Source organism: Tachyglossus aculeatus, chromosome 2, assembly GCF_015852505.1.
Source record: "Tachyglossus aculeatus isolate mTacAcu1 chromosome 2, mTacAcu1.pri, whole genome shotgun sequence".
NCBI lineage: Eukaryota > Metazoa > Chordata > Mammalia > Monotremata > Tachyglossidae > Tachyglossus > Tachyglossus aculeatus.
Genome location: NC_052067.1, coordinates 40,868,205 through 41,012,383, shown reverse-complemented (window position 1 = coordinate 41,012,383; position 144,179 = coordinate 40,868,205). Strand labels below are relative to the sequence as shown.

The following is a 144,179-nucleotide window of genomic DNA, read 5'->3' as shown; positions in this document are numbered from 1 at the left end:
TAATTTCCTGGACCTTCACGATGAAGCGAGAAACTCTCAATTTGAACCAAACATGGTGGCATTCCAACAGTACCCTACCTGAGAGGTAGAAGAGTGTATCTATTCTATTTATTTTGTTTTGTTAGTATGTTTGGTTTTGTTCTCTGCCTCCCCATTTTAGACTGTGAGCCCACTGTTGGGTAGGGACTGTCTCTATATGTTGCCAACTTGTACTTCCCAAGCGCTTAGTACAGTGCTTTGCACACAGTAAGCGCTCAATACGCTTGATTGATTGATTGTATCAAGAAGTAGTCATTAAAAAGAACTGCTGAGGTGGTCCTACCTGAGGAGATTATTCTTTTAATGGTATTTGTTAAGGGCATACTGTGTGCCAGGCACTCTTCTAAGCACTGGGGCAGATACAAGTCAATAAGTTCGGACACAATCCATGTCCCACATGGAGCTCATACTAGTAATCCCCATTTTACAGATGAGATAACTAAGGCACAAAGAAGTGAAGTGATTTGCCCAAGATCACAAGGCAGACAAGTCTCTCACTTGTGTATTTTTTCCCCAGTCCTGAGTACAGAGCTCTCCACACAGTAGTTGTTCAATAAATACTATTGCTATTACTACTACTATTACTCCTCATCCTACTTTATTGCTGACTTGTACTTCCCAAGCGCTTAGTACAGTGCTCTGCACACAGTAAGTGCTCAATAAATACGATTGAATGAATGAATGAAAGAGGCAGAGCAGGGAATAGAACCCAGGTCTTTCTGACTTTCAGATGCGTGTCCTATTCACTAGGTCATGCTGCTTCTCAAAAATTATTTTATTTTATCAAAATAAAATAAAACATTTTATCTCAAAAATTATTTTATCTCAAAAAAATGCTGCTTCTTGAGAAGCAGCGTGGCTCAGTGGAAAGAGCACGGGTTTTGGAGTCAGAGGTCATGGGTTCAAACCCCAGCTCCGCCAATTGTCAGCTGTGTGACTTTGGGCAAGTCACTTAACTTCTCTGTGCCTCAGTTCCCTCATCTGTAAAATGGGAATTAAGACTGTGAGCCCCCCGTGGGACAACTTGATCACCTTGTAACCTCTCCAGTGCTTAGAACAGTGCTTTACACATAGCTGTGTGACCCTGGGCAAGTCACCTCAGTTCTCTGTGCCTCAGTTACCTCATCTGTAAAATGGGGATTAAGACTGTGAGCCCCACATGGGACAACCTGATCACCTTGTATCCCCCCAGCTCTTAGAACAGTGCTTCGCACAAAGTAAGCACTTAACGAATACCACCATTATTATTATTATAGTAAGTGCTTAATAAATGCCATTATTATTATTATTATTATTATTATTATTATCATTAAAAATTAACTCCAAAAGCCTCCTGGAAGAGTCCAGTAGTGTTTGGAACTGGGAAGAGGGGTGGTCTGGTGGACGTGAAGAGGGAAGAAGAATATTAGCCAAGTGCATTTTTAAAGGCATTTGTTAAGTGCTTACTATGTGCCAGACACTGTTCTAAGTGCTGGGGTACAGTCAAGCTAATTAGACTGGACATAGGCCAGGTCCCACATGGGGTTCACAGTTTAAATCCCATTTTACGGATGAAGTAGCTGAGGCACAGAGAAGCGAAGTGACTCACCCAAGGTCACACAGCAGATGAGCTACAGAGCTGGAATTAGAATCCAGGTCCTTTTGACTCCCGGGCCTGTGTGTTTTTGTCCCAAAGATAGTTTCACCCCTGGAAAGAGTCATGGGGGACCTCAAATAAAATTCCATTGATCTCTCCCATTATCCTATAAATTCCTTGAGAGCAGGGATCTTCCAACCACCTTGTACTTTCCCAGGTGCTAAGAACAAAATCAGCACCTAGTAAATACTATCTGTTGAATGAATATGGGGGATGAATCACATTCCCCGTGGGCAGGGAACCTTTCAACCAACTCTGTAATATTGAACTCTCCCAGGAGCTTAGTACAGTGCTCTGCACTCAGTAAGTGTCCAATAAATCTCATTGATTATTGACTGAGTCAGGGCATAAACAAATCCCTAGCAGTTGAATCGAGCCTCTTTGGAAGGAATGTTAACCATTTCTCTCCCCTGAGGTACCGCTTTAGTGAACTTGGTAGAAATCAGGAGTGGCAACTCATGCTTGGGCACTGAACTGGGGCTTTCTACTTCCTTTGTGGTGCGGGCCACATAACAGAAGAGGTGAACGACCACTGAAAAACAACAGGAGAGGGGCAAATGTTCATAAATATAAGGAGGGGAAAGAAGAATAATGAGAGTTAAATGAGAGAATGCACGGGATTTGTTATTGATTACCCACTTACGTATAATTTCACTTGAACCAAATAGCAGCCAATGCTTAAAAACACCTCCTTTGAAGGGCTTTAATAATAGAGGCAATTTAGCTCGTGTTGGTAGAGCCACTTTAGCACATGAAATGAAAACACACTCACACTTCCAGGGAAAAAATGATAAAGTTCCATTATTAGAAGCTATTGAATTTCTGATCATTTCATTGTGCCATCGACAGTTTGCCGGCAATTGAAATCCTCAAGCTGTGAATCGCGAGATTCTTATTTGCATGACTACCAGGGTTATGGTTTTGGATGCTTTTTTCATTAAGGATGAATGTTTAATTGTTGAAATCAAATGAAGAGAAGTGACAGTTTCTCCCAGCTTCAATACTTCTGTCTCTTCCCAAAATTTTCAGGAGAAAAAGGTCCCCTCAATACAAGGAAGAGAAATTGTTCCCAGGAGAAAAGATAAATTCAGCAACATCAAAAGTGAAATGAAGGGTCAATTGGAGAGTTTCCAGGTTAGAAAAAAAACGAGGTCTCTCTGCAGTGCTTAACTTGAACCTTTATTCCCTAATTTTTGCTTTTATCCACCTCAGCACTTAGTACAGTGCTTGGCACATAGCAAGTGCTTAACAAATACCATTATTATTATTATTTGTAATAATCATGTTCTGAACAATACACTCTGAAAAGAGAGCTCAGAAAAAGGTCATTTTGTATAAGCTCCTTGAGGGCAGGAATCTTGTCTAGTGCCTGCTAACTCTCTTGTAGTGAACTCCCTTGCACACTTAATACAGTATCCTGCACACAATAAGCTCCCAATAAATGCCACTGTTTGTTGTCTACCAACTCTCTCATGTCGTACTTTCCCTAGCTCTTAGTACAGAGCTCTAAACACAATGCTGAATGCTGAACTCATTCATTCATTCAATCATATTTATTGAGCTATTACTGTGTGCAGAGCGCTGTACTAAGCGCTTAGAAAGTACAAATCGGCAACATATAGAGACGGTCCCTACCCAACAATGGGCTCACAGTCTAGAAGGGGATGCTCAATAAATACCACTGATGGATCGCAATATTACTATTTCTGAAGTGGGGAAGGGGGATTGCTTTCAGACGGTTACCTATCAGGAGTCCACCAGATCACGGTTTCTGACAGAAAACCCAAAAGGAAAAGCCTCTACCTGGATGACTCTAAATCAAGACCTCATAGCTGATTCACACCAATTGAGACAAAAAACAACGACACGAAAATTCCCCCTTCATTTTTTTGAAAATCAGGCAACAAACTTTTAGCACAGTTAGGAAACTGGTGGATGTAAGAGTTTTTCCCTTGCAGATTTGGCCAGAATTCAAAATGCAAATGATCACAAATCCTGGTTGAGAGTGGACCAGACTCTTGGAGGTGGTGAATGCTTTTATTTGAATTTTCCCTTCTTACCCTATTCCCTCTTTCTTCATGTCCACAGCTCTCCTCATCTTCAAATCTAAAAGCATATCACCTCCAGGTAACCCTCCCAGATTAATTTATCTCACCTTGTGTCCCAAATGTCACTTCAGCCCTTCCACCCTATTTAACCTCTCACAATCAGTGTAGCACTTGCACACCTAATTTATCTACTCTAGCACCTCCTCTTATCCGTAATTTATTTAAATGTCTGTCTGTCTTTCCCTGTCCCACATAGGGCTTGCAGCGTTATTCCTATTTTACAGATGAGGGAACACATATGAGGACAAAAGATATCTGAGTATTTCTTAGAGGTTGCAGGATGTAACAGTCCTGATTGAAGAGAGATGGAAACCAGGAAGTGGAAGCTTGTTTCCTGAAACAGTGACGATATCTAAATATTCTCTCTCCCTCCCTATGCATCTCTTTCTCACTCTCTCATAAGGAGAGGCAGCTGATTAAGTTCCCATTCTCTACCTAAAGCATCAGGCCTGTTGGCGGCCTTCCATTCTGCTTGTTATTTCAATTCATCCACTGTCAAGAGGAAAGTCAATATTGGGCCAAATTAGATCTCCTCATCCATCTCAGGATCCGCTCATTGGTTGCTGATGGCACTGAGTTGTGTGGGAAGCTATCCTCTCTGCTGAAAAGATATGGTCATTTTTCTATAAGTGTTTTATTTTTTATTTTTCTATTGGAAGATGGTTCCTGGTTTTCTCTGAATTTTTAATCTGGGTGGGTAGGGAATAGGATCTCTGCACTGGAGATTCTGAGATGGCTATTTCTTGATGGACAAGATGATTAAATCCTTTGCTCTGAAACTTGCTGTGTGTGCCGGCTCCCTCTTCAACCCTTCGAACTCTCTCAAAAGGCTGATCGTTGGTGTTCATTGAAACGGCAAGTTGGACATTTTTAGGCTGAGCAGGTGTGTGACAAGCCCAATGTCAATTGGAAAAAGAAGTTTACGGTGGTGCCAAGAATTGATAAACCGCCTCACAGAAAATAAAAACCAAATTATCGAGCGAACAATAGGGGAATTTTCCTATTGTGGTTTTTTTTTGGAATTCTATCCAGAAGAAAAGGAGAGCATCTTGTTGAGTTCAATCAAAAGTAGCATGGCCTAGTGGAAAGAGTTTGAGCTTGGGAGTCAGAGGACCAGGGCTCTAATCCCAGCTCTGCCACCTGTCTGCTGTGTGACCTTGGGCAAGTCACGTTAATTCTCTGTGCCTCAGTTACCTCAGCTATAAAATGAGGATTAAGACTAGGATTTCTACGTGGGACAGGGACTATGTTTAACTTGATTATCCTGCATCTTGTCTTACGCTGTCAAATCATCTCCGAACCATAGCGACACAGTGGATACACCTCTCCCAGAATGCCCCACATCGTCTCCCAGAAAGTTGAGCATGAGGGAACGTGAGAACATTTTTTTGGCTGGAACAGTGAAGCAGCCTGGCCTAGTGGATAGAGCATGGAATGGGAGTCAGAAGGACCTGGGTTCTAATCCCAGCTCCGCCACTCAAATGCTGTGTGACCTTTGGGCAAGTCACTTCACTTCTTTGTGCCTCAGTTACCCATCTGTAAAATGGGGATTAAGATTGCGAGCCCCGTGTAGGTCGGGGACTACATCTAAACTGATAACCTAGTATCTATCCAGCACTTAGTACCCTGTCTGGCATTTAGTAAACCCTTAATAAATACCATAAAAAAATCTCCAGTGGGCTAATTAGGGTCACACCTCCTCCATGAGGCCTTCCCCTATTAAGCCCTCCTTTTTCCCCTGTTCCCTCTCCCTTCTGCATTCTCTATGCACTTGGATCTGTGGCCTTTGGGCATTTGATTTTCACCCCACCCTCAACCCCAAAGCACTTATGTACATATCTTTAAATTATATATTATAAATTATTTATTTCTACTCATGTCTGCTTCTCCCTTTAGACCGTAAGCTTGTGATGGGCAGGGAACATGTCTGCCAACTCTGTTGTGTTGTACTCTCTCAAGTGCTTAGTACAGTGCTCTGCACATAGTGAGGGCTCAATAAATACCATTGATGATGATGGTGGTGGTAGGCTAAGAATTGGGGGTATTTGGGGGGTGGGGGAGAGTAAGCAAGAGCTTCAGAGGAGTTTCCTCTACTTTCTTCTTCTGAATCCGATGATTTTCCACTGTCTCTACTAGGGAGTAGCAGTTTCTAGATCAATTCAGCATTGCTAATGAGAATCAGGGACAAGAAATCGTTATTGAGGCAATAAGAAATGCAGCGTTTAGCTCTTCATTGAAATGTCAACTCAAAGGGTTCATCTGATCCTCATGCACAAGAATGCTTTGGTTGCAGCTAAAATAAGACCAGTGCTCTATAATTTTAATTAGTAGTTCCCTCATTAGAATCGCGCTCCTAATTTCCTCTGGCCATATCCTGATCAGGGATTAAACATAAGTCCTGAGCCAACAGAGTAGCATGTCAGCCTTACTGTCATTCCTTCTGTCTGACTAGTCTTAATGTTGGCTAATGTCCTTCCCATTTAATCCCATTTTTTTTTTACTTAGTTTGAGGTTCTCTCAGAGAGCAATTTCCATTTCAATGGACCTCCATATGCCATATTGAGAAGCTGCAAGACCAACTCAAGGAATCAAAATGTCTTTGATAACATTTTTGTCTCATAGATGCTATCTGATTGTTTATCTCTACCTCGGGGGTTGGTGCAATTCTGCTGGGTTGTCTTATCATAGTCTTAATAAGGAGCCATGCGCAAAGTCAGGCAGAAATATGAGATGGCTGGGAAAGCCAGTACGCCGATTACAAATATCTCCCAGCTGAAATCAGTGGAATAAAACCTGTGAGGTGATGGGACAGGCAGAGAGACTTTGTCGCCGATCTGTGTTTAGGAATATTTTAACTTTCATCCTTTAAATTGGATTTGAGTCACCCTCTTGGAGGAGAACTGCAAAAATCTTTAATGTAGCAGGGAACATGTAGTCTCAGGGCTCACAGGCCCAAATCAAATTGGATTCATTTAAAATCTGGGTCTTCTAACTCCAAACGGTGGGATGATATGTGCTTCGCACAGTGAGATGTATGCCATATGCAGCAGCCAGATTAGTTCCATTTTGGGCCTAACATCTTGGAGGAGCAAAAATAGCACGGGCCTGAGAAGCAAAGGACTTGTGTTCAAATCCCAACTCCACTATTCCTCTGCTGGGTGACGTTGGGCAAGTCATTTCACTTACTAGTTTCCTCATTTGTAAAATGGGGACTCAATACTTGTTTTCCCTCCTACTTATACATCTCTTTTGGCTTAGGGGGGTTTAAATTTCAGATATTATCCCTCCGCCAACCCCTTACCCCTATCCTCCCTCTACCCTGGAACTCCCTTCCCCTTTATATCCAACAGTCCATCTTGTCTTATCTTGTCTTATGCTGTGGAATCATCTCTGACCCACAGCGACTCAGTGGACACCTCTCTCCCAGAACGCCCCACCTCCATCTGCAATTTGCTTATTGGAAAGAGCATGGGCTTTTGAGTCAGTGGTCATGAGTTCAAACCCCGGCTCCACCAATTGTCATCTGTGTGACTTTGGGCAAGTCACAACTTCTCTGTGCCTCAGTTACCTCATATGTAAAATGGGGATTGACTGTGAGCCCACCGTGGGACAACCTGATCACCTTATAACCTCTCCAGTGCTTAAAACAGTGCTTTGCACATAATAAATGTCATTATTATTATTATTATTCAAATCCCATCTCTGCCACTTGTCAGCTGTGTGACTTTGGGCAAGTCACTTAACTTCTCAGTGCCTCAGTTCCCTCATCTGTAAAATGGGGATTAAGACTGTGAGTCCCACGTGGGATAACCTGATCACCTTGTAACCTCCTCAGCGCTTAGAACAGTGCTTGGCACATAGTAAGTGCTTAATAAATGCCATCATTATTTTTATTATTATTTATCCTGGCAGTGTATCCAAAGAGTTTTCTTGGTAAAAATACGGAAGTGGTTTACCACTGCCTCCTTCTGCACAGTAACACTGAGTCTCCACCCTCGACTCTCTCCCATGGCACTGCTGCCCAGCACGGGTGAGTTTTGACTTGTAGCAGGTTGCCTTCCACTCGCTAGCCACTGCCCAAGCTAGGAATAGAATAGGTAGGTCTCTGCTTGACTCTCCCTCCCATAGCCGAGACTGGTAGAGGACTGGAAACTCTCCAGGTGCGACCTTGAGTGGGGGAACAGTCCACTTTCCTCATTTTCGAAAACTTCCTTATCTTTGACTCCTCTCTCTCCTTCAATCCACACATCCAAACCAACAAAAAGTCCTGTCAGTTCAACCTTCACAACATTGCTAAATTCCACCCTCCAACCAAACTGCTACCATGTTAATCCAAGCACTTATTCTACCCCACCTTGATTACTGCAGCAGCCTCCTTGCTGACCTCCTTGCCTCCTGTCTCTCCCCACTCCAGTCCAGACTTCACTCTGCTGCCTGGATGATTTTTCTACAAAAATGTTCCATCCACGTTTCCTTCCTCTTCAAGAAACTCCAGTGGTTGCCCATCCACCTCTGCATCAAAAAGAAACTCCTTACCATCGACTTTAAAGCAGTCAATCACCTTCCCCACTTTTATCTCACCTCGCTACTCTCCTACAACAACCCAGCCCTCGTACTTTGCTCCTCTAATGCCAATCTACTCACTGTGCCTCGATTTCCTCTATCTCATAATACTCAATTATTTCCCCAATCCATCCTTTTCTCTTCTCCCATTCCCTTCTGCTTTTCCGTGACTAGCTCCCTTTATTCACTGCCTCCCTGCCCCCAAGCCCTGCAGCATTCACATCTGTAATTCATGTATTTATATTAATGTCTGTCTCCTGCTATAGACTGCAAGCTCCTTGTGGGCAGAGAATGTGTCCATTATATGGTTCTGTTGTACTCTTCCAAGCCCTTAGTATACTGCTCTAAACTCAGTAAGCGCTCAATAAATACGACTGAATGACTGACTGTCTGCCTCCCCCTGTAGACAATTAGCTTCTTGTGGGTAGGGATCATAAATAACAACTCTATTGTACTGTACTTACCAAAGAGCTTAGTACAGTGTTCTGCACAGAAGAAACACCAAGGTGTAGAGAAGAAGTAGCGTGGTATAGTGGATAGGACTTGGGCCTGGGAGACAGAAAGTCATGGGTTCTAATCCCAGTTCCACCACTTGTCTGCTGTATGACCTTTGACAAGTCACTTTATTCATTCATTCACTCAATCGTATTTATTGTGCGCTTACTATGTGCAGAGCACTGTACTAAGTGCTTGGGAAGTACAAGTTGGCAACATATAGAGATGGTCCCTACCCAACAACGGGTTCACAGTCTAGAAGCGGGAGACAGACAACAAAACAAAACATGTGGACAGGTGTCAAGTCCTCAGAATAAATAGAAGTAAAGCTAGATGCACATCATTAACAAAATAAATAGAATAGTAAATATGTACAAGTAAAATAGAGTAATAAATCTGTACACTTTACCTCTCTGGATCTCAGTTACCTCATCTGTAAAACAGGGATTGAGACCGTGAGCCCCACATGGGACAGGGACTGTGTCCAACCTGATTTGCTGGTATCCCACCCCAGCACTTAATACGGTTACTGTCACACAGTAAGCGCTTAACAAATACCAGAATTAGTAAGTACTCAGTAAGTACCGTAGATGGATCGGGACTTCTCCTTCAGCAGCTAGGGTTGCTCCAGAAATGCCTGCAATCTGGGGTTCATCGGTGTCCCATCATGGCTGTTGTGATCTGGGTCTCTCTCTGGAATTTTGAGCTGAGCGTTGCTTTTCTCTGTCACGGCAGCCTCATTAATATTGAACGATGCTTCCTTCCACAAGAAATGATCTACCTTCTGCTCCGCCAATTGACATGAATATTTCATAGTTCCGCGCATCGATCTTTGTGGCTGCAGTGCTATCTCCTCTGTTTTCATGGCCCTGCCCGGCTGAATAGTCCTTTTTTATTTTCTTGTTAAAGAACTGGCCACCTGATGATAGATGTGGGCAATTAAAATGGGAACTAGTAACCCATTCATTCAAGGAGCCCCAAGTGTAGGATCTGTAGTCACGTTGTTAATTTTTGGAGAGAAGTATAAGGGGACAGTGGGCTGAGTGCAAGAAACAGCATGGCTTAGTGGAAAGATCACAGGCCTGCGAGTCAGAGGATGTGGGTTCTAACCCTGCCTCTGCCATATGTCTGCTGTGTGACCTTGGGCAAATCACTTCACTTCTCTGTGCCTCAGTTACCTCATCTGTAAAATAGATGATTAAGGCTGTGGGTCCCATGTGGGACAGGGCCTGGGTCCAACCTGATTATCTTGTATCTACCCCAGAGCATAGAACAGTGTTTGGCACATAGTAAGCACTTAACAAGTGCCACAGTTATTATTGTTATTATTTTTCCAGTCACCTGGACAAATTTAACACGTTCAAAGAGTTTGGAAGAGAAGGGGAGAAGGGAGCTAGGGAGAAACCTGGAGGGTGCAGTGAGATTTAGAGAAGAATTTTTTTGGTGAGGGGAAGCATAGGGTAACAATAATAACAATAATCTTGGTATTTGTTAAGTGCTTACTATGTGCCAAGCACTGTACTAAGCCCTGAGGTAGATATTAGATAATAAGGTCCCACATGAGTCTCACAGTCTAAGAAGGAGGGAGCATCAATAATAATAATAATAATAATATAATAATAATAATAATAATGGCATTTATTAAGCGCTTACTATGTGCAAAGCACTGTTCTAAGTTCTGGGGAAGTTACAAGGTTATCAGATTGTCCCACGGGGGGCTCACACTCCTGATTCCCATTTGCCAGACGAGGGAACTGAGGCACAGAGAAGTTAAGTGTCTTGCCCAAAGTTACACAGCTGACAATTGGCAGAGCCGGGATTTGAACCCATGATCTCTGACTCCAAAGCCCAGGCTCTTTTTCATTGAGTCACGCTACTTCTCTGAATCGATCAATTTATCATATTTATTGAGTGCCTACTGTGTGCAGAGCAGTTTACTAAGCGCTTGGGAGACTATGGTATAACAAGACACATTCCCTGGTCACAACAGGCTTACAGTTTAGAGGGAGAAACAGACATTTATATAAATAAATAAATTATGGATATGTAAATAAGGGCCGTGGGGCTGGAGGGGTGGTGGTGAATAAAGAATAAAAAATACTTTGCAGAGAGTAAGCGCTTAATAAATGCCATTAAAAAAATAAGTAAAGGGAGCAAATTGGGATGATGCAGAAGGGAGTGGGGGGAAAGAAAATGAGGGCTTAGGCAGGGAAGGCCTCTTAGAGGAGATGTGCCTTCAATAAGGCTTTGAAGGTTGGGAGAATAATTGTCTGTCAGATTTGAGGAGGGAGGGCATTCCAGGCCGGAGGCCTGGACGTTGGCGAGAGGTCGGCAGCGATGCAGAAGTCGAGGTGAGCCTGGGCACCTTCGCCCTGCTCGGTTTGTAATTCAGTGAAAGGAACTTCCACTTGGCATCATTAATGGGTAGAAAGATTGCATGCAGCACTATTGAGACAGGGGGTGAGGCTGGGATCCTTCAGAAATGTCCTGTTGAATTCAGCCAGAAAACCTGGGCACAAACTCAGAGCAACCTCTTCTCAGGGCTGCCCAGAGACAAATAGAGAAGCAGCGTGGCTCAGTGGAAAGAGCACGGGCTTTGGAGTCAGAGGTCATGGGTTCAAATTCTGGCTTTGCCAATTGTCAGCTATGTGACTTTGGGCAAGTCACAACTTCTCTGTGCCTCAGTTCTCTCATCTGTAAAATGGGGGTTAAGACTGTGAGCCCCGCATGGGACAACCTGATCACCTTGTATCCTCCCAGCGCTTAGAACAGAAGCTAAACACTTGCCCAAGGTCATGCAGCAGACAAGTGATGGAGCCAGGATTAGAATCCATGACCTTTTGACTCCCAGGACTGTGATCTAGCCACTATGCCTCACTCCTTCTTTCATTCATTCATTCAATCTTATTTATTGAGCGCTTACTGTGTGCAGAGCACTGTACTAAGTGCCTTCTCGGTGGCTTTGATTTAGAGAATGATTTTGGTTTGAAATGGTTGGGTTTAGGCAGCTCAGAAAGCCTGCGTTGGCACAGAAAATCCTGTGCCCTGAGGTCTGTCTAACCCCGATTCCTATGATCTGCGGTTATGAAATTTGGGGGTGGAATGGGAAACTGGAATCCATAAAGGACTCTCAAACAGGGAAGCTAGTGGGAAGAGGATGAGCCTGGAAACCAGAGGACCTAGGCTCTAATCTTGACACCACCACCTGTCTGCTTGCGACCTTGGGCAAGCCACTTAACTTCTCTGTGCCTTAGTTTTCTCAACCATAAAATGGGGATTCAGTTCCTGTTCTCCTCCAGCTTAGACTGTGAGCCCATCGTACCTACCCTAGCACTCAACACATAGTAAGCAGTTAACAAACATAATGATAATAATAATGTTTTTTGTTTCAAAAAACTGGTTTCAGCTCAATGTCGCAAACCATTCCCTCTGCAAACCTTTCATCAGAACTAATGGCATTGTCCACTCTGATTGAGTTGGAATCTCTCCTCTTCTTATATTTCCTCACCTCACTCACTCTTTCTTGCCAATGCCAAATGACTGAAAGGGGATAACCTGGCATCGGCTGGACTCCAGCCCTCTAACTACCTCTTCTGATGTCAGGGAAGAAGTAAAAACTGCAGGAGAATCAAACAGAATGGCCTAATCAATAGAGCATGGACTTGGGTTAAGAAAGTCCTGGGTTCTAATCCCAGATCCATCACTTGTCTGTTTTGTGACCTTGAGCAAATCACTTAACTACTCTGTCTCAGCTACCTCATCTGTAAAATGGAAATGAAGACTGTGAGCCCTATGTGGGATGTGGACTGTGTCCAATCTAGCTCTTGTACCCACCCCCATGTTTAGTACAGTGCTTGCCATATAGTAAGCGCTTAACAAGTACCATAAATAGAACAAAAAAAGAAAAACATAGTACGAATTTCAGAGGGTGACACCTTGCTAAGAAGAACCCTCTGCCAATAGCTGGAGAGCTGGAAATTGAAAAGGAAAAACTCAACCAATTAGAGCTGGAATTAATGGGATTCTGAATCCTTCATCCACGAGGTGGTTTTAATGATCTCAGCCAGATAATTTGACATGCTTTTCTAGCCCCCATGGGAAATGTTGCTGCCTGCTTCCTCTAATGATCTGCAAAGGCCATGAACAATCTCAAGAATATAATTGCCGAGTCACTACAAGTGTTGGTATTTGATACCAGGCATTCATACATCAGAGAGGGCAATTAATTTAACATCCCCCATAAGAGGAATTAATTAATAAAGCTTCCAGTGCCATGCGGCTTTTAACGTTTAAGTTGACTTGGGCAGTGGACTTCGGTTCAAGTCATAATGGATTACACTTATTATAATGCGAAACTGATTCTGAAGCTATTAAATCATCTAGACCCTTGGGGTTCACTTCCCCATCCTGTCGTTGGGCTTTTAACCCATGGTTTCATGTGTGGTTTTCAAGCCGTACCTTTCCCAGGAAGCTTTCCACTAGCCAGATTCACCACTTCCAGCTCTGTTGTATTAACCCAGGCGCTTAGTACAGGGCTCTGCACTCAGTAAGCTTTCAATATATACCAACTGATGTGATTTGATACTGTCTCTGGAGGTGTGGGAGTAAAATTCTACAGGACAGGTTCGGTTAACCTTAGCTCTCCTCCCATAGAGAGATGAAAATGCAGGCAGATGTAATAGCGATTTGGGAATTTGTGAAGCACTTGCTATTCATTCGTTCATTCTTTCATTCAATCATATTTATTGAGTGCTGACTATGTGCAAAGCACTGTACTAAGTGCTTAGAAGAGTACAAGTACAACAACAAACAGACACATTCCCTGCTCTCTGTGCTAAGCACTGGGGTAGATACAGTATAATCACAATAGACACAATCCCTATCCCACATGGGTCTCTCAGTTTAAGGGGGAAGGGGAACAGACATGTAAAGAAACTGAGGCACAGAGAAGTTAATTGACTTGCCCGAGGTCACACAGGCAGTAAGTGGCAGAGTTGGGATTAGAACTCAGGTTTTGGGACTCCCAATCCTGTGCTCTTTCCTTTAGGCCACCTTCCTCAGCGTGTTTGAAAGAGGAGCCTGAGGACTTTTATTCTTTTTTTGTCCTCATCCACCTCCAGCTTGAACTTCCACCACCCTGCATCAGTAGAAAACTTACAATCTGTAAATTCCTTGTAGGCTGGGAATTTGTCTACCAACTCTGTTATATTGTACTCTTCCAAGCACTTAGTACACAGTAAGCACTCAATAAATACCACTGATTGAACGACTGACATCAGCTTCCTATAATGGAGCAATTTATCCATTATCGGTCATTTCAGTTGAATACGTTCAGGTGCTGGAGGTGCATTATGATGGCTACGTATTTAATGTGGGAATACAAATATCCCATTTATCTATGTAACAGGAATTCTATTTGACAGGACATTTTCTGGAAGCAGCTCCCTACCACCGTGGGTAATCTGGAGAGATCCCTATCTACACTACAGTTCTGTCAGAGTAGTAGAGGGCAAGCTTTATTGAAACAAAAAGAGGGCTGTGTTCTTAAAGTCCCTTATACCAGGCCACCTTAATAATAACTGTGGTGTTTGTTAAGTATATACTATGTGCCAAGCACTGTTCTAAGCACTGGGGTAGATACAAGATAATTGGGTTGGTCGCAGTCCCTGTCCCACAGAGTGCTCACAGTCTTAATGCCCATGTTACAGGTGAGGAAACTGAAGCCCAGAGAAGTGAAGTGACTTGCCTCCAGACTGTGAGCTCGCTGTGGGCAGGGAATTTGTCTGCTTGCTGTTATATTGTACTCTCCTAAGCACTTAGTACAGTGCTTCGTACATAGTAAATGCTCAATAAAATATGAATATGAATGAATGAATGAACTTGCCCAAGGTCACACAACAGACAAACAGCGGAGCCGGGTTTATAACCCACAACTTTATGACTCTCAGGCTCATGCTCTATCCATTATGCTCTTCTAGAATGTGAGCCCACTGTTGGGTAGGGACCGTCTCTATATATTGCCAACTTGTACTTCCCAAGCACTTAGTACAGTGCTCTGCACACAGTAAGCACTCAATAAATATGGTTGATTGATTGATTGATTATGCCATTCTGCTGCTCTATCAGATGTGAAGAGTGAAGGGAGTTCCAGGCCATAGGGAGGATGAGAGCAAGGGGTTGATGATGAGAAAGGTGGAGAAACTCTTCTTTGGAGAAGAAGAGGAAGAAACAGCCATTCATTGGACTGCATTTTTGGGCTTCTGTAGATTTGGACTGCATTTTTGGGCTTCTGTAGATTTGGACTGCATTTTTGGGCTTCTGTAGATTTTGGCCACTCACAGGGGGTCAGAGCAGACTCAAGCCAGATAGGACCATTAAGGCAAGCATCTACACCTCAGGGGCTAGCTTGTCAGATCTTCACCTGGGATAAGTGGGGGAGATGTGAACCCAGTCAGAGCTTCAGAGGGAAGGGAGTGTGAATGCCAGCTGGTCAGTGGAGAGGCGGCCCTGATTAGCGATTCCAATTTGAAATGCCATCTTGCATTTTCATAAGGAAAGGTTTTATTCTCGCTTGATTGGATGGAAGTTCTGATAATGGCCAGTTGAGGATACAGAGACAGGCGATATCGCCTTTGCTGGGTGATTTCCCGAATTTGGTATTATTCCAGCATCTATTTTGTGTGCGCAGTGCTTATTTGTTTAAGGTCAAGCTGCTCTCTGCCCTGAATAAATTGAACTCTCTTTCTGTAAATGAAAAAGGCCTCTGGGTGGCTTCTCTCTATGAAATAGTTACCCATTCATCAGCACCTCCGCCAATGCCTTGCTATCAGCTCTGGAATGTTAAAGCTAGACAGTCGTTCTCATTAATTGCATACATTGCTAGCTGAGAGAAGGCCCTCTGAGGTCGGCTCTTCTCTCTGAAATGTCAGCTCATCGGGGTCATTTCCCTTCCGGATCAAGGGTCCCGCCGGTGAGACAAACCTCGGTGGCTTGAATTCAGCCAGGGAAGGCAGAGTGATGAAATCCCTTACAAATGCTCTTCTTGTGAAAAAACAGCTAATTGGCAAAGTCAGAGGTGGTCTCCCCAGGCAACTGGAGTGAGAAACAGACAAGACTTTCTAATAATAATAATAATTGCAGTATTTGTTAAGCACTTACTATGGGCCAGGAATTGTACTAAGCGCTGGAGTAGATACAAGGTAACTGAATTGGTCACAGTCCCCATCCCACACAGGGCTCACGGTCTTAATCTCCATTTTACAGATGAGGTAACTGAAGCAAAGAGAAGTTAAATGATTTGCCCAAGCTCACACAGAAGACAACCCAGGTCTTTCTGTCTCCCAGGCCCATGCTCTATTCACTCTGCTCTGGGCAACATCGTCCTCCATCTATCATCCATCTTTTCTGACCTGGGTGCCAATTTGCATCCTCGCTCCGGCAGTTTCTGGAGTGTCCGGCAGAATCTCTATAAATTCCGATCCATTTAATCTCATTACGGGACGTCCATATGACCCTCAAGACAGATAGTGGAAAGAGATGGCTGTTGTGCAGATAGGATTCCTGTCCATTCAACCAAAAGACCCAACTACAGAGTCTTTCCAAGATTATTCCCATTCTGCGGCAGGAGCACTGAAGACCAGAAAGATCAAAGGATTTGTCCAGATCAAAAAACTCAGGACTCCTGCTTTTCTCATAGAAGGGATCAATCAATTAATTCTATCTATTGAGTGCTTACTGTGCCACGTGCTTGGTAGACACATTTACTGCCTACAGTCAATCAATGAATTAATCAATTTATTGAGCACTTACTGGATGCAAAGCACTGTACTAAGCAGTTGGCAGAGTACGATTACAATAGAGTTGGTAAACACAATCCCTGTCTTCAAGGAGTTTCATAATCTTTTGAGCATCCTGACCAGTCAAGACCATTCTGATTCCCAGATGTCCCTAATCCATACAAAAAGAGTTTCTTCCTGTTTTTTTCTCCCCCATCCTTTGGCATAAAGGGAGTTGAAGATATTTGGCAAAGGTTATCACAAGAATGACAACAATTCAATGTTTTTTTTTTCATTACTATTAAAATTCAGTTGGTCAAACACTAATCCTTTCACTCTCCTGCAAGTTCAATGATTCAAAGGAGCAATGAGAGAGACTTTCCATTGCTCGATGTTTAGGCCCAAACACACTACCAGCTCTCAAAATAATGTTCTCCTAAACCTAGGAGGCCTAGCCTGGTCTTCTACAAAAAGAGCAATCCATCTCCAGCTGTTAAAAATACCCACTAACCTTCTCTTAATCCTGTCCTGAGTGGTAAATTATGGACAAAAACTTTTAAAGTGGTCACATTTTTTCAGTCTAAGAAGATCAACCTTTCGTTGGCATTTCAAGTAGCATCCAATCTGACTTTTCCCCTTCTGAAAGGCGTTATTTTCTTCTAGCACTTTGACTCATGTGCTGATTTCCCCACAGGGCTTACCATACCCCCATGAGCTGCAGAATAAGAAGAACGTAAAAAATTCCATCATGGGTCCATCCCACTCAGAAATATGTCTCTAACAGTTGCAGCAAAGTCTTGCTGGGAGGAACAGCTATGTGGTTGCCCTCCTGCACTTACTTCATAGAGCCAGACTTCACCCCTCAGCACTCCCTGTCCTGAGAAAATGGGGCCAGCAATCACCACATATCAATTTATAGAATTCATGAAGATAGCATTATTCTAATAACAGTAATGATAATAATACAATAATAATAATAATAATTGTGATGTTTGTTAACCAGTCAGTTAATCAGTCCATTGGGAATCAGCATGGCTCAGTGGAAAGAGCACAGGCTTGGGAATCAGAGGTCATGGGTTCTAATTCCGGCTCCGCCACTTGTCGGCTGTGTGACTTGGGGCAAGTCACTTAATAATAATAATGATAGCATTTATTAAGCGCTTACTATGTGCAAAACACTGACCTAAGCGCTGGGGAGGTTACAAGGTGATCAGGTTGTCCCACAGGAGTCTCTAACCCCATTTTCCAGATGAGGTAACTGAGGCGCAGAGAAGTTCAGTGACTTGCCCAAAGTCGTACAGCTGACAAGTGGCAGAGCCGGGATTTGAACCCATGACCTCTGACTCCAAAGCCTGTGCTCTTTCCATTGAGCCAGGCCACTTCTCACACTTAACTTCTCTATGCCTCAGTTCCCTCATCTGTAAAATAGGGATTAGGATTGTGAGCCCCCCATGGAACAACCTGATCACTTTCCCCCAGTGCTCAGAACAGTGCTTTGCACATAGTAAGTGCTTAACAAATACCATCATTATTTATTGAGCATTTAATGTGTGCAGTCCCCTTCTAGACTGTGAGGCCACTGTTGGGTAGGGACCGTCTCTATACGTTGCCAACTTGTACTTCCCAAGCGCTTAGTACAGTGCTCTGCACACAGTAAGTGCTCAATAAATACAATTGAATGAATGAATGAACACTGTTTACTAAGTGTTTTGGAGAGTATAATCAATCAATCGTATTTATTGAGCGCTGACTGTATAAAAAAGTAGCATGGTATAGCAGCATGGAAACCAGCATGGCACAGTGGATGGAGCTTGGGCCTGTGAGTCAGAAGATCATGGGTTCTAATCCCAGCTCCACCACTTGTCTGTTGGGAGACCTTGGGCAAGTCACTTCACTTCGCTGGGTCTCAGTTCCCTCATCTGTAAAATGGGGATTAAGACCGTGAGCCCCACGTGGGACAGGTTCGGTGTCCAACCCAATTTGCTTATACCCATCCCAGTGCTTAGTACAGTACCTGGCACATAGTAATCTCTTAACAAATACCATCACTGTTATTATTATAACAACAAACAGACACATCCCTGCCAACAGTGAGTTTACAGTCTAGAGGCACTTAGTATGTGCCAAGCACTGGGCAATGCACTGGGTTAGATACAAGATAATCAGATCTCCCAGTCTAAGTAGGACTCACCATCTAAGTAGGTGGGAGAATTGGTATTGAATATCCATTTTTCAGAGGAGGGAACAGAGGTACAGAGAAGTTGTGACTTGCCCAAGCTCACACAGCAGACAGGTGGTCGACCCAGAATTAGAACCCAGGTCTTCTGACTCGCAGGCCTAGACTCTTCTCAGGCTACTCTGCTTCTCAGAAGCTTCTGTTTGGATAGTAAAAGATAAAGCAAACCCTCAACTGCACAGCTGCTGCCACAGATTTTAAAAAATCTCATTTTTTTTAGGGTTGGAAAAATCTTCCATCCAGAGTCTCTCTAAGAGGCAACTTTACAGTGTCTCCAACCACCGTCTCCATCTTCCTTCCCAAACCTTCTTCCCTTCCTAACTTTCCCATCTCTGTTGGGCCCACTAACATCCTCTCAACCTGACAAGCTCTCAACCTTTTTTAGAAGCTGTGGGGGAACATGGGAGATAAACAACTATTCCCGTGTTATCACTTTCATTTTGAATTGGTTTATTTTAGATTGCTTTCTTTCCTTACTTTCTCTCTCCTCCCCTCAATAGAGCAGTGCTTTATGCTTCAGCTTAAGCTGATGTTATTGATAGACTGAAACCTTGTTCTCTCACTTGTCTATGGCATTTGTTAAGCACTTACTATGTGCAAAGCACTGTTCTAAGTGCTTGGGAGGTTACAAGGTGTCCCACATGGGGCTCACAGTCTTCATCCTCATTTACAGATGAGGGAACTGAGGCCCAGAGACGTGAAGTGACTTGCCCAAAGTCACCCACCTGACAACTGGCAGAGCTGGGATTTGAACCCATGACCTCTGACTCCAAAGCCCGGGCTCTTTCCACTGAGCCACGCTGCTTCTCATCCTTCTCACGTCAAAGTAGGCGAACGTTAAGACAGGCTGAGATATTCTCTCTGTCCACTGCATTTCCACAGCAAATTCACCAACAAGTCCACTCTCTTTCCTTTCTTCTGACTTTCATCAAAGTGTCTCAGTCGCATCTTTCATTTGCTGACTCCCTGCCTAATTCCCAGAGCACTGCTCTCATTTGCAGAAAACGAAGTGAAGGAATTTTCTGTGATAGGAGAGCTTTCTTAAGAACGCCATGATGTGCAGGGGGGAATAAGGCATGTCATTCTAATCAATCTTCACTTAGACCCTGTGGGAAGACAAGCAGCATGGCCTAGTGGAAAGAACACGGGCCTGAGAGACAGAGGAGCTGGGTTCTATCCCCAGCTTCACCACTTATCTGCTGTGTGAATTAATTTCTCTGTGCCTCCATTACCTCATCTGAAAAACGGGGATTAAAAATGGGGATTAAGACTGTAACTCCCTGTGAGACACTGACTGTGTCCAATCTGATTAGCTTGTATCTAACCCAGTGTTTAGTACAGTGCCTGGCACATGGTAAGTACTTAACAAATACCATAAAAAATATAAAAAGAGAACATTGCCTCTGTTGTTCTAAGCATGAAGAAAAGTCCTTTTTGGCAACATGGAATCATCAGAAGGAATGACATCCTCTCTTTTCAGTTAAGCACTTTACTCATTTTTATAGACACTTCGTATCATCTCCGTCCAGGAAAAATGCTGTTGCAGAACAGCTGTTTTAACTGTTTTAAAGACTAATCTTCAGATGACAGAGCTTAACCCAGATGACTCGATGCAGACACATTTATAGCAAATATACAAGCATATTTAGTATTACAAAGACTAATGAAATCTGCACTTTAGTTGACTGCGTACGGCATCAGATTTATCTCTATTAATGTCTGAGCATAGTAAATGCTCAGTAAGTATGACTGATTGATCTTTTCTTCTTTCCATTTATATCTCACTGATTTACTTATTCACCTGTGTCCTTTATTGCTGCCCTTACTCAAGATCTTTCACCTATTGTATTTTAGTTGATTTTTAGCTCTTTGTCTTCCCCTTTTAGACTGTAAACTTCTTAAAGGCAGGGATCATGTTTAATGCTTTTTTTGTGGCATGGCCCAAAGTAAGGGCTCAGCCAATACTGCTACTGACAGAGTATTATTGAGGAGCAGTGTGGCCTAGTGGAAAGAGCATGGGCTTGGAAGTCAGAGGACCAGGGTTCTAATCCACATTCTCCTGAGTGCCTTCGGGCAAGTTGCTTAACTTCTCTGTGCCTGTTACCTCAACAACAAAATGGGGATTCAGTGTCTGTTCTCCTTCCTGCTTTGACTGTGAGCCCCAAATGGGGCAGAAACTGTGTCTAACCTAATTATCTTTTATTTTCCACAGCACTTAAAACAGTGCTTGACACATAGTAAGAGCTTAACAAATACCACAATTGTTAGTTTGAAGTTCACGATGGTGCTGATGATGTTGAACATGATGATGATGTGGGTTGTATTTTTCTACATTATCCTTGAGTGTGGTGTTGGCGAACAAACCAAGATCTCCTTCAAATCAAGATATATGAAATCTATAACTTAGCCCCAATCTATGAGTCCAACAGCAGTGAAAAGAAGGTTGAAAATATTTCACTTAGAAACAGAGTTTAGGGATTTGCCTTTGAATGATTGAGGTTTTGGTTGCTTTCCCCAAGCTCCAGTTTTTAACAAGATAAAACCGAGTGTCTGAGGTGAGCTATGAGTCCGTCAATACTCTTATTCACAATGTTCATAATTCAGATTTGAGCTAGTTTATGGATTTTTCCAGGAAATGAGTTGCTCGCTAAGCATACTGGCCTCTTCAAAATTGCAATATCGGAACCCACCAACTTTTGGGGCTATTATTTAAGAATTTACTTTGATCAAATTAAGGAAACAGACAGAATTGAAAAATAAAATGGATTCATCCTGAAGAATTAGGGACGTGAGATGTTTCTGCTCTATCGACAGGCACAGCTGCAGACTGGCACCTGCAAATATTTTCTCAAATGGCAGGGTGATTGAGGCCTCAGATCAAAATCACTGGCTTTGGAGAGGGCTCCTTGACTGGAAGCTGCCAAGAGATAAACCTGGCAACTTACGGACACCCTCAAGAGTAATAAACCGGGACATCCCCCCCTTCCCCAACCCTCAGACCTCAGTTAAAGGACCACCAGTTCAATCAATCATATTTATTGAGCCCTTATTATGTGCAGAGCACTGTACTGAGCACTTGGGAGAGTATGGTGCAACAGAGATGGCAGACAAGTTCCCTGCTGAAAAGCAGCATGGCCTAGTGAATAGATCATGGGTTTGGGAGGCAAAAGAAACTGCGTTATAATCTCAGCTTCACCACTTGTTTGTTGTATGACCTTGGGACTCCCCGTAACTTCTCTGGGTCTCAGTTACCTCATCCGTAAGTAGGGGTTAAGACTGTGAGCCCAATGTGGGACGTGTACAATATCCAACCTGATCAGCTTGTGTCTATTCCAGTGTTTAGTGCAGTGTCTGCACATAGTAAGTGCTTAGCTTGTCTTGTCTTATAGTGTCGAGTCATCTCCGACCCATAGCGATTCCACGGACACATCTCTCCCAAAACACCCCTTCTCCATCTGCATTCTGGTAGTGCATCCATAGAGTTTCCATAAAAATATGGAAGTAGTTTACCATTACCTTGTTCTATGCAGTAAAAGTGAATCTCCACCCTCTACTCTCTTGAATGCTGCTGCTGCCCAGCGCAGGTGAGTTTTGACTTGTAGAAAATTGCTTTCCACTCGCTAGCCACTGCCCAAGCTAGAAATGGAATAGTTATGCCTCTGCTTGCCTCTCCCTCCCTTAGCCGAGACCGGCAGAGTACTGGAAACTCTCCAGAGTGACCTTGAGTGGGAAGTGCTTAGTAAATACCATTAAAAGGAGGAGCTTACAATCTAGAGGAGGAGAAAGACATTAAAATAAATTCTGGCTAGGTACAATTAGGGCTGAGGTTGGGGGAAATAAATTTTTTCAGTTTTAAATTTTGTTTATCATGCTAGTTAAGCACTTACAGTATCCCAGGGCCTGTAGTAAGTTCCTGGGTAGATACAAGATAATCAGGTTGGGTACAGTTCCTGTCCCACTTGGGGCTCACAGTCTTAATTCCCATTTTACAGAGATTATCTCGCTTTCAGTGGGAATTATAAAGTGCATTTTGATTTTGAAACAACCCCCTCAAAGCTTAGCCCCTCCCCACCCAAAAAAACCCCAACTCTTCAGTTTGATAGAGCTTGTTAGTATCAGCAGCTAATTGGCTACTCCAGTTCATTAGCCCTGAATAGGTAGTGGACTGGTAGCATTTCTCCATCTGCTCAAAGTTTAATTGATGGGGAGGAAGGTTGCATTGTCTTCTCTCAATGAATTGTCCTTGTCAATTAGCGAATGCCTCAGGATGACTGATTCTGGGTCTCCCCCAGAGTCAGCTGGCTTTGAAGCTGCTTTCCTCTGGCAACCAAAAGAGCCCAGCTTCACACTCACTTAAATAAATGCTCTCTAACCTGTCTTAAAAGATGATAGCAAGGCCTGGGATTCATGTAACTTTCATTGTTTTATTATGGTATTTATTCAGAGCTTACTATGTGCCAATTACTATACTTAACACTGGGGTAGATATAAGTTAATCAGGTTGGACACAGTTACGCCAACTGCCAGCTGTGTGACTTTGGGCAAGTCACTTAACTTCTCTGGGCCTCAGTTACCTCATCTGTAAAATGGGGATTGACCGTGAGCCCCCCGTGGGACAACCTGATCACCTTGTAGCCTCCCCAGCGCTTAGAACAGTGCTTCACAAGTAGTAAGCGCTTAACAAAATGCCATTATTATTATTATTATTATTAATCTCTTTCTCACTTGGGGCTCAGTTTTAATCCCCATTTTACAAATGAGATAACCAAGGCCCAGAGAAGTGAAATGAATTGCTGAAGGTCACTTGGCAGGTAGGTGGCAGAGGCAGGATTAGAACCCAGGTCCTCTGACTCCCAGCCCTGTGCTTTTCCCACTAGGCCACACTACATAATAATAATCAACCTACGCATCAAGCAAAAACTCCTCACTCTTGGCTTCAAGGCTATCCATCCCCTCACCCCCTCCTACCTCACCTCCTTTCTCTCCTTCTCCAGCCCAGCCTGCACCCTCCGCTCCTCTGCCGTTAACCTCCTCACTGTACCTCGTTCTCGCCCGTCACACCATCGACCCCCGGCCCACGTCTTCCCCTGGCCTGGAATGCCCTCCCTCTGCACATCCACCAAGCTAGCTCTCTTCCTCCCTTCAAAGCCCTACTGAGAACTCACCTCCTCCAAGAGGCCTTCCCAGATTGAGCCCCCTTTTTCCTCTCCCCCTTCCCATCCCCCCTGCCCTACCTCCTTCCCCTCCCCACAGCACCTGTATATATGTTTTTACAGATTTATTACTCTATTTATTTTACTTGTACATATTTACTATTCTATTTATTTTATTAATGAGGTGCATCTAGCTTTATTTCTATTTGTTCTGATGACTTGACACCTGTCCACATGTTTTGTTTTGTTGTCTGTCTCCCCCTTCTAGACTGTGAGTTCATTGTTGGGTAGGGATCTTCTCTATATGTTGCCAACTTGTACTTCCCAAGCGCTTAATACAGCGCTCTGCACACAGTAAGTGCTCAATAGATACGATTGAATGAATGAATGAATGTTGGGTAGCGACCGTCTCTATATGTTGCCAACTTGTACTTCCCAAGCGCTTAGTACAGTGCTCTGCACACAGTAAGTGCTCAATAAATACGATTGAATGAACTTACGAATGAATGCTCTTAGCTGCTCAGTCCTTTCAGATGCCTCATCTCACGAGCGTTTCCCTCCTAGTTCTGGGGAAAAGCAATACATCTCTGATTTGGAGATGGCCTGAGCCCCAGGGAGAACAAAGGAAATGAATAGCAGTGATTAGATACCAGCCCCTCTTTATTAGTTTCTTTTGCAGGAATCTAATTTCCTCCCTGCATTCCTCTGCCCATTTTTCTCTGCATCAAGCAGAAAACTCATAACTGCTGGCCTTAACTGGGGAATTGGGAAAAGAAAGAAAGGAGAGAGAGAGAGTGAGCGAGCATGAGAGAGAGAAAAGGTTAAGAAATGGGAAGAGAAGTGGGGCAGCCCTTGGAGGCACAGAACCAGGAAAAAAGTGTGATTTGGAAAATCAACACGTGACCCTGTAATTTTTCTAAAACAAAGTTCCATGCACAACTTCCCACTCCTCAAAAGCCCCCGTTAGTTGCACATCCCATTCTTCATCAGAGAGTCCACACTGTCTGCTTTAAGACATGCAGTCAGCCCTCTTCCTGTTAATCCCTGCTCCTCTAACTCCCTGGCTTTGCTCCTCCTAAGACAACCAATCCATGCTGCCTCACTCTCATCTTTCACCATCTGCCTCTTTCTCCTGCCTCAAACTCTCCCCTTCTTCCCATCAGGTAGATGGGAAGCACTCAATAAATACGATTGATTGATTTGATCAGGTAGACAACTGCTCTCCTTATCTTCAAGGCCCATCAGGTAGATGGGTAGTGCTCAATAAATATGATTGATTGATTGATTGATTGATCAGGTAGACAACTGCTCTCCTTATCTTCAAGGCCCATCTGAAATCATATTTCTTCCAGGAGGTCTTCCCTGACTAGGCCCTCCTATTCCCTCCCTAATTCCCCCTCTACTCACACTCCAGCAGTTCCACATCCCCTAAGCACTTTGACCATCACCATGCACTGCCAACTATTACTTTCTCCTTCCTGTAATTTATTTTATTGTCTGTCTACCCCACTGTTTCTCAAGGGTAGGTACCATGTCTTTGTAACTTTATGGAACTCTCCCATGGGCTTGGTACAGTGCTTCACACAGAGTGAATGCTCCGTGAATGTAATTGTTTGACTTCACTCTCGGGCATGGAGAAATCCCTCCTTTACTCACGGGTAGTCTGTTTTGTTTAACCCCAAGCATGTCCACGCTACTCAAGAGTTCCTCCGAGGAAAGGATTGGGTTTTACTTTCACCGTACCATCCCAAACAGCCTATACTCTGACAGAAGTCCTGCTTTCGCTACATGACTTAGCTAGAGGGCCAAGAGAGAATTAGGTAATATTCTTTTCCATGTTACAGCAGAGGACACTGAGGTTAAGTGACCTACCCAAGGTCACACAGCGGGCAAGAGATGGAGCTGGAATTAGATCCCGGGTCCTCTGACTCCAGGGCCTAGGCTCTTTCCACTAGGCCATGCTGCTTCTCTTAAGTCATTTCTGTCTGGGCACAGCGTGATGCAATCTTGGAAGAAAATGTTGGCCACATGTGCATAGCATTGGAAGCAGAGTAAGTCCTCCTACAGCCATTTTCTGTAGTGAGCCCGGTGTTATGGGAGAACTTAGTACACACACGGCGCTCAAGCACCTGGTGGTAGCTCAATAATTTGAGCAATTGAATGAATAAATGGTTGTGCAGTTACCTCTTTCCAAAGACGAAACTGGAATTTTTCGGTTCTCAACTCCCACGGTTATTTAAGAATGCCGACCGAGTACTTTTCTCTCCTGCAAAACAAATAATAATAAAAAAGCAAACAAACACATTTAAGAACCCGCACTTTGCTGGAAGGCCAGCTGTAGCTGGCTCTCTAGAGCTGGACAAATTTGCTTTCCTAAAGCTCTATCTACTTGAAAGTCTGCCACACTGAAACTCCAAAGGATTGGATTCCAGTTTAGAGCCTCCAGCTATTGGCAGGATACTGAGATTCATGCCTTCTCTCTGCTCTATAGGGGACCTTCTGGCTCAGGGCTAGTTCATTCATTCATTCATTTAATTGTATTTACTGAGCGCTTACTGCACTAAGCACTTGGGAGAGTATAGTACAACAATAAACAGGCACATTCCTTTCTGGCAATGAGCTTACAGTCTAGAGGGATCAGCTCTTGACTTCACCTCCTCCTGGAGCAGTCACTAGGTGCCAGGCACTGTACTAAGTGCTCAAGTATGTGCAAGATAATCAGGCTGGACAGAGCCCCAGTCTAAATTGGGCCCATGGGCTTTAATACCCATTTTACAAACGAGCTAACTGAGGCACAGAGAGTCGATCCACCAAATGTATTTATTTAGTGCTTACCATCTGCAGAGCAGTTTATTAAGCACTTGGGAGAATACAATGTAACAGAGAAGTCAGACGACTTGCCCAAGGTCACACAGCAGGCTAACGGCAGAGACGGAATTAGAACCCTGGTCCTCTGAACTCCCAGGCCTGTGCTCTTTCTATTATTCATTCATTCGTATTTATTGAACACTTACTGTGTGCAGAGCACTGTACTAAGCGCTTGGGAAGTACAAGTTGGCAACATCACCCCTCCTCTAGCCTGTAAACTCAATGTGGGCAGAGAATGTCTCTGTTACATTCTCTCCCAAGTGCTCAGTCCAGCCAGTGAATTACACAGCATTTCTTCTTCCTTCCCTCCCCGCTAATAAACCTTTATGTCTCGTGGCTAGAAATCTCGGACACCTTGGAGTATAAGTCAGTGAAGTTTTGTTCCATAGCAACTCTCATCTCTCCCTCGGATGGCATTAGCAACATACAATATAGACTTCTTGCATCAGTGGTACCTTAGTCATGCATAAGGGATCACAGAGGTATTTTAGTGACAAGTAAAAAGTCCTTTGGTGACTCTCAGCATATCCCTGAATTTCTTCCAATTGGGCTCATTTAGAGAAGGTTCGCCAGCATGACAACTCAGTAGACCTTTAGTTTACTCTCAAGCCTGATGCCTACCTAGCAATCTATTGCATTTGTTGAGCACTTACTGTGTGCAGAGCACTGTGCTTGGGAGAGTTTGTCATAATAGAGTTGATAGACGTATTCTCTGCCCACAACGAGTTCATGGTCTAGGCGACAAACTTACAGTCTAGAGCTTATCACCCCACTCTCCCTGAGAAACTTACTAAGGATATGCTGGCTTCTTGATTTGACTTCCAGAAGCAGCTTGGCCTAGTGGGAAGAGCACAGGCTTGGGCGTCAGAGGACCTGGGTTCTAATCCCGTCTCCCCCTCGTACCCGCTGTGTGATCTTAGGCAAGTCACTTCACTTCTCTCTGCCTCAGTTCCCTCAGTTGCAAAGTGGGGATTCAATACCCGTTCTCCCTCCCCCCATATAGGACCTGATTACCTTGTATCTACCCCAATGTTTAGTATAGTGCCTGGCACGTAGTAAGCTATTAACTAATGCCACAATTATTATTTTTGTTTTTATATTTCCTCATCATCATGGCTCAGTGGAAAGAGCCCGGGCTTTGGAGTCAAACCCTGGCTCTGCCAATTGTCAGCTATGTGACTTTGGGCAAGTCACTTAACTTCTCTGGGCCTCAGTTCCCTCATCTATAAAATGGGGATTAAGACTGTGAGCCCCGCATGGGACAACCTGATCACCTTGTAACCTCCCCAGCGCTTAGAACAGTGCTTTGCACAGAGTAAGCTCTTACTAAATTCCATCATTATTATTCACTGGGCAATGTGTTTCTTAGGTAACAGAATTCCATGATGGCTTTCAGTTTCGTGTTGGGTGTTGAAGTCAATGCCTCAGTTCCCTCATCTTCAAAATGAGATTTCAATATCTGCTCCTCTTCCTACTTAGCCCATGTGGGCTAAGATTATCTTGTATCTACACCAGTGCTTGGCACATATTAAAGCGTTTAACAAATACCTCAATTATTATGAGGACCTTCGCTTGTATGAAGATTTCTCTGGTTTTCTTCAAAGATGTTAAGTGGTACATCAACATAGAAAGGATGTCCAGGAAGGCAAAATCAACACAATTTCTCCAGGCATCCTGTTGCCACTACGAGATGGGGAGTTTTTTAAAGTTTTTTCAGTTTTAAATTTTGTTTATCATGCTAGTTAAGCACTTACAATATGCCAGGGCCTGTAGTAAGCTCCTGGGTAGATACAAGATAATCAGGTTGGTCACAGTTCCTGTCCCACTTGGGGCTCACAGTTTTAATTCCCATTTTACAGGTGATGTAACTAAGGCGCGGAGAAGTTAAGTGGCCTGCCCAAAGTCACACTGAGGATAAGTGGTGGAGCTGGGATTCGAACCCAGCTCTTTCTGGCTCCCAAGCCCGTGCTCTCTCCACTAGGCTATGCTGCTTCTCTTGATGTTTGTCTCCGCCTCTAGACTGCAAGCTCCTCGTGGCCAGGGAATGTATCTACCAACTCTATTGTACTGTACTCTCCCAAGTGCATAGTACAGTGCTCTGCTCATAGTAAGCACTCAATAAATACCATTGATTGACTACCAAAGAGCGCACTAGAAAATGGAGACAGGCCCTGAGTGAGTCAAACACATCAGTGTAGCAAAGATCTATCTTTACCTGCACGTAATGCGGAAGGCTGTGGAAGGCATTTTAGTCCTCTTGGTTACTAGCCATACATCTGGATAGGATTTCATGGTCAGCATCTCTCTGGAAGAAGTATTAGAGGAGAGGGGTCAGGAGCTGAAAAAGGATGGAGAATAACAAGAGGACGGATGTTTTCATGTTCAAATTTGCCCAGGAATGAGGACTTCGTTATTTAGGAGGCGTTAGCAATAGCCAAAATAAGCTCGCTAACTAAACCTTCTCACATCCTCTGCATTCATGTCCCACCATATATGCCACTTGCTGGTTAGAACAGACGGTCTTGTATCGATTTATATATGTTTATGCTTTCAGAGGATAAATCCTGGCAGGGATTGTAATTTTTGTTAGTTTTCTGATCTACAACAGTTCACTGGCTAGCTCTCTCCATTTAGTAAGCCTTTTAACTTACTCCCCCTCTAGACTGTAAGATCACTGTGGGCAGGGAATGTATCTATTTATTGTTATATTGTACTCTCCCAAGTGTTTAGTAGAGTGCTCAGCACACAGTAAGTGCTCGATAAATATGAATGAATGAGTGAATTTAGGGTCTGCTGCAAAGCCTCCTTGTTGAAGCTCCTTGAGTCAAAAATTGAGGCAGCTGTCAAGAAAGTGGTGATGTGTTGTGTCATTTTTTTCATGGTATTTGTTAAGTGCTTACTATGTACAAGGTACTGCACTAAGCACTGGGATAGGCACAAATTAATCAGGTTGGACACGGTCCACGTCCCACATGGGGCTCACGGTTAATCTCCATTTTCCATATGAGGTAACTGAGGCACTGAAAAGTTAATCAATAAATCATATTCATCGAGCACTTACCATGTGCAGAGCACTGCACTAAGCGCTAGGGAGAGTACTTTATAACAATAAAACAGACACATTCCCTGCCCACAGGGGACTTACAGACTGGAGGGGGAGTAAATTAAATGAGTTGCCGAAGGTAGCACAAACAAATGGTGGAGCTGGGATTAGAACCCAGGTCCTTCTGATTCTCAGGCCCGTGCTATATCCACTCGTTCACGGTGCTTCTCACAGGCATTTGGCATTCATCCCAAAGGAAATGGTAAGTAATTCTCGTCATGCCAAGAAACTCCCTGGAAACTGAACTGAACTAACAAGCAGATATCCACGGTGGGCTTGTTGAATGAAAAAAATCTTTGCAAGTGAAGATAATACACGTGACATCCGAAACTATCCTTTAAACCAGAGGGAGCAGAATGTTTACTGTTTATGATTGGTGTCTGTTTGGGAAAGGGAAGAATGATATGGGTAATAATGGCAAATACGAAGCCTTTATTTTCCCCCATTTAGAGCCCATCAGGAGCAAATTCTGAAGCTGAGTGTCTAAGCTTTTAATACGTGGATTGGCAGATTTTGCGATGAATGGTTTGTCTCAAAGCAACGATGTTTTGTGGATAGAGCACAGGCCTGGAAGACAGAGGATATGGGTTTTAATCCCAGTTCCTCCACACGCCTGCTATGTGTCCTTGGGCAAATCACTTCGCTTCCATTTGCCTCAGTTCTCTCATCAAGGCTACACAGCAGACAAGTGGCGGAGATGAGATTAGAACTCAGGTCCTTCTTACTCCCAGGCCAGGGCGGTATCCACTAGGCAACACTGCTTCCCTTCATCTGACTCTTCTGAATTTTACTGGCTGGTTCTTAGGAGAAGAGAAGCAGAATTGTGACCATGCTCTTCGGACTTCTTTGGCCACCTCTGAAGACTTCCTAGCCAAGCTGAGAGACTCTGATGGAACTTTTATTTTAGGAGAGAGGCCTGAAGATGCTTCCAGAGTTCCCAAGAGAGCAAAACATGGCCCCACATAAGGGCAAAATGGTCCCAGGATTCAATGCATTTCATTTTGTCGGTCTTAAATCGAGACACGTCATTTGTGGGAAAAAAAAAAATCCATTTCTCTCAAGATCCCTTCCAGCTCAGTTATTACCATTTTTTCAGACAGTTTCGCATTCTTTGAGAAACAATTTGGATGTAGCCCAGGAAAAAAGTCCAAAGTAAGAAAAGGATAAACAAGGAGATGAAAAACAGACAGACACCAAGTGGGAGTCTCTCGCTGAGATTATGTGAGAAGCAGTGTGGTTGAGGGGAAAAAGCACGGGCCTAGGAGTTAGAGGATCTAGGTCCTAATCTGTGCTCTGCTACTTACCTGCCTAGTGATCTTGGACAAGTCACTTCACTTCTTTGTGCCTCAATTCCATCATCTTCCTTCTAGAATGTAAACTCATTGTGGGCAGGGAATGTATATATTTATTGTTATATTGTACTCTCCTAGGTGTTTGGTACAGTGCTCTGCACATAGTAAGCGCTTGATAAATATAAATGCATGAATGCACAAAGAGGGGATTCAATCAATCAATGGTATTTATTGAGCACTTACTATGTCCAGAACATTGTACTAAGCACTTGCGAGAGCACAACAGAATTAGCAAACACATTCCCTGCTCACAATGAGCTTGCAGTCTAGAGGGGAGTTCACAGTCCAGAGGGGGAGGATTCAATCCCCATTCTCCCTTGTTATTAGACTGTGAGCCCCATGTGGGACTTGATTCTCTTCTACCTATCCCAGCGTTTATTATGGTGTTTGGCACATAATAAGCTTTAACAAATACCATAATTCTTATTAACGATGACAATCATCAAAGATGAATCCTCAGTTTCTTTTAACAGCAACTGCTCAGTCTTCCTGGTGGAATCTATCAGCCCACAATTTTTGCAGGTGTGCTGTGTTTTGAAGACAACCACTGATATGGTTTAATGGGAAGCCTAACAAGAGAATGGGAATGGGAAAAACAAGAGGACGGATGTTTTCATGTTCAAATTTGCCCAGGAATGAGGACTTCGTTATTTAGGAGGCGTTAGCAATAGCCAAAATAAGCTCGCTAACTAAACCTTCTCACATCCTCTGCATTCATGTCCCACCATATATGCCAATTGCTGGTTAGAACAGACGGTCTTGTATCGATTTATATATGTTTATGCTTTCAGAGGATAAATCCTGGCAGGGATTGTAATTTTTGTTAGTTTTCTGATCTACAACAGTTCACTGGCTAGCTCTCTCCATTTAGTAAGTCTTTTAACTTACTCCCCCTCTAGACTGTAAGATCACTGTGGGCAGGGAATGTATCTATTTATTGTTATATTGTACTCTCCCAAGTGTTAAGTAGAGTGCTCAGCACACAGTAAGTGCTCGATAACTATGAATGAATGAGTGAATTTAGGGTCTGCTGCAAAACCTCCTTGTTGAAGCTCTTTCCCAAACATCTGGACTCTATGAACATGGAAACCTGGAAGCTGGGAATGCCCTCTAAGCCTTGGGACATGGAGGGTTTCCTTTTGTTGAAGAGGAAACACCTGGTTCATTTTCCATTAGTGATAAGATGGGCATTTTCCATTAGTGATAAGATGGGAACCAGAGACTGAAGCCAACCTCTCTGGTTCTCATGTCCTTTGCCCTTTGCAGACTGCTTACTACAAACTTAGGCTACACTAAGCCTGAGGAAAAGAAACAAAAATGTTAATTCAGATGCAGACCATGGCAAGAGCAGGCAGATATTTTGGGGGAAGGGGAAGGGAAGAAAGACTCACAGAGAAATAATAACAGAGCAAATTTAATAAGAGAAAACAATTTTCCCTGCAGGCCAGACGTGTGAGGCTGGAAGCAGGAGTGAGGCCTGGGAAGGGAAGCATGGCACTAATCTCACTGCCAATTTATGACTTCCAGAGCCAAGGTCACGGTGGCATCTTGTGTACCTCCCTCCGCTAAGATCTCACCCACTGTCCGCTGATGGAAAAACAACAGCAAAACAGTCCTTGCAGGTTTTTATAGGCAAGAATAGTAATTGTGGTATTTAGTGCTTACTCTATGCCAAGCACTGTACTAAGAGCTGGGATGGATATGCGATAATGTCCCAAGGTGGCCCTGGGGTACCGGGCATCTTGAGGTCAAGTGCCATCTCGTGATCACCTGAACCAGCAGGCGGAACTCGGAAGTGAGGGTGGGATACCATCCCCACAACCAAAACTGCCAGATTGACAGTTCAAGCTGGGAATACAGAAGATGTCCCTCACCCTACCTCACAATTCCGTGGTCAGAATTGCCTGACTTCTAGACAGGTCCAGCAACCTTCACATCCCTGGCCCCGTACCTCAGTGTGGTGGCTCAAAAACCACTGTGGTCCACCAACCACCTTCCTTACCTCCATATCTCCTACTCGCAAGCCTCAAGGGTGGGGCGCCGTCTTCTGTTGCCCCTGGCCATGGGACAGGAACCGCCCTCTGCTCCGACCCATGGATATATTTTCCTGGTTCCCATGGCAAGCCAGGGAGATTATCAGCCCATGCAGTCAGGGGAGGGACAGTGCTGGAAGGCACGGCTTCCAGTGCCACCCCACCACCATAATAATAATAATAATAATTTTGGTATTTGTTAAGCACTTGCTATGTGCAAAGCACTGTTCTAAGCGCTGGGGAGGATGCAAGGTGATCAGGTTGTCCCATGTGGGGCTCACAATCTTAATCTCCATTTTACAGATGAAGTAAATGAGGCACAGAGAAGGTAAGTGACTTGCCCAAAGTCACACAGCTGACAAGCGGCGGAGCCGGCATTTGAACCCATGACTTCTGACTCCCAAGCCTGTGCTCTTTCCATTGAGCCGCGGGACCCGGAGGGGACACAGGAAGGGGTGGAATCAGGTGGGCACGGATGACGAGGGCCAAGGGGTGGTATGTCCGAAGGTGACCCTGGGGTGCTGGCCATTTCTAGGCCAAATGCTATCTCATGATCACCTGAGCCAGCAGGCGGAACTCAGAAGTGAGGGTGGGATACCAACCCCACAACCGAAACTGCCAGATTGACAGCCCAAGCCGGGAATACAGAAGGTGTCCCTTGCCCCCGTGCCAATCAAATCAGGTAAGGAGGAGGGGAGAGGGAAGAGATTGGATAAATCGAGGCCGGAAGCCTGAATGGCCTAGGAGCACAGGCGATAAATACCTGTCGCCTCTGACCTTCTGGTGGCCGAACACCGAGACGGGCAGCAGCAGCGGCCCACGTGTCTTTCTCTGCCCAGAAGTCCAGATGCCCGCTCTGCAACCAAGACCAACCCACTGAGGGAAGGGCCTTGGGAAGGGTGAGTGCCTCGCCACGCTGCAGACAGAGGACACAAGTGGATTCCTCCCGTGTAGGGAGAGCACATGGTGAGAGCTAGCCGCCTCACCACGTGCGCGGGTAACAGAATGGATTCCTCCCTTGTGGGAAAGTAAGTGGATTCTTCCCATGTGGGAAAGTAAGTGGATTCTTCCCGAGTGGGAAGCGCACACGGGTGAGAGCTAGCCGCCTCACCCATGCTCAAATCACATATGATTGTGTTCCTCCCGTTAGGGAAGCTCTAATATTATCAATTGACTACGTTCCTCCTGAAAGGGAAGTTCAATCCAATGCACCTAAACAATTAAATCATTCAATTGGCCTTGCGGAATAAATTTTATATAAAACTCAGGCTTTCCATCCCCACCCTTCCTCCCTCCCCCGCCCCCCATCTCTCCGTGCCAATTACCCAACGAAGCCATCCCCAGATGATGGGTGACAGATAATCAGGTCAGAAATAGCACTGTACTAAGCATTTGGAAGTGTGAAACACAACAGAGTTGACAGACACACTCCCTGCCTCAAATATGCCAGTAATGGAAATCTTTATAATTTGAACTGCAAAACAAACAAAAAGAAAACCTTCCTCTTCTCTCATCTCTCCTTTATCAGCCTTAAAAGATGCAGTCTATTATTTTGAGGCTTTATTCTGTCTTTTTTCTTTGCAGCTGATTTTTGCAAATATTTTGATCACTCATCTGTCTTTCATGAGGTGGATGGAGTGCACTTTTTCTGAGCCAGTCTAGTTGCTTTAACTGAGGTGGTTCAGAATCTGGCCCATACCTTCTCTCCTTTCCCACTTTCTCTCTGTTACTCTCTCTTTGTCTCACACACACACAGGTTGCCAATGTTTCTTCCAGACACTTCTAGACAACCACAGGATATCTAGACTGTAGGCTCATTTGAGGCAGGGAATATGTCTGCTAACTCTTGTTGTGTTTTACACTCCCAAATGCTTAGTACAGTGCTCTGCACACAGTAAGCACTCAATCAGTTTGAATCCCTGCTCTGCCAGTTGTCAGCTGTGTGACTTTGGGCAAGTCACTTAACTTCTCTGTGCCTCAGTTACCTCCTCTGTAAAATGGGGATTAAGATTGTGAGCCCCCAACAGTGGGACAACCTGACCACCTTGTAACCTCCCTAGTGCTTAGAACAGTGCTTTGAACATAGTAAGTGCTTAATAAATGCCATTATTGTCGATTGATTTGTTGAGTACTTACTTTGTGCAGAACACTGAGCTAAGCAGAAGCAGTGTGGCTCAGTGGAAAGAGTGTGGGCTTCGGAGTCAGAGGTCACGGGTTCTAATCCCCACTCCGCCACTTATCAGCTGTGTGACTTTGGGCAAGTCACTTACCTTCTCTGTGCCTCAGTTACCTCATCTGGAAAATGGGGGTGAAAACTGTGAGCCCCATGTGGGACAACCTGATTACCTTGTATCTACCCCAGCGCTTAGAATAGTGCTTGGCACATAGTAAGCGCTTAACAAATACCAAAATTATTATTATCTCTGTCAGTGATGCAGTAGTAACTAGTTACAAGACACTAGTTACTCTACACACAGTGATCGTGGTGTGTGGCAGGGGGCATCCCAGACAAGCATGACAACGTTGAACTATTAGTGTCTCTCCCCAAGGGTAATTCTTTGCACTGGTGCTGAAGGCACTGCAAAAATAGAAAGCTTGGAGAAGCAGTGTGGTCTAGTGGAAAGAGCATAGGCCTGGGAGTGAAAGGATCTGGAGTTTAATCCATTCATTCATTCATTCAATCATATTTATTGAGCGCTTACTGTGTGCAGGTGGCTCTTCCACTTGTCTTCTGTGTCAACTTGGACAAGTCATTTAAATTCTCTGCGCTTCAGTTCCCTAATCTGTAAAATGGAGATTCACTCCCTGTTCTTCCTATTTAGACTGTGAGCCCCATGTGGGACCTGATTAGCTTGTATCTACCTCAGTGATTAGTACAGTACTTGGCACATGTTAAGTGCTTAACAAAAAGCACAATTCTTATTGTTTACTTTGGGTGTTTCAGTTCCTAAGAAGGATTCCTCTGGTCTTGACATTGAAAACTGCTCTAATGGGAAGCAGCATGGCCTACTGGAAAGAGCACAAGCTTGGGAGTCGGAGGACCTGGGTTCTATTCCTGGCTCTACCATGTGCCTGCTGAGTGACTTTGGATGAGTCAACTTCTCTGCCCAAAACAGGAATTTAACACCTGTTTTCCCTCCTACTGAAGTCTGTGAGGCCCATGTGGGACAGTGACTGTGGCCGAACTATCTTGTATTTACAGCAGCATTTAGTACGGTGCTTGGTGCATAGTAAATGCTCGACATTTACAATTGTTATTAATCAGGGTGTTCAGTTGTAAGACAGCAGTAATGTCACAGTGAAGCTCACTGCTAAAAAATAAGCCATTTGGATGAGGAACAGTGATAACAGAAGAATCAGCTTGCCTAAAACTGATGAGGAAATTCACTTATCACCAAAATATTTCATTGAGACCTTTATGCTGTAATTCCGAATTTAACATGGGCAGATTTGTTCTTCTGCCTGAAACTCCCTTCCCCTTTAAATAACACAGACAACAACCCTCCTCATTTTCAAAATCAAACACCTCGAATCACATCAACCCAACAGCTCTGTAGCCCACCTATCCCGGCTCCAACAATTGTCAGCTGTGTGACTTTGGGCAAGTCACTTCACTTCTCTGGGCTTCAGTTACCTCATCTGTAAAATGGGGATTAAGATTGTGAGCCCGCCGCGGGACAACCTGATCACCTTGTAACCTCCCCAGAGCTTAGAACAGTGCTTTGCACATAGTAAGTGCTTAATGTATGCCATCATTATTATTACGCAGCAGCACTTATTTATACTCATCCTTAACACATATGTACATAAGTGAATCTAGTTGTACATTCAAGTATATATTCAGTTTAGTATAGTGCCCTTCATGCTATTGGCACTCAATAAATACTACAGATTGACTGACTGACTGGATTCTATTTTGAAGCTAAGTTAACTTTTGTTTTCCCTGACACTACTGCTGAGTTCCTCATGGCCCAGCGAGGTGATGATGCTACAACTCTCTAGTCAATCAATCAATCAATCATATTTATTGAGAGCCTACTGGTATACAGATCACTGTACTAAGGGTTTGGGAGAGTAAGATAGAACAGAGTTGGTAGACATATTCCCTGCCTACCAAGCTTACGGTCTAGACAGGGAGACAGATATAAACAAATAAATTATGGATATGTAGACAAGTGCTATGGGGGCTGAGGGAGGGGTGAATAAAGGATGCAAATCTAAGTGCAAGGGTGACACAAAAGGAAGTGGGAGAACAGAGCTTAGTCAGGGAAGGCCTCTTGGAGGAGATGTGCCTTCAACAAGGCTTTTAAGGAGGGGAGAGTGATCGTCTGTCAGATACCAAGAGGGAGGGGAGACAGGATGTGGGCGAGAGGTCGGCGGCGAGATAGACGGGATTGAGGTACAGCGAGTAGGCCACCCCCACAGCCTTCCCCGATAAATCAGCCCCTTTGAACTGCCTGCTCTGCAGCCGAGGGCTGCTGTCTATGAAACGTTGCAGATGATGCCGCAAAGGCCAAAGGTAGAGGCTTCCAGATGGAGGGATAGTGATGAGAAGGTGAACAACAAGCAGCCTGAAGACACACCATCTGGGCAAAGTTCAGCTGAAGCCACTGAGGGAGAGGGATGTGGAAAATTGGGGTCTTTAGGGCATGGCAGCTTCATCCTCAGCCAGGACGTCGGCCACGTCCAGAGATAACTATTCTGCCTTTCTCCTTCTCTTTTGGCACAGAGGTAGCCATTGGAGAGTCATTCTGGAGCAACCAGCATGGCCTACCACCTCTCTAGGGCTTACCCTGTTCAGGGCTGGGCCGTCTGTTTCAGCTGCTCTGAGGGGCGACGGTGACCGCCAGCCATCTGTTCTCTCCGCTTGTCGTCTCTCTCGGGGCCTTCCGGAGTTTACACAGTCTAGGTTTGCGACTGGGGCTTTTGACCAAGGATCATCCTGAGGGAAATAAGCTTTTACAAGCTGTTCGCAGATCCGGAGAGCTGGGTGGCAGACAAGCATGTAGGCAGACTTGTGGGCAAGCAACAGAAGTCTCATTTCTCCATCACGGGTTTGAATTCGACTCAGGCCCAGGGAGATTCTGAGATCCGATGGCATTTTAGCACACACGCAGTTTTCTTCCTGGGAAATATGATCCCTTTGTAAGGTTTTATATAATAAAAGCAGTCTTAGAGCATCCAGTTACTTCATGCTTAACAAACCAGCAAGAAAGTGGCCCCAGAGTTTGTGAGAAGAATCTGAGCTAAGGAATCTGAGTCAACTCCAAATCAAGGGGTTTTTTTTGATAATGATAAATGTTATGCAAACATTCCCTTCTTTCTACCTTAAATTTTCTCTTCCTGGGATTTGAAGTAGAGTGGAGAAAGGTGCCGGGAGACCAAAGGAATCAAAGGACCAGAGTTTTTTTTTTTTTTGTCCATATTATTGTTTGTTTGTTTTTTGGTATTTCTTAAGCGCTGACTATCTGTCAGGCACTGAACTAAGTGCTGGGGTAGATATAAGCCAATCAGGATAATCATGGTCCCTGCCCCACATAGGGCTCACAGTCTCAATTTCCATTTTACAGATGAGGTAACTGAGACCCTGAGAAGTGAAGTGGTTGCCTAAAGTCACACAGCAGACAAATGGCAGAGCCAAGATTAGAACCCAGGTCCTTCTGATCCCAGGCCTGTGCTCTATCCATTAGACCACACTGCTTCTAATCTCACCTCAGTTTATCTGCACTGCGCCTCAGTTTCCTCAGCTGTAATTTGGTAATTAAATACCTGTTCTCCCTCTCGCTTAAACTCTAAGCCCCATGTAGGATTGGGGCTGTTCTACCTGATTGCCTTGTATCTACCTCTGCATTTAATAAGTGTCTGGCACAGAGTAAGAATGAACAAATACCATTATGATTGTTATGACTATTTTCTGGAAAACGCTTTCTCTAGCTATGGATATTGAATACACCAAGCATTCCTTGCTCCTCCCTGTTATTTTGATGGGCGTAAGCTCCTTGTGAGAGCGGATCATATTTCCCTACTCAATTGTACTCTCCCTTATGCCTAGTTCAGTGCTCTGCATATGGTCAGCATTCAATAAATATCACTGACAGACTGATTGATGACAGAAAGGGTAGTCTCAATGCTGGGGACTGCCTCTGAATCAGAACATCAACATTGGTGATCCTGACTTAATTTAGAGGCGATCAATCAATCAATTGTATTTTTTGAGGGCTAACTATGTGCAAGGCACTGTTCTAAGTGCTTGGGAGAGTACAATGCAACAGAACTGGCAGATACATTCCCTGCCTATAGTGAGTTTACAGTCTGATGCTTGTGTAGTTACACAGAAAGCCGAAGGAACATTGGCAGAGTTCCCAGATCTGACAGCTAACATTCCACTGTCACCCTTGGAATTCACCTGGAGCCTGCACACAGTAAGCGCTCAATAAATACGACTGAATGAATGAATAGCCCATTGCCAAGTGGATGCCATCCCCTGGGCATCACTTGCTTGAAGGATGGGCTGGGTTTTTGATTCCACCTCTACCTCTTTGACTCATCACCCATTGTCCAAAGATAGATTACCAAGTCAATCTATCAATTGTATTTTTGAGCGCTTACTGTATGCAGAGCACTGTACCAAGCATTCGTCCTGTCTTGTCTTAAGGCCGTCGAGTTGTTTCCAATCCATAGTGACACCACAGACACATCCCTCCCAGTATGCCCCACTCTTTCTCTGCAATCGTTCTGGTAGTGGATCCATAGTTTTCTTGGTAAAAATACTCAAGTGGTTTACCATTACCGCCTTCGGTGCGGTCAACTCGAGTCTCCGCCTTTGACTCTCTCCTATATAGCTGCTGCCCAGCACAGGTGAGTATTAATTTGTAGAAGATTGCTTTCCACTCACTAGCCACTGCCGAAGCTAGGAATGGAATGGATAGGTCTCTGCTTGACTCTCCCTCCCGTAGCAGAGACTAGTAGAGTCCTGGAAACTTTCCAGGTGTGACCCTGAGAGAGTAACTAAGCACTTGGGAGAGTACAATATAACAGAGTTGAAAGACACTTTCCCTGCCCACAATGAGCTTACCATCTAGAGGGAGAGACATAGTAATATAAATTATAGATATGTACAGAAGTGCTGTTGGGGTTGAGGGAGGGATGAATAAAAGGGGGCAAATCCAAGTTCAAGGATGATGCAGAAGGGAGTGGGAAAAGAGGAAATGAGAGCTTAGTTGGGGAAGACATCTTGGTGGAGACTCAGGGAGTTGTATACCAGGGTGGGAAGATTTAGAGCCATCTTACAGATCTGTGTTGCCACTGAATAATCTCTGGGACAAGGGCTCCTTTCCACTGGTCAGTAAAGATCACAGTCTTCTTTGGCCAGATTGCCAGTCTCTGGTGTAATGTGGTAGGAGTTCTTCAAATAATAAAGCATACCCCTCAAGCATTGGCACAGGGGAATGGAATTTGAGAAGAAAAAGAATCCACTTTTCAGCAGAGCACACTTTTTAAAATATGTGTGAAATGCAGAAGTGCAAAGTTTCTAAGCTTTTGTTTCATGAGCTGCTTGTGCCGTCTGACATAGATTTTGTTGTAAGCTTCTGGAGGGCTGGGATTGTGCTCTGCATGCAGTAAGCGTTCACTACATGCCATCGTTTGACTGACTGATTTTCAGAAAATGTCATTCTAACCTGACAGAATGGCTAGTCTTTAGGCAGAAGCCTCCAGGTATTTTCAAAACACACTTTCCTACCTTGCCATTTTATGAGATGACACAAATAGCCACTGTCCATAAATGTCTTTATAAATGGCATGTCTTTGTTAAGATGAAAATTACAGGCAAGAGGGGGACTCTCCCTGGATCTCAGAGGTGTAATTAGGGTTGAATTTTCCATGAACTCCAACACTATTTCCATTGTCCACTATCTAGCGCTTTGTGCTTTTGTTGTTTTGTGTTCTGCGCTCAGGCCAAGAGAATAGAAAAGGAGAGGAGATCTGGTCTCCAGAGGAGTTCAGTGGCCCCTCAATCTTTCTCTAATGGAGCTCTTCTTCCAGATATGATCAATCAATCAATCAATCGATCATATCTATTGTGTACTTGGAAAAGCACAATATAAAAGAGTTGGTAGACATGGTTCCTGGCCCCAAGAAGCTTACAGTCTGGAAGGGGAGACAGACATTGAAATAAATAAATAAATTAGGTGCTATGGGACTGAGATGGGGTGCATAAAGGGTACAAATCCAAGTGTCAGGGTAACAGAGAAGAGAGAGGGAGTAAGGGGAAAGAAGGCTTAGCTGGATACGAAAGGAGGGAGTTCCAAGCAAAAAGCAGGACATGAGTGAAGTGTTGGTAGTGAGATAGATGAGTAGAGGCTTTAGAGAAGTGAAGTGAGCATGCTGGGTTGTACGAGGAAATCAAAGAGGTAAAATAAGAGGGGGCAAGGTGATTGAGTGCTCTAAAGTCAATGGTGAGGAGTTTCTGTTTGATGAGGAGGTAGATGGGCAACCACTACAGATTCTTGAGGAGTGGGAAAGCATGGGATGAATGAAATTATCTGCTCTGGGATTGAGCGATGTGCCTTACGTCATAGGCACATTAACTTATTCTCATCACTGGAAGATAGAGGTTCCATAAACTCCCAGGACAGGTCAGGAGCTGGGAGGCTGAATTGGTGGAGGGAAATTTGATCTTACAGTTCAGATTTTCAGCTCCCTGAGGAAGAACTGAGTTTGATAGCTTTCAGTAAGGTGCAGAGTGAATTACATAGGTGAGAGGGAAAAAAAAATCCTTCTAGAATGGCCAAGCATTTAAAACCAAGGTGGAGAAGGGGCTTAAATCCTGGGGGACAACGACACTCGCAGTTCTGGGGAGAAAGCATGAGTTGTGAGAGCGACCTAAACTTCTACTTCATCTGCTTGGTCAATCATCAGTCAGTGGTATTTACTGAGCATTTACTTTGTTCAGAGCACTGTACTAAGCGCTTGGAAGAATACAATACAATTTTTGTATGGTTTTTGTTAAGTGCTTCTATGTATCAAACAGTGTTCTAAGCACTGCGTAGACAATTGGTAGACATGATCCCTGCTCTCAAGGAGCTTACAGTCTCCAAGCCCTAACCTTTCTTTTGCAGTTGCACTAGACTTTCTTTCCTTCAGGACCCATCCCAGCGCTTAGAACAGTGCTTTGCACAAAGTAAGTGCTTAACAAATCCCATCATTATCATTATTATTATATTACCATTAATCCACTGTTCCCAATGGATTTCCATAGGACTGCTGACATGCTCCCATTTCCTCCACCAAAGCACTGCTCTTAATTTTTGCTCTGTCACTGACCATGCTGCTCCTGAAAAGATAACTCCACATTAGTCAGCTCGGCTTTTGAAAGATGGAGAATTTTAGGGTCCAAACAGGGCATTAGCCTTCCTCTCTTGCTGGGATAGTAAAGTGTTCTTCTGAAAAAACAAACAAAAAACTAGTCCTTGGACGATCAGGCAAGTGTCCTACAGGAAAGTGCACAGCAATAGGAATCAGGAGATCTGGGTTCACTTCTTGTGCCTCAGTTTCCTCAGATGGAAAATGGGAATTAAATACCTTATCTCCCCCTCTCTTCAGCTGTGAGCCTCATACAGGACAGGGACAGTTTCCAGTCAATTGATCAATTAATCGTAGTTATTGAGCACTTACTTTGTGCAGAGCATTATACTAAGTGCTTGGGAGAGTACAATACAGACACGTTCCCTGCCCATAATGAGCTTTCAGTCTAGAGGGGGAGACAGACATTAATATAAAGAAATGAATTTATAGTTATGAACATAAACGTTGTGGGGCTGGGGAAGGGATAAATAAAGGGTGAAAATCCAAGCGCATGACTCAGAAGGGAGGGGGAGAAAAGGAAATGAGGGTTTAGTCAGGGAAGACCACTCGGAGGAGATGTGCCTTCAATAAAGCTTTGAAGATGGGGAGAGAGATCATCTGTCAGATATGAAGAGGGAGGGCATTTCAGACTAGATTTTTTTAATGGCATTTGTAAGCGCTTATTATGTGCTAGGCACTGTACTAAGAGCTGGGGTAGATACAGGATAATTGGGCTAGACACAGTCCCTGTCTCATAAAGGGCTCACAATCTCGATGCCCATTTTACAGATGAATTAACTGAGACACAGAGAAGCGAAGTGACTTTCCCAAGGTCACACAGCAGACAAGTGGCAGAGCCCAGGTCCTCTGACCCCCAGGACCATGTTCTTTCCACTAGGCCATGCTGCCTCTAATTATCTTTTCCCTTCCCCAGAGCTTGGCACATAGTAAATAAACAGCACGGCATAGTGGATACAGCACAGGCCTGGGTGTCAGGAAAGTTATGGGTTTTAATCCCGGCTCCTCCATTTGTCCACTGTGTGATCTTGGGCAAGTCACTTAATTCCTCTGTGCCTCAGTTCCCTTATCTACAAAATGGGGATTCAATATTATTCTTCCTGTGTTTTAGACTGTGAGCCCTAAGTAGGATGTGATTATTTTGTATCTAAGTGTGGCTCAGTAGAAAGAGCATGGGTTTTGGAGTTTGGAGTTTGGGTCATGGGTTCAAATCCTGGCTCCACCACTTGCCAGCTGTGTGACTTTCGGCAAGTCACTTCACTTCTCTGGGCCTCAGTTATCTTATCTGTAAAATGGGGATTAAGACTGTGAGCCCCCCGTGGGACAACCTGATCACCTTGTAACCTCCCCAACACTTAGAACAGTGCTTTGCACATAGTAAGCGCTTAATAAATGCCATTATTATTATTATTATTATTATTACTCCAGGGCTTAGTACAGTGCTTGGCACAAAGTAAGTGCTTAACAAATACTGGGAAGAGTGAAACAGTAGCAAAATAGTAGCTCATGGAGTCCTTGGAGAAGCATAGTATCAAAATAGAGCTATTTCTGGGCCAAAGGTATTGGCATCGGTTGTAATACAGATAGATTTAAGACTATTTGGTAGCTAGATACTGTGAATGGAGCAGAATTTCCAGTAATGGCTTTGGCCAGCTAAATCGATAGCCACAAACAGAAAGCAATCAAATGAGCTAAAAGAGACAGCCCCATAAGTCAGATAATTGTCACATCATCAGAGAAAGATTGATCGTTGTAGTTTTAAAGTTGAGTCATTTAAAATGGCATGGATTGAGGGGTATGTGAGAACTCCAGTGAGCATTTACAAGAGATAGGGGAGGGATAGGGATTGAGTTGGGGTTGGCCATTTTGAAATTAATTCAAAAATTTGAACTCTGCCTGGATGATATTTTCAAGTCACCGTTTTAGAGCAAAGATCACAGGAAGGGGTTAAAATTGCAGTCCCTCACGCTAGCAAAGGAGGAAGAGAATTATTCAGGGGTGTATTGTATGACTACCCATTTCCTTAGATAGGAAACTACTGGCAGTTATTGTGTACTAGGTCACAGCTGAGGAATCAATCACTGCTACCTATTGATCGCTTACTATGTCAGTCAGTCAATCAACCATATTTATTGAGCGCTTACTGTTTGCAGAGCACTGTACCATGAGTTGGGGAAAGTACAATAAAATAGACTTGATAGACATGGAGTTTACAGTCTTAGGGAAGCAGCATGGCCTAGTGGATAAAGCACAGGCTTTGGAGCAAAGCACTCTTCTAAGCACTGGGGAGGTTACAAGATGATCAGGTTGTCTCATGGGGGGCTCACGGTCTTAATCCCCATTTTACAGATGAGGTAACTGAGGCACAGAGAAGGTAAGTGACTTGCCCAAAGTCACATAGCTGACAGTTGGTGGAACCGGGATTTGAACCTATGACCTCTGACTCCAAAGCCCATAGTCTTTCCACTGAGCCACGCTGCTTCTCAGGTAGATATCAGGTTGTCCCAGGTGGGGCTCATGGTCTTTATCCCCATTTTACAGATGAGGTAACTGAAGCACAGATAAGTTAAGTGGCTTTCCCAAGGTCACAGAGCAGACAAGTGGCGGAGCCAGGATTAGAACCTACATCCTCTGACTCCCAAACCCGTGCTCTTTCCACAAAGCCACACTTCTTCTCTAGTCACACTGATTTTCTGGGAGCAGGCCTGAGAGTCAGAAGGACTTCGGTTCTTTCTAATCGCAGCTCCGCCACTTGTCTGCCCTGTGACCTTGAGCAAATCACTTCATTTTCTATGCCTTAGTTACCTCATCTGTAAAATGGGATGAAGAATGTCTGTCCCGTGTGGGACGGGGACCGTTTTCAACCTGATTTAGCTTGTATCTACCCCAGGGCTTGGAACAGTGCTTAGTACATAGTAAGCACTTTACAAATAGCACCATTATCATCATTATTATTGTTATAGGAGGAGAAAAGGTATTTTCTGAAGCTAGGACAAGTAGTTGATAAGAAGAAACTCTTTTGGATTGCCAGAACTGACAGGATTGGCATTACACGTATCCAAATAATTACACATGCATGTGAATGAACCAAGACGGAGGTGATGAAACATATTTTTGACAATGAGGCTCAGACTCCTTCTGTTAGGTGGCAATTTCTTTGCTCCAGATGACTTATGAACCCAACTTTGTTCTGAGTCAATTTTTTTTTCTCATTTCAAACACTTGATCGTGTTTATCATTTCAAAACTGGGTTTCCAAAGTCTGCAACCAACGTTCCCAAGAGAGGAGGCAAAACATTCTTTGGGAAAGCTATTATTTTCTAGCCAAAACACTGGATTGGACACTTTGTCTAGACAGTTAACTCATTGTGGGCAGGGAATATGTCTGTGTCAAGCACTCGGTACAATGCTCTGCACAAAGTAAGTGCTCAATAAATACAATTGACTGGCTACAACATAGACCTAACATAACATCCTAGGCCTGCAGGTGGAACTATAATGGATGCCTCGGTCTTCCCTCAAAATAATAGCAAGTTTTGTATTTGTTAATCAGTCAATCGATAGTATTTATCGAGCGCTTACTATGTGCAAATCACTGTACTAAGCATTTAGGAGAACACAATGCAATAGAAATGGTAGACACAATTCCTGTCCTCAAGGAATTTTCTGTCTACTGGAGGATACAGGCATTGAAATAAATGAGAGATAATGAGACAGTGGGAGGGAGCAAACTGCTAGTGTGGACACCAGAACCTTTACTGGGGGTGGGGGAAGGTGGTGGGAAGAAGGTGGGGAGTGGGGTTGATGGCAGGGAATGAATAAATGAATTGAAGCAGCATTGCCTAGTGGAGAAAACACAGCCCTGGAGTGGACTTCTGAGACCTTATTCTGGGGTAGAAACAAAATCAAAAACTGTGGATCTAATTTCTAGGGTTGTTCTACTATTCACTGGAACTTTGTTATGGTATGTTATGCACTTACTATGCACCAGGCACTGTACTGAGTGCTGGGGTAGATATAAACAAATCAGATTGGACACAGTCCATGTTCAACGTAGGCTCACAGTCTTAATCCCCAATTTACAGATGAGATAACAGGCACAGAGAACCTAAGGAACTTACTCACGATCACACAACAGACAAGTGGTGAAACGGGGTTTGGAACCCAGATCCTCAGACTCCCAAGTCCATGCTTTTTCTACTAAGCCATGTTTCATAGACAAGGGAGGAATGAAGCCTAGAGCTTGCATTTAGAAATAGAATTATAGTAATGTTTTACGGATCCACAGGTGGAAATAAAAGCCTCCTTTAGCTAAAAATGAGAAATATATTTATAAACAGCAGGGTGTTTGGGGGTTTATCTCAAAGCAGCTGTGCATCTGGATGTGACTGTATCTTTGTTCCTTGAAGCAGAAGACAATCTTCCAAGTCAATAATGCTGTTTGTATTTAGGTTGCGGCTGAACTAGTAACAATGATTACTGTAGTGTTTGTTATTAGTACTACTGCAGTAGCAGCCTAAAAGTAAAGAGCATTATTGACTTAGCAGATTGTCTTCCATGAAGATGCTAATGTTTGTCCACTTTGCTCTTAGAGATATGGCAAAACAATGAAAACACACAGCACAGGAAACCGCCCTGGTAAGATTTCTGTTTACTTTGCCTGTACACATTAATGGAAAGCTAAAATTACTGCTTTGGTTCAGGACTATATAGCCTAAAAACCTTTAGTTGATTTCCGTGAGTTTCTCCAGAGGGTTTTCCAACAATAATGATAATAATAATAATAGTATTTGTTAAGCACTTACTATGTGCCAAGCACTGTTCTAAGCGCTAGGGGGGATACAAGGTGATCAAGGTGGTCCCATGTGGGCTCACAGTCTTGGTCCCCATTTTACAGAAGAGGGAACTGAGGCCCAGAGAAGTGACTTGCCCAAAGACACACAGCCGACAAGTGGTGGAGTCGGGATTTGAACCCAAGTCCGTGCTCTTTCCACTGAGCCACACTGCTTCCCTACTCTTCTTCTGCCTTACTCTACTTCTTCTTATGCTATTCTAAACAAGCAGTTTTAGCAAATGCATAAAGAACTGGAGTCTCTGGAATCCCTCCTGTAAGTTATTAATCAAATCAATCAATCGTATTTATTGAGCACTTACTGGTGTGCAGAGTACTGTATTGAACACTTGGAAGAGTACAATAAAACAAGATAACAGACACAGTCCTTTCAAGTCCTTACAGTCCTTACAAGGAGAAGCAGCATGGCTCAGAGGAAAGAGCCCGGGCTTTGGAGTCAGAGGTCAGGGGTTCAAATCCCGGCTCCACCAATTGTCAGCTGTGTGACTTTGAGCAAGTCACTTAACTTCTCTGGGCCTCAGTTCCCTCATCTGTAAAATGGGGATGAAGACTGTGAGCCCCCCATGGGACAACCTGATCACCTTGTAACCTCCCCAGTGCTTAGAACAGTGCTTTGCACATAGTAAGTGCTTAATAAATGCCATTAAAAAAAAGTCTAGAGGGAAGTCAAGGGACTTTGAAAGGGAAAGAGATTTTAGATAGACTTTATCTGGTGGATTTAAGACAAACAACCCCTTTAAGAGGAGGAAGGCAAGTCAAATACATTTTAGTTAAATGCAACCATCTTGTCCCTTACCTCTCTGATTTCCAACTACAATCCAACCCACACAGTTCTCTCTTCCAATGCCTATTTATTCACTGTACTTCGACCTTGTCTATCTCACTGGTGACTCCCACCACTACTACAGACCACCACTATCCCCACCTCTGAAGCTTTATTAAAGTCAAATCTCCTCTAGGAAGGCTTCCCTGATTGAACCCTCCTTTCCCCTACCCTTTCTCCCTTCTGTGTCACCCATATTAGATCTGTACCCCCTTAGCAGTTGATATTCAGCCACCCTCAACCCCACAGCACTTATATAAATATCTGTAATTTATTCATTCATATTAAGCCCATCTCCCCTAATAGGCTGCAAGCTTCTTGTGGGCAGGTAACATGCCTACCAACTCTCTTGTACTGTACTCTCCCACGTGCTTAGTACAGAGCTCTGTATACAGTGAATGCTCAATAAACACCATTGATTTATTTATGGATTTAAATTCTCCCTTTCAGGGTTGCTAATTGCTGAGAATTAATTTAACAAACAATATAAATAATGATGACTAATGAACCTTTTTACTGACATAATTCTACATAATGTAAGGGGGTAATTGGGCAGCAACTGTGACATCTATTTTGCCCATAGCTAGATGGTGGCAAGTGCCCAGCAAATAGAAACTTATGGAAAAGCTCGTTTTCATTTTCTTTTCTAAATCTGAGAATTAGATCTCCAGTTGCCAAGAATGACAATAATAAAGGAAGAAAAAAATGACTTCTCCCCCACAAACCCTAGGTTCCTGTTGGTATCATTACCAGAAGCCTCAATTATTTTCCCAAATTAGCGAATAGCTTTTTTTCAATTTTATCAGATTTTGCAACATTAGCAAAAGTAGAAGGAAACCATGGAGGGAGAGAGGGCAAGGGAGGAAGTCGAGAATTCAATTTCTCTTTCCTTTATTCATTCGTTCATTCATTCAATTGTATTTATTGAGCACTGACAGTGTGCAGAGCACTGTACTAAGCACTTGGAAAGTGCAGTTCTCGGAGGAATGAATCAAAATGAGCTTTAGTCACTTTATTCAAGTATCAATCAATCAGTCATATTGAATGAGTGCTTACTGTGTGCAGAGTCCTTTACTAAGTGCTTAGGAGGGTACAACACAACAATATAACAGATAAATCCCCTGTTCACAATGAGCTTACAGTCTAGAGGGGTAAAAATACTTCCAAAGCTGAAGGGGAGGGGAAGGGAGGTAAATTTTACAGGGCAAACTTGGCAGCTATTGTACAAAGTCCATGTCAGCAGCAGACAGGGGCTGTAACTGGCTGAAAAACAGACGGTACCGTGTAAAACTGGGTCACCATACCCTTTAGACTGTAAGCTCGTTGTGGGCAGGGAGTGTGTCTGCTATATTGTCATATTGTACTCTTCCAAGCACTTAGTACAGTGTTCTGCACACAGTAAGAGTTCAATAAATATGACCGACTGACTGTTAAGTCTGTGCTGCCACAATTTCCAGAGGCCTTTCAAACCTCGGAGAGCTTAGGAGCAACACATTTGATAGTCTCCCCGCCCCCAACCCCACAACACTTACATGTATATCTTTAAATTCTATATTATATATTATAAATGATGTATTTATGCATATTAGTATCTGCCTTTCCGTCTGGACTGTGAACTTGTTATGGACAGGGGATGTGTCTCCTAATTCTGCTGCATTGTACTCTCTCAAGCCCTAATTACAATGCTGTGCATCTAGTAAGTGCTTAATAAGTATGAATACTTGATTAGTAACTTTGGTGAGGGGAGGCAAGAGAGGAAAGAAATCTAATTTCAGTGGTGTTAAGGAAAAGCCTAAGTTAAGTAAAAAAAGTTAAGGGAAAGGGTTCTCTTTTACATCAGAAATAGGGGTGTGAGCCTAGCTACAGACTCTTTTCCTCCTGTGAGATGCTAGACAAAAATGCTCAAAGATCAAATCCTAGCCCTTGATAGGGAGACTCACAATTCCCTCTTCTAATTTTGCTTTCCTTGCATGAGAAACTGCAGTTCCATTTACTGAAGTTTATCCTGGGCAGGGGGGAGGTTTCCTGTAGAAATCTTTGCTCCTGAATGACTGATCATGGAAAGATCTATGCTGAGGCCTCATGTCCATGCTGTCTCTGGAGTTGCTCCAGAGAAAATGATTGGAGACCAAAAACAGAGCTTTGTTTTATTTTATGAACTTCCCAAACCGTAATCTGTTGAACACGTAACTACCGTGATCGTAGTAGAGGGTTTGGCACATAGTAAGCACGTAACAAATCTTCTTCTTATTAGTATTAGTTTCAGAATTGTAGGCTTTTGTGACTGACTATTTAAACAGTATTTATTAAGCGCTTAGTACAGTGCTCTGCATACAGTAAGCACTCAATAAATATGATTGAAGGAATGAATGAATAAATGAAGTTCTTACTACGTGTCAGGCACTGATCTAAGGGTTTGGGAAGATAAAAGGTAGTCAGGTTGGACACATTCCCCATCGCACATGGGGCTCACAGTCTTAATCCCCATTATACAGATGAAGTAACTGAGGCACAGCAAAGTGAAGTGACTTGCCCAAGGTCACACATCAGACAAGCAGCAAAGCAGGAATAAGAACCCAGGTCCTTTTGGCTCCCAGGTCTGTGCTCTATCCATTAGACCACACTGCTTCTGAACTTTCTCTCAGTTCTCCCTCTACCTCATTCATTCATTCCATTGTATTTATTGAGCACTTACTATGTGCAGAACACTGTACTAAGGACTTGGGAGTACAAGTCGGTAACATATAGAAACGGTCCCTACCCAACAGTGGGCTCACAGTCTAGAAGGGGGAGACAGACAACAAAACAAAACATGTAGACAGGTCAAAATTGTCAGAACAAATTAAATAGAATTAAAGCTAGATGCACATCCTTAACAAAATAAATAGTAAACACGTACAAGTAATAAATAGAGTAATAAATCTGTACAGATATATATATATACAAGTGCTGTGGGGAGGGGAAGGAGGTAGGGCGGGCGGGATGGAGAAGAGGAGAGGAGAAAGTGGGCTCAGTCTAGGAAGGCCTCCTGGAGGAGGTGACCTCTCAGTAGGCCTTTGAAGGGAGGAAGAACTTACCTAGTTAACATAGTAAGGAGGAACTTACCTCAGAAAGGGTAAGTTGCATGAACTGTCAGAGGGATTCCATATGACACAGCTGGCTGGGAGTTTATTTCTGGGTCTGACAGGGTGGTCAATAATCCTCTCTCTCCCAAGCAAAAGCAAAGATTTTCCTAAGAGGGGTTGCTGAAATCATTCTTAGTGCCTGATTCTGCCTCTGCCTTTCAGTCCAAAGTGGTTGCTGTAAAGAGTCAACTGTTGTGGTACCTTTTTCAAGTCTTGTATCCTTAAATTTTAGATCATCGTCCTTCTGTCTTCACTGAGATTTTCCGGGATAGGACCTCAATATTTACCTTGTCCCATCTGTGCCTTAATGCACCCCCACAGCTCTCTTCACAGTGCACCCTGATGATGGATTCAGCCTTCTGCACAAAGGCAGAGCGGAAGTTAGAGATCTCTGGTGTTTGGGCCCTGCTTGTCTCCTGACAGGCTCCTGGATGAGTCCCTGAATGAAGGCCTCGACAAAGGATTCAGAAGGATCTGGGTTCTAGTCCTGACTCCACCACCTGTCTGCTGTGTGACCTCGGATGAGTCACTTCACTTCTCTGGCCCTCAGTTACCTCATCTGTAAAGTGGGGATTGATACTATGAGCTGGTCATAAGCACCGGCCTTTCCCTCTCCCCCTCCTCCCCTTCTCCATCCCCCCCACCTTACCTCCTTCCCTTCCCCACAGCACCTGTATATATGTATATATGTTTGTACATATTTATTACTCTATTTATTTTACTTGTACATATCTATTCTATTTATTTTATTTTGTTAATATATTTGGTTTTGTTCTCTGTCTCCCCCTTCTAGACTGTGAGCCCACTGTTGGGTAGGGACTGTCTCTATATGTTGCCAACTTGTACTTCCCAAGCATTTAGTACAGTGCTCTGCACACAGTAAGCTCTCAATAAATATGATTGATTGATTGATTGACAGGGACAGTGTCTGAATTGATTTACTTGTATCCACCCCAGTGCTTAGAACAGTTCCTGGCACATAGTAACCACTTAACAAATACTATAACTATTATTATTATTCACTTCTCTGGGCTTCAGTTAACTCCTCTTTAAAGTGGGGATTAAGACCGTGAGCCTGTGTGGGACATGGACTGTGTCCAAATTGATTAGCTTGTATCTACCCTAGCGCTTGGAACAGTGCCTGGCACATAGTAAGTCCTTAACAAATACCACAATAAAATAAATAAATAAGAAGAAAGCTGGAGTCTACAGCACTGGATAGAATCCCTCGACTTTTGAGTAATTCTGGAGCTGGTCTAAGGCTCCCCTTGTAACAATCAATCAATCAATCATCAATGGTATTTGAGGGCTCACTATGTGCAGAGCACTGCATTAAAAGCTTGGGAAAGTCCAATAAAACAGAGTTGGTAAAGGCGATGCCTGCCCACAAGAAGCGTACAGTCTACAGGTTTAGACAGACAGTAAAGTAGGCTAGGGTTAGGGAAAATAGTAGAGTAAATCAATAGCTTTTTTCTGAGCACTGTCACTAGGCAGAGCATTGTATTAAACTATTGGGAGAGTACAATCAATAAATCCATGGTAAATATTGAGCACTTACCATGTGCAAAGCACGGTGCTAAATGTTTGGGAGAGTACAAAACAACAGTTTGTAGACACAATCCACTCTCTGAATGAACTTATGATCTATCAAGGGAGTTTACAACAAAGCAATAGATATTTGGAATACTGAATATTCGTTTATCCATCATTACCTAGTAAGTACCCGAATGAGAAATAAGAAGAATCAAGCACACCGAGAACCATAAAAGGCAGCCAACAAGCATTAACTGAGCTTTTTAGAGTCCTCCCATAGAACAAGGCACGAAATGATGAAAGGCGGAAAGAAATTTGAGCTGTCCACTGCCTCAGCAGCAAAGAATTCTGGAGAGCAGGAATGGTACAATGCGATCAGTACAATGCGATCAGTACAATGCAATCACCTAAATTGAATAATGGAAATGGATGGGGAAAGCAGTATCATGTGGAGTGTGAAGAAAACCAGATTGAGAAGGGGAAAGCAACAAAGGAAATAGTCCCTTATTGCATTGGCTTTGCCAACCATAAGGGAGAAAACCAGAGTTGAACTCTTAAAGGAATTATAACAGCCTCACAGTGCTTTTTCAGTGCCAAAGCATAATTCAATGAGTTTAGCATCCAAGAACATGTAACCATACTGATAATATCAATGCTTGAGACTGATGGTCAGAAACACTAAAACTGTGATATTTGTTAAGTACTTCCTAAGTGTCTAGTGCTGTTTAAGCACTGGAGTAGATGCAAGACAATTAGGTTGGACGCAGTCCCTGTCCCACATGGGGCTCAAAGTCTAAATCTGAACCCCATTTTACAGATGAGGTAAGTGAAACACAGAGAAGTGAAGTAACTTGCCCAAGGTCACACAGCAGACAAGTGGCAGTGTTGGGATTAGATCCCTCTGACACTCAGTCTTGTGATTTTTCCACTAGAGCATGCTGCTTCCAATTGATACTTGGCCAGGATTCGGCCTCTGACAGAATCTATCAGAAATTGTTTCTCTTGCCTTCCTCCTATCTATAAATTATCTCAGTGTCTGTCTTATTGTCTAGATTGAAAGCTCCTTGAGGGCAGAGATCATGACTACTAACTCTATTGGACTCTCCCAGGTGCTTAGTACATAGTAGGTACTCAATGAATACAATTGATTGATGGTCTGTTTACTAGCTTTGTGGGGATCTGAAAACATGTCCCAGTGTTGATGAGGTTAAAAAAAAAAAGAGATCAACCCAATCTGAGTTTTTAGATTTGCCAATTCTGCATGGTAATGTTGTATGGGAAGAAGAGGGATGGCTTAAATTTCCTCCAGATGGAAACTAGGAAGTTAGACTGTTGTAACTGGGGCCTCAATCGCTGACAGATTTTTCACTGCAGGCTCAGTTCCTTGGGACAAAATTTGCCTTTTCAGATCTTGTTCTGATGGTTTCTTTCAAGTTTCATGTTTTGGTTTGGACCCAAACTTCCTTAAGCTATTGCTTTGTAGAGAGAAGTTTCTTCCCTCAAGTTTTCAGTCTGTTCTATTATTCATGGGCAAAACTGAGCACTAATTCATCTCCTAATCAACTTTTTCTCTCACCACTCCCTTATCAAAATGTCATTTCTCTGACCCACAGAACTCATTTTGTAGTTATCCTCTTATCCACTGTTGGTTGATGATGCTTCCAGGTCTTTGAAATATTTCAGATAGTTTGGCATGTAACTCTAGACTCCTTCTTAAAGTTCATCACTGGGCATTTTTCAAGTTGAAATGGTAGCATCATTCCTGTTCATAGAGATATTGATTCCTGACTTTTCATTCTTTCTCAGAGCACAGGTCTGGGAGTTAGGAAACCTGGGTTCTAATCCTGAGTCTGTGACTTTCCTGCTGTGTGACCTTGGGTAAGTCACTTAACTTCTCTCTGTGCCTCAGCGTCTTAATCAGTAAAAATGGGGATTCTCTCTTCTGTTTAAACTGTGAACCCCATGTGGGAGAGGGACAGTGTACAGTAGGCTTCTACTGTATCTACTAAGGTACAGATTTTGGCACGTAGTAAGTGCATAACACATACCACAGTTATAATTTTAGGAATTAGTCGACTGACGCTTCGGCCCCCATGTGTGATAGCTAGAGAAGCCTTGAAAATAGCTATTTGCCCAGTGCTTCAGAGGGGTGACAACTAAAGGTGCTCTGCACACAGTAAGTGCTCAATAAATACGCTTGAATGAATGAATGAATGAAGGTCAGAGAGAAAGAAGGCAGCCTCATTTCTCCAGTTCTACTCCTGGGAAAATCCCGAGGAGATGCATGCCCAGCAGGACTGAAGTTTGATCAGTTTTAATTAATTATGGCATTTGTTAAGCACTTACTATGTGCCTGGCACTGTTTTACGCGCTGGGGTAGATATAAGCAAATTGGGTTGGATGCAGTCCCTGCTCCACATGGGGCTCACAGTTTTAAGTCCAATTTTACAGCTGGGGTAACTGAGGCCCAAAGAACTGAAGTGACTCGTCCAAAGTCACACAGCAGGGCCAGGATTAGATGAGAAGGGTGAAGCAAAATCAGACTGGGAAGGGGAAAGGAATGGAGTAAATGGTCCCTTATTGCATTGGTTTTGCCAACCACAAGAGAGAAAACCAGAACAGACTCTCAGGCCCATATTCTATCTAGTAGGCCACACTGCTTCTCCATTGATTAATTAATTAGTGAGGCTGGTTCTTTTGCCTCTCTGATGCTGAAGATACTTATGATCAGGGCTAGGTTGCCCTGACCAGCTAATTGCCAACTGGTATTTTATTTGTTATATGCCACTAGGAAGCAAGGAGTTTCCCTCTTGAATAGCAGCTAGAAATAGGAAGCAGGAAGTCTGACTTTACTGTCAGAGTGAAATAGAATGTAAGTGGTTCAGTCATAGGCATTTAAAATGATGTCTCTGTCATTTTGACACAAACCAGATGACAATTGTGAAGGAAAATGGGAAGGTAATCTGATTCTGTCACCATCATGCTTCCACTACTTTCTCATCCCTCTTTTATACTCTTGTGCGTGAAAATGATGATTGGCCAATTACCAAAGAGTTACATGTGAGGAAATTAGAGAAATGCCTTGAAAAGTTTCTATAGTTCAAATTAAGGTGCCTATACTTCACCCTGAGTGAGGACTATGCTTTCTAAGTTTCCTTTCATTAGCCTCTCCTGATCGTCTTGTCTCCCTTTTTATTGTGCATTCGTGTTTTCCTCAGTAGCACTTCATTATTATTATTATTATTATTATTATTATTATATTTGTTAAACCATTACTAAGGGTCAAGCTCTGTTCTAAGAGCTGGAGTAGATAAGAGTTGTCAGATACAGTCCCTGTTCCACAGGGAGCTCACAGTCAAGTAGACGGTAGAACAGACAGTGAGGAAACTGAGACACAGAAAAGTTAAATGACTGTCCCAAGGTCAGACAGCAGGCAACTGGCAGAGCCCGGATCAGAACCCAGGTCCTCTGAATCCTAGGCCCAGATTCTTTCCACTGGGACACACCGTTTCACCTTACTTTTTTCTAAATTTAATTAGTATTATTATTATTTATGACGTCTATTAAGTGCTTGCAATGAACAAGACACAGGACTAGGCACTGGGGAAACGTCCCAGGACAATGATTCAGTCCACATGGGTCTCACAGTCTGAAAGTGGGGAATGGACAAAATGAAAGAATCAATTAGACAAATGCACCCAAAACAAAAAAAACAACCAACACCACCAATGCAAAAAACAGTTCATCTCCACAGAAACAGTCAATCAATCAATCAATCATATTTACTGTGCACTTACCATGTGCAGAGCACTCTACTAAGCACATGGGAGAGAGCACTCTACCAGAGTTGATAGACATATCCCTTCCTTCAAGCTTACAGTCTAGAGATCTCAGTCCTCTTATTTACTCTCAGTTCCAATGTCACAACTTCCCCACACTCCCACACTGGGAAGAAAGGTCTTCCCTTGGACAATGGGGGGAGGAGGGAGAGGAGGAGGGATAGGAAGAGGAAGGAAGCAGTGTTGACGAGTGGTTAGAGCACAGGCCTGGGATTCAGAGGAAATGGGTTTGAATCCCAGCAACTCCACTTGCCTGTTATGGGACTCTGGGCAAGTCACTTTACTTCTCTGTGCCTCAGTGACCTCATCCGGTCACTGAGACTCTTCATTTTTTTAAAAAATAATCAGAAAAAGCTCAGCGGAGAAGATTTTGTCAATTGTACCAGTTCTGGCTTGTTGAAATAACATTTAGAAAGAGTAGTATTTTTGTATCAGCATTTGGACTTTTGGGACTTTCATACTGTTTACATTTCATCTCTTCCTTTCTCTAGCACTATTATATAACCCTACTATATTTTAATACAGCCACCAGGGTATCTTCAATTAAAATACTCTTCCTTTCAGGTCTTTGCATAATAGCTACAAGGTTTACTGGGGCAAAGCTTACCTCCCTTTCTTTCCCCTTCGACCTTTCAAGTATTATGACCTGTATGAATAGAGTGATTAAAGCTCATTTCATTTAAGCATTAGACAATCATTCAACCAGTGATAATTACTGAACACTTACTATATGTAGAGCACTGTACTAAGTGCTCGGGAGACTACAATATAACAGAATTACGTGGAGTCAGAGGTCATGGGTTCGAATCCCGGTTCTGCCACATGTCTGCTGTGTGACCTTGGGCAAGTCACTTAACTTCTCAGAGCCTCAGTTACTTCATATGTAAAATGGGGATGAAGACTGTGAGCCCCACGAGCCCCACCTGATCACCTTGTATCCCCCCCAGCGCTTAGAACAGTGCTTTGCACATAGTAAGTGCTTAACAAATGCCATCATTATTCTTATTATTAATTAGCAGACACATCCCTGCCCATATGAAAAAAATCTGGTATGTTAAAGGTGTCTTTTTGTTGAAGTGGTTGTCAACAAAAACCTTTAGAAATTTAAAAATTGACATAGTGACACATAAAAGCATCCAATTCAAAATTTTTTTGGCACCCAAAACCACACCAAAAGAGTCTGTTATTCACCTGGTCTGCTCCGTGTCTGCCATTGACATGGTACTGAGCGTTTCTGTGTTCAGTGTTTTTATTTGCTCATTTTATTTTTAATTGACATTCATTAAGCACAGGGTGGGCTTACAGATGGAGAAGCAGCAGGGCTTGGTGGATAGAGTGTGGGCTTGGGAGTCAGAAGATCATGGGTTCTAATCCTGGCTCTGTCACTTGTCTGCTGTGTGACCTTGGGCAAGTCACTTCACTGTACCTCATTTACCTCATCTGTAAGATGGAAATTGAGACTGTGATCTCCATGTGAGGCAGGAACTGTGCCCACCCCGATTTTCCTGCATCCAGCCCAGCACTTAATAGGTGCCCAGCACATAGTAGGTGCTTAACAAATATCATAATTATTATTTTTATGGAGCTATTTAAATACCCCTGAAAGGATTCGGGTCCCTGAGAGAATGGAGCCATATAACTAATGATGGTATTTGTTAAGTGCTTACTATGTGCAAAGCACTGCTCTAAGCACTGGGGGGATACAAGATGATCAGGTTGTCCCACTTGGGGCTCACAATCTTAATCCCCATATTTTACAAATGAGGCAACTGAGGCACAGAGAACTTAAGTGACTTGCTCAAAGTCACACAGTCGATAAGTGGCGGAGCCGGGATTAGAACCCATGACCTCTGACTCCCAAGCCCGGGATCTTTCCACTGAGCCACACTGCTTCTCTATAATTGCCCTATTTAGATCCCTATATGCCTCTGAACGCTTTTAACACAACCTTTCAATCCAAGGGGTGGATTCAGAGAACTGCTCTTTCATGTTTTAATGAAACCTTTAAATCACTAATGCAATGGTAACAAATGCCAGGCAGAGCAGTTGTGTACCCAAGTAATTATCTTATAAGCTTCTCTGATGACTCGAGCTCTATTCATAAGGAACTTGATAGACTGAGTTAATACAAGTGTGCCTGGCTCTCTAAAAAAAGGCAAACGTTGAAATTCTGAACTCCCATAGGAAATGAAAACATCAAAGTAATTACTCTTAAAATATGCTTATTATCTTCTCTGGTGCTCATCTTTTTATCAAAAAATTATCCTTTTTAAATATATCTTTCAGAAACTCGAACTTAGAGCCAAGAACAATTTGGGTTCCTGGAATTTAATGCGAAGTGCTACATTCCTGCTCATTTCTTCTGCTTCTGATGTCGTTTGCAAGCTGTGGAGTCTGGAAAGTCACCCAGCAGTTCTGCATCCACTTATGGAAAGAGCAACGGCAACAGCAGCCGAAAGAGAAAATAGACCTTTGGAATAAATGAAGAAGAGTAAATGAGACCAAATTTTATCTGATGCCGTTTTGAATTCTCAGCATGTCTCAGTGGAAAAAGCCTGTGATTTGGAGTCAGAGTTCATGGGTTCAAATTCTGGCTCCGCCAACTGTCAGCTGTGTGACTTTGGGCAAGTCACTTAACTTCTCTGTGCCTCAGTTGCCTCTTCTGTAAAATGGGGATTAAAACTGTGAGCCCCCCATGGGACAAACTGATCACCTTGTAACCTCAGCGCTTAGAACAGTGCTTTGCACATAGTAAGCTCTTAACAAATACCAAAAAAAAAAAATTATCCAAAAGTCATCATGGTCTGTGATAAACAGCAAATGAGGAAGGTGAGGATGAAGGTGGGAGGGGTGGGCTACTGTCGATTGACTGGGTTTAAAATGCAGCAGTGAGGAAGAACTCAATAGGAAGAACATCTTACCTAAAATGGTGCCAAGACATACGAATGTATGGCTTCTTCTCTGAGAGATGTACATCTCCTGTAGAGAATTGTCTGCATGGACTAACTTTCAATCTGTCTGTCTATGGTATTTACTGGGCAAGTCCTAAGTCCAAAACCCTGCACTAGGCACTTGGTAGAGCTCAATAAAAGCAATATGTCCTTTCCCTGCCCTCCAGGAGTTTACAATCTCTCACCGAGCTCGATTCTACACCTTGAAGCTTGGGTTTGGAATAAGCACTGAGCACATGAAAAGTGGGAAGGTTTCTGTTATAGGCGCTATGATATTCTGTCTCTTCCTTGGAAAGCAGCATGGCCTAGTGGATAGGGCTTATAGTCATAAATGAGGCAATTGGGGCACAGACAAGTGAAGTGATTTGCCCAAAGTCACCCAGCAGACAAGAGATAGCATTGGAATTAGAACCCACATCCTTCTGATGTCCAGATCCGTGCTCTACCCACAAGGTCTTGCTGCTACTCTTTCAATAGATTTCAATAGATTCCTGACCAATAGATCCATGAAGGATTATTACAGGGACAAGTTAGGGATGAGAAGGGAACAATTATAAAGTAATTCTTCCAAGCACACTAAATGCAAATGAACGTTACTGTCAGCTTGTTGTGGGGAGGGAATGCATCTACCAACTCTGTGTATTGTACTCTCCCAAGCACTTAGCACAGTGCATAAGAAAGCACTCAATAAATACCATTTGTTGATTGATTATTGAATAAATGTACATTTTTAGCTCCCGGGATGAAAGACCATAGAAACCCAAAATATTAATGGCAGTACAGTGCTCTGCACACAGTAGGCGTTCAATAAATACGATTGAATGAATGAATGAATTCCATCTGAGTCTCTTACGTGGTAAGCTCCTTGAGGGTAGGATCATGTTTATGTACTCTGCTGTACTCTTCCAAAAACTTTATTCAGGGCTCAGCACAGAGTAAGTGCTCAGCAACGACATGGGCAGAGAATGCGTCTGTTTACTGTTATATTGTACTCTCCCATGCAATTAGTACAGTGCTCTGCACACAGTAAGTGCTCAATAAATATGACTGACTGACTGGCCATTTATTGACTGATAACAAAGAGAAACAATGAGAAATCCCCCCACCAAACCAAAGTATTAGTTGTATAAGTGGAGATGCTACAAAGTCAATCCTATTTGAAGTTCTCCTGAGGCATTCAGTAAGTCTTCAAACCTGACTAGAATTTATGGCGCCAAGATTGTGGGGAAAAGAGGATATCTACATCCTATTATTTTCAAAATTGAATTGAGGAAAATCCAGTCACCTACTCAATGGAATGTTAAAAAAATCCATAACAGCAATAATAATAATAACAAACTGTTCCTATCTCTACCACTAGGAAGGTAGTAAATTTTAGTAACTGGTCTTGTGGATTATGCATAGCAATTGGATAAAACATGCAGATAAGCAGGAGAAGCAGCGTGGCTCAGTGGAAAGAGCCCGGGCTTTGGAGTCAGAGGTCATGGGTTCAAACCCCAGCTCCGCCAACGGTCAGCAGTGTGACTTTGGGCAAGTCACTTAACTTCTCTGTGCCTCAGTTCCCTCATCTGTAAAATGGGGATTAAGACTGTGAGCTCCCCATGGAACAACCTGATCACCTTGTAACCTCCCCAGTGCTTAGAACAGTGCTTTGCACATAGTAAACGCTTAATAAATGCCATTATTATTATTATTATTATTATAAGCTATTCCACTGGTTATATCAATCCTGGAATAAATCAGTCAAGTGGGTTTGTGCAGAATGGATAATTCAGTGGTCTAAGAAAGCAGGAACCTATGAAAGAAGTAGGAACCTAGTAAGCTTTCTGGCATCTAGTGGTCTAGCCACTAAAGTCTATTGATTTCATTTTTGGAGGGAGATTCTGCTTTGCTTTCAGGCAAGGGGAGGGAGTTTTAGGCTCAATGATAATAATAATTGTGATATTTGTTAAGTGTTTACTATGTGCCAGGCATTGTAGTAAGCTCTGAGGTAGACATAAATTGCTCAGGTTAGACACAGTCCCTGTCCCATATGGGGCTCACAGTCTTATTCTCCATTTTACAGATAAGGGAACTGGGACACAGAGCAGTTAAGTGATTTGTCCAAGGTCACACAGCAGAGAAGCGGAGGAGCCAGGATTAGAAGCCTGGTCCTTTTGATTCCCAGGCCCATGTGCTATCCACTAGGCTTAGCTGCTTCTCTCAAGATTTTATACTCTATGTTGTACTTCATATATTTCAGTAGGCAACCTTAGTGCAGTATCCAACATTTGAGTAGAAAACATGGAGCTCTGATATTTAGTGAATGTCCACTGTGGGTAGCGCACTGTACTAAACTTTTGGGAGAGTACAATTCAACCGAGTTAGTAGATATGTTCCCTGCCCACAAGGAGCTTACATTCTAGAGCGTGATAAAGACATTAATATAAAAATACAATTACAGGTATGTACATAAGTGATGTGGAGCTGAGGGTGGGACAGATACCAAATGCCCCAAGGTTACACATTTTGAATGCAGTTCCAGAATCTCCCAAAATCCATGGCATTTTCCCATCAAATTTTCTCTTCTCTGTCAAATGGGGAAGAGTCTTCCCCACCTCAAAGGCTCTGCAGATGCATGTGAAAATTCCCCTTAAATAGTCCTTTAAGGCAAAGGATCTGCAGATGCAATTGAAAATTCCCCTCAGATAGTTCTTTAATGCCCACCCCAAAGAGAAAAGTGCCAAATTTCAATAGTTCTGTTGGGTGAATTTGAGATACAGCAGTGGAAGAACTGACTTAGAAAAGCAAAGGGAGTCATTTTGCTTGGAAATTGCGGCTAAGGAGAGAGAAAGGAAATTTCTGTGGAATGACGGCTCAGAGCCTGCCAGGCACCCAGTGGAGCTCAATAAATATGATAGAATGAACAAATTAAATATTTTAATTTATAGCTGAAATGTAATGAGGTTGGAGCTCTTCACTGAATCATTCCAAGTTTGGAGTCTGCATTCTCCTCCAACGAGTGGATAACTGTAATCTCATTTTATTTAAATTATATAACTCAACAGAGAATGCTGGAGGTATTCAGGGAAAAGTTAGGGATGTTAGATGGCGCAACGTAGCAATTAGGATGAATGTCGAGAAGGAAAATCATTGCTTTTTTTACAGTACTTGTTAAGCATTTACTATGTTCCAAGCACTGTAGGGTTAGATACAAGCTAATCAGATTGGACACTGTCCACATCTCACATGGGGTTCAAAGTCTTAATCATCCCCATTTTACAGATGAGGTACCTGAGGCATAGAGAAGTTAAATGACTTACCCAAGGTCACACAGCAGACAAGTGGCGAAGCCTGGATTAGAACCCAGGTCCTTCTGACTCCCGGGCTTGTGCTATATCCAATAGGCCACACTGCTTCCCAGAAATGTCTTGTGCCAATGTTGGGGACAGCATATGTTGCTCTGACTCGGAATGACATTGCATGTCATGTCATGACAGTCGTGAAAATCATCTTTCTATAACACACTATTGTAACAGAGTGGAAGAGATGAAAAAGGAAGAAACGGCAGAAGTTTTGACTTCAACTCTGTAGGGATTAACTCTGGGGCTTACTTGGGCCCAAATTGTACTTCCTCCTCTAATCACAGGCTTATTTATTCTGTTGCCCAGTGGCCAATGTCCTGAGCAGACTCTCTAAGACATACAGGGAAGATGGAATAGTCAACGGCTAACAAAATGTGGTGGGGGCTATTTTTTGTGTTCTCTTGGAAAAATAAAACCAACGGGCAGAATTTCAGAGAAAAATTCCATTTGTTAAATCCTGTGAGGTTGCTGTTCTCATGATTCATATCTAAAAACACAAGATTTTTCATTTCTGTGTTATGCTTCTTGAGATGTGTGACTAAAATGGGCATGATGGGAAAGATAAAGTGCTGCAATAAATAATAACTCTAATATCTTCTGGCTCATAAAAATGATACGTCTTCTCTAGGCACTTCACTTTTTGTGTAGGGAATGTGTTTACCACCTCTGTTGTAGTGTACTTAGTAACAGTGCTCTGCACACAGTAAGTGTACAATAAATACTATGGATTGATCATGTATTCTGAGGTAAAATTATAAGATGATTTTTGATAGAGCCCAAAAGTGAAAGAGTGGACATGCCATCTCCAAACTTCCCCTCTGCTGTCCTCTCCAATATTTGTTTTAATGTGATAATGTCATTTTGCTGGAGAGCTATATATTGGGACTCTGTATCTGCTGAATTTTTCTGTGGCAAACAGTAGGGAAATTAGACTTTTCACCTCAACAGATTGTGTTCCAAAGAAGAGATGGTGAGAAGCAAATGATAATTCCTCAAGTTCCTAGCTTCATTCAAGGAGACGTGGCCTTGAAATTCAAATTAAGTAGCAAGAATCATTTGAGAACTTATACTATTGACCCCTTCTTATGGATTTTGCTGCAAGGCAAGAAGCAGAAAAAATCAATGTTGTTGTTGTCTATGATATTTGCTAAGTGCTTACTATGTGCCAGACACTATTCTAAGCACTGGGGTAGATGCAAGCTAATCAGGTGGGACACAGTTCCTGTCCCACCTGGGACTCACAGGCTTAATCCCAATTTACAGTTGAGGTAACTGAGGCAGAGAGAATTGAAGTGACTTGCTCAAAGTAACAATAAAAAGATACATTCCCTGCCCTAGACAAGCTTATAGAGGGACTTCTTGTTGTTATTATGTGAGATCTCTCCCTGCCAAGCTGCTTCAGTCAGCTCAAACCATCGCCCAGAACCAAGTGTCCAAGCATACAGAGATCTCTTACTGACCAACTGTCTCAGCCGGCCCAGACCATCTAGACTGTAAGCTCACTGTGGACGGAGAACATCAATCAATCAATCAATCAATCAATCGTATTTATTGAGCGCTTACTGTGTGCAGAGCACTGTACTAAGCGCTCGGGAAGTACAAGTTGGCAACATATAGGGACAGTCCCTACCCAACAGTGGGCTCACAGTCTAGAAGATGCCTACCAACTCTGTTATAGCTGCTCTCCCAAGCGCTCAGTACACTGCTCTGCACCCGGTAAGCACTCAACAAATACAATAGATTGACTGAGTATTGTGGAACCCCCTCTAGGTTTTGAATGAATCATTTTCAATCAAAGTGAATTTTCCCTAGACTGCACAGAACAATACATTTCCGGGCAAGTAGTATTCCCTGGGGACAAAGACAAGACTGAACTGCTTTTCACATTGAAAGAGCGGCTGAAAAATACTCTACAAAAACCCCCAGAATTTTAGAGGCTGTTGTACTGAGTCAAATTTCAACTGAGCTTGGTCATAATGATAATAATAATAATTACTAATAGTAATGGCATTTGTTAGGCACTTACTATGTGCCAAGCCCCACAGTAAGTACCAAGGCAGGTACAATCAGATCAGATACAATTGCTGCCCCTCACAGGACTCGCTGTCTAAGAAGGGAAATGCATTTTACCCACGAGGAAACTGAGACCAGAGATCCTACAGTGGGTCTTTGGTGGTTCTACTAGACCACATTGCTTCTCTGCCTTTCTGAGCATCGTTTGATTAATTTTCCTCAGATCCACAATACCTTCAGAAGACATTAAACCCTCTGGTGAATGTTTAGCTAACAAGATAGGCATGTTAGCCTTTCAGATTTCATTATTCCTGGGGAGAGATAGATTGGCTGGAGGATAGTTTTTCCATTACAATGAGATTCCTTCTTCTAATTCCACCCAGCATTGCTTGGTTTCTGGTGTGGATGCCCTTAACCATCTGCTGAATTGGGGAAATGTTTGGGGGAAGATTAGTAGTGGGGAGAGGGATCCAACAGCCTAAGCAGGCTTTGAAAATTTATGCAAAACTAGTCACAGATGTCTTTTCCCAGCTCGTGTGGCATCTCTACTGGAATAAATTATTTACTCGCTACATCATAAATGTTAGGATTATTAAACATTCATAGCACAGGCTGTTGCAAAATCAACTGAAAGTTCAACTATTTTCAAAGGTTTTTGAAGTAGGCTAAGATATATCCCACTCAGGGTCGCACTTGGAGAGTTTCCAGTACTCTACCAGTCTCTGCTTTGGGAGGGAGCGTCAAGCAGAGGCATAGCCATTCCATTCCTAGCTTGGGCAGGGGCCAGAGAGTAGAAGGAAATCTGCTACAAGTCAAAATTCACCCGTGCTGGGCAGCAGCAGCACAGGAGAGAGTCGAGGGCAGAGACTTGAGTTTACTCTGCAGAAGGCGACAATGGTAAATCACATCTGTATTTTTACCAAGAAAGCTTTATGGGTACACTACCAGAATGACTGCAGATGGAGAGCGGGGCGTTCTGGGAGAGATATGCCCGTGGTGTTGCTATGGGTCAGAAATGACTCGACAGCATAAGACAAGATATATCCAAAGATATGAGTGATCCAGTGGGAGTACTTTGAGAAATGCACTCCGGTGGGAAACGTTTTTTGGCAAAAAATTCCTCAATGGACTTTGCACACTGTCTTTTTTAATGCCCGAAAGGAGCATCCAAGGGACTATTGTCATCTGCTTCATCTGAAAGTCCTCTGGAGCAAATTTCTAAATAGGCTGGTTGCCTAAAGCAGTGGGTAAAAGACAAAATTAACTAAACAGTCTCCATCTGCAGAAAAGCACCATTATTCCCTGTAGCGATGATGGCGCATTTGCTGATCCCAGCGAATCCTCTGTTCCTGAGAGGAATGAATAATAGCTGTAGAAAGCAAATTGTTCCTTTACCGAGTCGAGTCATACTGGATCGCCCATCATCATTCGTGCTGTTTTTCGCAAGCCTGTCATTTCTCAGTGACACTTAATAAGCTGGCATCTTTCCATTCTCCTGGCTTGGTCTGTAAGCATTTATGCAGTGATGTGCTGAGTTGCATAAATGGCCGAAATACCTTTCCATTTCTGACTTTATTTGGCAGGTATCGCTTTGCGACTAGATCGTAAACTCTCGACTAAGCTCGTTATGGGCAGGGGATGTGTCTGTTAATTCTGTTGTGAATAATAATAATAGTAATACTAATGGCATTTATTAAGTGCTTACTATGTGCAAAGCACTGTTCTAAGCGCTGGGGAAGTTACAAGGCGATCAGGTTATCCCACAGGGGGCTCACAGTCTTAATCCCCATTTTACAGATGAGGTAACTGAGGCCCAGAGAAGTTAAGTGACTTACCCAAAGTCACACAGCTGACGATTAGCAGAGCTGGGATTTGAACCCATGACCCCTGACTCCAAAGCCCATGCTCTTTCCACTGAGCCACACTGCTGTGCTCTCCCAAGCGCTTAGTATAGTGCTCTGCACATAGCATGTATGCAATAAATAGTAATAATAATAATTATTATTGTAATTGTTAAGCATTTATTATATGCCAGGCACTGTACTAAGTGCTGGGGTGGATACAAGCATATCGGATTGGACTCAGTCCCTGTCCAACCTGGGGCTGACAATATCAATCTCCATTTTACAGATGAGGTAACTGAGGCACAGAAAAGTGGAGTGACTTGCCCGAGGCCACAAAACACACAAGTGACAGAGCCAGGATTCCCAGCCCCGCTGTTTCTTCTAAATACGATTGATTGATCAGTTGATTATGGGCAGGGAACATTTCTGCTTAATCTCTCATACTGAACCCTCCCAAGCTCTTAGAACAGTGCTCTGCACATAGTATCACTCAATAAATTCCATTGATAGGTTGATTACTATTTCTACCTGCACTTGTGTGCCAGTTTTGCAATTAGTCCTTAGCAGTCTGCAGGGGTAAAATATTTTCAAGTCGGTGTTGGGGCAAAGTCTCACCCAATGGAGTATCATAGCAGACAGAACAACCAGGAAGTTGCCAATGGGAGAGGATTTATCCACCGTAAGCACAGACTTTGAGAAGATCGAGAGGTTAAGGACAGCGTGGCAGCAAATGCGTCAGAATGGCAGCAAAGCTACAAAGGTCAAGCACTTTAGCTTGGCAAATTACAAGGTGCACGCAGAGCGCAATGCGGAAGTCCCTTTGGCTACACCTGCCTGCCGAGATAGGAGTTCACCATTCGCATAACTTTGAACACCAAAGTTATCGGAGTTATTGGAGAAGCAGTGTGGTCTAGAGGAGAGAATAAGGGCCTGGGAGACGGAAGGACCAGGGTTCTAATCCCTGTGCCACCAACTGCTTGCTGTGTGACCTTGGAGAAGTCACTTAAACTTCTCTGTGCCTCAGTTTCCTCCACTGCAAAATGGGGATGCCAGTTCTCCTTCCTACTTTGACTGTGAGCCCCACATGGGGCAGGGACTGTGTCCAACCTAATTAGTTTGTGTCTACCCCAGCTCTTACAACAGTGTTTGACATCGTAAGTGCTTAACAAATATCTTAAAAAAAAACAAAGAAAACTCTCTCTCACACATATTCTCTCTCATTGAGCTCTCTCTCTCTCTCTCCCCGCTAGACTGTAAGCTCCCTCTAGGGTGTATACTTATGGGCAGGGAACATGTCTACCAACATGCTTAGTAACAAGCACTTAGGACAGTGCTCTGCATACAGTAAATGCTCAATGAATTGATTGAGTGGTAATAATAATAATAATAATGGCATTTATTAAGTGCTTACTATGTGCAAAGCACTGTTCTAAGCGCTGGGGAGGTTACAAGGTGATCAGGTTGTCCCACAGGGGGCTCACAGCCTTAATCCCCATTTTACAGATGAGGGAACTGAGGCACAGAGAAGTTAAGTGACTTGCCCAAAGTCACACAGCTGACAATTGGCGGAGCCTGGATTTGAACCCATGACCTCTGACTCCAAAGCCGTGCACTTTTCATTGAGCTACGCTGCTCAATGGTAAATGTATGACCACCAGTTAAGGCCCTATATTTTGGGCACTGACTTTCTGTGCCACTTTGCTAAATGGGCAAACTGGGCATTTGTCCATTGGGACAAACTCTGCCATCAGTATCACCCCAGACCTTGCCTCTGCCTCAACAGATACCTTATATGAGGAAGGCCAGAAGGAAGGCCAAGGTCAGGAATATATCTGTTCTCTAGGGAGAAGTTGAAAGACGCTTCATAGAAACAGAGAAGCGGCCTATGTAGCGGATATAGCATCGGCTTGGGAGTCAAAAGGTCATGGATTCTAATCCCAGCTCCGCCATTTATCTGTTGTGTGACCTTGGGCAAGTCACAACTTCTCTGTGCCCAAGTTAACTCATCTGTAAAAAAATGGGGATTAAGAGTGTGAGCCCAGTGTGGGACAGGGACTGTGTCCAACCTGATTAACTTGTATCTAGCCCAGTGCTTAGAACAGTACTTGGCACATAGTAAGCATTTAGCAAGTACCAGAATTATTATTATTATTTGGGCCGAGGGAAACCATGGCTACCATTTAGTACTCCATGGAAGCATCCCTCGCAGAGAAAGGGCCCTAGTTTGAGAATGTTCCTTGAAGGAAGGAAACATGTCCACCAACTCTGTTGTATTGCACTCTCCCAAGTGTTTAGTACAGTGTTCTGCACCCAGAACATTGACTGAATGAACCTAATAAACCTGGAAAAAGGCATCGCCTGTAATAATGTTTGAATTGTCATAAGCTGGGTTGAATACATTCATAAGGGGATTTGGTGAAAAGTGTGGGAAGAACCATGACATTGATCAATCTATCAGTGGCATCCATTGAGTGCTTACTATGGAGCACTGCACTAAGCGCTTGGGAGAGTACAATACGACGTAATAAGCAGATGTATTCCCTGCCCACAGTGAACTTACAGTCTAGAGGGGGAGACATCAATATAAATAAACAATTTATAATATATAATTTAAACATGTGTACATAAGTGCGGTGGGGTGGTGATGGAGTGAATATCAAATGTCCAAAGGTCACGGATCCAAGTGCATAGATGCAGAAGGGAGAGGGAGCCAGGAAAAAGAGGGCTTAATGGGGGAAGGCCTCTCGGAGGAGATGTGTCCTTAGTAATACTTTGAAGATGGAGAGAATGACGGTTTGGCATAGATGGAGTGGGAAGGAGTTCCAGGTTAAGGGGAGGACACGGAAAAGGGGTCGGCGGCAAGATAGATGAGATTGGGATCCAGTGAGTAGGCTAGTGCTAGAGGAGCGGAGCGTATAGCCTTAGTACAGGGCTCTGCATGCAGTAAGCGCTCAATAAATACCATTGACTGATTGGTGACAGTCTATCTTAAAAGGACTATAAATAAAAGGATTAGAATTTATTCTTAAAAGTTATTTCAGTAGTTGTTGGACTGGTTACTCATGCCGTTATTTTTGATATATCAGAAGAGAAAATTTGGTGAAATGCCTTTTTATTATTGGCTATTTCCAACTCATCCTTAAATTTTCCATTTTTTTCCCCTATAAGGATGCTTTATGACTAGAATGACAATTTATGACAGTCTGTTTCACTTGCCAGCAATTTATGCCATTTGCTCTTCACCCAGCAGATTGATAAATAAATAAAGAATTTAAATGAGAATTCCCTTGTGGTGAACTGTAGGCGTCTTTTAGAAATTACAGTTTAGCTCAAACCACAAGGTCCAATAGATAACCGTTTCCTTGTCTTGCCTCCCACCTTTAAAAATAATAATGCCCTCACCCCTTCCCTATTAAAGACAGTAACTGTTATTTAAAACTCACCATTCTAAATTAAACTAGCGTTGGATTGAAAACATTCAAAGGGATCGGAATTGAGATTATTCTGGTAACCAGAAAGAGCTACCCTTTTAGAAATAAACCTTTCATTTTATACCAAGCACTCATTGAACTTCTCGGCTCATCTCCAGTTTCCACTGATTGAAGTCGTATTTTGGTTTAAAAGATCATAAATATGCTCTCAAATGCTGATTGTTTTCTTTCTTATTGTAATCAGTCGCACACTAGACAAGAGGAAAATCAGAAGGGTTTAAAGTCCCTCTGTCTTCAGTGCTTTCTTTTGACTTCTATTTCCCTCCACTGGCTTAGTCTAAGAAGAGAGATCTTTTTTTGTAATATACAATCAAGTCAACATTTCTGTCTCCCATTCTTCATATTTCAGCCCCACTGGCTCCAGGCTTTTCCCCATTTCCCCGCAACCCACAAAGAGACCTATCTGACTGTCAAAATAAATTATTTGCGTCAGAAGGACCACTCGGGCCATACTGGTGTTTACTCTACAGACATTAGCGTCAACATAGTAATTTTTTTTTCGCGGCATTTGATAAGTGCTTACTATGTTCCAGGCACTGTACTAAGCACTGGGGTAGATAGAAGCTTATCAGGTTGGGGATTAAGAATGTGAGCCCTACATGGGACAGGGACTGTGTCCAACCTAACTTGCATCTACCCCAGCGCTTAGAACAGGGCTTGGCTCATAGTAAGTGCTTAACAGTACCATCATTATTATTAATTTCCCACCTTCAAAACCCTTCCAAAAATCCCACTCACTCCAGGAAGCCTTCCCTAATTGATTCACAACATTCTGGTTGTGTCAACCGAGCAGTAGCGATTACACATTTCAATGGTACATTTAGGGGCTCTTTCGTGTATACATTGCATTTATTTATGTATTCAGTTATTTACCAGAAGCATCATGGTCTAGTGGAAAGAGCACAGGTTGGGAGTCAGGAGAACTGGGTTCTAATGCTGACTCCACCATTTGTCTACTATACAATCTTGGACAAGTCGCATAACTTTTCTGTGCCTCAGTTTCTTCATCTGAAAAATGAGGCTTAAATGCCCATTCTCCCACCCTCTTTTGACTAAGTTCAAAGCAGGATAGGGATTTTTTTTTCCTCCTGCTCCCCTATTTGTAAATTCCTTTTGTTGGTCTCCCTTCTCTATTAGACTGTGATGATAATAACAACAACAATATTATTTGTGGTTTTACTATGCATAAAGCACTGTATTATTATTATTATTATGGTACTTGTTAAGTGTTTACTATGTGCCAGACACTGTACCCCTATCCCATATGGGGTTCACAGGCTAAGAGGGAGAACATGTATTTAATCCCCACTTTACAGATGAGGAAACTGAGGTACAGAGCAGTTAAGTGACTTACCCAAGGTCATGTACCAGACAAGCAGCAGAGCAGAGATTAGAACCCAGGTCTTTAGACTCCCAGGCCTGTGATTTTTCCAGTAGGCCACTCTGCTTCTCCATGAGGGAAGGAAATGTGTTTCTTCCTCCTAGTAGTACAATGCACTCTGTAGATGCTCAATAAATACCACAGACCGATGGAAAAACACACTGGTTGGGAGGGACAAATAGCATTCACTCTGTCAGGGCCTAAGGGTGCCATTTTTAAAACATTGGACCAGGCATTTCACAACTAGTGTGCCAGAAGAATTATTGTGGCAGGGAGAGAGAAATGCTGATGGCAGTGGAAATACACAGTTTTCGCCCCATTCCTCGGTAGGACAATAAATGCTGATTGATTGTAACCAGTGTTACAATTCAGTTACCGTGAAGTTGCATCCAGAACAGGAAAAATCAACCATCTTAGCTCCATTTATCAAAAAGGCATTAGTTTAACTCTAAGTTCATATAAAGGGCACAGGTGGGTGAGAGGAAAGGGGCAGCCACAGGAGATGGCTGTTAAAGCATTTTTGGTGGCTTTAGTGCATTAATAGCCCCAGATATTAGTTCTTTAGAAAATGGAAAGTTGTTATTCTTTGGCTTAATTCTCAATCTTTACTCCCCCAATTGTCTCTTGAACAAGTGTAACTTCAACCATAATAATAAAATTAGATGTGATATTTAAGTGCTTACTATTAGCCAAGCACTGTACTAATCACTGGGGCAGATACCAGATAATTAGGTCCCACGTGGGGCTCACTGTAGAAGGTGGAGGGAGAACAGGTATTGATTGAATTCCCATTTTGCAGATGAGGGAACTGAGGTACGGAGAAGTGACTTGCCCACGGTCACTCAGCAGAGAAGTGGTGGGGCTGGGATTAGAACCCAGGTCCTTCTCAAGCCCGTGCTCATTAGGCAACACCACTCACTTCTCAGGATTTTATATATATTTGGTTGTGATGAAGAGAGGTGTGAATCATGGCTCCTGGGTGAGGTAATATTGCACTGTATTTAGGACAGGTGTTCTGGCTACAATAGGACCGGGTCATTTATGCCTTAAGGAGCAATGTGGCTTTTTGGAAAACACAAGCATAGAGGCAGTGTGGTCTAGTGGATAGAGCATGGGCCTGGGAATCAGAAGGACCTGAGTTGTAATCCTGACTCCGCCACATAATAATAATAACGATGGCATTTATTAAGCGCTTACTATGTGCCAAGCACTGTTCTAAGCTCTGGGGAGGTTACAAGGTGATCAGGTTGTCCCACGGGGGGCTCACAGTCTTCATCCCCATTTTACAGATGAGGGAACTGAGGCCCAGAGAAATGACTCACCCAAAGTCACACAGCTGACAAGTGTTGGAGCCGGGATTCGAACCCATGACCTCTGACTCCAAAGCCCGGGCTCTTTCCACTGAGCCATGCTGCTTCTCATGTCTGCTGGGTGACCTTGAGCAACCCAAAAATAATATGTTTTGTTTCGTTGTCTGTCTCCCCCTTCTAGACTGTGAGCCCGCTGTTGGGTAGGGACCGTCTCTATATGTTGCCAACTTGTACTTCCCAAGTGCTTAGTACAGTGCTCTGCACACAGTAAGCTCTTAATAAATATGATTGAATGAAATCACTTCACTTCTCTGTGCCTCAGTTCCCTCACCTGTAAAATGGGGATTAAGACCTTGAACCCCATGTAAAATATGGACTGTTTCCAACTTGATTAGCTTGTATCTTCCCCAGGGCTTAGAATAGTGCCTGGCACATAGTAAGTGCTCAACAAATCCTGGCAACACCGATTGTCAGCTGTGTGACTTTGGGCAAGTCACTTAACTTCTCTGTGCCTCAGTTCCCTCATCTGTAAAATGGGGATTAAGACTGTGAGCCCCCCGTGGGACAACCTGATCACCTTGTAACCTCCGCAGCGCTTAGAACAGTGCTTTGCACATAGTAAGTGCTTAATAAGTGACATCATTATTAAATACCATAAAAACCCCCACAACACAAGCCATCCTAGAGGAAAATCTGCTCTTGTTCATTCGTAGTCGGTTGACAGAAGGCTATCGGTATGAGCTTTCTGTTTTGTTTATTTTCAAGATTCTACAATGAAAATTTATTCTTCAGGATTTTCTCAAATGAATTAGTCTTGCTGTTCAAAGCAGTGAGCTTCTTTACTCTACCGAAGTGCTTGTCCATAATACGAGGACATGGAATCCCTTGTTGTGCTCATTATAAAACATCTGCTCATTCAGAGCCATGTTTTATTATCAGTTGGCCCCGCTGAAATTAGAATTAAGAGGAGCAATTTTCCTCAAATTGGAAATGTGATGCAAAGCTGGATGTAGCATAAGCATGGTTTTCTGAAAAAAATGACTTTATTCTCTACAGTTCTTTTTAGAGGCACCAGGGCAGAGGGAGAGTAGGAATCTCCAAGGGCAACAGAACTTATCTCAATGGATCAATCAACTGTATTTATTGAGCGCTTACTGTGTGCAGAACACTGTACTGAGCACTTGGGAACGTACAATACAACAGAGCTGGTAGATTCTCAAACTTCATTAAGTTTTTGCTTCCCAAGTGTTTCTTCTAGACTGTAAGCTCCCCGTCTACATTGTTAGTGGCTTCCGCATAGGGAATGGATCTACCAATTCTGTTATATTCTACTCTAAAGCTCTTATTACAGTGGTCTGCATGCAGTAAGTGATCAATAAATACAATTAATTGATCTGCATCTAGGACTTCTTTGAATCGCATCCCTGAACTGTGTTGTTCCAAAGTAACTCTTACAGACATTTTATATAAGGGCACATTTTGTGATGGATTTTTTAAAAAATAGAGTGAACTTACGCTTTGAAAGTGACCTTCCTGATGATCAGTTGGTATTGATGAGTGTGGGTGAGTAACGGAGAGAATTTCTTCCACTCCTGCACACCACACTGTGCCCATGAAAATATAGAGTAACAGAGAGAATTTCTTCCGTTCCTGCACACCACACTGTGCCCATGAAAATATAGCAGGCAAGCATTTGATATTCACCCAACCCCACAGCATTTTTGTACATCTCCTTAAAGTATTTAATATACACTATTTATATTAATATGGTCAGTGAACACAGCTGCTAATTCTGTTGTATTGTACTCTCCCAAGCGCTTAGTACAGTGCTCTGCACATAATAAGCACTCAATAAATACTATTGATTCATTTGTTGATTAACTTAGCTCCCTCTCCACTGGGAATAAGTATTGTTCCAGAATCTAGGAGACAGTTGAATGACCCCCCACCTTGGCAAGATATCAGAAAGGGATTACCTATGTGAGAAGTAGCATGGTCTAGTGGAAAGATCACAGCCCTGAGAGTCAGAGGACCTGGGTTCTAATCCCATCTTGGCCACCTGCCTGCTGTGTGACCTCAGGAAAGTCACAACTTCTCTGCGCCTCTATTTCCTCATTTGGAAAATGGGAATTAAGTGCCCAATCTCCTTCTCGCTCAAACTGGGATCTCTGTGTGGGACAGGAACAATGTCTAGCCTGACTTTCTTGTATCTACCCAAGTATTTGTTTCATTGCTTGGCACAAGGTAAGGGCTTTACGAACACCATGATTATTATTAACAGGGCAAAATAACCTTCTGCCATTTTCAGAGTCAACTGCGGGTGCTTAGGCCAAACATTTGCTCTTTCATCGTTGTGAGAAATAGCTAATGGAGAACAGCAAGACATATTGCAAATGCAAAGTTTCCTTTAATTAACAAAGTAAGGAAACTGGATTCAAGGCTTGGTTAGAAGAGGATTCAGCCCCAGATCTGACAAGAGAACAAGATCTTTGATTTTTTGACTCCAACACCACCTCCTGACTCTGGTTCCTGAACGAACCTCGGCCGATCAGTGACCTTTGAACTCCCAAGTGCTCCCGACCCCGCTAAGATGGGAAGACGATGTTTGTAAACACCTAGGAGCGCTATTGCAAAAATCAATATCCTCGTATTTGCTTTATTCTCCCGCCTTTCGTCCCTGTTGACCCAAGCCTGCTATTAGCTGTTGATGACCTCCAAAGAAGTAATGAGTTGGAAAGAGGTGACAGAAAACTGGATCTGGACTCCAACCGTGAATAACGCTCCCATCAATTGCTTCGGTCATTAATGGCCCTTAACCGCGGTAACTCAACGGGATTAATTCAAGCAAATAGGGCCTTGGGGCTATTACGTGATCCGGTAATGTAGCTTGCGGGCTGTAGAGGGAAATCCCTTTCCATTCTCAGATTGATCTCCATTTGATGAGCTTGATTGGATGCCATCTGAATTATTTATACTGTGAGATGCAGAGCGTGGGTATCAGGAAATGCCTTATCTTAGAGTGGGGTGGTTAGGGAGGGAGTCATAGAAAATGGGATTATTGATCTCACACCTAAGATCCTTATTGTCTCTTCAGTAAGAGTAAGAGTAAGATTGAAGAGTAAGTCTTCAATCAGGCTAATAAATGGGCACTATCTTCCGTTTGTTTTTTTTTCCAAATTTATCCAACTGAAAAAGACATGACAAATGCAATGTGGGAAGTGGCTATCTCTCTAAGACTGGACTACTGATCCCCTGTCCTCACTGAGGCATCTTCAATTGCCTTCCTAAATTCCCACCTCTTCCAAGAAGCCTTCCCCAATGAAATCCCCACAAATCACGTTGTGTGAAGTCAACCGCCACTCTTAGTCCAATTACATACTTAATCCCAGACTCAGCACTAATGCCTATATAGGTATATTCAACTGTACACTCAATTATTGGTTCATCTGGGAAAATCCATACTTTTACTGCTTTAGTGCTGTAAAAATGTGTCTTCCTCCCTAATTAAATTGTCAAACCCTTGTGGATCCGTTTTTCCTTTTTAGCATTTGCTTCAGGCTTAGTCTCCCAAGTGCTTACTGCAGTGTTTTGCACACAATAGGCACTTAATACATACCACTGATTGCCCATTATAATCAGGGCACTTTGGAGGGAATGTGGCAGACTCTACAGTCAGTCAAAGGCATTTTTTGAGTACTTACTGTGTGCAGAGCACTGTCCTAAGTGCTCGGGAGAGTAAAATGCAACAGAAGTAGCAGACATATTCCCTGCCCATAGCAAGCTTACAGTGTAGATGGGGAGGCAGACATTAAAATCAATTAAAATAAATCACTTTTCCACTGTCAGCTTATCCTGTCACAGGAAAAGGCAAATGTCCAAGAGTGCCCAGCCAAGATGGCTCTGTCCACTCCCAGAAAGGGGAAATATGCTTAGTGGAAAGAGCCCGGGCTTGGGAGTTAGAGATCATAGGTTCTAATCCCGCCACTGCCACTTGTCAGCTGTATGACTTTGGGCAAGTCACTTCACTTCTTTGTGCCTCAGTTACCTCATCTGCAAAATGGGGATGAAGCCTGGGACAACCTGATCACTTTGTAACCTCCCTAGCACTTAGAACAGTGCTTGGACCATAGTAAGCACTAACAAATACGATTATTATCATCATCATTCCTGGACTCTCCAAGTCTAGATTGTAAACTCGTCTGTAGACAATAAGCTCTTTGTTGGCAGGGAATGTGCCAGTTTATTGTTATAGTGTACTCTCCCAAGCGCTTAGTACAGTGCTCTGCACACAGTAAGTGCTAAATACAATCAAATGAGCTATTCCCACTTTGTTACCTTCTTTTTAGGTCCTTTACCTTCCCTCCTTAATAACCTTCACACACATTGATTCCAGAGAAAGCTCCTTAGTTAATAACCACTACTATGCCTTTTTTTTTTTAAAGGAATCTGTATTCAGAGAGGAGTGAATAACCTGTGCATTTCGTGGCCTCACAAAAGTTGGATATCTTCCTTTTTGGTTGGGGATTGCAAAACAGTAACACAATTCCCCAGGAGAGGGAGAGGAAAAGAGAGAAAAGCGTTTCCTTGGGGCGAATCTGGGCCCAAGTCAGCCGCTGCAGGAGATCCACAGGGAATTTCACTCATCACAGCGATACAGCCATCTTTTCAGGCCGTGACTATTCTGGCAGTTCTCCTTCCAGCCGTACCTGAAGAGGAAAAGGCAGTGGCTTAATGTCTGTCTTCCCCTCTATACTGTAAGCTCGTTGTGGGCAGGGAATGTGTCCATTTATTGTTAAACCGTACTCTCCCCAGCGCTTAGTATGGTGCTCTCCACACGGCATTCATTCATTCATATTTATTGAGCACTTACTGTTTGCAGAGCATTGTACTAAGCACTTGGGAGAGTACAATGTAACAATGAACAGACACATTCCCTGCCCACAACGAACCTAGAGTGTGAACAATGAGAAGCAACATGTTGAAGTGGATAAAGCACAGACCTGAGAGTCAGAAGGTCATGGGTTCTAATCCCTGCCCTGCCATTTGCCTGCTGTGTGACCTTGGGCAAGTCACTTCACTTCTCTGGGCCTCAGTTCCCTCCTCTGTAAAATGGTGATTAAGACCGTGAGCCCCACGTGGGACAGGGACTGTGTCCAACCCGATTATCTTGTATGTATCCCAGTGCTTAGAACAGTTCCAGCCACATAGTAAGCACTTAATGGATACCATTATTATTATTATTATTACAGTCTATTGGCAGTGAGTGGGGTGCTGAGGTGATTTCAATGGTTGTCTCAGTCTAGAAAGCTCTTGTCTAATTTTATTCCTTCAGTTGGACAAGTCTCCTTTGGGAGCCATTGACACGGTGCCATTCCAAGGAAGGAATCTTGTCAGTCCTATCCAAAATTGTCCCAAAGCCTGCAGCGCTATACTGAAGTGTGACTCCCTAAAGGGCCACACCTACTGAGTGGTTATTAATACTCTGACTCAGCCTTTCAATCAATCAATCAATCGTATTTATTGAGCGCCTCCTGTGTGCAGAGCACTGTACTAAGCACTTGGGAAGTACAAGTTGGCAACATATAGAGACAGTCCCTACCCAACAGTGGGCTCAAGGTGGCCTAACGACAGATTCATTAATTCATTCGTATTTACTGAGCGCTTACTGTGTGCAGATAGTAGCATAGCCTGGTGGCTAGCACAATGGATTGGGAGTCACGACAGTCTTGATGCCCATTTTAAAGATGAGGTAACTGAGGCAGGGAGAAGTTAAGTGACTCGCCCAAGGTCACACAGAAGACAGCCGACACAGACGATGAGAAAGGAGTTCGAAGGAGCCAGAGATAGCAAGCCTGCTAGTTCTGCTACTGCGCTCATATTTTATAATAATGTACGGGCACGTACTGGTTGAAAGGAGTTATGTAAAATGATGTATTTGGTCAACTGATTTTGCGCTGGGCTTCACTGTTATTGGAGTGAATGTATGGTGCTGTCCTAGGGTTGGAATTGGCTGAAAGAAGAGAAAGGAGAAAAGCAATCCATCAACATTCTCTAAGAAACCTCAACCACTTGTCCTTACCAATATCCCAGTCCTTCCTTTTCTTTAACGATTTTCTTGGCACATTCAATGCTCTTGCTCAAGTCGGTACTCTGGAAGTCTGTGGGAAAATAAAATTCACAGAGAAAGTGCATTACCCTTTGAGACGAATGAATTATGCATCAGTCCAGAGACTGACTATACGTGAGAGGCTTCTCCCGTAAAGATGTGTGCGCTAGCCGCAGTCTGGTAGAATTAGTAAAGCAAGGCCTGGTTATAATGAGCTCCCTTAATGACAGCTCAGAAAGAAAACAACAGCCTTTGCTTGATTCCCACAAGTGCTTGGCTTTGACTGGATGTAGCATCCTGATGCCTGGATTTGGCAGAAACTTTCCTGAAGCTAGTGGTATTAATAAAAACTACGGCATTTGTTAAATGCATCTTGTACTGATTTGCTTCCTTTTTTCACCCCCTGACCTCGGCTCCACAGCACCTACGTACATAGCCGTAATTTATTTATTCGTATTTATTTTTTTTGTCCCCCCCCGCTAGACTGTAAGTTAATTGTAGACAGGGAATGTGTCTGTTATATTGTTCTATCCCATGGGTTTAGTATAGTGTTCCATACTAAATTCTGTACTAATGAATGAATTGTACCAATTCTACTAACGAACAAATTGAGTAAGCACTCAATAAACACGATTGATTGTGTTGGAGTAGATACAATATATTGAGATCAGAACAGCTCGGGTCTCAGCAGCGGACAGAGCATGGGCTTGGGAGTCAAAGGTCTTGGGTTCTAATCCCAGCTCCTCCACTGCGTGGCCTCAGGCAAGTCACTTCACTTCTCTGTGCCTCAGTTACCTCATCTGACTCTCAGACCTGTGCTCCATCCACAAGGCTATGCTGTCTCTCTTCAGTCTAACCCTCTTAACAATTCCTGGATCCCAAATGGGTCCAAGGAAGTTGCAATTGAGTTCCTACAACAAGGTGGCTCTAGATTTTCTCTAGGTCACATTCAACCTCTGATTTTCTTGGTTGTGTTCCGCTGTCTCCCTCAGTAAATGCTTGGGGAAGCTTAGTTAACATCCCATAACCAGATTCGGGAGGCCTTTTAGGAAGTGGATGAGGAAAATCACTGAAGAATAAGTCTCAGCTCTGATTGTGCAATAAGGCTCATGGCCCCATCCTATTTTCCCTCCCTACCACCTCATCAATGGACTTAGTCATCATTAATCACATTTATTGAGCGCTTACTGTGTGCAGAGCACTGTACTAAGTGCCTGTCCCAACCCCTTGAGCACTTAGATACTCCCCCAACTAATCCCATCTCCACAGCATTAAGGAAACAAGGAAGAAGTGTGGCCCAGAGTTTAGAGCACAGTCCTGGAAGTCAGAAGGACCTGGTTTCTAATCCCAGCTTTGCCGTGTGTCTGCTGTGTGACCTCGGGTAAGACACTTCACTTCTCTGGTCTTCAATGATCTCATCTGTAAAATGGGGATGAAGACTGTGAGCCCCATGTGGGACAGGGACTATAACCAACCTGATTACCTTGTATCTAAAACAGTGCCTTTCACAAGGTAGCCGCTCATCAAATACCGTAAAAGATGAAAATCTCCTTATTATTATGACATTTGTTAAGCACTTATTACGGGTTAAGCACTGTTCCAAGGGCTGGGGTAGACAAATTAATCAGGTTGAACACAGTCCCTGTCCTATTTGGGGCTCAAAGTTTAAGTAGGAGGGAGTAGTATTTAATCCCCATTTTACAGTTGAGGAAACTGAGGCCCAAGATCACCCAGCAGACACGTGGAGGAGCAAGATTAGAACCTAGGTCTTCTGACGCCCAGGCCTGGGCTTCTTTTTTTTTTTTTTTGCATTTGTTAAGCGCGCTGGGGGGATACAAGGTGATCAGGTTGTCCCACGTGGGGCTCACAGTCTTCATCTCCATTTTACAGATGAGGTAACTGAGGCTCTGAGAAGTTAAGTGACTTGCCCAAGGTCACACAGCAGACATGTGGCAGAGCCAGGATTCGAACCCATGACCTATGACTCCAAAGCCCGGGCTCTTCCCACTGAGCCATGCAGCTTCTCTTTTACCACTAGGCCACCCTGCTTCTTAATTACGTTGGACTAGGTTGCTTCCCTTCCTTGAAATTGTAATTGATTTTAATACCTGTCACCCCAGTTAGACTGTTGAGTTCCTTGAGGGCAGAGATCATATCATACTCATACTCGTATTTGATTGTACTCTCCCAAGCTTTTACTGCAGTGCTCTGCACAAAATAAGTACTCAAACACCATCAATTGATTGTTTAATAAATACCGTTAAGTGAGGCCATTCGATTGTAAAGTCTTTGAGAGCAGACACAATGTCGTGGCCCTCTGTATATTTCCCAAGCCTCAAGAACTCTGATTTTTTTAATGATTATTTGTTAAGCGCTTACTATACACCAAGCATTGTTCTAAGCGCTGGGGTAAACACAAGTCAATCAGTCCCTGTTCTCCATGAGGCTCACAGTCTATGTTTTGAATTCCCCTTTTGCAGTTGAGTAAACTGAGATCCAAGGTCACACAACAGGCAAGTGGCAGACCCGGGATTAGAACCCAGGTCCTCTGACTCCTAGGCCCACGGTTTTTTTCCCCCCGATGAGGCTATGCTGCTTCCCTGTTCTGCACACAGCTCAGAAATGCCTGGGACAGAATTTCGGCTGAATGTTTCTGTTCCGGGAGATTTTGAGAGTCTGATCATACCACTGCAGATATGGTGGCAGCGGTTCTTGCTGTGCTTCTCATGGTTGGTACACCACTCTTTGCTGTTGATTTGGAAGATGCCATAACTAGTGCTCCCATCTTCTTCTTTGTGTTCTGCAGTGGTATTGAACTTGCTCGCGTAGAAAGTCAGGCAGACCCCTAAAAGCCGCCAAAGAGAAGCTTTGTCAGGCAACGGAGAGACCCCCAAAGCACCTGGGAAAATGACGTGCATAAAGAGAGTGCGACAAAAGGGACGGAGCTCCAATTTTTGAGCAGAGAAAAGAATGAGAGGACCGAGAGGCCAAAGTGTCAGAATAAGACTTACAGAGCAAGCTCGGAAAATGGGCCGGATTCAGGAATAGAGGGTTAGGAAAGAAAGTGAAGAGAGGTAGAATGAGAATAAAAACTTACAATTTTCCAGGCTGTAACCGTCATAGCCATCTAGCCCTTCATTCCTTAGTATATTGGCTACTTCACAGCGGCTCAACAATTTAGCTGCATTAGACACAATCAGGCAGCTTATCAAGGACAGAGTCATGGAGATCTTCATCTCGTGTACTGGACCTTTCTGAATTCGTCAGAATGATTCCTCCCCCAGGATATGAAGTCCTTTGAAAAATATGAAAAGAGCAACATATGGGCTTTAAGATGGCAAAAAGCTACTGTATCCTCTTATCTTTGACATTCTCCTGATGCACAGAACTTCCTTCCAAAATCTAAGAACATTAGTCAGACATTCCCTGCCACCCCATACTGTGATAAATGTCTTCAATTTAGAAGGGAAAATTGAACTACATGGCAAGAAAGGTAGAAAAAAAAAGTGAAAATGTCCAGTTATCCTGGCAGCATTATTAAGTCGTTCTTGAAAATGGAAGTCCTTTTCCTCTCAGGGTTACATCTGAGAGTTGATTTAGAGTATCTCACTAGACTGTAAGCTCTTCAAAGGCAGGGATCGTGTCTTTCTCAATTTATTGGATTTTCAAAAGTGCTTGGTACAGTGCTCTGCATAGCGTAAATATTCAATAAATGTGATTGATTGATGACCCCAGCAGACAGGCAATCTGAATTGTAGGAAATACTGGCATTAGGAACCATCTCTCTGCACACAGTAAGCGCTCAATAAATACGATTGATTGATTAAATTCAAGGGTCTCCAGAGCCCCTGAATCAACCCTGCTAGTTTTACCTAGACATGTCAATGAGAATGAATTGCCCCACGATAGGTTATTGCCCTTTAGGGGCGAAAAGACTGGGAGGAAATTAACCAGAGTGTCTTTTGAACCCAAGTGGCTACATTGCTACACTGAGAACTTCCTGCAAAGAAGGAGGTGGCAACAAGCTATCCCAAACTCTTGTTGGCCTGGCCACTCTTATTTTTGACCTCCTTAATTACTCTCCTTAAACCCTAGATAATCCTGTTCCTGGCCAAGTCTTTTGACTAAAGAAGGCAAGGGTAGCAATAAACTCAAAAAGAATTAAAAACAGTGTCTTCCTTTGGTGATACATATCTTCATACTAGGTGGCTTCCTCTACCTTTTCTTCTTAATGGTATTTGTTAAGCACTTACTATGTGCCAGGCAATATATTAAGCACTGGGATAGATTCTAGACAATCAGTCCATGTCCAACATGGGGCTTGCTGCTTTAATCTCCATTTTACAGATGAGGTAACTGAAGAACAGAGAAGTGAAATAACTTGCCTGAGTTCACACAGCAGACAAGCGATAGAGCTGGGATTAGAACCCTGGTCCTCTAACTCTTTCCACTAGGCCACCCTGCTTCTCCTCCCGGTAATTTCTTTTTGTGCATCTTCCCTGATAGACTTGCAAGCTCCTCGAGAGGAAAGGATCATGCCTAACTCTACGTGACTCTCCCAGTGGCTTAGTACAGTGGTCTGCAAAGAGCTTAGTACGGCGGTCTGCGAAGAGTAAGAGCTTAATCAATGCCACTGATAGATTAAACTGATGGAAAGATTTCCCAAATCCCGTCTTAAAAACATTTTTCTTTCTCTTTTCACCTCGTATTTTGTCTGTCTACGGGACCCACTTACGGATTCTTCAAGCGACACCCCAAGGCGAAGGCTGGAGGACTATGTAGCTTATTCACCAGTTCACCTTCATGCCACAAGCCTTATCCGAGAGATACAAACCAAGTCAGATCTCTCAGCTGGGCACCTCCTCCTTTGGAATCCTCCCCTCACACTCGATCCTTATGACCTCAGTGAGGAGGGGGCTAGGGTTCTGAAGCAGCCTTGTGGGAGTCATTTGGAACATTTAGCTGCCCTGGATGCAGGCAGTCAATCAATCAATCAATCATATTTATCGAGCACTTACTGTGTGCAGAGCACTGTACTAAGCACTTGGGAAGTACAAGTTGACAACATATAGAGACAGTCCCTACCCAACAGTGGGCTCACAGTCTAAAAGGGGAAGGAAAGATGAGAAAACTGAGGCCCAGAGCAGTGAAGTGGCTGACCGGAGGTCACTCTGCATCATCATCATCATCATCAATCGTATTTATTGAGCGCTTACTGTGTGCAGAGCACTGTACTAAGCGCTTGGGTAGTACAAGTTGGCAACATATAGAGACAGTCCCTACCCAACAGTGGGCTCACGTCTAAAAGGGGAAGGAAAGATGAGGCAGTCAAGGCTGTGGGTGGGATGGGTGCTCTCTGATTGGTTCAGGAGGGATGGGATCCAACTGATTGGTTCAGGAGGGATGGGATCCATCTTACTGGCTCAGGAGGGACGGGGACCAGCTGATTGGTTCAGGGGGGATGGGCGCCATCTGATTGGTACAGGAGGGAGGGGCACCATCTGATTGGTTCGGGAGGGACGGGCACCATCTGATTGGTTCGAGGGGGATGCGATCCATCTGATTAGTTTAGGAGGTATGGGCACCATCTTATTGGCTCAGGAGGGAGGGGCACCAACTGATTGGTCCAGGAGGGACAGGCATCATCTGATTGGTCCAGGAGGGATGGGCAACATCTGATTGGTCCAGGAGGGATTGACATCATCTGATTGTTTCAGGAGGGATGGGCACCATCTGATTGGTCCAGGAGGGATGGGCATCATCTTATTGGTTTGGGAGGGATGGGCACCATCTGACTGGTTCAGGAGGGATGGGATCCATCTGATTAGTTCAGGAGGGATGGGATCCATCTGATTGGTTCAGGAGGGATGGGTACCATCTGATTGGTTCAGGAGGGATGGGCACCATCTGATTGGCTGTGAGGTATGGGATCCATCTGATTGGTTCAGGAGGGATGGGCACCATTTGATTGGCTCAGGAGGAATGGGCACCATCTGATTAGTTCAGGAGGTATAGGATCCATCTGATTGGTTCAGGAGGGATGAGCACCATCTTACTGGTTCAGGAGGGATGGGCACCATCTTACTGGTTCAGGAGGGATGGGCACCATCTTACTGGTTCAGGAGGGATGAGCAACATCTTACTGGTTCAGGAGGGATGGGTACCATCTTACTGGTTCTGGAGGGATGGGCACCATCTTACTGGTTCAGGAGGGATGGGCCCCCTCTGACTGGCTCAGGAGGCGGCCATCCTCTCCTCACCTCAGCACAGCCAAACTGGATTCTGTGGCCATCCCTGAAGCCCTCTGAGGTGGCACTGGGGTGGGGAGACAGAGCTGGAGTGGGTCAGGCTCAGATTATTCCTCCACTGTCAACCCAGTTGGGTTGAGTGTGGAGCCAAGCTGCTTCTGAAATTGTTTTACTTCTGCCATGGTGCTCGGATTGGCGCCAAGACAAGAAGCTGCTTAAAATAGCATCTTCAGTGGTATTCATTAACTGCTTACTACATGCAGAACACCGTACTGAGCAATCGGGAGAGTACAGTAAAATAGAATTGGCAGATATGTTCCCCGTTCCACAGTGAACTTTGCAGTCTAGATGGGGAGAGACATTACAAAAATAAATAACTTATAGCTAGGTGAAAGAGGGAAGACTTGTCTCCAAGAGGGACAAAAGGGACTTCCTCTCTTCCATCCCTCCTTCAGACACACCCCTTACCAGACTTTCCAACTTTGAGGAATCCCACAATGTGGCACCTCTCTGGGACACCAGTACACTTAAATTTGGTCCTGAGGTAGGGGAAAAGGGGCTAGATAAGTCGAGTCATAACTCTGGTATTTATTAAGTGCTTACTCTGTACCAAGATTACATAAACAATCTTTGAACTATATGGGGTTCCCTCTAAGGGGCAGGAAAAGCAAGAATTCCCATTTTATGGATGAGGAAACTGAGGCACAAAGTTCTCCCCTTCTAGACTGTAAGATCTTTGTGCGCAGGGATTGTGTCTGTTATATCATTTTATTGTAGTCTCCCAAACATTTAGTACAATGCTTCGCCCACAGTGGGTGCTTAATAACTTTGATTTATTAAGTGGCTTGCCTAAGGTCCTACATCAGGTAAGCGGCAGAGCAGGATTAAATAATAATAATAATAATAATAATAATAATGACATTTATTAAGAGCTTACTATGTGCAAAGCACTGTTCTAAGCGCCAGGGAGGTTACAAGGCAACCAGGTTGTCCCACGGCGGGGGGCTCACAGTCTTAATCCCAATTTTACAGATGAGGTAACTGAGGCACTGAGAAGTTAAGTGACTTGCCCAAAGTCACACAGCTGACTGTGAGCCCCACGTGGGGCAACCTGATCACCTTGTAACCTCCCTGGGGCTTAGAACAGTGCTTTGCACATAGTAAGCACTTAATAAATACCATTATTATTATTTCTAGACCATGAGCCCGCTGTTGGGTATGTTGCCAACGTATATACCGTCTCTATATGTTGCCAACTTGTACTTCCCAAGTGCTTAGTACAGTGCTCTGCACACAGTAAGCGCTCAATAAATACGATTGAATGAATGAAAGTGGCGGAGCCGGGGTTTGAACCCATGACCTCTGACTCCAAAGCCCATGCTTTTTCCACTGAGCCACACTGCTTCTCACCAGGTCTCCTTACTCTGAGAACCATCCTTTCTCACTAAGCCATGTGGCTTATAAATTAAATCAGAAACACAGCCAATAGGTGCATAAACTGAAAACAAGGCCTTCAGAGTAAGGTCTACACGGACTAGTACATAGAGCAAAGGCCTGGAGTCAGAAGGACTCTGCCAGTTATCTGCTGTGTAACTTTAGGAAAGCCATGTAACTTATCTGTGCCTCATTTACCTCATCTTTAAATTCGGAATTAAGACTGTGAGCCCCATGTGGGATATAGACTATATAATAATAATAGTAATAATGGTATTTATTAAGCACTTACTATGTGCAAAGCACTGTTCTAAGTGCTGGGGAGGTTACAAGGTGATCAGGCTGTCTCACGGGGTGCTCACAGTTTTAATCCCCATTTTACAGATGAGGTAACAGGCACAGAGAAGTTAAGTGACTTGCCCAAAGTCACACAGCTGACAGTTGGCGGAGCTGGAATTTGAACCCCTGACATCTGACTCCAAAGCCCATGCTCTTTCCACTGAACCATGCTGCTTCTCCGACTTTGTCGGTTATCCAACCTTATATCTACCCCAGTGCTTTAGTACAGTGCCTGGCATATGGTAAGTGTTTAATACATACCATAAAAAAAGACGACTTCTATATCGCACTAAAGGTTACATCCCGGACACAAGGCATGATGCCGGCTTGCCATAAATCGGTGACTAAAGTTGGGTTTACCCCCTGGAAGATTCCTGCCAAAGAGGAGATTTTCCCTTAAAATGCCTTTAAACATTTCCCTGTGCAAAGTCTGTGGTTGCAAAGTCCGTCATTGCAAAGTCTGTCGTTGAAGCACTTGGTATAGTGTTCTGCACACAGTAAGCGCTCACTAAATACGATTGAATGAATGAATGAGTGAATGCCCCCAGGAACATTTAGGATACTCACTTTTGCCTTACCAAAATTTCCATTTCTCTTTCATCATTCTCATCTCTGTATATAAAAGAATAAGGGGCCCGAGTGTTAACCCTACGTTTATTACCCAGTTACTATGTGTATAGCTATTTTTAATTCTCAAATAACTTCCCCTTTAACTCTACTGCATCCATATTAAGCTCTCCTGGTTTACTAAAGCAGTGAAAATAAACACTTTTTGAGGAAAAAGCAAAATGAAAAATCAGCATAAATATGAATTTGTAAGCAAAAAGACCTCAAAGGGGGACAGGAATCAGCAAGGAAATTCACAGGAGACTTGTTAGTGTCTGCATAAAGGATCTTCAAAAAGACTCTTCAAGACTGTACTGTTTGCTATTCCCTCCAAGTGATGACAAACAGGTTGCAAATACATTTGCAACATAGACTCACAGTTTTGACTAAGTGGTTTTTTGCATTTCAGATTTGTTTCTTGGGGTCTCTGGGGGTTAGTCACTGCATATCTTAGTTACCCTATTATTTAATCACTAGCTCATGTACCAAACCCCTCCCTTCTTCCTCCCATCTCAAATGGATTTTGGTGACTTTCTACCCCACTAGATTGTAAGTTTCTTGAGAGCGGGGATCATGTCTTCTAATTTTAGTATACCCACTCCTCAACAACCTCTAATGGCTTTCCATCCATCTCCACATCATCTAGAAACTCCCCTTAATGAGCTATCTTCCCCATTACTTGCACATAACAAATACCACCATTATTACTAATAATAATGATGATAATTGTGGAATTTGGTAAGTTGTTTTTATGTGCCAGGCACTGTACCAGGCACTGAGGTAGGTACAAGATAACTAGATTGGACACTATCCCACAGTGGGATCCAGTGAAAGGGGGAGAACAGATATTGGATCCCTATTTTTTAGATGAGGAAACGGAGGCACAGAGAAGCTAGGTGACTTGTCTTGGGTCTCACAGCAGGCAAGTGACAGATCTGGGTTCAGAAGCCAGGTCAATGCTCTTCCCACTAGGCCACACTGCTTCTGTTCTCTCTAACTAATCCCCATTCTTCCTCCTGTTCCCACTATCTGCACATATTTTGTCTGTTTCCCCCATTAGACTGGAAGCTCGTGATGTCAGGGAATATTTCTCTTGTTTCTGTCATACTCTCTCAAGGGCCTACTTAGCACAGTGCATCCCACACAGAACCACAGTAAATGCCTTTACCTTTAAGTTTTAAGAATCCCACTCTTGGGTGGAACAAGGGACGGGTTTTCTAGACTGCGAGCCCATTGTTGGGTAGGGACCGCCTCTATATGTTTCCAACTTGTACTTCCCAAGTGCTTAGTACAGTGCTCTGCACACAGTTAGCTCTCAAATACGACAATGAATGGATTACTTATGATGATGATGGTATTTGTTAAGCGCCTACTATCCACGCTGTTCTCCCACTACAGCCCTGTATGCCCACTTCGCTTCTCTAATGCCATTCTACTTCCTTGGCCTCATTCTCACCTCTCCCACCAATATCATCATTATCATCATCAATCGTATTTATTGAGTGCTTACTGTGTGCAGAGCACTGTACTAAGCGCTTGGGAAGTACAAGTTGCCAACCTATAGAGACAGTCCCTACCCAACAGTGGGCTCACAGTCTAAAAGGGGGAGACAGAGAACAAAACCAAACATACTAACAAAATAAGATAAATAGAATAGATATGTACAAGTAAAATAAATAAATAGAGTAATAAATATGTACAAACATATATACATATATACAGGTGCTGTAGGGAAGGGAAGGAGGTAAGATGGGGGGATGGAGAGGGGGACGAGGGGGAGAGGAAGGAAGGGGCTCAGTCTGGGAAGGCCTCCTGGAGGAGGTGAGCTCTCAATATCCTCCTGCTCACCTCCTTCGCCCTGCCTGGATGGACCCTAATCTCCCTTCACATCCGGCAGACATTGCTCTCCCCATCTTCTAAACTCTACAAAAATTAAACCTCCTTCAGAAAGCCTTCCATGACTAATTTCTCATCTCCTCACTCTCTTTCCCTCCCTACTGCATAAGTGCCTATGTACTCTCCCTGCCCTCACCACCACCCCCAGCATTTCTGTATATCTTTATACTTGGTTGCTTCTATTTCCAGCAATTTATTTTGGTGTCTGTCTCCCTAGCTAGATTATAAATTCCTTGAGGGCAGGGATATTTTACAGATGAGGAAACTGAGGCATAAAGAAGTGAAACCACTTGCCCAAGTTCATATAGCAAACAAATACTTATTCTTGCCTGTCCCGCCGTCAACCCCTGGCCCACGTCCTTCCCCTGGCCTGGAATGCCCTCCCTCCACACATCCGCCAAGCTAGCTCTCTTCCTCCCTTCAAAGCCCTACTGAGAGCTCACCTCCTCCAAGAAGCTTTCCCAGACTGAGCCCCCTTTTTCCTCTCCTTCTCCCCATCCCCCCACCCTACCACCTTTCCCTCTCCACAGCACTTGTGTATATATATGTATACATGTGTATATATGTATATATTTGTACAGATTTATTACTCGATTTTACTTGTACATATTTACTATTCCATTAGTTTTATTAATGATGTGCATACAGCTTTAATTCTATTTGTTCTGATGACTTTGACACCTGTCTACATGTTTTGTTTTATTGTCTGTCTCCCCCTTCTAGACTGTAAGCCCATTGTTGAGTAGGGACCATCTCTATATGTTGCCAACTTATACTTCCCAAGCACTTAGTACAGTGCTCTGCACACAGTAAGTGCTCAATAAATACGACTGAATGAATGAATTAACCCAGGTCCTCTGACCCCCGGGCCCATGGTCTTTCCACTAGGATATGCTGCTTTCCATTGCTTTCACTCTAATGCATGCAGAATTAAGGTAGAGTGAGAGGAATAAGAATAATGATGGCATTTATTAAGTGCTTACTATGTGCAAAGCACTGTTCTAAGTGCTGAAGGGGAAATGCAAAACTATTCCAAATATAGGCTACTATATTAACGAGAAAGAGTGTGTTACAAGAACCTATTGCACGTGCCTGGGAATTTCTGATCATTCACTATCCAGGGCCATGGAGAGATAACCAAGGGAAGATTTAGTGAAGTGGGATGGGCAGGGGGAAGGGGCTGGAAGATCCTGGATCCCCTTTCCACCAATACTTCCACTCATTCATTCATTCAATCATATTCATTCACTCGCGCCTACTTACGTGACCAGCCCTTTCACCTAGTTATAGGATACTTCAATAGTGGAGCATTAGAATAAGATTTCATTTTTGAATAAGAATAAATTGACATTTAAAATCGGAACACACGATCAGCTGCGATTTAAATTGAAAGAGGATGTTTGCACCTTCCTAGCAGAATCCAAACAACGTGGAATAGCCACATTTGAATACTGTCAGCTACCAGGTAAGCGAAAGATGATCGATCACGGATGACGACAGAATTAGAGACCAGGTGAAGATGGGACAACTTTAGCTCAGTCTTTTCATCTGGAGAATCGCAGAGTATGCGGAGAGATCAGGGGTTGGGATGATACCATTTAGTTAATAGGATAAAGGAATATCAGTCAAACTTCAATGGACAGTCAAAAAGGTCATTATATACTACAGTTTCGTGGTAAGGAGATTCTGTTCGATGCAGATGTGGATGGAGAACGACCGGAGGTTCTTGAGGAGTGTGGAAACATGGAGTAAGGGAAGAAGATATCATTAGTGAGGTATTTCTTTACGTGTTATTCCCCCAGGAGACCAAAACATGGTGATTGAGAAGAAGCATGGGCTAGTAATAATAATAATAATAATAATGGCATTTATTAAGCACTTACTATGTGTAAAGCACTGTTCTAAGCGCTGGGGAGCTTACAAGGTGATCAGATTGCCCCACGTGGGGCTTACAGTCTTCATCCCCATTTTACAGATGAGGTAACTGAGGCACAGAGAAGTTAAGTGACTTGCCCAACGTCACACAGCTGGCAAGTGGCAGAGCCGGGGCTAGTAGATAGAGCAGGGGCCTGCAAGTCAGAAGGTCATGGGTTCTAATCCCCGCTCGGCCACATATCTGATGGGTGACCTTGGGTGAATCACTTCTCTGGGCCTCAGTTACATCATCTGTAAAATGGGGATTAAAGAGTGGGAGTCCTATGTGGGAGAGGGACTATGTCCAACCTAACTTGTATCTCCCCCAGTGCTTAGAACAGTGCTTGGCACATAGTAAGCACTTAGCAAATATAATAATAATAATGATAATAAAGCATGGGTCTAGGTGTCAGAAGGACCTATGTTCTAATCCAGGCTTTGCTGCTTGTCTATTGCATTTATCAGGCACAATCCTCTTAAAATTTTCCATGATCCTCTCCAACCCCACCCCCCTCCAGCTCCTTCTTCAACTCTCCCATCCTTCCCAGCAGTATCTCAAGAGATCTCCTGCCTTCTCTCAAAATCCACCCCCTCCACCTGTGCATCTGACCCCATCCCTTCACACCATTGATGGAGATATGAAGAAGATAATCCCCTATGTATTTTCCTTAGTGTATTCAGCTTCATTTATAATTTAAATCTAGTCAATTAAGTCAGCACCATCTCTGGAAGAAGCAGTTTTGCCCAGTGGAAAGAGCAGGGGGCTGGGAATCAGAGGACTTGGGACTTAATCCCAGCTCTGCCTCCTGTCTGGTGTGTGACCTTGGGCAAGTCACTTAAATTCTCTGGGCCTCAGTCACCTAATCTGTAAAATGGGGACTAAGACTGTAAACCCCATGTGGAACATGGACTGTGTCCAAGCTTGTATCTATCCCAGCACTTAGTACAGAACATGGCACGTAGTAAGCACTTAAATATTAAAAAACATTTTTAAAATCCACACCAGTGTTAGGGGTGAACTTTTCTTACGGTGAGTTATTGAATTAATATTGTACAAAGCAAGTTGTACAACCAATTAAATAGTACCCTCTCAGCCTACATGGGTGGAGAGTCATCAGGCTCTTAAATAGAACTAAACTAAAACATTAAACTAGCATAGGGCTACAAATAAAGTGCAACATGAAAAACATTTGATCTCTCCTTTCTTCTCTCCCTGACTTCCATCTTCAACTGCTTGCTCTCCAATGTCTTCTTCCTCATTGCTTTCAAACATGCTCATGTCTCTCCTATCTTAAAAAACCCTCTCTTTACCCCACAGCTCACTCCAATCAATCATCCACAGATCTCTTTCCTACCATTCCTCTCCAAACTCCTTGAGTGAGGAGTTGTTTACATCCGCTATCTCAAGTTCCTCTCCTCCAATTCTCTCCTTGACACCCTCCAATCTGGCTTCCATTCCCTTCACTCCACAGAAACTGCCCTCTCTAAAATGACCAGTGATCTTCTCCTTGCCAAATCCAACAACCCCTATTCCACTCTACTTCTCCACCCTACTCCTTCTCTACTTCTCAGCTGCCTTTGATATTATCAACCAAACCCTTCTCCTGGAAACATTATCCAACTTCGGCTTCACTGACAAAGTCCTGTCCTGGTTCGCTATTCACTGTATGTCTAACTCATCACCAATCTCTCACCCACATCCTTCTTCTGGCCTGGAATGCCCTCTCTTTTCATATGACAGACAATTACTCTTCCCACCTTCAAAGCCTTATTGAAGGCACATCTCCTCCAAGAGGTCTTCCCTGTCCGAGGCCCTATTTCCTCATTTCCCACTCCCTTCTGTGTTGCCCTCACTCGCTCTCTTTACTCTTCACTGCCCACACTCGAGTCCCAGAGCACTTATGAATATATTTTCACCATCTATCTCCACCTCTAGATTGTAAACTCGTTGTGGGCAGGGATTGTGTCTGTTATATCATCGGGTGGCACTCCCTCAAGCACTTAGTACAGTGCTCTGTGCACAGTAGGCCCTCCAAAAATGCGATTGATGGATTTTTCTGCTGTGTGACCTTGACCAAGTCACTTAACTTCTCTGAGCCTCAGTTACCTCATCTGTAAAATGAAGATTAAAACTGTGAGCCCCATATGGGATATGGACTCTATCCAACCTGATCACCTTGTATTTACCCCAGCACTTAGAACAGTGCCTGGCACATGATAAGTGCTTAACAAATACCATAAAAAAAGGAAGGTTAATTTGCAGTTAAGTGCATGGAGCAGGATGAGTTTTGAGAGCAGCAATCATGTTTACTACTTATCTGTCCTGTATTGTCCCAAGTCCTTAGTACAGTGTTGTGCACAAAGTAAGTGCCCAATAAATACCACAGATTTATTTTTTCCAGGGTACTGGCTGAGACGAACCAAAGGAAGGTCCTTTGAGGGGGTGGGTGTGGAAAACACTCATTTCCCCACATCCAGTTGAATTCCACGCAACACTCAACTTTGCTGTGGTTATCGTGGAGACTTCGTTACTCAGTGTTCAAAGGAAACAGTATTAATAATGATAAAATAAGCCTATTAAATCTGAGAGCTTTGTGCCACTGAAACTTTCTTTCCTAACAGCTTGTTTAGAAATCACTTAGGCTTCAAACTTGAGCAGACACAATTCATTTTTATGGTTGTCTAAAAATCTTTCTGGTTGACTAGTCAAAGAAAAATAACACATTTAAATGGGAAGATTTAATGCTAGATATAGTCTAGGTTTTTATCTTTTTTCATTACAACAAAAACATTTTTCTCAATAGGATTATTGTCGGAGTTTGATGTTATAAGTAAGTTGGGCAGAGGAAGAGATACTCTGTGCTGTTAGTGGGGGGAGAATAAATCATTTACCTTCTGTGGATGCATTCACTCCTTCAGCTTTTCATAAAACCACTGTGGAAAATGAATGTACCACAGAATTCCAGGAGACTGAAAAGAGTTTTTGCATCTTAAAACTTAAAAAGTTTACTGGTAGCAGAGTGTCAGCAGAATAGACCAAGGCATCTGAAATGATACCTAATGCAATGCCCAAGAAAACATTTCTAAGCCCAGAGATCACATAGAGAGAAGACTCTCTTGGTTCCTGAGATGGTCAGAAGAGAACTGGGTAAGGACATTGAAAATAACCACGGTATATGTTAAACCCTTACTATATGCCTAGTACAGTGCTCTGCCCACAGTAAGTGCTCAATAAATATGACTGAATAAATATATCAATCACTCTACTAAACTCTAGCATAGGTACAAGATAATCAGGTTGGACATGGTCCTTGTCCCACATGGGCTTCACAGTTTAAGTAGGAGGGAGAGCAAGTATTTTACAGATGAAGAAACTGAAGCACAGAGAAGTTGAGTGTCTTGTCCAAGGTCACACAAGCAGGCAAGTGGCAGAGCTGAGATGGGAACCCAAGTCTTCTGACTAGAAGGCCTGTGCTTTTTCCATTTTTACACAGTCTCTGGCAAATACTTCCAATTTCACCAGAATTTCTAACCTTGAAGCAAGAACTAGAATTTCAGTGCTCCAGCCTAGCATCCCAAAATGCATCTGTCGGCACCATTTTCTTCAATCCTAAAGGCCAAAAGCAGGGTAAATTTTAACTTTCTGGGAAGGAAAATGAACCACCTACTATAAGCAGAATCTCCACAGAGAAAGGCAGAACTTGGCCATGTGCTGTTTCTTTCAACATTCTGAATAATAATTATAATTGTAGTATTTGTTAAGAGCTTACTATGCGCTGTCCACTGTACTAAGTACTGAGATAGATTCAAGATAATCAGGACCCACAAGGGGCTCATGGTTTAAGTAAGAGGGAGAACAGGTATTGAGTCTACAATTTGCAAATGAGGGAACTGAGACACAGAGAAATTAAGTGAGTTGCCCAAGTTCACACAGCAGGTACGTGGACTATGAGCCCTATGTGGTACAGGGTCTGTGTCCGACTTAACTTGTCCTACTTCAGCGGTGAGAACAATCTTTGACATATGTAAGCACGTAAAAATACCCAAAAAAAAGAGGTTTGGGAATTTCTCCTTAAGAAAATTAACCATATTCATTCCCAACCATATGTTGGTATAACACAATGTTGGATTAATAATGCTTCATTTTCTGGCAACTTAAAAGGTACTCAGACAAATCCTGTGAGAAAAGTCTCACAAAGCAAAACAGTCTTTCTCAGAGATCCTGTCAAATCCACCATACCCATCACAGTCCTAGAGTGTTGCTATTTGTCCAATAACAGATGCTGATCATCATTTTGGGAAAAGGAAAACAGGATTAATTTATTCAGTTAGTTCTTTAGTTCGTTCCCTGTCACCCCCCCCCCCCCGCTCTACCACCTTCCCCTCCCCACAGCACTTGTATATATATATTACTCTATTTTATTTGTACGTATTTACTATATTTATTTTATTAATAATTTGTATATAGCTACAATTCTATCTATTCTGATGGTATTGACACCTGTCTACTTGTTTTGTTATCTGTCTCCCCCTTCTAGACTGTGAGCCCGTTGTTGGGTAGGGACCATCTCTATATGTCGTCGATTTGTACTTCCCAAATGCTTACTACAGTGCTCTGCACATAGTAAGCGTTCAATAAATATGATTAAATGAATGAATGGTATTTGTTAAGCACTAACTATGTCTCAAGCACTGTCCTGTGTGCTGGGGGAGATATAACTTTATCTGGTCAGTCACAGTCCCTGGCCCAAACCAGGATCACAGGCTAAGTAGAAGTGCAGGGGTGGTAGGTTCGGATCATCATCATCATCATCATCATCAGTCGCATTTATTGAGCACTTACTGTGTGCAGAGCACTGTACTAAGCGCTTGGGAAGTACAAGCTGGCAACATATAGAGACAGTCCCTACCCACCAGTGGGCTCACAGTCTAAAAGGGGGAGACAGAGAACAAAACCAAACATACTAACAAAATAAAATAAATAGAATGGATATGTACAAGTAAAATAAATAGAGTAACAAATATGTACAAACATATATACATATATACAGGTCAATCTAATGGCATTTATTGAGCACTTACTCTGTGCAGAGCACTGTTCTAAGCACTGGGGAGCAGATAAGAAGAACCAAGCTGGTAGACACATGCCCTGTGGACAACAAGCTTACAGTCTCGAGACTTGACACGTAGAAATCATTTGAAATGGGCAAGTGTGTAACATTGCCTGAGATTAAGAAAAAAATGAATCAATGGTAGTTAAACACTGACTGTTCCAGAGCGCTGTACTGAGTGCTTGGGAAAACCCAATGCAATAGGGTGGGTAGACTTATTTCTTGCCCACAGTGAGCTTCTAGTCTAAAGGGTGGATCCATATTCATAATTCATTTATTTGCATTCATGTTTGTCTCTAAACTGTAAGTTCCTTGTGGGCAGGGAACATATTTACCGAGTCTGTTATATCATACTCTGCCAAGCACTTAGTTCAGTGTTCTGCACACAGTAAGCGCTCAATAAATACATTTGACTGATTGTTTGATCCGTTTTCACCTATTCTAAATTGGGGTGCCATAAGGTTCTAGGGAACCCCCTGAGGTTCATCCTGGACATTGGCTGAAACTGGGATGCTGGAAAGATGGAGATATGAAGAAGATAATCCCGTATGTATTTTCCTTAGTGTATTCAGCTTCATTTATAATTTAAATCTAGTCAGTTGTCAGCACCATCTCTGGAAGAAGCAGTTTTGACCCGTGGAAAGAGCAGGGGGCTGGGAATCAGAGGACTTGGGACTTAATCCCAGCTCTGCCTCCTGTCTGGTGTGTGACCTTGGGCAAGTCACTTAAATTCTCTGGGCCTCAGTCACCTAATCTGTAAAATGGGGACTAAGACTGTAAACCCCATGTGGAACATGGACTGTGTCCAAGCTTGTATCTATCCCAGCACTTAGTACAGAACATTGCACGTAGTAAGCACTTAAATATTAAAAAACATTTTAAAAATCCATACCAGTGTTAGGGGTGAACTTTTCTTACAGTGAGTTATTGAATTAATATTGTACAAAGCAAGTTGTACAACCAATTAAATAGTACCCTCTCAGCCTACATGGGTGGAGAGTCATCAGGCTCTTAAATAGAACTAAACTAAAACATTAAACTAGCATAGGGCTACAAATAAGGTGCAACATGAAAATTTTACTGTGCCACCACCCTGAAGGGATTTAGGTTGCAAAAAAACAGTCTTTTCTGAGATTCTGTGCTTTGTTCTTCCAGACAAGACCAGGTTTTACCGTGTGATCCAAATGTAGAAAGCTGAGGAAAACCCTCCCATCTAAGGGCACAAAATAACTCAGAAGGTCTCACTCTGACCCAGCTGGTAGCAGGAGCAGCGTGGAAAGAGTAAGGGCTTGGGTGTCAGGGACCTGGGTTCTAATCCTGCCGGCTGTCATTTAACTTCCCTGGGCCTCAGAGACCTCATTTGTAAAATGGAGGCTCCATTCCTGTTCTCTCTTCTACTGAGATTGTGAGCCCTGTGTGCGATAGCGACTGCATGACTTGATTATCTTGTATCTTCCCCAGGGCTTAGAACAGTACTGGAAACACAGTAAGCACTTAACAATTACTACTATCATTATTAGCTGGGGGATATTCTTTCTTGAAGTGAAAAGATATTTGAACCCGAATAATAATAATAATAACGGCATTGATATACCAACCTCCAAGGAAGTGCAGAGAAGTTCCTTCATAACTGAACCTAGATTGAAGGAAAAGAGCAGATTCTAATGCCTCCTCTTTGGGTTAATCTTTTTTTTGGCAATTATTCTGACCATTATTCTTCCTCCATTTATTCCTAAAGGTTGGTAATAGGAAAACTCAGAACGTCTTTGGCCGATTTTTAAAACGTCCCTCTTCATGCAGGAAACTATTGAATAATTATTGATTGATTTGGCATTAGGCAGCCAGACAATTCATCACACGGAGTAGGTTTCGATTTATGACATTCAGTGCAGGGGTAGGTGGAAGATTTTAAGGGAAGTTGTTCAGTAAGAAAAACGACAAGCCATCAAGCCTTCTCCCAAGTGTGGGGAAGCAGTGTGGCCTGTGTAGTGGTTAAAGCACGGGCCCAATATCAATCAATCGTATTTATTGAGTGCTTACTGTGTGCAGAGCACTGTACTAAGTGCTTGGGAAGTACAAGGTGGCAACATGTAGAGACAGTCCCTACCCAACAGTGGGCTCACAGTCTAAAAGTGGGCTCACAGTCTAATAGTGTGGGCCCAATAGTCAGAAAGACCGGAGTTCTAGTCCCAACTCAGCCAGCTGTCTGTTGTGTGACCTTGGGCAAGTCACTTTACTTTCTCTGTACCTCAGTTACCTCATTTGTAAAATGGGGGGATATGACTGAGCCCTATGTAGAACATGGACTGTGTGCAACCTGATTACCTTGTATCTACCCTAGCTCTTAGAACAGTGCCCGGCACCTAGTAAGAGCTTAACAAATACCAAGAAAAAGTGCTTAGTATGGTGCTCTGCAAATGATAAATGCCCCATAAATGGCATCAATTGATAGCTTGAGTGTAGACTTCTCCCGTTTAAGTCATCTGCAGGGAAACTTCTGGCAATAAGTGGAGTCCTGATGGAGAGGGGACAACCCAGTTGAGAGGTCAAGAAGCAGAAGAGCAGCCATATGTAGGCGACAGTTAATAACCCGAGGTGCCACAGTTACAGGATGTTAACACCTCAGTCTCCCACACTCCCCCCTCGACTAGTAGTAGTCAGTTGTAGACAGATGTCCACCTAGGTATAAGATTTCCCAGAACCCTGACGCTTCCTTCTTCACTCAGTGGTTTTCTAGGCCCAAACCTAAATCACTGCAGTAAACAGGAGTTTTCAGAGAATGAGGACGGTGGGCAGAAGGAGGCTAAAGAGCTTCCTCTTTGCTCACTCTTACAGTGGCCCACAAGCCACACCGTTCTCTCTGCAGAGAGTCAGTTAGTCCACACCACTGCTTCCAAGTAGGACATGGGATGAAATTATGGTGCTTATTTAAATAATAATAATCGCATTTGTTAAGCGCTTACTATGTGCAAAGCAAATGCTTTCTATGTGCCAAGCACTGCCCTAAACGTTGAGGTAGATACAAAACAATAAGATCAGACACAGACCCTCTCCCACACAGGTTTCACATTCTAAAATTTTAAGACTTTTTTATGGTACTTGTTAAGCACTAAGTATGTGTCAGACACTGTACTAGGAGCTGAGGTAGATACAAACTGATTATTCATTAATTTAATTGTATTTATTGATAATAATAATGATGATGGTATTTGTTAAGTGCTTACTATGTGCAAAGCACTGTTCTAAGTGCTGGAGCACAGAGCACTGTACTAAGCTCTTGGGAAGTACAATTCAGCAACAAATAGAGACAATCCCTACCCAATAACTGGCTCGCAGTCTTAGAGGAGGGAGAAAGACAACAAAACAAGTAGACAGGCAACAAAACAAGTAGACAGGCACAATTCCTGTCTCACCTGGGGCTCAGTCTTAGTCCCCATTTTACAGGTGATATAATCGTGTCACAGAGACCTAAGTGATTTGCCCAAGGTCACACAGAAAACAAGTGGCAGAGCTGAGATTAAAACCCAGATCCTTCTGATGCTATATCCACTAGGCCACTCTGTTTCTCTAGCCTCCGGAATGTGCATTTGCACAAAGAACTCAATAAATAATTGTCAGTGATAAAGATAGTATGGGAAGAACTTTTGCAAATTTTAAAACACATGCACCAAAAGCAGAATGCCCAATTTCTGAGTCCGAAAAGCCACAGAAATAGAAAGCAGCCCTGTGCAAATCTGCAGAGTGCTGATATTTAGAGAATAAGTATTTTTGGTTGCATTATTACACCCTTGGCTTAAAAATACACTGATTAATCTAAGAGAGAATCAGCAAAAGATGGCCAAATTATCAGGCTGGAAAAGAATTCAGTTGATTTACTGTTAGCCCTTCTGAGCCGTGCCTGCCCTTGGCCATGATAAAGTTCCAGAAGGAAAGTTGCTGTATTTTCCTTTATGAAAGTCTGGCTCAAGATTATTCACAGGAGGTGGAATTTTCACCCACAATGCAAATTTAAAGAAGGAGCTAAGTTGGAATGCTTAGAGGTGGACTAAGGAAATAGTTTTAGGTGTACAATTTCTTCCAGATGGGGCACTATCTTTTTAAACCCAGGGAGGTGGTGGGGGGACTATGTCAATTCCAAGTACTAATGGAAACCATTGTCTAGAGCCATTATCTTCATGAATTTCCACTTTGGGACTTCTGAGGGAGCAGGAGATGAACCTTAATCTTAGCCTGACTCATCATTGGTCACAACAAAGACTGGAGAGTTTCGGGAGCAGGGACAGTAGGACCCCGGATCAGGTAATAGTAATAATAATAATTGTGGTATTTGTTAAGCGCTTACTATGTGACAGGTACTGTACTAAGTGCCGGGCTGGATACAAGTAATTTGGGTTACTTGTCCCACACGGGGCTCAGTTCTTCATTCTCGTTGCTCTCACCCACCATTTTGACTCCCTCAATTGGAAAGTTGGAACCTTTGGGGCTGAGCAGAAATGCAGTTCCCAGGGAGGCCAAAGTACAAAATAGCCCAAGTAGTGTTCCTGAAACAGAATGGAGGGAGTGAATGAATCATTCAGGCCTATCACAAAATACAGGGGGGGCTGAGGAGATGAAGGCAAAAAGAACAATCAGTCAATCAATCATGGTATTTACTGAGTGCTTACTTGAACAGTCAATCTATCATGGTATTTATTGAGTGCTTACTGTGTGCAGAGAGCTCTGTACTTAAGTCTTGGGGGAGTGCAATACAATACCTCTCATTTTTCTGTCCTATTCACCTTCTCCTCTATATAATAATAATGATGCATTTATTAAGTGCTTACTATGTGCAAAACACTGTTTTAAGAGCTGGGGAGGTTACAAGGTGATCAGATTGTCCTACGTGGGGCTCGCAGTCTCGATCCCCATTTTACAGATGAGGTAACTGAGGCATAGAGAAGTGCAGTGACTTGCCCAAAGTCACAAAGCTGATGGGTGGCAGAGCTGGGATTTGAACCCATGACCTCTGACTCCAAAGCCCGTGCTCTTTCCATTGAGCCATGCTGTTTCTCTGACTCTCACCTTTGCACTTGAGCCTGAACACTTTAAGCATCTTATATGTACCAGAAGCAGCGTGCTTAAGCAGAGAAGCAGTGTGGCTCAGTGGAAAGGGACCGGGCTTGGGATTCAGAGGTCATGGGTTCTAATCCTGGCTCTGCCACATGTCTGCTGTGTGACCTTGGGCAAGTCACTTCACTTCTCTGAGCCTCAGTTACCTCAGCTGTAAAATGGGGATGAAGACTGTGAGTCTCACATGGGATAACCTGATCACCTTGTATCCCCCCCTCAGCGCTTAGAACAGTGCTTTGCATGTAGTAAGTGTTTAACAAATGCCATTATTATTATTATTGCCACCACTATCCCCAGCACCACTGTATTAATGCACTTGCCTTTCTATTTTGCTGCTTCCCCTACCTGTAATTTATTTTATTTGTCTCCCTTTCTAGGCTGTAAGGTCCTTGAGGGCAGGGATCCTTTCTACCAACTTTATTGTATTATACTCTCCAAAGTGCTTTGTAAAGTGTTCTGCACAGAGTAAACACTCAATAAATACATGGATTGATTGAATAGAATTGGTAATCACATTCTATGCTCCCTCAGAAGTAGCATGGCTGGGTGGAAAGAGATTGGGCCTGGGAGCCCTTAGAACCTGGGTTCTAATCCAAGCTCCTCCACTTGTCTGCTGTGTGACCTTGGGCAAGCCACTTAGCATCTCTGTGCCTCAGTTAAATGGAGATTTAAGCTAATTCTGTTATATTGTACTGTCACAAGTGGTTAATACAGTGCTTTATCCACAGAAAGCGCTTAATAAATACGATTGAAAGAATGAACAACAAACCTGGGTATTTCTGATGCCCAGGTCACCCTGGGCACTAGCACAGCTCCCAGGTTGAGGATTATCACGGACCAGTCTTGGACTTCTGGGATTAATCTCGTCCAGTACTGGCTCCTCTTTACAACCCCTGGTAGAGTCGAAGTGATCTCCTCCCCCTCTCCCTTCCTTCACCATTGTTTTTAAGTCATTTGTTAAGCGCTTAATATATGTCAGGCTCAATACCAAGAGCTAGGGTAGATATAAACTAATCAGGTTGGACATAGTCCCTGTCCCACGTGGGGCTCACAGTCTTACATTTTACAGATGAGGGAACTGAGGCTCAGAGAAGTAGTGAAGTGACTTTCCCAAGGTCACAGAGCAGCCAGTAATAATAATAATGGTATTTGTTAAGTGCTTACTATGTGCCAGGCACTGTAGTGAGCACTGGAGGGGAATACAAGCAAATCGGGTTGGACATAGTCCCTGTCCCACATCAGGTTCTACAGTATGAATCCCCATTTTCCAGAGGTAACTGAGGCCCAGAGAAATGAAGTGACTTGCCCAAGATCAAACAGCAGACAAGTAGCAGAGCCAGGATTAGAACCCAGGTCCTCTGGCTCACAGTCCCGTGCTCTTTCCACTAGGCCATGCTGCTTCGCTTCTCCCACTGGTCCTAGGTGAGACCACACAAATACTTAATGGAGAACCCCAATATGTCTAAAAAACAGAGCCAGCATGAAGCCTCACTCTCTCCCACACTGACTTCCCACATAATGCCCACAGACAGGCCGAGCGAAAACAGGAGCTATTTAAAACACAGGTTGCTTCCAATCCTTCACAAGCATGCCTTGCTTGCAAAAGACTAGGCATCACTCAAACGGAACAGGATAAAATGGATATATATTAAAGTACCACATCTAATTCCTGTGGGTATATTCTTTCCCAGCACTTAGGGTAGCTCTCTGCACATAGCAAACGCTGAATAAATACTGCCACTGCCTCTAAAGTGTGCAGTCTCTTCAAAAAGTTCTCTCAGTGCAATCGTATTCCAGTTTATGGATCATCGTTCATTCCTCAAGAACCTTCAGTGATTGCCTATCCACCTCTGCATCAAACAAAAACTCCTCACCATCGGCTTTAAAGCAGTCAATCACCCCTTGCCCCCTCCTACCTCACCTTGCTTCTCTCCTAAAAACAACCCAGCCCACACATCATCAATCGTATTTATTGAGCGCTTACTATGTGCAGAGCACTGTACTAAGCGCTTGGGAAATACAAATTGGCAACACATAGAGACAGTCCCTACCCAACAGTGGGCTCACAGTATAAAAGGGATATGTACAAGTAAAATAAATAAATAAATAAATAGAGTAACAAATATGTACAAACATATATACATATATACAGGTATACATATATACAGGTAGACATGGATGTGGCGAGGGAGGGCATTCCAGGCCAGGGGGAGGATGTTGGCCGGGGGTCGATGGCTGGACAGGCAAGAATGAGGCACAGTGAGGAGGTTAGCGGCAGAGTAGCGGAGGGTGCGGGCTGGGCTGTAGAAGGAAAGAAGGGAGGTGAGGTAGGAGGGGGCACGCACTTCATTCCTCTAATGCTAACCTTCTCAATGTACCTTGATTTTGAATATCTCAGTGCCAACCTCTCACCCACATCCTACCTCTGGCCTGGAACGCTTTTCCTCCTCATATCAGACAGATAATTGCTCTCCCCCACTTCAAAGCCTTATCCCCCAGGAAGACTTCCTTGATTAAACCCTCCTCTTCTCTTCTCCCACTCCCTACTGCATCACCCTGACTCGCTCCCTTCATTCATCCTCCCTCCCATCTCCACAGCACATATGTATATCTGTAATTTATTAATTTATGTATTTTAATGTCTCTCTCTCCCCCCTGCCCCCAGTTTGTGAGCTCATTGTGGGCAGGGAATGTGTCTGTTTGTTGTTATATTGTACACAGTAAATACGATTGATTGAACAAATGAATGGACTTGCAGGAGTGAAGAAAACAGAAGCAATGCCCGTGAGATGGGCACTTTTAATTCTGAAGTGCACTTTGGTTAGAAGAAAGGGGAACACTGTTTACAATTATGGCAGGCTATTTCTCGCTCTTGGTAAACTCTGAGAGCTACCCTAAATCGGCCTATTTAAACTGCCCTTAAATCTGTCAAGCGGAAGTTTGGGAATGGAGGTTTCTATCTGTGTGGTGTTTGCACAGGGACTATCAGGGAAAAATCACATTAACCATCATCAATAGGGAAGAGCAAGTGAAGTATAGTCACTGGCTCATGTAAGAAATGACTGCTCGCAGGTAGGGTAGAAGCAGCCCATCCCATCCTCCCTCTCATCCTGGTCCTCAGAACAACAGCCATTAAAGTCCCTCCTCTATGCTTTTCCCCCCCAAGTGCTGACGCACCTATCTTTAAAATCAATTGCTTCCCCCAAACTTTAATTCATTTTATGACCCATCTCCCACACTAGAGCGTAAGCTCCTTGAAGGCATGTCTTTGGTACTCTCACGAGCACTTTGTACGGTGTTCTGCACAGAGTAAGTGCTCAATAAATACTACTGATTAACTGTAGATTTCAGGCCTACGTTGTGCCTGAAAACCTTTGGGTAGTTTGCTGATAAATGGTAGTCAAAGAAAATAGTTGGTGTAGATTCCTTTCATTTTTTTAATGTTGCATTAGATGCCTGTATTAAATGCATGCATTTTTTTAGGTTGTATTAAATAGGCAGAACTTTAGATGGCAGAATGCCTGAGATGTCCGGGCATAAAACCAATATGGAAAGATAAACTCAGAGATTATTAGCCAGTTCATTCCCTATACAAATATACAAAGAAGACCCTGATAGACTGTGAGTTCTTTAAGGGAATGAAACCATATTTTTCTGTTGTTTTTTTTATATGGTATTTGTTAAGTGCTTACTCTGTGCCTGGCACTGTACTAAGCCCTGGGGTAGATCCAAGATAATTGGTTTGGACACGGTCCCTGTCCCACACAGCATTTACAGTCTTAATCCCCATTTTACAGATGAGGTAACTGAGGCATGGAGAAGTTAAGTGTCTTGTTTAAGGTCACACAACAGTTAAGTGGTGGAGCCAGCATTGGAAGCCAGGTTCTTCTTACTCCCAGGCTTGTGCTCTATCCAAGAGACCAAACTGTTTCTCTTTTATCCCTTTTGCATTCTTCCATGTCCTTGGTGCAACGCTCTGCTATTGACTGACCTGGAATGCCAGTCTCCAGGAACTTAGCCTTCTGACGATCACTGCAAGAAAGACACGAGGAAAGAGTCCAATATCTTGAACTCCTGGACCTTAGTGCCAAACAAGAGGAAATGGCACTCAAAAAAAGTTACAAATTACATGGTGATGTGAAATGGAGAACGAATATTTAAAATTCTCCAAGGGGAATAAAAATTATAACTTTGCCCATTGAAGTCTAGGGCTATTCTAGTACATCCTCCTGCCCCCCTTCCAAAAAAAAAAAATAATAATATATATATATATATATAGTATATGTATATATATATAGTATATGTATATATATATAGTATATGTGTATATATATATATATATATATATATGTGTGTGTGTGTATATACACATATATATATAGTAGGCATTCTAAATTCCAAAAATGAAGGGATTGATTTGGGTGGACTTTTGTTGCATAGGAGGTCTCTGAAAGGATATTCGATTTCTCTGTAGGGTTCCAGGTACAATAGAAACCCCTATTGAAAGGTTCTACTGTATTCAAATAGGGCATCACACTAATATATATAAAAATATCATAAATATTTTATCAAAATAATGATTTAGATATTTCTGGAGCACTTACTACGCACCAAGCACTGTACTAAGAACTAGGGTAGATTCACAGGCCTGGGAATCAGAAGACCTGGGTTCTAATTCTGGCTCAACCACTTGCCTGCTTTGTGTTCTTGGGCAAGTGACTTCCTTCTCTATGCCTCTGTTACCTCATCTATAAAAGAGGGATAAAGACTGTGAGCCCCATGTGGAACATGGACTCTGACCAACTTTATTATCTTGTATCAACCCCAGTGCTTAGTATAGTGCCTGGTACACAGTAAGCACTTAACAAATACCATGAAACAAACAAAAAGAGAGAATCAGGTCAGACTAAGTCCCTACTGCACATGGGGCTCACAGTCGAAGTAGGAGGGAGAACAGGAACAGTGACTTTCCTAAGGATGCACAGTGGGCAAGTCATGGAGCCAGAATTTGAACGCAGGTCCCCTGATTCCCAGGCCCATGCTCTCTCCACTAGGCCATGGTGCCCAAATATCTGTCTAGCCTGTGAGCCCGCTGTTGGGTAGGGACCATCTCTATATGTTGCCAACTTGTACTTCCCAAGCGCTTAGTACAGTGCTCTGCCCACAGTAAGCGCTCAATCAATATGAATGAATGAATAGCTATATTCATTCATTCAATTATATTGATTGAGCGCTTACTGTGGGCAGAGCACAGTACTAAGTACTTGGGAGAGTACAGTACAACAGTAATCAGACACATTCCCTGCCCACAATGAGCTTACAGTCTACAGGCTGTATATTAGTGTAGTGGCCCACTAGACTGTAATCTCTTGGAGATCAGGAATAGTGTTTACCTGAAATCATAGGTCCTCCAAAAGGCTTTCCTAAACTAAGTGCTCATTTCCCACATTGCTCAAGCGCTTAGTACAGTGCTCTGCAAACATTAAGTGCTCAATAAATACAATTGAATGAATTCAATCTCCCTTCTGTATTGCCTTTGCACTTGGATCTGCAACGCATAAGCACTGATATTCACCCATCAGCTGCACAGTACTTACATAACACAGCCTTATAATTTACTACCTATTTCAATGACTGCCTCCCCTTCTAGTCTGCAAGCTCCTTGTGGGCAAGGATCCATATCTCCCAACCTCATTTTCTTGTACTCTCCAAAACTCTCAGTACAGTGCTCTGGGAAGTGCTCAATAAATACGATTTATTGATTGACTGATTGATCTTTGTGTCTACAAATAACAGATGGACATGGTATTCCAGGTTTTCTGCCAAAGAACATCCTGCAATAAAAGACAGGCTAGTAAGCCGCCTCTGTTTATTGCCCTAAGATAGTTCAGTTATTAACGGCCCAGTTTGCACAAAAGTCTTGTGCCTTTTACCTATTTCAGGAGGCAGACCTACAAGACAAGAGGCAGCGAGAGAGGAGATAATTTTTCTTTCACATGCTCTGTTTCTAGAGCTGTGGCTAGCAATCATAAATGGCTCCAAACTCCATAAGTGTTTCTGCCTTTATAGTAAAATGCTGCAGCTTTTCCTTCAATGACTGTCACTGAACATGCCAGAAAAGAAAGATGGAATAGAAATGGGTTCTTTACAGGGAGAAACACAGCTGTAGAAATCCTCAGAAGAGGAGAAAAACCCTATATAGAATCTAAATGAAAACTGAAAATAAAATTCACGATAACATTGGGCTGTCTGGGTAAAATAATATGGCAATTAAAACAAGTAAGAATGAGTTAACATAATGGACTTAGCTGGAACCAAAGTTAAATACTGAAAAAATGAAATAGATCCAAAAGCCCAAAATGGAAAATTGCACTGCATCCAAATAGATGGAAAAAAACCCCCACAAAAAACAAAACTCAAAGTAATGAATTCCAGTCCCATGTCTGTTGGCATTTTAATGAATTTCAGAGCAAACACTTCACTTTCAGGGAAATGTCAGACATAGTTGCTTCCCCAGACTTCTATAGAAGTCTTATTGGGACCCCACATTGTTTTGAAGACTTTCTCATTGATCTTTTGCATACATTAATGACACACTGGTAGGGGTTTTACATGTGCAGAAAGTCCTGATAGTCAGTGAAAGTCAATCTTGTTCATAAAGTGAAAAGTCTATAGAAATAGAAGTCACTTGGTGTGGCTCCCTTGTCTAAGGGCAGAACAAAACCTAAAACAGACCCAGATAGGAAAAAATCAATCCCTGTTTCTAAATATGCTCAGAGAAAAAGACTCTCAACTCCCTTTGTAATCTATTCCAGTCTCTGGAAAACCTCATGCAAGAAATGTTCCCTTTTGTCTAACGTCCCCTTCACTTGTTGCATCTTCAGTCTATTTTCTTTCATATTTTCCACAGGCATGGAGAAAAATTGATCATTATCTTCCATACAATAGCTCTTAACACAGATCCGTTATTTAGTTGCTTTTCAGCTTTCTCCAGGCTGAATAATTCCAGTTCCATTAGCTGTCCCTCAAAAGTTCTATTCTCCATCCTTTGAACTAACCCTAAAGGAAGTTCTCCGCATCCCGCTGGTCAGACTTGATTTACCTAAATAATCAAATGATCATATGCAGTGAGCGCTTACTATGTTCAGAACACTGTACTAAGCACTTGGGAGAGTACAATATAGCAATGTAACAGGTTCCCAATAACTACCCAGGTCTTTTCTGCGGGCTCAGGAAATAACTTTGGCATCAAAGCAAATGTGAATCTCTTCTGACTGTATTATTATGCCTTATTTGGCAGAGTTGTTTAAGATGGAGGGTTGAGAGGAAGGGAAGGAATTGGAGGTAGGTTTTTTTTTTCTAATTAAAGTGCTTCAGTATCACTAAGATTGCTTTGTTATATTGTATTTTACCAAGCACCTAGTAAAGTGCTTTACACACTGTAAGAGCTTTGAATACGATTGAATGAAAGAATGATTACAAGAGAGGAAACTGAGCTGCAACTCCCCTTTTTTTTAAATAATGTTTGTTAAGTACTTGTTAGGTGCCAGGCACTGTACTAAGCACTGAGTAAATACAAGTAAATCAGGTTGTACCAGTCCATATCCCATGCAGGGCTCTCAGTGTTAATCCCCGTTTTACAGATGAGGGAAGTGAGGCACAGGAAAGCGAAATGACTTGCCCAAGGTCACATGGCATATTAGTACAGTGCTCTTCACACAGTAAGTGCTCAATAAATAAGATTGAATAAGTGGTGGAGCGGGGATTAGAACCCAGGGCTTCGGACTCTCAGGTTGGTGCTCCTTCCACTAGGCCTCCCCTCCTCCCTCTCTTCTTCCAATTTAAGCAGCGGAGGTAACAGCTGCTTCTGATAATAATAATAACAATAATGGCATTTATTAAGTGCTTACTATGTGCAAAGCACTGTTCTAAGCGCTGGGGAGGTTACAAGGTGATCAGTTTGTCCCACGGGGGGCTCACAGTCAATCCCCATTTTACAGATGAGGTAACTGAGGCATAGAGAAATTAAGTGACTTGCCCAAAGTCACACAGCTGACAATTGGTGGAGCTGGGATTTGAACCCATGACCTCTGACTCCCAAGCCCGTGCTCTTTCCACTGAGCCACGCTGCTTCTTCTAATGCTATCTCCAATATACCCACAGTCACTCATATTTATTGAGTGTTTACTGAGAGAAGCGCTCACTTACTTGGGAGAAGCAGCGTGGCTCAGTGAAAAGAGCATTGGCTTTAGAGTCAGAGGGCACGGGTTCAAATCCTGGCTCTGCCACTTGTCAGCTGTGTGACTTTGGGCAAGTCACTTAAATTCTCTGGGCCTCAGTTACCTCATCTGTAAAATAGGGATGAAGATTGGGAGCCCCACGTGGGACAACCTGATCACCTTGTTGTCCGGCCAGCGCTTTAAACAGTGCTTTGCACATAGTAAGCACTTAATAAATGCCATTATTATTATTACTGTGTGCAGACCTGTATATATGCTTGTACATATTTATTACTCTATTTATTTATTTATTTTACTTGTACATATCTATTCTATTTATCTTATTTTGTTAGTATGTTTGGTTTTGTTCTCTGTCTCCCCCTTTTAGACTGTGAGCCCACTGTTGAGTAGGGACTGTCTCTATATGTTGCCATCTTGTACTTCCCAAGTGCTTAGTACAGTGCTCTGCACAAAGTAAGCGCTCAATAAATACGACTGATTGATTGATTGACCACTGTACTAAGAGCTTGGGAGAGTACAATAAAAAAATAACCAGGCATTCTCTGACCACAACAAGTTTACAGTGTACAGCCAAACTGGAACCTAATGACTATGGCTGTCTGGGAGTTTTCAGTGCAACCAGAACTATGAGCACTTACAGTGTCCCTAGACGGGCTGGTTCAACAAGGGCGAAAATGTTTGGATGGCCCTGTTTATTTCAAAGATCATCTGTTCGGTTCAAGAGTGGAGTTAGTAAACTAAGACAACACAGCATGGCCTATTGGATAGAGCACAGGGCCGGGAGTCAGAAGGACCTGGGTTCTAATTCTGGCTCCACCACTTAATAATTACGGTATTAAGCGCTTACTATGTGGTGAACACTGTTCTAAGCACTTGTCTGCTATGTGACCTTGGACAAGTCATTTCAATTCTACGTGCCTCAGTTACCTCATTTGTAAAATGGGGGTTAAGACTGGGAGCCCCATGTGGGACATGGGACTGTGTCCAACTTGATTAGCTTGTATCAACCCCAATGCTTAGAACAGCACTTGACACATATTAAGTGCTTAACTAATATCACCATCATCATCATCACTGTCAACTTAATTATGGCCCCAAATCAAATGATTCTTCAGAGTTCTTCTCAGTATTTGTTTCCTTTCTTTTTTTTTTAATGGTATTTGTTAAGCGCTTACTAGGTATCGACACTTTCTAAGCATTATGGTATGTGCAAATTAATTAGGTCTGACCATTCATTGATTGGTCTTTGGTAAAATGGGAATAATCTTTCCTGCTGTCAGAAATGTCTAAGAGGATTTATTTGCCTAGTACTCTGAGAACCTGGGAAGAAAAAAATAGTACTGGTCAAAGTGAGGCTTTAAATTGCTACTGGAACAACAATAATACTACTAATAATAATTATATTTGTTAAGTGATTACTATGTATCAATTTCTGAACTAACCACTGGGTTAGATACAAGATAATCAGATTCGGGTTCACAGTCTAAGTAGGAAGTAGAACAGGTATTAAATCCCCATTTTGCAGATAATAATAATAATAATAATGGCATTTATTAAGCGCTTACTATGTGCAAAGCACTGTTCTAAGTGCTGATGAGGTAAGTGAGGCACTGAATAGTTAAGTGATTTGCCCACGGTCACGCAGAAGACAAGTGACAGAGCTGGGATTAGAACTCAGGTCCTCTGACTCCCAAGCTCATGTTCATTCCATTAGGTCAGAGTCCTTCTCACGTTTTTCTGGTCTTCCACAAGTTCTGCTGTTCTTCCACAAGATCTGCTGCTCTCTCAGAGTGAAATTTAGAGAGGTTCCTCTACTCAAATGTTTTAACTCTACTTCTGATGAATACTAACACCCGTAACCTTGGCATTATTCTTGACTCATCTCTTTCATTCAACCCACATATTCAATCTATCGTTAAATCACGTCTGTTCAACCTTCACAACATTGCTAAAATCTGTCCTCTCCTCTCCAAACTGCAACCAAGTTAATTCAAGCATTTATCCTATCCCACCTTGATTACTGTATCAGCCTCCTTGCTGACCTCCCTGCCTTCTGTCTCTCCCCACCCCAGTCCATGCTTCACTCGGCTTCCTGCGATGTTAAAAGGGTGTTTTGGAAACTACCACCTCAGTTCAGTTGATGATAACCTTATTCATAGCAAAATGATTAATACTACTAATTGTAGAGCTGTAAATTGAACAGACTTCAAAGCCTTATTGAAGGCATATCTCCTCCAAGAGGCTTTCCCTGACTAAGCCTTCCTTTCCTCTTCTCCCACTCTCTTCTGCATCTCCCTGACTTGCTCCCTTTATGCATCCCTTTATGGAAGCAGCATGGCTCAGTGGAAAGAGCCCGGGCTTGGGAGTCAGAGGTCATGGGTTCAAATCCCAGCTCTGCCAATTGTCAGCTGTATGACTTTGGGCAAGTTACTTAACACCTCTGGGCTTCAGTTACCTCATCTGTAAAATGGGGATTAAGACTATGAGCCCCACGTGGGACAATCTGATCACCTTGTATCTCCCCCAGTGCTTAGAACAGTGCTTTGCACATAGTAAGCGCTTAACAAATGCCATCATTATTATTGTTATCATCATTATTATTATTCAAGGCCCTGCTGAGAGCTCACCTCCTCCAGGAGGCCTTCCCAGACTGAGCCCCTTCCTTCCTCTCCCCCTCGTCCCCCTCTCCATCCCCCCCATCTTACCTACTTCCCTTCCCCACAGCACCTGTATATATATGTATGTACGTTTGTACATATTTTTTACTCTATTTATTTATTTTATTTGTACAATCTATTCTATTTATTTTATTTTGTTAGTATGTTTGGTTTTGTTCTCTGTCTCCCCCTTTTAGACTGTGAGCCCACTGTTGGGTAGGGACTGTCTCTATATGTTGCCAATTTGTACTTCCCAAGTGCTTAGTACAGTGCTCTGCACATAGTAAGCGCTCAATAAATACGATAGAGGATGATGATGATGATTGTTATTATTATTATCCCCCCCTCCCAGCCCCACAGCACTTATGTACATATGCATAATTTAACAGAATTGGTAGACACATTCCCTGCCCACAATGAGCATACAGCCTAGAGAAAGACATTGATTAAGTAAATTACAGATACATACATAAAACTGTCATCTCATTAGGGTCAGGGAATGGGGCCGCTAATTCTGTTGTATTGTGCTCTCCCAAGCACTTAGTACAGTGCTCTGCATGTAGTAAGCACACAATAAATACCACTGATTGGCTTTTAAGTGCTGTGGGATGAGGGAGAGGTGAAGTCATCATCATCATCAAAAATGGTATTTATTGAGCGTTTACTTTGTGCACAGCACTGCACTAACAGCTTGGGAGAATACAAGTTGGAGGTCATGGGTTTGAATCCTGGCTCCGCCACTTGTCAGCTATGTGACTTTGGGCAAGTCACTTAATTTCTCTGTGCCTCAGTGACCTCGTCTGTAAAATGGGGACTAAGACTGTGAGCCCCACGTGGGACAACCTGACCACCTTATATATACCCCAGTGCTTAGAACAGTGCTTGGCACATAGTAAGCACTTAAAGACCATTATTATTATTATTAGCAGTAATAATAATAATAACAATAATAATAATCAGTGGACAAGTTCTCTGCCCAAAAACTCACCTGTTCTGGGCAGCAGTGACACGGGAGAGAGTCGAGGGTAGAGACTCAAGTTTCCGGTGAGGAAGGAGGAAATGGTAAACCGCTTCTGTATTTTTACCAAGAAAACTCTATGGATAAACTACTAAAATGATTACAGATGGAGATGGAGCATTCTGGGAGAGATATGTCTGTCTAGAAAGGTGAGGGCATCATCCATTTCCCCAAAGATGTTTCACAGTATGAGTTTTCTAGATCAGAACCTTAATCATGCAACAATCTAGAGATAGCACTAGGGGAAAATTAATCAATCAATTGTATTTATTGACTGTTTACTGTGAGCAGTCCCCTCTCAGGATCACACCTGGAGAGTTTCCAGCACTCTGCCCATCTTGGCTACGGGAGGGAGAGTCAAGCAGAGGCCTACCCTTTCCATTCCTAGCTTGGGCAGTGGCTAGTGAGTGGAAGGTAATCTGCTACAAGTCAAAACTCACTTGTTCTGGGCAGCAGTGACATGGGAGAGAGTCGAGGGTGGAGACTCAAGTTTCCGGTGAGGAAGGAGGAAATGGTAAACTGCTTTTGTATTTTTACCAAGAAAACTCTATGGATAAACTACTAGAATGATTACAGATGGAGAGGGAGCTTTCTGGGAGAGATATGTCTGTGGTGTCGCTATGGGTCAGAAACAACTTGACGGCATAAGACAAGACAAAACTATGAGCAGAGCACTATAAGGGATTGGGAGAGTACAATATTGCAGAGTTGGTAGACATGCTTTCTGCCCACCATGACCTTACAATCTAAATTCAGTATTGGTCAATATAACTCCCTGTATGGTTGTTTCTCTGACAGCTCATTTCAGGGGAAGGGGGTATTCCTAGTTTAATAATCGGGAACATGAGAATTATTTAAAAAGATTAGGAACCCATGGGCTTTGATGAATTCGTTATGAAATGTACAACAGTATCTTCAATCCGGAAGGAAGCTGTTGCTTCTGTGATCACAACTTGAAATAGATTTACTGCAGAAGGTGATGCACTATTTGAGAAACATCAGATATCCTCTATTCCTTTTGTAGATGAGAAAAGTAAAATGCACAGCCTCCATCTATGAGGAATGTGTCTGGCCTGGGTCTCCAAACTATTAGAGATTCCGTTTCGTTACTACAATCTCAGATCGATTTCATCTTTATCTCCTCTGTGGTTGCGGGTGAGAAACATTCTTTCAGGTTCAACTTTCATGAAATGGAGAGATTTTCAGATCAGTAAAACCATCTTTTTGCTCACTAGAGAGGATTTGGGGCCACTAATGTTAATGAAAAAATTGTGAAGTTACCTGTCCTTTTAATGAAGGGGAACAGGACCTGAGCTTTTGATCTTGGGAGACAGAGAGCATCATTGCCCTGTTGTCTTTCTGGAAGGGCCAGTATATTCACTTGATAAAGTTATTTTAGAAAGCTCAAGTCCCTGGCTAGGCGACGGAAAAAACATTAGAAGCTTATGGGTGTGATAATCTGTTTCAGAGGGAAGTTCGCCTTAGCTGGTCCACCCCTCATCCCACCCCCTAACAGTAAGACCCTTCTGGATGTAATCTATGGGCATCAGATTGCGGGCATCAGATTTGTGTTTTTCTTAATTTAGCCCTATCTTTCCCCAGGCCCCTCCAGCTGCCCAAACTCTGAATCCATTTTCCATTTGTTCCCAAAACTTCCTCAATCCACTGAGATGGAGCATAGCTTAGTGGAAAGAGCTCAAGTCTGGGAGTTAGAAGACCTGAGTTCTAATCTCAGTTCCACCACTTGTCTGCAGTATGACCTTAGGCAAGTCAATTCACTTCTCAGTGTCTCAGATACCTCATGTGTTAAAACGGGGATTAAAATGGGGATTAAAGCTGTGAGCTTCCTGTGGGAAATGGACTGTGTCTGACCTGATTAGATTGCATTTACCCCAGTGCTTAGTACGGTGATTGGAACATAAGAGCTTAACAAGTACTATAAAAAAAATCTCTGAGCAGAAATTGGGTACTAATCTGCCATGTTAAAGTAACAGGGACCTGCTCCATACTGTCAAAGCTTGGCCAGATGTGGCCATTTTTTGGCCATCATTCATAAGTAGTCCATTGGTTCATTAAAAAAAAATCAGTGGTATTTATAGAGCATGTGCTATGCTGTTCGTGCTGAACACTGCACTTGGGAGTTGGAAGGACCTGGGTTCTAATCCCAGCTCTGCCACTTGTCTGCTCCATGACCTCAGGTAAGTCACTTAACTTCTCTGAGCCTCAGTTACCTCATCTGTAAAATAGGTATTAAGACTGAGCCCCATTTGGGTCAGAGACTGTGTCCAATCTGATTAACCCAAGTGCTTAAAACAGTGCTTGACACATATAAGTACCATTATTTTTTTAATGGCATTTATTAAGCACTTACTATGTGCAAAGCACTGTTCTAAGCACTGAACACTGTTTTAAGTGCTGATGATGGTTTTTGTTAAGCGCTATGTGCCAAGCACTGTTCTAAGTACTGGGGTGTCTACAAGTTAATCAGGTTGTCCCCAGTGGGGCTCACAGTCTTAATCCCCATTTTACAGATGAGGTAACTGAGGCACAGAGAAGTTAAGTGACTTGCCCAAAGTCACACAGCTGACAAATGATGGAGGCAGGATCAGAACCCACGATCTCTGACTCCTAAGCCTGGGCTCTTTCCACTAAGCCAAGCTGCTTATTATTAACACTGGGCATTAGGGAGAGGCTCACAGTCTCAATCCCAATTTTACAGATGAGGTAACTGAGGCCCAGAGAAGTGAAGTGACTTGCCCTAGGTCACACAGCAGACATGTGGCAGAACTAGGATTAGAACCCAGATCCTCTGAGTCCTAGGCCTGTGCTCTATCGACTATGCTATGATGCTTTCGACTGTGCCATGCTGCTTCTCGATCTTGAGGGATGGGTGGGTGGGACATGCATGTAGAAGTACCCTAGAAGCAGGAGGTGATGTGAGATTGTGTAGGGGAGAAGTAAGGGTGAGTGAGACATATTTGGGAATCATCTGCATAGAAATAGTAGTTGAATCAGTCGAACAATCTTATTCACTGTGCATTGACTCTGTGCAGAGCACTGAACTAAGCATTTGGGAGAGTGCAGTATAACAGAGTTGGCAGACATCTTCCCTGCTCACAAGGAGCTTAAAATCTAGAGGGGAAGTTGAAATCAATAGAAGTGGATGAACTTCTCATGGCAATGAGGGTAGATTGAGAGAAGGTTTTTTTGTTTTTAATGGCATTCAATAAACGCTGGGTGAATACAAGCCAATTAGGTTGGACACAGTCCATGTCCCTCATGGGGCTCACAATCAGTCCCCATTTTATAGATGAGGCAACTGAGACACAGAGAAATGATTTGCCCAAGGTCGTTCATTAGACCAGAGGTGAGGCTGGGATTAGAACCCAGGTCCCTCTGACACCCAGGTCAATGCTCTACCTACTTGGCCATGCTGCTTCTCTAAGGAGACACAGATATGAGCCTGAATAAATACTGAACAGGGGAGAAGGTGGAGGTTGTATGTACTGTGAGGACCTTACTACTATTGATTTATACTGGGATGCCTTATCTTAAGAAGCAGTGCAGAGCACAGGACTAAGCGCTTGGGAAAGTACAATACAACAATAAGTGGTGGCAATCCCTGCCCACAATGAGCTCACAGTCTAGAGGCATTGTATCAAACTTACAACTAGAGCATCCCATAAACACATAACTTTAGGAACCAAGAAAATGTCATTAACAGTTTGTCCACCATGTCACTGAAACATTTGGACAGTCCCTTGAAGGTACGTTCTTTGTGTAAAATGATAATTGCTTCCAGTATCTGAAGTAATGCCCTCCACCCCCCTCTATAAAGACCCCAGAGGTTGATGACATAGCTCTGACAGCCTTGCTGACATTTGCTCTCCTTGATCTGTGTCATGAACTCACAGGCCTCTAAAATATTTGTTAAAATTAAAGTCTATTGGATGGTTCTTGCTTTATTCCCTATTCTCCCATTCATTCTAATTATTACCTCCATTGGTTAGAGTTTACTCAGCTCCTGGATGAGTGCTTAGTACACTATTTGACAGATATAAGTGCATAACAAATACCACTATCATTATTACTATCATTACTATTTCAAGAGATTAGCAACATTTCAGGTTCTCAGGGAGGAAGCAGAGGGTAGCAACAGTTCAGCTTTTCAGAAAGGAAGTAGACTGGAGCCATTTACGTGGCAGTCATCATCATCATCAATCGTATTTATTGAGCACTTACTTTGAGCAGAGCACTGTACTAAGCGCTTGGGAAGTACAAGTTGGCAACATATAAAGACAGTCCCTACCCAACAGTGGGCTCACAGTCTAAAAACAGTGGGCTCACAGTCTAAAAGTCCTTTGCCCTGCTGGTGATGGATATGACTGACCACATCAACAAGGAGTAACATAGGATTGTCACAAAATTTTCTAAATGACCCATCTTTCCCAGCTGTTCCAGTCCCTCCTGTTTTCCTCTTCCCAGGCCCCCCACAGTTCATCACCTTAAAAGTTCAAGTCAACTCTCTTTGTTCTTAGGTGAAATGGTGGCCACATTTAGCTCTCTCATACAGTTGCTGATTGTGATGTTTCAGCCTTAGAGCAATGAGACACACTCCAAATTGTCCCTTCACATCTGTTGAGATACAAAATCTTTTCAGAAAATAGGGATGCTCCTTAAGGTCTGCATCTAATTTTCTCGAGTATCCCTTCTTTCAAAGAACTGAAATAAAAAGTAATATACTTTAAGTGAAGCTTTATTTCTTTGGTAATGTCATTTGGGAAATCTTGGGGCCAGATCAAGAAAATAGCTACTGGGTTATTCCCGAGGGCTATCCTTGAGTTAGAATTCATTCTCTCATCCCAACGAGCCTAAATAATCAAATTATCTCTTCAGTGCTATTCAAGGAGGAAAATATGAAAAAAAATTTCATTGCTCCCAGGACCTCTAAGCCCAAGATGTGAATTTATCCTATCCAAAGTTATTCTATTTCTAAAAGTCATAAAATATGTGTTTCAAGGAAAGCATCCACCCCAGATAGCTTTTAGATCTACACATGCAAAAGCAAAATGATTCCTTCATTGCTATTTGTTGATCACAGGGACAAAAAAAAAATATGCTAAGCCTTCTACTAGGGGAGGGTCTTATTTCATTTAGTTTGAGACTGAACTTGGGGTTTTTGAAACTGAGGTCATGATTTAGTAATTCTGACACTGAAGGAGCTCTCTATTTTAGTTCAGTGGAGTGAAATGATCATCATTTCTACCTTAAAATGAAGAAATCCCAATGCTAAGTGATTTGCTTTAGCTTAGCAGGGCAGCATAACTGATGGTAGATTCTAGAATACCAAGCCATCACGGCCCCTTCTTCTTCTACCTCTGATGTCAGGTCTTTATTAGGAATTTATAGTTTTCTCTATTGTGGTGTTTCAGGAGAAACTTCTCTTCTAGCCACAATCCCAGCCCTTGACTCAATCAGGCAATGGTATTTATTGAGCATCTTCTGTGTGCAGAGCTCTATACTGAGCGCTTGGGAGAGTACAATCATTGTCTTATGCCGTCGAGTTGTTTCCAACCCATAGTGACACCATGGGCACATCTCTCCCACAGTGCCTGCTTTCATCTGCAATCGTTCTGGTAGTGTATCCAGATAATTTTCTTGGTAAAAATACAGAAGTGGTTTACCATGCCGCCTTCTGCACAGTAACCTCGAGTCTCCACCCTTGACTCTCTCCTTGTGATGCTGCTGCCCAGCACAGGTGAGTTTTGACTTGTAGCAGATTGCCTTCCACTCACTAGCCAAGCTAGGAATGGAATGGGTAGGCCGCTGCTTGACTCTCCCTCCCATATCCAAGACAGGTAGAGGACTGGAAACTCTCCAGTGTGACCCCGAGAGGAGGCACAATACATTTGAGTTGGTAGAAACCATCTCTGCCTTCAAGAAGCTTACAGTCCAGAGTGATCTTGGTACATAAGTGGTTTAGAACTGTAGGGATTCTCTATGAAGCCTGTTCCAGTATCTCTGAACCTGTTCCCAGGAACCTTGATGTTACCATGTCAATCTTCTTTGTAGAAAGCCTCTCAGGATTTGACAGCCATCATCCTAGTCCTTTTTTAATTTTTTTTCTGTGGGGGGAGGGGGGTGGTATTTGTTAAGCACTTACTATGTGCCAAGGTGCTGAAATAAGCACTGAGGTATATACAAGTTAATCAGGTTGGACACATTCCATGTCCCACATGTGACTCACAGTCTTAATCCCCATTTTCCAGATGAGGTAACTGAGGCCCAGAGAAGTGAAGTCACGCAGCAGGCGCATGGGGGCCATGTCCTTCCGACACCCAGGCCTGTGCTCTTTTCACTAGGCTGTGTGACTTGAAGCAAAGTCTCGAGGAAAGAACCCAGGCCTGGGGTCTAATCCCAACACTGCAATTTGCCTCTCGTGTGACCTTGGAACAGTCACTTAACTTCTCTGTGCTCAGTTTTCCTCATCTGTAAAATGGGGAATACCTGTTCTTTCCCTTTTAGATTGGAAGCCCCCCTGTGGACAGTGTCTGATCCGATTGCAACTACTCCAGTGCTTGGCAGATAGTAAGCACTTAAGAAATAGCCGCAATTAGAATTCTTATTCATCCAACGAGGGCTTGGTTAGCTCGTTTTCTTCTTTGGGCATGGAGTGAATGGTGAGGGCACCTGCCACATGCCAACCTGGGCATTTTCAGATTGATAAAATCCAGTTCTGTCTCCTCTAAGATGAGCAGATTTTATCAAGATGAATCAGTCCACACTCAGAATAAACATATTTGTACACTAGTAAACAAACCCCTTTTCACAGAACTATATTCTTAGCTGGGACTATTTCAGCTTTAAGCAGAGTGTTGAAAATGCTCAAACAATAAGATCTGTGCATGAAGTTCAATTTAAGTGTTTGGGAGAATCCAATAGCGTTAATAGATAATTCCTGCCCTCAAAGAGCTTATATTCCAGCAGGGTAGACAGACACTAAAATGAAGTTCAAGCAGAAATATTTCTATTTATTTTTTATTTCCTAGGCATTCACTCTTGGTAGATGTAGAAGGAATATTTTCCTCTTTCTGGATTGGAGCCCTGACTCCTGAACAGTCAGAAGGCTTTTTAATGATAGGACTCACAGCCAGCCAGCCAGTCAGAGGGTTTTTGTTGGGGAAATTAAGATCTGCCTATAGACCTCACAATCCAGAGAAAGTCTGGACAGTATGAAATATAAAAGACACACTCCCTACCCATAGCGAGCTTCCAATCAAAAGGAGAAGGGTTTAGGCTGCTATGATTTCTCTCCAGTTTTCACAGGTTAGCCTCCTCAAAACATCCTAACTCTCGCTTTGGCTCAGCTGGTCCTTAGCAATAGTTTCTCTAATTAATGTTACTTATTGAGTGCTTACTCTGTGGAAGGAATTGTATTAAGCACTTGTGAGACTACAATACAATTGTGTTGGGTGATACGATTACCTGCCTTACTTACAATGAAGATGGTCTGGAAAGACTTAAGTGCTCAGTAAATACGATTGAATGAATGAAAGAAAGACTGATTCCTGTACCCCTAAAATAATACAGCTCTTGGGTTGTTTTTCATAGATTTTTCTGTGGCATCTGGAGCAAATGGGTTTGCTCCATTCAAGCAAATTCAAGGGTTCTGGGGGCTAAAGAAGACAGTTCTTTGTTGGGAGTGCGATAAAGTAAAATTAGATTGGTCGGAAATTCATTTGAAGAACTCTTCCATTTGAAGTAATAATGGCTTTGCATCACTTGCATCCTTGTGAAGTGTTTCTAAAAAACAATGTGATGAAACTGACATCTCAGGAAATATTAACTCAAGTCCCTTTCTCCATGTATACAAAAATCACACCATACCTGAGTTTTTCAACCACCCACAGTTTTTCATCTCTGCTGGGGCCCAGAGTGCAGGAAGCAAATGAAAAGTCAGGGTAGCAGGGTATTGCAAAGCGCACTTGAATGGTCTTCCATTTCAACTAACACTTGATCGGTAAATTTTGCTGTGGAAGATACTTTATCTGTTGTTCTTTTCTATAGCCATCATTAATATAGCCTCATCAAGCAATCAGTTAAGAAACCAAGGGTATTTATCAAATACTTTCTGTGTTCAAAGCACTCTAGCAGAGATGACAAGGTTCTTTCTGTTCATAAATAGGTAACTAGAGGCCTTCCTTTAAGTCCTCATTTCTCTATTCCCTTATCCTTCTGCATCACCCTTGCACTTGGATTTGTACCCTTTATTCATCCCATTCTCAGCCTCCCGGCACTTATGACATCCCTAATCATTTTAATGTCTGTCTCTACTTCTAGGCTGTAAGCTGCTTGTGGGCAGGAAACATGTCTACCAACTCTGCTACATTGCACTCTCCTAAATGTTTAGTACAGTGCTCTGCACATAGTAAGCACTCAATAAAATTGATTGATTCATTACCTCATGGAGCCAAGGAGAAAACATTTTTTCAGGGACAAATACATCTCTCAGGAGTTTTATTTGCTTGGCTAGGACACAATTCCAGCTCAGTTTCTAAAATCTCTTCTGTCTCTCCTTCTGTGTTCTTTGCTTGTGCAACAGATGGTTTGAAATTTTTCAGTGAATTACTCACGTAATCAGTTGCCTACAAGGACAAAGTCTCCAACGAGGAACTAAATCCAATGGACTGTTTCCTGAGTTTTGTGGCAGGTGGTCTGCCTCAGACGAGGACAAACTGCCCAAATCGTGCTTCCTAATCATTCGAGGACAAGAATGGCAATAATTTGATCATGTTATTAAACATTTTTGGAACAGTGATGGCAAAATGTGTGTTCCCAAGATGGTAGGTGGGGACTTTGCCTGTTCAGAGGTTTTTTGATCTATCCCTCAGTGTTAAGAAGAATGTCTCTTTTATGATACCTGACTGTCTCACTTTCTCAGCAACCACACCAATTGGCGGACCCTTCATTGAAACCCTCCAGTTCACGCCACTGTTGTGCTCTCCCAAGTGTCAACTGTGTGACTTTGGGCAAGTCACTTAACTTCTCTGTGCCTCAGTTCCCTCACCTGTAAAATGGGAATTGACTGTGAGCCCCCTGTGGGACAACCTGATCACTTTGTAACCTCCCCCATCACTTAGAACAGTGCTTTGCACATAGTAAGTGCTTAATAAATGCCATTATTATTATTAGCATGGTGTGCCACGCACAATAACTATTCAATAAAGACCAAACCAAGCCAGACTCATAGGCAGGTATTTTTACTTATTTCTGAAAACCCGTGCTCCCACCTCCCCTTCCACACTCAGAGTCTATGTGCCCAGTCACTTAATTCCAAACCAAATATACTCTTGAGAAATTGCAATACAACCTCGCTTCCAACACCTCAAATATTTGCTTTATTACTTAGGAATTTCCAGTTATTTGTTGGTTATCTTATTTCTAGGAGGCTGAGAAGTTTTCAGGAGCAATCGGTATTTCAAAAAAGACTTTTGGAAGAATAATACATAGGGAAGGATAGGATGAGTTGTAGTGTAATAATGATGACATTACTGCTGATGGTGCATGCATTCAATGTATAAAATGTGCTGCCATCTCATGGTGGTGCTACATAATTCGCTGTAATTATGATATTCAATTGATATTAAGTGCTTAGTACAGTGCTTTGCACACAGTAAGCGCTCAATAAATACGATTGAATGAATATTAGGCTATAAATGAAGGGAAAAGAAACTTAACTACATTGAAGCCTAGTGGATAACACTGTAAGAAAGTGGGAACAAATAAAATCTGTATTTTATCTGCCATAGTGGCATTTTTGTCTTTGTGCTTAAAGGAATCAACCCACATGATAGGCATCACCAAGCCCATTCATTCAACCAATCAATGATACTTATTGAGTGCTTACTGTGTGCAGAGCACAGTATAGTGCACTTGGGAGAGTACAATATAATAATAGTGGCATTTATTAAGTGCTTACTATGCGAAAAGCACTGTTCTAAGCGCTGGGGAGGTTACCAGGTAATCAGGTTGTCCCACGTGGGGCTCACAGTCTTAATCCCCATTTTACAGATGAGGGAACTGAGGCACAGAGAACCCGATGTGGGGCAAGGACTATTCTGTATCCGATTATCTTCTACCTATCCTAGACATGTAGTAAATGCTTAAACACCACAATGATTATTCTTCTTGAGTGGTAGAGCTGCCCAGTGTTCTGTGCTAAGAGGGCTCTGAAAAGGTCATGAAGTTGTGGGCAGGGATTATGTCTGTTTAGGCCTGATTATGTCCCTAGAGCTTAGTACAGTGCTTTGTACACAGTAAGCACTCAAATACAATTGGATAAATAAATGAAATGAAGGAAAGGGAGGTGCTCACTGGGGACAAGGGGAGAGGAGGGAAGAGAGGAGAAGAAAGTCATGATTATGGTGTGGCTAAAGGATACCCTTTCTAGGGCTAACACCACCAAAGTGTAATCCTTATCTCCTGCTGACCTCATGACCTTTTCCGAGCCCTCGTAGCACAGAACATTGGGCAGCTCTACCGCTCAAGAATAATCATCATTGTGGTGTTTGTTAAGCATCTACTATACGTCTAGGGTAGGTAGAAGATAATTGGATACAGAATAGTCCTTGCCCCATATCGGGTTCACAGTCTAAGAGGAGAGACAACAGGTATAATAATTTTAATAAGAATAATAGTGGTATTTGTCAAGTGCTTATTTTGTGCCAGGCACAGTACTAAGCCCTGGGATAGTCCCTGTCCCCACATCCGGCTCACAGTCTTAATCCCCATTTTACAGATGAGGTAACTGAGGCACAAAGAAGTAAAGTGACTTGCCCAAGGTCACACAGCAGACAAGTGTCAGAGCAGGAATTAGAACCCAGGTCCTTCTGACTCTTAGGCCTATGCTCTATCCATTTGGCCACACTGCTTCTCCCCATTTTATAGAGGTAGAAACAGAGACACAGAGAAGTTGAATGACTTGCCCAAGGTCGTGTAGCAGCAGTTAAATGGCAGAACAAAGATTAGAACCCAGGTCCTTTGACTCCTGGGCCCATGCTCTTTCTACTTAGCCACACTGCTTCCCCCTGCCTAACGATGGAGGATTTTCAAAAGAAGGTCTCTGGGCTTCAGGATCCTTAGCCCTCCCACCGTTTAATTGCAGTGAGCCAGATCTATTTTAATATGGTTTTTGCTCTGCAGATTAACACTTATTCATCAGAAGATTGCAAAGTGCTCGGCAAGCGTCAAATAAACCTGTCTACCCCTTTCTGAAGCAAATGCGCAGTAATCTAGGAACAAGAAATCCAAAGTCAGAAATGTAGAGAGCTTGAATCCTGGTGCCTTGCCTCTTCTAGTTGTGACAAAGGCCAGAGAGCAGGCCAATTACTTAGGACAAGCTTCCTTTAGGATCAACAACCTTTGGAAATGAGAGAAATCGAGGAAATTAAAATGGGTAAATTCTTCAGATGCAAATTCATTGCTCTATAGCAGGAAGTTTCAGATCAGCTTCTAAAACAATTATTCGGTGAAATATGATTTTATTCATCTTTCTTATGCTGTTAAGAGTCTGCTGCCTCTTTCCCTCCCCAAAAGTAAAATGCAAAATCAAAAGCCATGTCATCCCAGCCTACCCCTTACCTCCACCTGTGCTCTAAACGAGTTTTCGCCGTTTGACTCAGAGGATGAGAACACCAGCCTCCCTCTGCTCTTTCCATCCACCCCCTTCTCATTCCTGAGTCACTTTCTGTTCATTAGTGTGAGGAGTGGGAAAGTGGAGTTGCTTTTCCAGGCCACATGAACATCTTAAAACTAATGACCGTGAAGGGACCCAGGGATTGGGAAAAGGGAGCTCAGGGGAAAAAGGAAAACCTCTTGAAAATCATTTGACTATTCAATGCTCCACTTGCAAACAGTGGTACAGGTTTAGTAGTAGTAGTTTAGTAGTAATAAGCAGCAGGGCCTAGTAGGAAGAGCCCAGGCTTGGGATTTGGGTTCTAATTCCTGCTCCTTCATGGATCTACTATGTGACCTTGGGGAAGTCACTTAACTTCTCCGTGCCTCAGTTTCTTCAACTGTAAAATGGGGCTTCAATCCTACTCCCTCCTTCTTAGGCTGTGAGCCCCATGCGGGACAGGGACTGTATCCAACCTGAATTAACTTGTTCTACCCCAAAGTTTAGAATAGTGTTTTGACACACAATAAGCGTTTAACAAATAATAATAATAATAATAATAACAAAAGCACTTACTATCTGTGATGTGTTGGGGTAGGGATCAGATTAAGCAGCGTGGCTAAGGAGGAGCAGTGGAAAGAGCACGGGCTTTGGAGTCAGAGGTTATGGGTTTGAATCCCAACTCCATCACATGCCTGCTGTATGACCTTGGGCAAGACACTTAACTTCTCTGAGCCTCAGTTACCTCATCTGTAAAATGGGGATTAAGACTGTGAGCCCTACGTGGGACAACTTGATCACCTTGTAACCCCCCAGTGCTTAGCACAGTGCTCTGCACACAGTAAGCACTTAACAAATGCTATTATTATTATTATCATCAGATACAGTCCCTGTCCTACACGGGGCTCACAGCTAACGAGGAGAAGAGCCCCATTTTACAGATGAGGAAACTGAGGCACAGAAAGGTTAAATGGTTTGCCCAAGGTCACCCAGCAGGCTTCTTCCCGTCTCCTTGCTCCTTTCAGTTTTCTTCCTTCACTCTTTACCGCCACCCCCAACATGGCCCCCTTTTCTCTCTCTGTCCATGAACACTTCAGGCCTGTATTTTTATTTTGATGGTATTCGTTTAGCACTTACTTTGTGCCAGGCATAGTCCTAAGCACTGGGGTCGATACAAAATAATCGGGTTGGACACAGTCCATGTCCCATATGAGGCTCACAGTCTTAATCCCCATTTTACTGATGACGTAACTGAGGCCCAGAGAAGTGAAGCGACTTGCCCAAGGTCACACAGCAGACAAGTGGAGGAGCTAAATTAGAAGCTAGGTGCTTCTGATTCCCGGGCCTGTGCTGAGCGTTATGACTCAGAGAGATGCTGAACTCAACTTTGGGGTCTAAAACTGTATAGCAGGTAAGGTTGAGTTGACAAAATCAGCACAGAATACTTTTGAGAACAAACACATTTGCTTGATTTTCTTCTCACCGCCTCCACCCTCATCACTTTCTGTCCTTCAGTCCCTGCTGATTTCTTACTACAAACCTACTCACTGTACTTCGATCTCATCTATCTCACCATCAACCCCCTGCAAACCTTCTGTCTCTCGGCTGGAACACCCTCCCCAACCTTAAAACCTTACTGAAATCACATCACCTCCAAGAAGCCTTCTCTAAGCCCTCCTCTCACTTGGGGGGATTAAATGGACATGATCTCTACCCTCGAGGAGCTTACTCTAGCAGAAAAGGCAGGGTTCTGTTTGTTCATAAATAGTTAACGATAGGCCTTCCCTGACAAAGTCCTCATTTCCCTATTCCCTCTCCCTCCAGAGTCACCCTTGCACTAGGATTTATTCTGTTTATTCATCTATCCCCAGCCCAACAGTATTTACATACAGATCCTTAATTTATATTAACATCTGTCTCCCCCTCTAGACTGTAAATTCCTGTGGACAGGGAATGTGCTTACCAACTCTGCTATCTTGTAATAATAATAAAATAATAATAATGATGGCATTTGTTAAGCACTTACTACGTGCAAAGCACTGTTCTAAGCGCTGGGGAGGATACAAGGTGATCGAGTTGTCCCACGGGGGGGCTCACAGTCTTAATCCCCCATTTTACAGATGAGGTAACTGAGGCACAGAGAAGTCAAGTGACTTGCCCAAGGTCACACAGCTGACAATTGGTGGAGCTGGGATTTGAACTCACGACCTCTGACTGCAAAGCCTGTGCTCTTTCCACTGAGCCACACTGCTTCTCTACTCTCCCAAGGTCTTAGTACAGTGCTCTGCACAAAGAAAATACCCAACAAATACAGGTGGCTTTTTGAATGATTCTCTTGGCTCCCAGGAAAGCAGAAGGAAATACCATAATCTATTTATTCATTTATTTTAATTGTTCGTATCTATTCTATTTATTTTATTTTGTTAGTATGTCTGGTTTTGTTCTCTGTCTCCCCCTTTTAGACTGTGAGCCCACTGTTGGGTAGGGACTGTCTCTATATGTTGCCAACTTGTACTTCCCAAGCGCTTAGTACAGTGCTCTGCACACAGTAAGTGCTCAATAAATACGATTGATGATGATGATCCTAGTTTATTAATTTGTATAGCAAAGCATGCAAAAATATACCCTTCAGATTGTACAAGTAGTTTGAAATTGAATGAAAATACAATAGTGTCTGTGAACGGTCTCCTCTGTTGTAATAAATACTACTGATAGAATGAATTAATGCACCTGGGACAGCGCTAGAGGATTAATTGAAAAGTCTCCCCCTCTACACTGTAAGCTCTTTGTGGCCAGAGAAGCAGTGTGGCCTAGAGGAAAGAGTGAGAAGCAGTATGGCTCAGTGGAAAAGAGCACGGGCTTTGGAGTCAGAGGTCATGGGTTCAAATCCCGGCTCCGCCAGTTGTCAGCTGTGTGACTTTGGACAAGTCACTTAACTTCTCTGGGCCTCAGTTACCTCATCTGTAAAATGGGGATTAAGACTGTGAGCTCCCCATGGGACAACGTGATCACTTCGTAACCTCCCCAGTGCCTAGAACAGTGCAATGTACATAGTAAGCACTTAATAGATGCCATTATTATTATTATTATTATTGAAGAGCACAGGCCTGGACCTCAGAGCACACGGGTTCTAATGCCTGCCTGTGACCTTGGACAAATCAGTCAACTTCTCTGTGCCTCAGTTCCCTCATCTGTAAAATGAGAATTGAGACTGCAGGTCCCACCTGGGACAGGGATGTGTCCAACCTGATAACTTGTATCTTCCCCAGTGCTTAGGAAAGTGTCTGGGAAATAGTAAGGGCTTAAGAAATACCATTAGAGAAACCAGCTCTGTTCTTGTATTGTACTCTCCAAAGCGCTTAGTACAGCACCCTGCACACAGTATGAGCTCAATAAATGTGATTGACTGATTTTGAGCATTAGCAGCCTCATTCCTCTGATCCCACTGGGAGAGGCAGGATATCTGGGAAGCTGGCACATTTTGGGGGTGCTTTAGAGCGGAGCAGCAAGGAATGGGGAGAAGATATAGCTTGGCCCTCTGCTTTCCAGTGTTTGAGCAGCCGTGACACTATTTTAAAACATTATCTTCTTGAAAAAAACAGTCTACTCCCAACTGAAGGCTTTAATGAATGAGCTCATAAAACATCCAATAAAACACAATGATCATGCATTATATTAACTGTAATCTAATGATGACTGTAATTAACATGAAGCATCATGGCCTAGTGGAAAGTGTGGGGGCCTGGGAACCAGAGGACCTGCATTCTAATCCGCTTGCTTGTTCTGTGACCTTGGGCACGTCACAATTTTTCTGTGCCTCAGTTACCTCATCTATAAAATGGGGATTAAGACTGTGAGCCCTATGTGGGACAGGGTCTGTGTCCAACCCTATTATCTTGTATCTTCCCCAGCGCTTAGTACAGTGCCAGCCACATGAGAAGCAGCATGTCATAGTTGATAGAGCACAGACCTCAGAGTCAGAAGGTCATGGATTCTAATCCCAGCTCTGCTACTTGCTTGTATCCACCCCAGTGCTTAGAACAGTACCTGGCACATAGTAAGCACTTAAATGCCATAATAATTCATTATTAGTATCATCATAAGCACTTATGTTATAAAAAGGTACAATTGTACAACTGTAGATTGTGCAATCTAGAGATTGTAGAATTAAATTGGTGACAGATTCATTCATTCAATTGTATTTATTGAGTGCTTACTGTGTGCAGAGCACTGTCCTAAGCGCTTGGGAAGTACAAGTCGGCAACATATAGAGACGGTCCCTACCCAACAACGGGCTCACAGTCTAGAAGGGGGAGACAGACAACAAACCAAAACATGTAGATAGGTGTCAAAATCGTCAGAACAAATAGAATTAAAGCTATATGCACATCATTTAAATATAAATAGTAAATATGTACAAGTAAAATAGAGTAATAAATCTGTACAAATATATTTGCGGGTGCTGAGGGGAGGGGAAGGAGGATGGGGAGGAGGAGAGGATAAAGAGCATAGTGATGCTTAGTATAGCAAATCAACTATTCTAACTCAATAAAGAAGGATGCTGTTGTCAGAAATTCCTGAATATGCACCAAAAAGACATTTTTGTCGCTGTGGCATTGGTTGTAAAGAGGGTAGCACTTTCTGATGGAGTCAGTCATTCAGCCGGGGAGTGGGCTCCCAAAACAGACTGTGCCATCTCTAGGTCAGGACAAATAGCATCTCTGAGCCCAGGGTATGGCCATCGGGATAGACCAAATGGAATTAGGGGTCTTTTCCAAGCCAATTATTTTATAAACGACGTTAAGACTAGTGACTTTCTGTACTTGTGCTTCCTTTGTTCCCTTATCTTATAGTGACCTCTGCAGAGGAAAATCTGAACATCATCATAATAAAGGAAAATGCAATTGCCTCAGTCACAAAAATCATAATAGCGGTATTTGTTAAGTGCTTACTATGTGCCAAGCACTGTAGTAAGAGCTGGGGTAGATACAAGATAACCTGGTTCCACGTGGGGCTCACAGTCTAAGTAGGAGGGAGAACAGGGATGGAATTCCCATTTTACAGCTGAGAGAACTGCAGCACAGAGAAGGTAGGGGATTGCCCAAGGTCGCACCGCAGACCGGGGTGGAGCCAGAATTAGAACCCAGGACCTCTGACAGGGCCACGTTTTTTTCACTAGGCCACCCTGCTTCCCTGAAAAAAAGTTCTGTTTTCTTATTTGGGAATATCAGTCTCCTCATCTCCACTTGCAGAACAAAGACCATTTAATGACACCCAATCAATTAGAGGTATTTACTGAGCACTTACTAAGTGGAGAGCACTGTACTAAACTCTTGGGTGCGTACAATACAGCCGAGTTGGTAGACATGCTCCCTGCCCACAATGAATTTACAGTCTATGCGCTAGAGAAGCAGCGTGGCTCAATGGAAAGAGCCCGGGCTTTGGAGTCAGAGGTCATGGGTTCAAATTCCGGCTCTGCCAACTGTCAGCTGTGTGGCTTTGGGCAAGTCACTTCACTTCCTCTGTGCCTCAGTTACTTCATCTGTAAAATGGAGATAAAGACTGTGAGCCCCACGAGGGACAACCTGACCACCTTGTAACGTCCCCAGTGCTTAGAACAGTGCTGTGCACATAGGAAGCGCTTAATAAATGCCATTATTATTATTATTATTATTATTACTACTGCTTATTACTACTATTGCTACAAGCAGAGAAGCAGAATGGCCTAGTGGACAGAGCCCGGGCCTGGGAATCAGAAGGATGTGGGTTCTAATCCCGCTCCGTCACTTATCTATTGTGTGACCTTGGGCAAGTCACTTAACCTTTCTGTGCCTCAGTTCCCTCATCTGTAAAATGGGGATTAAGACTGTAAACCCTATGTGGGATAGGGACTGTGTCCAACCCAATTATCTCGTATCTACCCCAGCGCTTAGAAAAGTGCCTGGCACATAGAAAGTGCTTAACAAATACCGTAATTATTAATACTACTACTACTATTTGCTGCCGCCACTTCTGCTATTACTATTGCTACTTCTGATGCTACTATGGAAGCAGCATGGCTCAGTGGAAAAAGCCCGGGCTTGGGAGTCAGAGGTCATGGGTTCTAATCCCAGCTCCACCACTTGTCAGCTGTGTGACTTTGGGTGACTCAACTTCTCTGTGCCTCAATTACCTCATCTGTAAAATGGGGATTAAGATTGTGAGCCTAATGTGGGACAACCTGATCAACTTGTATGCTCCCCAGCGCTTAGAATAGTGCTTTGCACATAGTAAGCACTTAACAAATGCCATCATTATTATTATTATTGTTACTACTTCTACTCCAGCTTCAGCTCCTCTAGCTGCTTCTTCTCTTGTGGCTCGTATTGGCCCAGTGCTGAGAACACAACCATAGACAAGAAGCCACATCCCTCCTAACACGTTCACCATCCCACATATACCCACCTTGCAAAATTCCTCTGAGCTTGAGGTGTGCTGGACCCTAAATCATTTAGCATTTGTCGTAGTAAGAAGACCAGGTAAGGCTGAGCCTCTCAAATGATCTGGTTCCATATCATAAACAGAAGTCAATCCATCAACTGGTCAACCGATCGTATTCATTGAGCGCTTAGTTTGTACAGAGCACTGCACTGAATGCTTGGGAGAGTATAGTTCAGTTGGTAGATACTATTCCTGCCCTCAAGAAACTTACAAAGGGGGCAGACAGATATTGAAATAAAGTAGCATGGCCTAGTGGAAAGAGCACGGGCCTGGGAATGAGAGGATCTGTGTTCTAATCCTGGCTCTGCCAATTACTTACTGTGTGATCTTGGGCACATCACTTAACTTCTCTGTGCATCAGTTTCCTCAACTGCAAAAATGGGGATTTAATACCTGTTCCCCCTTTTACTTAGGCTGTGAGCCCTATGTGGGACAGGGACTGAGTCCAACCTAATTGATTTGTATCTACCCCAATGCTACAGTGCACGACTCACTGTATGAATTTTAATAATAATAATAATAATAATGGCATTTGTAAAGTGCTTACTATGTGCCAAGCACTGTTCTAAGCACTGGGGGGGGCGGGGAATAGAAGGTAATCAGGTTGTCCCACATGGGGCCTACAGTCTTAATCCCCATTTTCCAGATGAGATAACTGAGGCCTAGAGAAGTTAAGCGACTTGCCCAAAGTCACACAGCTGACAAGTGGTGGAGCCGGGATTAGAACCCATGACTGCTGACTCCCAAGCCTGTGCTCTTTCTACTGAGCCATGCAGGTAAGGGACAACTGAGCATAGATATAATAATAATAATGGTATTTGTTAAGTGCTTACTATTTGCAAAGCACTGTTCTAAGCACTGGGGAGGTTACAAGGTGATCAGGTTGTCCCATGGGGGGCTCACAGTTTCAATCCCCATTTTACAGATGAGGTAACGGGCACAGAGAAGTGAAGTGACTTGACCAAAGTCACACAGCTGACAGTTGGCAGAGCTGGGATTTGAACCCATGACCTCTGACTCCAAAGCCCGGGCTCTTTCCACCGAGCCACACTGTATAAGTACTGTGGGGGTGGGATATGGGGGTTACCTAAGTGCTTAGGTATGATTCTAAGTACATAGGAGTGGTAGTTGAGATGGGGAAAAGTTGGATTGATGAGAGCTTAATAGAGGAAGGCTTCCTGGAGGAGATATTTTTCAGTAGGGCTTTGAAAATGGGGAGAGTGCTGGGCTGTCAGCTATGTAGGGGAAGGGTGTTTCAAACGGAGGAAGGATGTGAGCAAAGGGTCAATGGCAAGTGAAGGGAGTTGGAGGTACAGTGAGTAAAGGGGAGAGGATAAGTAATAATAATTGTGGTATTTGAGAAGCACTTTTTATGCGCCAGGCACTGTACTAAGCGCTGGACTAGATTCAAGGAAATCATGTTGGACACAGTCCCTGTCCCACGTAGAGCCCATGGTCTTAATCCCCAATTTATAGATGAGGTAACCGAGGCACAGAGAAGTTAAGAGACTTGCCCAAGGTCATACAGCAGACAAGTGGTGAAGCCAGTTCCTTCAGACTCTCAGGCCTGAGCTCTATCCCCTAGGTCACCCTGCTTCTCTGCTAAGCACCAAATGTAATTGCTCCCCAATTTTTGACTCAGACCTTTATTCATAATCCACTGCCAGGAATATTGAATTTTCTAGATAAAGCCAGATGTTGTTTCCAACATCTCAGCTAAAGGCAGATGGCATCTCAGACTCCCTCATCAGCACGTGGATGCAGATAAACGAGAGCGTGGTGGTAAATTTAAGATACAAATTCCAAATTCCCCATTTCCATCCATTCTGTGGAAAAGACACCGGCTGTCCAAGTGTTTTGCTGCAGCTCTTGGTATTTCCAAACAGCAATCTGATGAAGACTTAACTGTTTTTAAAAATTCATCTTTGACACAATCCCTGCCCTCCTGGAGCTTTCAGTCCAAGAAGGGAGAGAAGTCAAACGCAAAAACACAATCATGTAGTTTGACTTAAAATGGGAGGGCTTGGGACAAAAAAACTCCCTAAGGAAACAGTAAGTCCCCATTGTTCACGGATTCAAGCATTTAGTAGTGCTCTGCAATAAATAATCAATAAATACGATTGAATGAATGAATTTATTTTGGGTCTCCAGTTTACTTTCATGCAACCCTCTCTGTTGCTACAACCTCAGTCAATGGCACAATACCTTGATTTTTTTTTCCTATTTTAAACTGAAATAATGCCAGTCTCTCACTAGCTTTTTACAGTGGTAGTCTCCCACTGTGACTCCAATCCATCATAAAATGCCCTCCCCTCACACGGCTTTCGTCAAAACATCACCATTCCATCTGAACATCTGTTCTTTATTTATGCCCTGCTCCAAACTAGCAATGTTAGGTCCAAGTTGCATTAATTCTACTCTAAGCTTGCTCCTCACAGCTCACTACTGGAAAGTCTCCTAACAGAGTGGAAACTTACCCTCCTTTCTCCATCAGTTTTAATGATGCACTATTTATAAGGCTGCTAGTGGTGCCATTTTTTCCTAATATAACCCTTGTGGGCAGAGGACAGATAAACAGATAACAGAACTATATGTAGATAGTTATACAGAGATCTCCCTAAGGACTCAGGTGAAATCACTCAAGCAAGAGTATTTATTGAGTGCTTAGTCTGTGCAGAGGGCTGTACCGACCACTTGGAAGAGTTAAATAGACGAGATTCCTGCCCTCATGGAGGGGGAAGCATCTGAGTTTAAAATTGTGTCCCTAATTGCTAATAAAGGGAAAAGGTAAGTACCTTACAGCTCAAGGGTGAGGACTTATGTTTGTAGGTGATGCAATCAGAAATATGGGGTTCTTCTGTGGCAATGAGGTGACTCTTGAGAGTCTTCGGAGGAAGAACGATTGTTTCTGGCAATTTGCTCCTGGTTAATAATAATAATAGCAGCATAATATCAGCTTGTTTGGGTTTGTACATAAGCTCATTATGGGCAGGGAACGTGTCTGCTAATTCTGTTATGTCCTGTGAGCTCGTTGTTGGGTAGGGATTGTCTCTGTTGCTGAATTGTACTTTCCATGTGCTTAGTACAGTGCTCTGTATACAGAAAGTGATCAATAAATATGATTGAATGACTGAGTGAATGTAAGGTCTGTCTCGCCCTCTAAACACATTGTGGGCAGGGAATGTGTCGGCTTATTGTTGTACTATATTCTCCCCGGGGCATAGTATAGTGCTCTGCACACAGTAAATACTTAATACCCTTGATTGATTGACTTAAATTCCATACTTAAGCCATCTCAAAATGCAGACGGCTTCTTGATCTAAAGAACCCCTTTTTATTTGTTGCGAATGAATGAACCTGTCCAAACCTAAATTGCAAAAGCTGGTGTCGTTTGTAGCATCCCCATATGTAGTTGTTGCCTCCTCATCTCAGAAGGAGAAAAGGGTTTTACCCCAAAATGCTCCAAAAGTGTGTGATCTCAGGAGAGGACTATCCAGCAGAGTGAGTTCTGATAGAAGGCAACAGGATCTTTCTGCGTGATTCACACTCAGAGCCACTCTGGAAAACACCCTATCGAGGCATTCATTCATTCATTCATTCAATCATATTTATTGAGCGCTATGTGCCGAGCACTGTACTAAGCGCTTGGAAAGTACAAGTTGGCAACATATAGAGACGGTCCCTACCCAACAGTGGGCTCACAGTCTAGAAGGGGGAGACAGACAGCAAAACAAACCATATTAACAAAATAAAACAGAATAAATATGTACAAATAAAATAGAGTAATAAATACATACAAACATATATACATATATACAAGAGTTGTGCGGAGGGGAAGGAGGTAACGTGGCGGGGATGGGGAGACTCAGTCTTGGAAGGCCTCCTGGAGGAGGTGAGCTTTCAGTAGGGCTTTGAAGGGAGGAGGGCTTTGAAGGAAGGAAAGACTTCAAGACTTGCAGTCCCCATGCTTCAGTAGATTTAAAATGAGGACAGCCCCTTTAAAAGTGTCTTGGGTTACTTCAGTCATTCATTCAACCATATTTGAGTGCTTACTGTGTGCAGAGCACTGTGCGAAGCACTTGGGAGAGTACAATATAATAATAAACAGACATTCCCTACCCACAGTGAGCTTAGGGTTTAGAGGGGGAGACAGGCATTAGTGTAAGTAAATTAATTACAGATATGTACGTAAGTGCTGTGGGGCTGGGAGGGAGCACTGACTGAAGGAAGTAAGTCAGAGTGACTTAGAAGGGAGAAGAGGAAAGGAGGGCTTAGTCAGGGAAGGCCTCGGAGTAGATGTGCCTTCAACAAAGCTGTGAAGTAGGGGAGACTAATTGTCTGTGGGATTGGAGATGGGAGGTCATTCCAGGCCAGAGGTAGGACACGGGCGAGAAGTCAACAGTGAAATTGAGGGGATTGAGGTGCAGTGAGAAGGTAAGCATTAGAGGAGAAAACTGTCCAGGCTGGGCTGTAGTAGGAGAGTAGTGAAGTGAGGTAGGAGGGGGAAGGTGATGGAATGCTTTGAAGCCAAGATTGAGGAGTTTTTGTTTGATATGGAGGTGGATGGGCAACCACTGGAGTTTCTTGAGGAGTGGGGAAAAGAATCCTGAACATTTCTGTAGAAAAGTGATTCGGAAAGCAGAGTGTAGTATGGACTGGAACAGGGAGAGGCAGGAGGCTGGGTGGTCAGCAAGGAAGTTGATAGTGTAATCAAGGTGGGATAGGGTAAGTGATTGGATTAATGTGGTTACAGTTTGGGTGGAGAGAAAAGGGCAGATTTTAACAGAATAGGTGGAGCGGACAGGATATAGTGATCAACTGAATATGTGGGTTGAATGAGAGAGGAGTCAAGCATAATGCCAAGGTTAAGGGCTTGTGAGACGGGAAGGATGGTGGTGCAGTGATGGGAAAGTCGGGGGATGACAATCGACCAATCAATCAGTTGTATTTACTGAGTGCTTACTGTGTGCAGAGCTTGGGAGAGTACAACAGACACGTTACCTGCCCACGATGAGCTTACAGTCGAGAGGGGGACAGTTATAAGGGGACCATTTAAGTGGGCAATTTGCTAACACTACTGAGTAGCTCCACTGGCCATTTTATTCCATCGACATGGAAGTCAGAGATATATTGTCATAACATGTAAAACTGTTTATTGTTCCCTGTAGCTGCAGAAGCTGGCTCAGTCAGGGGAAGAGATCAGTTCCCAGATCAGAGCTGCTTCTCTGTATAATTAATCTGCATTTCAGAGACAGTCAGGGGGAAACAAAGAAAGATGAGGAGGCGGAGAGCTCCATATCTGGGGTTTTCTTATTATTATATAGTGTGTAAGTGCTTACTATGTTCCAGGCAATGTACTAACCGCTGGGGTAGATACAAGCTAATCAGGTTGGACACAGAACAGGTCCCACATGGGGCTCATGGTCTTAATCCCCTTGTGGGACAGGGACTGCATCTGGTTTGACTGGACTTGTATCTACCCCATGGCTTGACATGTAGTAAGTGCTTAAATACCACAAATAAAAAAAAACAAAAACCCCCGCCAATGAAAAATATTTATCTAAACATCCCCAGGACAGTATCTAAGAAACTAGGTTGAACCTAGACATAATACTGGAATGTGTGTGTGTGTGTATCATATCTATATAAATCTTATAGAATGTGTAGGAAATACCTTCCCAAAATTGAATTTATATTTTGTTTCTGCAGGACCTTCTTTGTGGGGTTGAGTCTCTTGGAAAGAGCTGTGGGAAGCCCAGGTAAATCCAAACTCAAGAAGGATCAAGGATTTTCTGTTTTGGAGGGGGAGTTTTGAATGGTAAAGGACAGCACTGAGATCACATTCCCCAGCTGTGAGTTTCCAGGGTAACGTTCACCCCGTCAAATTCCTGCAAGACTCCTTGGTACGTTCTGCTCACACTGGTCATTAAAATTGGCTCCAGGAGGCTGGCTTCCTATAATGATGTTTTTCATCTGCTAGCAGAAGGCTCATTTTTTAGGTTACAGCGTTGGCGGGGATGGGAGGGAGGCAGAGCCCAGAATACGAGATAGCCATTTTATGCTGGACTGGTCCCTGCAGTAAATGCCTATAGTGCTTAGTACAGTATCAGGCACACAGTAAGTGCTTAAATACCATAATTATTCTTACATTCTCAGGCTTGGGAGGGTGACAGGTTGATCAGCGAATCAGTGGTATTTATAGAGCGCTTACTGTGTGCAGACATTGTACCGATATAACAAAGCTGGTAGACGCGTTTTCTGCCACAAAGAAGCTTTACAGTCTAGACGTCACTGAGCTGGAAGGTATTAGTTCCTCTCCTTTAGGGACAGGCACCAACTCAATATCCCAGGTGGGCAGAAACGTGCCACCACACTGCCACTCAGAGCATCCAAGAGGAGCAGTGTGAGCTTGTGGACAAAGCACAGGCCTGGGATTCAGAAGGACCTGGATTCTAATCCCAGGTCCACCACTTATTTGCTGTGGGGGCTTGGGCAAATGACTTCACTTCTCTCCTTCACTTCTCCTCACTCACATCTTGAATGCTTTCCATCACCTCGCCCCCTCCTACCTCACCTCCCTTCTCTCCTTCTCCAGCCCAGCCCACACCCTCCGCTCCTCTGCCACTAACCTCCTCACTGGGACTCATTCTCGCCTGTCTCACCATCGACCTCTGACCCACGTCCTTCCCCTGGCCTGGAATGCCCTCCCTCCACACATCCGCCAAATTAGCTCTCTTCCTTCCTTCATAGCCCTATTGAGAGCTCACCTCCTCCAGGAGGCCTTCCCAGACTGAATCCCTTTTTCCCTCTCCTCCTTCTTATCCCCCCTACCCTACCTCCTTACCCTCCCCACAGCACTTGTATATATTTGTTCAGATTACTCTATTTTACTTGTACATATTCACTATTTTATTTATTTTGCTAATGATGTGCATATAGCTTTAATTCTATTTACTCTGATGGTTTTGACACCTGTCTACATGTTTTGGTTCGTTGTCTGTCTCCCCCTTCTAGGCTGTGAGCCCATTGTTGGGTAGGGACCGTCTCTGTATGTTGCCACCTTGCACTTCCCAAGTGCTTAGTACAGTGGTCTGCATACAGTAAGTGCTCAATAAATATGATTGATTGAATGAATGTCCCTCAGTTCCCTCATCTGTAAAATACAGATTTAGACTGTGAGCCTCATGTGGGACAGAGACTGTGTCCAAAACTGATTAGCTTGTATCTACCGCAGCGCTAAGTGCTTAACAAATGCCATAAAAAAGAGCAAGACAGTGGTAGCAGTAATAGTAGGAGTATCTTTTGACTGCCCACTTGGTACAGAAATACAAACCAATGAAGTGACATATTTCCTGCCAATACTAAGAATAGTGATATCTGTTAAATCCTATGTGCCAAGCACTGTACTAAGGACTGAGATAAGTAAAATTTGATCAGATAAGAAACACCTGAGGATCACAATCTAAGACGGATAGAAAACTGGTATTCTATCCTCATTTTACAGATAGAAAACCAAGGCTTAAAGAAGGGACTTAACCAAAGTCATGCAGCAGGTAAGTGGGGAAGCCAGGATTAGAATCCAGGTCTCCTAAATCCTAGCTCCACACTCTAGTCACTAGGTCTACTCTGCTTCTACATTCATTCAATCATATTTATTGAGTGTTTACTGTGTGGAGAACACTGTACTAAGTGCTTGGGAAGTACAAGTTAGCAACATATACAGACGGTCCCTACCCAACAATGGGCTCACAGTCTAGAAGGGGGAGACAGACAACAAAACATGTAGACAGGTGTCAAAACCATTAGAGTAAATAGAATTATAGCTATATGCACATCATTAGCAAAATAGAATAGTAAATATGTACAAGTAAAATAGAGTAATAAATCTGTACAAACATATATACAGGTGCTTTGGGGAGGGGAAGGAGGTAGGGCTGGGGGGGATGGGGAGGAGGCGAGGAAAAAGGGGGCTCAGTCTGGGAAGGCCTCTTGGAAGAGGTGAGCTCTCAGTAGAGCTTTGAAGGGAGGAAGGGCCTGTTCCTTGCTCTCCCCTCTCATGCTTGGAACTCCCTGCCGCTTCAAATAATCTAGACCAGTTAACTTCCCCAGTTCCCATCTTCAAAACCTGCCTTAAAAAAAAACCAAACAAAAAACACACTTCACCCAAGAAACTTTCCCCTGACCTATTTTCTTTTTAGCATATTAGGCACTCACAGCACTATTACTGCAGCACTTATTCCTTTGTTCATTTAACCATTTTTACATTCTTTTTGGCCTATCTAAATAATTGTTGAGCGTATTTTCAATGGAAATAATACATTGACTCTAGAACTTAAACTGAACCACTTTCGTATTTTTAAATCAAGAAAACTCTATGGATACACTACCAGAACGATCGCAGATGGAGAGCAGGGAGTTCGGGGAAAGATGTGTTCATGGTGTCGCTATGGGTTGGAAACGACTCGACGGCGTAAGACAAGATAAGAAGTGCAGCCTCAGCCACATGGGGTTCACAGTCTAAAGTAGGAGGGAGGAAATGTTATCCCCATTTTACAGTTGAGGAAACAAACACAGAGAAGTTAAGTGACTTGCCAAGGTCACACAGCAAGCAATCAACAGATCTGGGATTAGAACCCAGGTCCTTCTGGCTCCCAGCCCCATGATCTCTCTACTAGGCCTTCTGGAGAAGATGTGGTAAGTGTGCGGTAAGTTAGTGCTACAGCAATCCAATGAAACCTCTAAAGGAACACAAGACAAAGCGAAGGAAAGGTGAATGTGGGTGGGGTAGGGCTGCCCTCATTCCATCTTTTTTTAAAATGGTATTTGTTAAATACGTACTATGTGCCGGGCACTGTTCTAAGCACTGGCATGGATAAGGTAATCAGGCTGTAGAGCATTGGCCTGGGAGCCAGAAGGTCATGGGTTCTAATCCCAGATACATCACTTGACTTGTGTGACCTTGGGCAAGTCACCTTACTTCTCTGTGCCTCAGTTACCTCATCTGTAAAATGGGGATTGAGACTGTGAGCCCCATGTGGAACAAGGACTGTGTCCAACCCGATTTGCACACCCCACCCACACCCCAGTAGAGTGCCTGATGGATAGTATGAGCTTAACACAAATATTATTATTAGGTTGGACATGATCTCTGTCCCTCGTGGGGCTCACTGCCTTAATCCTCCTTTTATAGGTGAGGTAACAGACACAGAGAAGTGTAGTGATTTGCCCAAGATCTCACAGCAGACAAGTGACAGAACCAGGACTAGAACCCAGGACCTTCTGAGTCCCAGGCCTATGTTCTATCCACTAGGCCATGCTGAAAGGAGGAAATCCTTTTTTCCCTTAGCTCCCCACCACCACACTACCTGTCCTCTCCAGGGGCAGGTTTTTTTCTGAGTTCATTTCTGAGTCGCATCACAGCCACATAACATGTCCGCTTCACTACCTCTTGGAGAGAAGCCAGGGCTAGAAATTAATGCTGGATCATGCTGCAGTGCGAAAACAAAATATGGGGCCCAGAGAGTTGTTGCCTAGCAAAAGAGGACCTCTTCAAACTAAAGGACATCTTCAAACTCAGATTAGCTAGAGAAACGTCTTATTCTAAGATAAAATAATTTTTTTTCAAAATGAAAACTGACTGGGGCTTTAGATCGGAATTAAAAGAATGTTATACTCTAGGTCTCCCTTTCTCCCTTCTCCACCTCACCCTAAGGGTCCCAAATCTGTGAAACCCAGTCTGATTTCACTGTTCATTTCACCATTCCTCCCTCCTCCTCCATCTCCATCTCTTCCTCCACTGACTCCTTCTCCTCCTCCTCTTCCAGATTCCTAGAATCTGAAACCAAGACCCCAAAAAGCACTTGATTCAGAATATAACCCCAGTTCTTCCACTTGTTGGCTGTGAGCCCTTGTGCAAGTCACTTAACTTCTTTCTGCCTCAGTTACCTCTCCTGTAAAATGGGGATTAAGGTTGTGAGCCCTATGTGGGACAGAGACGGTGTCCAACCTGATTAACTTGTATCTCCTCCACTGCTTAGTACAGTGCCTGGCACATGGTAAGTGTTTAACAAATACTATGAAAACTACAACAACAACAACAAAATATTTCTAATTCCCACATAGACACAGTTTTGAATTGCACAAGAGATAACACCAGCTGAAAGATAGACTGTTTGGAATAAACCAGGATGAATGGGCCTGGTTCCCCCTCCACGATGCTTTGCTAAACAAAGCAACCACTCTGATCTTCCTCCTGGGAGGTCTGGCCATCAACACCCGCAAAACTGGCCATATGCCTCCACCTGTACCCCAAAACAGGCCACCTGCATCTCCAGAATCATTCACCTCTCTAAATGATTTTAACTCCACATACCATTTTTTTTTTAGAAAAAATGGTATTTGTTAAGTGCTTACTATGTGCCAGACATTGTACTAAGTACTGAGGTATCTACAAGTTAATCAGGTTGGACATATCCTTAATCCCCATTTTACAGATGTGAAAACTGAGGCACAGAGAAATGAAGTGACTTGGCCAAGGTCACACAAGCAGACAAGTGGCAGCAGGATTTGAACCCAGGTCCTTCTGACTCCCAAGCCTGTGCTCTATCCACCAGACCACACTGCTTCCCACACTGCCTGTGGGAAATTGCCAAGCTCTGTTGTTTCTACCTTCCTAAAGGTCTACAAAGAGGCTGAAGTCTTTTTTTCAAAGAAAAATACCCACAGGCAAAATGATCCCCAAGTAGCACAAGGAACCCAGTTCTACTGTGAAGTGGCTGTTGATAAACTCACCAATCATGTCCTACCACAGTGCCTTGAAACACCAATCCCACCCAACAAAGGTGACTTGGGAAACTGATTTCAAAGCAACGCTTGATTAGGAAATTATCAGACCTTTGGAATGACAAAGCAAGCCCTCTTTCTCTGAGAGCCTCCTTATTCAATGCCAAGAAAACCTTTTGCATAAGTATTCTTCCAGCCAAAGTCCAGGAAAATAATTGCACTTCATGACAAAAATCAGCTCCTTGATTATTCATGTCTCACCTCTATTTTCTTTCCTGCAGCAGCTGGCTCTTGGAACAGACTGAAAATATGGTTTCTTCAAAAATGCCGGTACAGAAAGCAGGCCTTCTGTAAGTCATTCAGGAAGCACTGCAAATACAAACAACCTTCTCTTCCTTCTCCTGCATCTCCTCCATGGACTCCTTCTCCTCCCCCTCTTCTAGAAATTGGAGACCATCAATTAGGAGGTTAATAATCCCCACTAAATAATCCCCACCTGGCAACCTCAATCAATCAGTGAGTGCTTACAGTGTGCAGAGAGCGGCAGGACTGGGGCTCAGGTGATGGTGGTGAAGGATCTGCCCAAAGGAATACATTCTAGGGCTAGTGGTTTGCTCTGTGTCCCTCCGTTGTCTCTGGCAATTGTGTTCATTCATTCGATCGTATTTATTGAGTGCTTACTGTGTGCAGAACACTGTGCAACCTGAGGCACTGAACAGAGGCTCAGTGCATCGTAAAGTATACACAGAAGATGTTTTTGTGTGAGACTCTTAAGTGACTGTGGCATTTCTTTTTAATGGTATTCCTTAAGTGCTTACAAGGTGCCAGTCACTGTACTAAGCACCAGGGTAAATACCAGCTAATCAGGTTCATTCATTCATTCAATCGTATTTATTGAGCGCTTACTGTGTGCAGAGCACTGCACTAAGCGCTTGGGAAGTACAAGTTGGCAACATATAGAGACGGTTCCTACCCAACAGGGGGCTCACAGTCTAGGTTGGACACAGACCATGTCTCACATGGGGCTTACAGTCTTAATCCCCATTTTACAGATGAGGTAAAGGAGGCACAGAGAAGTGAAGTGACTTGCCCAAGGTCACACAGCAGGCAAGAGGTGGAGCCAGGATTCGAACCTGGGTCCTTCTGGTTCCCAGCCCCAAGCTCTATCCACTAGACCCTGCTGCTTCTCTAGTTGTGGACTCTAGTTTTGTACAGTTAATAATAATAATAATGATGATGATGGCATTTGTTAAATACTTACTATGTGCAAAGCACTGTTCTAATCACTGGGGTAGATACAAGGTAATCAGGGTGTCCCACGTAGGGCTCACAGGTT

General features: G+C 43.2%; 1 protein-coding gene and 2 non-coding genes across 5 annotated transcripts; 1 reads left to right on the top strand and 2 right to left on the bottom strand.

Annotated features, from left to right (window-relative positions):
• Window positions 1-7,823: 7,823 nt before the first annotated feature.
• LOC119924419 lies at window positions 7,824-7,961 on the bottom strand. Its single transcript, XR_005449136.1, has one exon. It is a non-coding gene; the product is annotated as a small nucleolar RNA SNORA7 (small nucleolar RNA).
• A 69,720-nt stretch (window positions 7,962-77,681) lies between these two features.
• Window positions 77,682-143,189, bottom strand: LOC119921378 (lysozyme-like protein 1). 3 transcript variants are annotated; one of them, XM_038741642.1, is made up of 5 exons: window positions 143,105-143,189; window positions 82,433-82,630; window positions 82,022-82,180; window positions 79,309-79,387; window positions 77,682-77,935 (listed from the first exon to the last, which is right to left on the bottom strand). In XM_038741642.1, the coding sequence occupies exons 2-5, from the start codon at window positions 82,569-82,571 to the stop codon at window positions 77,866-77,868; spliced, it is 447 nt and encodes a 148-aa protein (XP_038597570.1). In that variant the 5' UTR covers window positions 82,572-82,630; window positions 143,105-143,189; the 3' UTR covers window positions 77,682-77,865. The 3 variants fall into 3 exon arrangements, with proteins under 3 accessions (XP_038597570.1, XP_038597566.1, XP_038597563.1); XM_038741638.1 differs by lacking the exon at window positions 143,105-143,189 and adding an exon at window positions 84,038-84,183; XM_038741635.1 differs by lacking the exon at window positions 143,105-143,189 and adding an exon at window positions 84,071-84,183.
• On the top strand, window positions 114,200-114,337 carry LOC119924852. The gene has a single exon (XR_005449536.1). It is a non-coding gene; the product is annotated as a small nucleolar RNA SNORA7 (small nucleolar RNA).
• Window positions 143,190-144,179: the final 990 nt, after the last annotated feature.

Bases quoted from the DNA above. Each gene is read 5' to 3' on its own strand.
- LOC119921378 (XM_038741642.1), bottom strand. From the start codon at position 82,571: ATGAAGATCTCCATGACTCTGTCCTTGATAAGCTGCCTGATTGTGTCT. The intron at 82,181-82,432 runs GTAAGTTTTTAT...GGCGGCTTTTAG, and splicing joins CGGTTACAGCCTGGAAAATT to GGGTCTGCCTGACTTTCTAC. The intron at 79,388-82,021 runs GTATGATCAGAC...ATTTTCCCACAG, and splicing joins CTGCCACCATATCTGCAGTG to ACTTCCAGAGTACCGACTTG.